The sequence below is a fragment of the Pseudonaja textilis genome, chromosome 1 (genome assembly GCF_049901715.1).
Source record: "Pseudonaja textilis isolate UNSWEBS1 chromosome 1, rPseTex1.2, whole genome shotgun sequence".
In the NCBI taxonomy this organism is placed as follows: domain Eukaryota; kingdom Metazoa; phylum Chordata; class Lepidosauria; order Squamata; family Elapidae; genus Pseudonaja; species Pseudonaja textilis.
In genome coordinates this window covers 139265176-139409354 of record NC_141990.1, presented here as the reverse complement: position 1 = coordinate 139409354, position 144179 = coordinate 139265176, and the positions used below count along the sequence as shown (strand labels likewise).

Below are 144179 nucleotides of genomic sequence, written 5' to 3'. Positions count from 1 at the left end.
CATGTATAAAATGAAACCATGGAGGGGTCCTTGTGTAAAAAAAAAAGAACACAGGCAAGAAGTGTTAGTCATTGACATGACCTCCTTAACATTACATGATAAAAATGATATATTTTTTTATGTTTGCGTATATTCAGTTCTTACTAATAGTTTTACCACCCATTTGCATTTTCTTCTTCAGCTAGAAATATTTTATTCTGTCCAAGACGGAGAGGGAGCTGGAGGGCTTCCCATTTTGCATGTTATAAAGAACCCTAGTAGGATTCTGGAGATGCTAATTCATAGCCCACTGAAGCTTAAATAAATATTAAAATGCTGCCCACATACTGATAGGAGGAAATCCGTGGTGTCCTCTTTTCCTTTAGTTATCCTGTTCCTTGATTTCATTTTAATGAATAACTAGTCTGGTTTTAAGCAAGACAATTCTCTGGAAAGAGGACAGAAACAACTGCCACAACAGGAATCTCTTTACAGAAGCTTGAAGTGGAAATCTAACAATAGAGCCGTGGTGACGCAGTGATGTTAGAATGCAGTGTTGCTGGCTAATTCTGCTGACTGCCAGCAGTTCAATTCTGACCGGCTCAAGGTTGACTCAGCCTTCCATCTTTCCAAGGCTGGTAAAATGAGGACTCGGATTATTGAGGGCAATATGTTAACTGCTTAGAGAAAGCTGTAAAACACTATAAAGTGGTATTTAAGTCTAAGTGCTATTACTAATGTGGAACATAGGCCGTTTGAAAGAATGGAGGCACACAGCTTGACTTAAATTGCCCGATACAGAAGCAATGGCTTCTAGATGGGTCTTATAATTAGACAAAATGTGGTGACATCAGCCCCACTAGGTAGACCAGATCAAGAAATGAACTCCACAGGAAGGCTAAAACTGTTGTTATTGAGACTTGCTATAGCAGAACCCTGCAAGTCTGATTGTGCTGTCCCTCCTTCCACTTTTATACTTAAGTAAATTAGGGAGGCATCTCTTTCAAATATTATCCCTATGTTGTGACCTTAAAGTATGTCTTACCCCTTGTCCTCCTGACAGTGGTGCTTGTACATCTTCATCAAGGACATTTTCCTTACTTTCTACAGGTAATCACGTCAAATGGTGGAAACTCCCCCACACATATCTAAGTTTAGTCTCTTCCCTTAGCGTACAGGTGATGTGGTGAGAGAGGCGATTCTTACACATTGGAAATGAGGCAGAACCTGGAGTCAGAAAGCCAGAATCTTATGAACCCACAGAGGTTACAGAGCTGACTTACCAAATATTGAATGGACATCATCTTAAGAAACGGTTTATTGAAGCACTGGCTCATTCTGACAGATGAGTGCTAGGATAGAAAAAAACATGTAAAAGGTTATCCACCTTTTCTTCACCACGGACCCCTTTTAAATACCTTTTGCGGCCATGGATCATGGCCACAGATTCCCAAGACTTAAAATTTAAATCATAACATTTCTTCAAGCCTTCGTGCCCCCGAGGGGCCGCAGACCACAGGTTAAGACCCACTGCCATAGTGGTGCAGGCAGAAAAAAGTCCCCCTCAGCTGCTCAATCCAGCATTTATCAAGTGTTGAAACTTCACTAACCTACCATGACTGCTGGTGCTGCTAACATTATATTGCTTACATTTAATACAGAAATAAGACTGAACAGTCAGTCCTGTTAAGCTTTAGTATCCAAAATGCAGAAGGGTGGGTGGAATGTATAAATTTCCTGACAACCACTGTACATCTATCTTTCCTGTATAACTGGCTAATTTGGAGGTTGAACTCCCGGCCTTTCAATTCTGAAAGAGTGAAACAAAATTATTTCATCTGGGTGACACTTTCCTTGTCTCTGTCCCTTCGATGCTAAGTGAGACTTAAAGCAGTATCCTAATGCACAGGGTCTGAGGGAGGATGACGATAAAGCACTTATGGTAAAAGCACTGAATAATTGGATTTTTCTTACAAAAACCCCAACTAACTGTAGAAATATCATTTCCAGTTAAAAATCCCAACTTGCAATACTAAAAGAAATATACAGAGAAGCAATTTATCAATAAAATATTTAATAAACTTATCTGTACAAAATATTTAAATGGTTAGTTAAGAGTATACATAATTGCTTATTTAACAAATATAAACCACTATATAATATATTCAAGAAAATATATATTGCTTGTTTACAACTGATTTACAATCCATTATGTACAATCTATTTAAATTTTAGAATACGTACAATGCATTTACACCCTTGCTTACAGAGTTATCTTCCATAAAACATTTCACATACAGATCCATATAACATTTTAATCCCTACCCCCAAAAATAGGTGTCTATTTTTATATACACTGATATATGGAACATCGTAAATAAAAATTCTACAAAGTAAAAAAATAAGAAAGAGCAAGAAAAAGAAAATGATCTGTGGTTTTTTTGACACAAGAGAACTAAATGTATAAATTAGGATGCAAAATTAGAAGCATGCTGCCTTGGTTTTGGGGTAAGACTACAAATATATATATATTTAGTATACACAGAAAACCATTGCACCTACTTAGCCAGAGAAATTAAGTGTGCTCCAGCAATCTTTTTCTCTGAATCATTCAAAATATGGAGTAACGAAAATGCAACTAGTTTCCTGGGGGAAAAGTTAAAAAAAACAAGGAATCCAGTTTCTTGTCAACGAAGAAAGGGATTACCTACAGAAACAGCTTAGGTGGATCCAGAGTTTTTTAGATCTGGATTGTAACATCTTGGGTCTCCCTAACACTGTATTTTAAAGACTCATTACCAGTAGCTTCATTTCTACATATATTTAGCTCTTTCTGTAGTTATTCAAAGAAAGTGAAGCTGCACAAATTGCAGAAAGGACTCATCAACTTTTAAGCTGATATGAGGGAAAATATTGATGAGAAAAGCAGGCGGAAGACCAAGAGCCGTGAACTGTGGGGGCATTCTTGAGGTCTGGCCAAAGTTAATTCAACTATTTGCAACCCAACAATGTAAAAAATGTCAAAATGTACAACACTATTTTTTTTTTAATCTAGACATTTTCACTCTCTTCCCTCTGGCCATTTTTTGAGATAAGTTACATTCATGGGACCTGAGTCCAAACCCACAGTAAATCAGGCGTATCTCCACCAAGGTCAATAAAATTATGATTCCAACCAATGTGGATGTTGGGAAAGAGGAGAGAAGGGGAAGGTAGAAATATCAGACTTTGTTCATCTATGAGTCTCTATTATAGATTTTTTTTTTAAATCTGCCCCTGAAATGGTTGCGTTTAACAAAACAGAGGCAGGATTATATCACAGGCATACTACAATCCCGTCACTTTTTGGGTTCTTGCAGATACTAAAGAGAGAATGTTCTCTGTTTACTTGTAATTTATGCCCTTCCGTTGATAATTGGACTAACCAACTATGGTTAACCATAGTTTATGGGATTAACCCAATGTTGGAGGTTCAGATTGCTATGCGGAATTATAAACTAACCGCAGGGCTGAGTCTGCACAAAAAAATGTGATAAAGTTAGTTTATGGTTCAGGGTGGCTAACCTGAATTGATTGGCTGGGGAATTCATCAGGCATTGTCACCCTGCAATCGGGCCACGGAATTCCTCGGCCAGACGATGTTATTGGCCTGTTGAGTTTATACTGCCTGATTAGTGGGTAATGCTTTGGAAGGGGAAGGGGAGTTGGAATAGAAAATTAGCTGAATAGACATCCTTCTGAACTGCATTTAAGAAGCCCAAAACACACACTCTTTCAGTCTGCTCTGTGTAACTTGTTGCAATTTGCAAAACTTAGCCATACTTGGGCTTGCTTTCAAACACAAACCACATAAAGACTAGCATAAAATTATATATCTTGCTTTCCATTAAGTGAAAGTAAATAATAAACATGCAAGTATATTATACATGCATGTATCAAGCAGCTTTGTGTAAACATTTTCTGGAGAGGCGGTCAAGTTTTGTGGATGAAATATACTTATAGAAATTCAACTTCTTCTTTTTGTTGTTTTTTTAGAGGTCACTGCAGATTCCACCACTCATCAAAAACATGCTGCAAAAAGTTTATTGTTTATGGCAAGACCAGAACTGTTGCTGTTCCACTGCGGTTCTCCAAAGCAGAAAATCATGCTAGAGGTTTTGTTTTTCTATTATGATTTTTTTTTAAATGCATCTCCTCCAATCTGATCTTGAAGAAACATTTTATCTCAGCTGGATATATCTTATTCCCCGCTGTACCAGCTCACTGATTAAATATTGATTCTCCTGCCATACTATATAAAGTATGTACACCACAGGTAGCTTTATATCTGAGAGAAGGAGGTTTGTTCCAGTGGGTATTCATTTGATAAGTGTGCCAATTAAGGGCTCCATTTTATAGTTAGAAAATAAAAAGTTTTAGGGGTGGGTATGGGGTACAATGCACCTTTTTTGTAAAAAGAACACACTACTCAATCGGACTGAATTATTTCAGACAAGTATATAATACACTTAACCACAAAGCCTGGTGAGATTAATTTTCAGATTAGTATCAGATCCCTTCCATATATTTCTAATGATTTTATAATTTTATATAATTTATAATATTGTGTTTTGCTACTATGGGAGCTTTCCATCTCACACAGAGATGGAAAGGTAATAATATACAGTGTCCAACCTCAAATTCCTAACATGTGCAAACTGGAAGTACGTTTATCAGTGAAATGTGTCCCAAATTATAGCTCAGTTAGAGGCTGAGGAAGATTAAACCAGAGCAAATATCCATGTAAAGGGTTTAACAAAAGTAAAAGGGAAGCATTCTGGATTTTGCTCTAAAATCTAATGAAAAAACTAACATAATGCTATCAAAAGGCCAAAGACTTACAATGCATTCCTAGCAATAATAGGAATTTAAAAGCCTTTAAAATGCAATGTATGAGCAACATTAAGCTTGGTGCAATGTGTTTAACATAATGTTTTTAGAGAGAACACCATCCTGATACACAGAGCTGGAATGAGACGGATATCTACATATCAGTTCAAATCCAACCTTACTTGGTTACAATTCAGGCAGAGCATCTCCCCAGCCACCTCCAAATGTTCACGCAGGCAGTTACAAGGACTGTGTATACTTGTATGTCTAACTGCAAGCGTTACTTGGACCTGCCAAGGTCTAGTTCAACACTTTCTCAGTCGAAGTTCCATTTAATTTGCATATCTGTTCAATTTTGACCAGGGAAGCTTGAAAGGTATTGTCAGTTGTCTCTAAAATGCATAGGATGAGCCATAAGGGGAATATTCCTTTCCTGATGAAAGAGAGATGCAAAGATGGAGAAAATACCATTTTAATGCCTCCATGTTGAAAGCCAACTTAACTCATGTTAAATTCTCCCCTGCTAGGAAGGAGTCCGCGAATGCATCTGTAGAGCAAACAGGACAAGCCACTTCGCTTTCTATTGAAAATACGAAGCAAAGAGGAGATCTAACTGTGGTTTCAAGCGATCTCTTTAAACTAAATAAAGAGGATGAGAATATTTCATGCAAATATAAAAGATGCATACGTTTCAAGTTCGCGCAGAATCTATGCAATGCTATGATCTTCAGATATAATTAGAACATGGGCATTCTGTATTTATTTTCCCCTTCTGCCTCACTCGGAAACCCCAAAGAAAGGAATAATCCCGCTGAAGGACTTGCAACACATTTGTCTCCTCTTGTAACCTTCCCTGGCAGTGTTATCAACAAGCCTTCAATCACCTAGACGGCCCCGAATTGGCAGGAAAAGATCATAATCGGAAGCAGAAGTTGAGCAAACAAGCAATCTGACCTCCCTCTGTGCTTCAGGAGACTCCTGCCAGTGGAAAGGGCCTCTTCAGCCTGAATGGATTTTTCCTGATAAAAGCCTGTGAATGCCCAGCACATAAGGGGATTCCAATCGGACAAGTTCAGTGTTTGTTTTCTGCCTCTTTAATAAATGGCAAATACTAATAACAGCTGCTTTACTTAAGATTGGCGGCTGAGCATACCAATCATGATGGAGAACAGAATGCCATGACTTTTTGTGCTATATAGATGCTCGTTAAGCACTAATGGCAATGGGAAAGTGCATGACAGCTATACAAATATGGCACATGACTTTCTAATTCAGTTTTACCTACATCAGCAATGGGGAACAGATGCTGGAGGAGATTTATAGCTCCCAGTAGCCTCCGGGCCAATGCTGAAACATGCTGGAAATAGTAATTCACAACAATCCAGGTAAAGCAAGTTCCAATCTCTCTCCTGTCCAACAAAAAAATCACATTTTCCCCTCTAATGTTTTAGATAGTATCTTAGACTACTGGAAATTCCAAGGATTGAATCAAGGATATTCTATATTTATTGCAGGTGTATTCTGTAAGCTATAGCATATTTTGATTTTTTTTAAAAAAAATTGCATCAGAATACTGAATTTTTAGAATCCTGAAATATCAACAGCCATTTCCTCAAGATATAACTTTTTAAAAATAATTAAACTAATCAATCAAGGAGTTGGAACATCTACTTTATGGGGGAAATCTACATTTAGAAATTCTTAAGTTTGACTAAAATCCAGTGAAGAGAATATCATAAAGATATCTACAATTATCTATGGTGTGGGGAAAGTAGATATTTCCATCTCTCAGAGTGTTATAACTGGTGGTTCTAACTAAACAATGAATGATTCAGGACTGTAATTACATACTTCCTCAGATCCAGCATTTTTAAACTGTAGAGTCTGTTGCTAGAACAACATTAATGATAGCCACTAATTTGGAAAGTGGTCAGGTTCATGGACAATTCAGCCAGCAGTAGCCATGGTAGCTATAAATCATTTCCAATATCAGAGGCAGCAAGATTCATCCATCAATAAAGCAAATGAGTAAGAGGAAGAGCTGGGAAAAACCTCAGGAGGGTCCTAGCAATTCATGAAAAATAGCTAAATCAATGTTTTTCAAACTTGGCAACTTTTAAGATGTAAATAGTATGCTGGCTGGGGAATTCTGGGAACTGAAGTCCACATATATTAAAGTTGCCAAGTTTGAAAACATTGAGCTAAATGAGGCAAAAGCCATAGCTCCGAGACAACTTTCTGTCTTGTATTCAAATTTCTATCAGCAAATAACTTTGTTTGTTTTGTTCCCATAAAATATTTAGGCAAGAGTTTTCCTATCGTTGTCTTTTTTAAAAAAAAAATTTTTTTAAGCATGTGTTCACTGATATAGCAATATTTCCCAATTTAAAACTCATTGAGTCAGCTCCCATGAACTACTGCCAATATAGCAAAAAGCAGACTGTGAAATCTATCTCAGTACGAGCACATACTCCCCAAAACAAGAAGTTCCATTTCAATGCCACCCCATAATTATACTTAGGCTATTCAAATGAGGTTTTTGCCATTAAAATAGAATATACATTTACTGTTGGGTGATTTGTAGTAGAGAGAGGATATTTTTTCCCCCTTCTAGTTTTTGGATTCAATTTAGGGCATTCTCCTATTCCTATTCTTCATATTTATATACTGAGCTGCTTTTTTGTACCTGGATATTCAGAGCTCTATATAGTATATATAGCTCTATATAAATAGTAACTCCTGCAAGCTTGTTTGCCACCTTGTTTACTTCAATCTGAAGCATTCCTTTATTTGTATTAACTGAGTTTTCCATTATGGCTAATAACACAAAGGAGCCCAAGTTAGGAATCAGGAAAGTTCTTATTGCAAGATGGGGACTGATTGATTTCATTTTGTTCATCTCCTTGGGCTTTCCGATCACATGGATGGATGATCCACGTGCACCACCCTAACACGAAGGTCATCTCCACTCAGCTCTTTGTACAGAACAGGTGTCTGACTCAGAAGCACCTACAATCAATAATGAGTGAGGTGTTATAGCGGTGCTACTTCGCTACCATCTCATGTTGCTTTTAGCCATTTTGGCACTTTAGATTTCTGAATAAAGTTCAAGGCCGTTGGCTAACACATTCCATTGCATCCTCCATAGCTAAGAAACAAGGCACTAAATTTAAGCTGGAGGCAAGCTTAAACTGAGGACAAGCTTGATATCAATACTTGAGATCTCTAGTAGACTTTGAGCATCAACGGGCTCTAGCACAATATTTCCCTGAGTGCATTCACCAACTTTCTCTGAAATGAATTCGTGGTGACTTATTTACTCCTTACCCCTGGAGACACTCTATGAAGATAAAAACAACGCTGAAAGGACGCTGTGGACAAAAAAAGAAAATGGCAGGCAGAACATTGGGACTACTTTAGACAATTTGATGTTCTCCATAAGTTTTGGATTTAAATTTTGACAAAACTTGTCATTGGACATTCTATCTAGAACCGATGGGAGTAAATATTCAATATATCTGAAGAACATCAGAGGCCTTCACTGTCCCTTAAATCCACACCTTACTAAGTTGTTCTAGCAACAAGGATTTTTTTTCTCCACTTCTGTATAATATTTTATCAATGACAACCTCATTTTGTCAACACAATTTTGCAGAAGTAGGAAAAATGTCTTTCAACCCTCAATCCACAGTGGTAATGATTAGTTCGTATTAAATTAGTTCATATCACTAAGTGTTGTATCTTATGATTCTTGGTGAATGTATTTTTTCCCATATGTACACTGAGAGCATATGCACCAAAGACAAATTCCTTATGTGTCCGATAACACCTGGCCAATAAAGAATTCTATTCTATTCTATTCTAAACACCTGGCTAATGTTTATTCATTATTCATCTTCAAGGGGAATGGGCATGTGTGCCAAGACTAAAAAGAGAAATGACAACTTGTGGACCCTTCACCATTTTTATCAAGATAATGGTATGCACGTGTGTGTGCTTGTATACAAACATAAACACACACCAACTAATCTGAACAGGAAAAATGATTTCCAATTTGAAATAATTACGCTCTGTGGAGCTTTAAACTTCAAATAAAACATTAATTCCAGGCACAGGGGAAAGTATTCACTGTTAATTAACACATTGTGGGTGTTTTCACAAAAACTTCCACTCCAACCTACTTCAGAGAATTATGAGAATAGGGCCAGTTTCTCTTACTTCGTAATAAAAAAAAAATGTTGAGGATTTGCTGTGGGGTAATTGAATTGTATCGTTTAACATGACACTAAAGCGTGGGTCTCCAAAGTTGGCTTGTGGACTTCAACTCCCAGAATTCCCCAGCCAGCTTATTTTTAAAAAATAAGCTGGCTGGGGAATTCTGGGGGTTGAAGTCCACAAAGTTGCCAAATTTGGAGAGCCACACACTAAAGGAAGACTTTGTGGTAACGTATAAGATTGTGAGCACTTCTGGTTCAGTTCCTAAAAGGTACTTTGCACCGGGAGACACCCCATTCCAGGAAACGACACAAAGGCTTTCAAGAGCAGCAGGGAGGCTCGCCTTTCATGCTTCTGGAGCACCTTCTTGGAAAGGAAATCACTGCACGATTCTAAAAAGCTATCTTCTGAAAGAAAGATATCAAGATTAATACAAGGTGGAACCAACCATCAAGAGGGAACAGTGGAAGTCTTTGGAAATAAAAGGGTCAGAAACTGGTTTGCAAAACTATTCCTGTGGGATCGTATCCCCTAAATTGTATTCCTGTGGGAACTTGGCTGATCCCGAATTCTCAGTCATTGACTCAAAAGGCAGCTGCTTATGAATTTTGGAGAGTGTCCCCAGTAGCTGACAATGTCTCCAGGGAACCTAAATCATCAGCCTGACCTCTGCAAATGGTGGGCTTTCAGAATATACTTCAGAGCCACAACAAAAGTATAGGATGCGTCTGTATGTATCTGTGTAGAAACTGTGTTTACGTGTGTGCATCAGACGAACACAGGTTGCAACTGCTTTGCCAAAGATCAGTGAACCTAAATCTCATCAGCCTGACCTCTGCGAATGGTGGGCTTTCGGAATATACTTCAGAACCACAAAGAAAGGGTGGGTGGGTGTAGATATTGTGTTTGTGTGTATGTGCATCACACAGACACCTATAGGTCGCCAAAGATCAGAAAAGTTGGAAAACTACTAAGAAAGGCACTTGCCAAAGTCAGCTGACCTCCAAGCAGGCGAAAAAAAAAAACAACCAAGCCTTCCTAGAGGCTTCTTGGAGAGGCGATTCCAAGAGGAGAACCTCTTCCCGTTTCTTCATAAAGTGCCGGTTCGGTGACCTTTTTATCCCAAATCTCGGAAGCCGTCGGGGTGCGAGAGGCACCATCACAGCTCAGTTCTGAGGGGGTCACGCCTCCGCCAGAACCGCTGAAGCCGCCCCCTCGCCTCTCCCTGCAAGGAAATCTGAGAAGAAGGTGCGTGTGGGCGCTTGCAGGCCCCAAACCCGAAGGCCGCTGGGTTTCCGAAGGCGGCGAGGACGTGGTGCGCCTGCTCGGTGCGGGGAAGCGCGCCCGCCAGGGGCGAGAGGCCGGAGCAGAGAAGGAGAAAGGGAGAGACCGGAGAGAGATAAGGCGAGGCCCCCACGTTGTTTGCCGCCGCCGCCGTTACCTGCAGCCGCAACTCTCCACCACCATGTCCTCGTACTGTTTGTAAACCACGTTGTTGCCGGAGTCGGTATAGAGGATGCTGATGGGGCTGAGTTTGGACGGCACGCAGCAGCTGGGCGGGGTGGACTCGGGCGCCATGGAGTTCATCAGCGTCTGGATGATGGCGTGGTTGGTCGGCTCCAAGTGGGAGCGCAGCGGGAAATCGCACACGCCGTCGCAGTGATACGCCTCGTAATCCAGGGGCGCGATTATCCAGTCGTCCCAGCCCAGCTCCTTGAAGTTGACGTGCAGCGCTTTGCGACTGCAGCGGCTCCTGGGTTTTTTGCTCTGGCTTCGCCCGCCGGCCACCCGGCCCGCCAGCGCCGTCCGCCGCCTCCGCCGCTTCTGTTTGGCCAGCGCGCCTTGGGAGCCCAGCGGGAGCTCGGAGAGGCCGCTCAGGGTCCGGATCTTCTGGCGGATCTCCTTGAAGAGGTTGTCTTTCCGCTTGGTGCGCGAAAACACCACCAGCAGGGCCCTCTCGTGGGGCTGCGACGGGTTCTCCCGGCCGAAGCCCAGCTGCCGTGGAGACAAGAGCTTCCCGGTCTGGGCCGAGGCGATCCTTAGCCAAAAGCAGAGCGCGGGCGGGCGCTGGGGACGGCCGCCCGGCTCGGCCCAGGGTCTCAAGGCCGCCCAGACGTCGAAGACTTCCCACTGGGGCGTCGTAGCGTCGCCGGAGCCCAGAAGATCTCCCGCTCTGGAGTCCAATAGGCCCGGCTCCCGGCCTCCTGTTTGATCGGGGCAAGTCGAGATCAGTAGGCGATGGAGCATCCCTTCCGGGGACGATGCCAAGCTCCTGTTTGCGGCGGCTTTCCGCAAGACCCTCAATTCGGCCCCTACGATTTCGTCCGCCTCCGCCAAGGTCGATATGTCGAAGAGGTATTGCTGCCCGGCCTCCCAAGAAGAGCCGTCTGAAAGAGAAGAGAAGCGGATGGGTGGAAGCTGCCCTTGTTGTGCCCGAAGAGCAGGGCGGCTCCGTTCCCCTGGCTCTGTACCAAAAGGGGATTCCTTCCCTGCCTGCCCGGTTTACCAATACTTTAGGTGCCAGCCGGGCAATCTATTTTTTCCCTACTTTGTTCCCACCAGTTTTTTTTCTGACCAGTTGGACACAGTTGTGGTTTGGACAAGCTTTTGGGGCCCCAAATTCTGTCGTCATTTCCCCTCCCCCCGCCCCCACTAAGTTCCTTCATCACCCCCAGAAGCTGGACTTGTTGCTTATCTACAAAGATACTCAGACCACACACTCAATGCCTGTTGTAAAATAAGTTGAATCCGCTCTTCTCCCATAAAGCCTCATGAAATTGCATTAAAATGGTGCTTTGCAGCATGTGCAGAATGTCTCAACGCAACATGGGGAAAGGAGTTCAAAAATGGCTTTGAAAAATATGTACAGGCCGGAGGAGAATTTGGGAGCTGAAATCTTATCTTAATTTTCAAAAGTTCAGTCGGAGAGGTTCTAACCATAAAAATGACCCACCCAAAACCTTCCACCCTTCCACAGGTCAAGAGACACTGAAGGAACTGTACAGCAAGCATCTACATTTACTTCCCAGCCCAAGCAGGGAATGGGGCTCTGGGGGAAGGGAGTGGGGGAGAGAAATGGGCCCATGTTTTCCTTCCCACACTACCCACCCTCTTCATTGCTATGAGCCAAGTTAAACATCTCCCTGGTCTGTCAAGGATCATTTTATTCCTTCACATGTGTGCCTACTTGCACATTTTCTTTATTTAAATGCTCCAGGAGAGAAGGTGGAGGAAGAGAATCGTGTTGAGTGAGTTAAATCCTTACGGGGGTGACCCATCTGAATCCCCTTTCCATCTCAGCTCTTTATGTTAGAAACCAGACATGAACTTTTCCTGGGATTAATTAAAGTAACCAGATGTGACAATAAATATACCCCCCCCCCCCCAACATTCATATAAATAAAGGGAAGGAAGAGGTGAAATAAATGAAAGAGTGAAAAAAAGATTCTCACGTGGGCTTTCTCAACAGGACTGTAGGATGTGGTTTCCTCAGCCACCTCTCCAAATGCTGGATAAAATGAATCACCCAGGGCCAAGTAAGGTGAGCAGTGAAGCAAAGAACTTTTGGCCTTCCCAGTGTTGCTGAGCTTTAGTTCTCAGTGGGCTCACTTGAAATATCCTAATTAAAGCTGCTGGGAATTGTAGTTCAGCGGTACCTGGAGGTATTACCTGACCTTAGTTTACTTCTGAAGCTAAGCAGGGTCAGATTTGGTTAGTGTTTGTGGGAGAGACCCTCAGGAAATTGGGAAAGGAGTGAGAGAGAGGGCGGATTCTGGGAGGAGATAATGGCAAATTCCTGCAACATAGCCATAGTTACATAGGCCCATGAAGCCGCTGGATTTCAAAGGGACTGGATCTTTTATAGCTGGAGAATGGGCCCCACAGCACTCATGAATTGTGGGGCTTGTTAATAGATTGATTAAAATATGACCATGCTGGTCAGTTGCAGTGGCCAACTGCGGGCGTCTGGGAAGCCTTTTCTTTTTTCTTTTTCTTCCCCACAAATGCAATCAAATCAGTTCTCTGCTACCGGGAACAGGGAGCCAGCATAGAAACTTCAGCAACAGAGTGGTCAATGCCTGGAACTCCCTACCTGACTCCGTTGTTACAGCCTCAACCCCTCACAGCTTCAACCTCAAACTGTCTACCGTGGACCTCACCCCATTCCTAAGAGGTCCTTAAAGGGGGCAGACATAAGCGCACCAGCGTGCCTACCGTCCCTGTCTCAATGTCCCCATTTATCTGTATTTACTCCCTTTGTTCTTGTTTATGTTCATACCTACATTTGTTATCTTGTACATGTTTGACAGACAAACAAACAAACAAATAAGAAAGCCTTGAACGTCTGAGTGCAGATCAGAATCAGTATCTTCCTTCCCCAATCTATGGGCCTCCCGGAGTATGGGGGATGGATGACTCGGGACTGTTGGCTGGGAATTCTGGCGACTCCCATACTTCACGGGGTCGGCAGCTTGGGACTTGTGTTTGGTCCTCGCATCCTCCATTGAACTCCATTGAGCTTTCCTTCTTGGCTTTTCGGAAGTCCTTCCTTGCAAACAGGCCATCCAGAGAGAAAAGGGGGAAGGCGGCGGCGGCGGAGACAAGAAAGAACGAACCAGAGCCCTTCGGAGCGTTACAAGACTATTATTCCGCTCGCCCAGCGCTCCCAGAGTAGCGTCTCCTGCCTTCTCTACGCCTGCGGCCGAACTCGGCGCGCACACCGGAAAAGCCGGCAGACGGCTATCTCCATCTCAGACCCGGATTTGCGATCTCCATAGTCGCTCTTGAGGCGGTATAAAGTCTCCCTCGTTCCTGTTCAAGCAGCATCAACGCGGCAGTTCAGGTGCTGAGTGTCTATGGAGATTCTCAGCCATTCAGGTTGTCCCAAAGGTGTTCCCCCCCCCCCAAGAGGCAACTGGACTTCCTTGAAAGTCCAGCTGAAAGTCCAGTTGCCTCTTAAAAAAGGACCTTTGATTCGGATGCTGAGCTATCCATAAGTAACCACGGCCTTATAAGGAGGCCTCAGCGGCATTTCAAAACCACCAGAACTCCCGAAACCTCGACTCCTACTTCTGCAGCATCGGGAACCCAAACCTCAAATCAAACCTGCCCTGGTATTCTTCCCCCGGCAGATCGACCCACTGAAGCTTTCTCTGCTGGTGCTTCTAAAACACCCGGACTTTCTTTCGCGGTTTGCTCACAGTTCATCCAAACTCACAGCCGTCTGCGGCCCTTTATGCTCGGAGAGCAGACAATAAATTGCCAATTGCTGACGAAGGTGAAAGGTTTAGCGTTCGGATCTGCCACGTGTGGCCAAGTATTGCAGGAGGACAAGTCTCACTGTCCATCCTGGTGGAGTTCAGTGGGAGTTGGAGTCCTCCAACAGCTCCCTAAATAATGTTTAAGCAGTTAACTAACAACAGCAACATGAGACCTTTATTTAGATTTGTGTGTGTGTGTGTGTATGCATATATTTCTATCCTCTATCCAGCCGACAATTTGTTCTCCATTTAAAGATCGGTAGGATTTTAATACAAGAGTTTTGGGATTTCTAAGTAGTTGCAGGTACTTCCTTAAAGGCACATTCTGATCTTTTAGAAAAAGTGCTGCTTTTTGCTTTTGGGTTTTTTTCTTCTTCAGAAGAGGTCTGCCAGAGTGTGCTAGCCTGCGAAATCTAAACACGACGTGATTCCCTCTCATTTCTATTGTTTTCTCCAAGCGAATGAAGGAGGAACGATGTAAGTCCGAAGTCACTGAATTAACCCGGACTTATTCCAAAATCAGCGAAAAGAAAACATCCACGTGGTTAGAAATAAAATTTAAAAAGGACAGACAAAACATAAATTAGCTAATACCCCTGGCACTGCCGCTTTTCTGTTAGAAAGATAGCGCAAATCGGTTTAATTTCCTTGATTTAGGGAGCCTCCTTTAATTGAATCAACGTTATAAAATTTGACTCTTTTTTTAAAAAAAAAATGTGAGCACTCAACTCCTTAATGATTCTGTGCAATTAACAAATAAAAAAGAAATCAGCAAAAGATCGTAGCAGGTCGAAAGAACAATTCAACCAGCTCAAATCCCACAACCTCCCCGTCATAGATTCTCTAGTCACACGTCCTCCTGAATCCGTTAATTTATCTTCGGCGGTTTCTGAGCCATAATCTAGCGTTCTTGCCTCGCCGACATATTGAAACGTGAACTTTTATCAGCAGACCCCTCTGGCCCTTAATGTGCAGATTCATGGGACCCGCGTTTGTGCATACAAATATAAACAGCTGAAAAATCTTTTGGCAGAGATTCCAATCCACGCGTACGCACGATATATTTCTCTGAGGATGATCAGTTACAATACACTTAATGCAGGTCCCCGATCTGCATCCTTCCAATCATGTGGAAGATGTAGATCGGGGACCTGCTCCAACTGCGGGGACCAAAGGTTGCAGGGCAGCCCCGCGTTCCAGTACGAAGGGGCCTCTTTGATCAGATCTCTCTCTCTCTCTCACACACACACACACACACTCGGTCTTTTTCCAATCCTATTCATTTAGGAAACAGCCTGTTTGATGTAGTAGTTAAGGCCCTGGGCTAGAACCGGAAGATTAGGAGTCCCAGTCCCATTTTAGGCACGAGTGACCTTGGGTTACCTCTCCTCCTCCGTCCTAGAAAGGGCGCAATGGCAAACCGCGTCTGAAAAAACCTTGCCAAGAAAACTGCAAGGACTTGTCCAGGGAGTTTTGGAGACTTGGACATGATTGAAGGGAAGGGGGGGAGGAGGAGGAGGAGGAGGAGGAGGAGGAGGAGGAGGAGGAGGAGGAGGAAGAAGAAGAAGAAGAAGAAGAAACAATATTAGGAAATTTGTGGGCGCAGATCCCGCGTGACTCAAGACGACATTGTGGAAAGCTGGCATTTCAAGCACGCACCGCCTCCCGCGTCCCCAAGGAGATCGGACAACTCCGCTTTCCTTACTTCAGGTCTTTCATTTCGTGCCTAATGGGGGAAAACCCTTGCCTCCCTTACACAAACCGAAAGAACCTAAGAGACAGTCACTATCTAAACCTTTCTTTGGACTCGCTTGCAGCTTTAAAAGTGCCTTTCATCCTGCCAGCGGTACCTCTTTACAAGGCAGTGTGCTCATCGGTAAGGTTGGTGGACTGTCTGCCCCTTCCCTTTCCCTTTCCCTTTCCCTTTCCCCTTCCCCTTCCCTTTCCCTTCCCTTCCCTTCCCCTTTTTCTATTGTTTTCACGTGGTGTTTCATCCAACACAAATCATTTAGAAGACATTCCTGCCAAACGCTGAAACTAGAAGAAATGTTTGTCAGAAAAGGGAAGATGGAGCGAAAAGTTGTTCGGGCGAGTGAAGCATTGTTACGGCCTGGGTGTTATTTTTCAGGCCGAAGAAAAGAAAGACAAAGTATTCAACCCAGTCTGAGAGTTCTGTCTACTCCTGCAGTTTTAACCTCTCGTTTCCTCAATCCCTTTCTCTTTTCATTTCCAACCCTCTTCTTCTCTGTCTTTGGATACGTAGTGATCTTCAATCACCCGCAGCGTCCAACCCTGGGGTGGGTGGTGGGGAACCTTCACCACGAAGTCATAGCAATAAATTATTCCAGTCCGCAAGAATTATTATTATTATTATTATTATTATTATTATTATTATTATTATTATTATCATTATCATTATCATTATCATCATATTATTATTATTATTATTATTATTATTATTATTATTATTATTATTATTATTATTATTATTATTATTATTGCCAGGATTAAAAGGTGCGTAGCCCTTTTAGGAGAAGAAAATTCAGAGCGGGCAACTTTTAACTTGTCCCCTCCCTGAGCTCCCTTCATTTGGGCTCTTCTCCGGTTGGAGTGCAGTTCCGGCTAATTATAGAGACCGGCCAATCGCGGGTCGGCGCTCCGAGACGCTCTTCCTATTGGCTCGCCGTTTCGAGTCAAGGTGACAAGCCCCTTCGCCTCCCGCCCCCCCCCCCCCCCCCGCCCGGTTGGCAACGGTGGCGGAGCAAGAGTCCCACCGCCACGGGCAGGGAGGCAGATCAAGCAGCGAGGTAGCCCCGCCACCCTTCCTTAACCCATCCCTTTGCCCGCCTCCCTCTTCCCACGAAGGGCTCCGACGGAGCTTAAGCGATCCAAAGGGGGCTCCGTTGCAAACCCCTCGCCCAAAGTCGCCCCCGCAAAAGCAAAGGCAGTCCCGGGAAGAAGGAAAAATCACGCAGAGGCTGGCTGTGGGGGGTTGACCCCGGGTGGGGAAAAGCGTACTGAACCTCAGGAGCGGGAGACGGAGGGCAGCAGCCTCGGAAACCTTGCCCGGAGCGGCGATCGAATAAGCCACAGGTGTGGCAGGTCGTGGGATTGGAAAGGAGCTTCCCCAAAGTGGCTTCCCTTGCTTCTTTCCACCTGCCGCGGCCTTCCACCTGCTAATACCCACTCCACCCCGAGCCCTCCATCGCTCCAGCCACTCAGCCTCTCACCACCAGGAATCAGGGGGCTTCACTGCAGCCACCTGCCTACCGGGCAGGAAGGGAAGGGAGGCTGCGAGTCGCCCTTTCCTCCCCTCCCCCCACTTTGAATCTGATCACAATACCCCCACCCCCACCCCCCCAAAAATGGGTACAGTGAAAACTCCATTTTCCCCTGAATCAATGAAATCCCAACGTCTTTTAAACCCCATTCAGTTTCATCTTCCTGACCTTCTCCGGGCAATATTCTTCCCTAAAGAGCAAACGATTTTCCAGTCGTGATACCCAGGAATTTGGTCCCCTGAGTCCACTTTTGCCTCTAAGGTGATGCTATTATCACATTCGGGCACCTCGCTGATCCCTAAACCCTCAGATTCTTCCAAAGGGATCTTGCAGGCTTGATTCGACTTTGGGCCGGACTGAAACTCCATGCAGGGAAACACTTTGAGTTACTTTGGCTATTAGAAGCTGAGAACAATATTAACGGCCGAGTCCTTCCTTCGCCCGGGAGCTTGCTTTTCTTGCAGACATTTCATTACCAAACTAGGTAACAACATCGGTGCTATTGGTTTATTTGTCCTCTGCGGCCCCAACCGCAATTCATACCCCCTTTCTTCGAATTACATCAAACGCAGCAGTTTGGGCGCAGGCCCGGTGTGTCTGCAGTAATTTTCTCCTTAGGTTATTAATGTATGAATGAACTTTGTTTCTAGATCATTTATGATAGGAAAACTGAAAAGCCGTGATATCCATTTTTGGTCGCAAAGTCTAGGTCTGCAAAATCATTAAACCTGAAGACTCTAAAGGGATGACACGGTTAGTTTTGGGTTAGATTAGGAAGGATCGTATCGATCTTCTGCGTTAGACCCGACTAATTGGGGAGTAATTTGAGGAATCCCTTTTCAGATAACTTCTGTCTGGGTTTAGCATCGGTGGGGTCGATTTCTTGCAGTTGGAGTCGTTGGGATAGTTCAGTCGTTATTAAAACATTCGTTTTATTTTTATTTTTATATATATATATATATTTTTAAAGGCAAAACCAAAGACTTCCATCGGTCGCAAGGAATTGGGAGAAAACACCGAAAGGGAACGGACAAGGCTAATTCTTTCCCAACAGGACGACGGGGGCTTTCCTTTAACTCCCCCTCACCCCCCACTCCCCAAATTCATCGCCCACATTTACAACAAAACCCCGAAGCAGAGCTCAACCCCCCCCCCCCAAAAAAAAATCGCCTTGCGAGCCTAGCGACACCCCTTCTTCACCTAACATCAAATCACCCAGTTTAGGCAGAAAGAGCACTTTTAAATTGGGCCGGGGGGATCTCTCTCTTCCCCATCAAGGTGCTCCGACCCAGCCAATCCAACTCGCCCTCCCAGAGCCTCTCGTGGAGGAGCAAAGGAGAAGAGGAAGGAGAGAGACTCGGGCGCAACGCCTCGGGATGCCGCGCATCCCCGAGGCAGCTCTGCGCGCAAAGTCGCCAAGAGCTCGGCCAAGCAGGGCGCCTTTTTCCTGGGACGGTGGAAGGCCGGGGAGGGACGGTGGGCTTTCCGGGCCGGTTGGTTCGCTCACCTGGCGGCTCTCCCCGGGCTTGGTCCGCGAAGCCCGTGACAGTGTTGGGGCGGCTGGCCGGGGCATCGTCAGTTTCTCCTCCCTCCGGCCGGGGTGGCTCCCGACCGCCGGCTAGACGGCGGTAAAGCGCGACCATGTAGTGGTGAGGCACCAGCGTGCCGTTCCCGAAAACGCCTCCATCCCCGTTGAGACGCTCGCCGGGCTGTGCCTTCCCGAGGCCCGGGGCGGCCTCCCCCTCAGCCTCAGCCTCAGCCTCAACCGCCGCCGCCGCCGCCGCCGCTGCGTCACTGGCCTCTGCCGGAGGCCGAACAACAGCGGCGTCCAGCTGCCCGTAGCGGAGGCGGCAGGCGCTCCAGAGGCAGCAGAGGCAAAGCGTGGCGGCCGCCCTCAGCTGCATGCTCTTCTCGCAGTCGCCCTCCGCTTCGGAGCAGGCCCGGGCTCGGCGGGCTCTGAGGCGGCTGGCGCAGGGGCTTTTGAGGGCTCCTCGGACTCCCCGGCCGCTTTTGAACATTGTGTTCAACTCGACGCCGAACCAACCAGGACAACTACAGCGGTGGCAGCGGCTTGGCTGGGACCCTCGCGGCGCCCCCTGCCGGCCAGTCGCCGCCGCCGCCGCCGCCGCCGCCTGGCAAAAACGGGCGCTAGCTTTTTGCAAAGGCGGGGAAAACGGGAGGCGGGCGAAGCGGAGTCAGGCAAGAATTTTTTTAGAAAGAAAAAGAAAGAAAGAAAGAAAGAAAGAAAGAAAGAAAGAAAGAAAGAAAGAAAGAAAAGGAGGAGGAGGAGGAGGAGGAGGAGGAGGGAGAAAAACAGCCCCCAATATATACAGCCTCGCTGAGTCACATATTTGTTTTTACAAACTCTTCTTCTTTCCTTCCTTCCCTCCCTCTCTTCTTCCCCTTTTCCTGTTTCTTTCCCCTCCCGGAGGGTTTTGTTTGTTTGTTTGTAGGTACGTTTTTAACCGAATCCGTCAGAAATAACACCAGCCGGAGAGAGCTTGGCCGGGACGCTTGGCCAAAGGGGACAGAGAGTTGGGATGCCAGCCTCCCCCCGTCGCCTTTTGGCTGGACGCTGCAGCAAAGCCGCCTGGGGAGTGCGGGGTGGGGTGGGGGTGGGGTGGGGTGGGGTGGGGGAGGGAGGAAGAGACGAGGCTGGCCGCGTGGATTTTCACCTCGAGCTACAAAGGAGAGCTGGGGAGGGGGCGGAGGGGGAGAAAGGAGCAATTGGATTCATCCGGCGGGAATTTTGCACTAGTTTGATCCTCGACCCCTCCGAAATACAGGACAGAAGTTGCGCTTTCTTCCGCTTTCTAATGTTCAACTTGGCTGCTCTTTGGGAAAAGTCAGTGGCTTATCGCTCCCTAGTTTAAGAAGCGAGGGGGAGAGAAACCAACAACATCTGGATAATTCAGTATACTACTACAGTAGTCCCAGCAACAGATGGAGCAGTAGTGGTGTTGGTGATCTGAAGCCCGAAGAGCGGACTGCGTTTTAAACTAGATTGACTCCGCTGTTTAGTCTAGCTCGGTGGGTCCGATTGTGCCATTTCAGTTTGAACGACCCAGACCCGAAACCCGGCTTTGCAAATGCCAAACCCGTGTTCAAAATGGCACCTGTGACTTCTACTGCTCGAAGGTAAATAGGGCCGGTCTGTCGTGTCACTGTCAAACTTTCCCTGCTTCGTGATCTGTTTTATCAGTGACCGCGGAGAATGAGAGAGTCATAAACGTTAGTAAGTACGTGTATAAGTCACGCGGCATAGATGGACTACACCTAATACTTGTATGCGAAGGTTTAGGCTTGGATATGGACTCCCAACAAATCGCAAAGCGGACAGGCTAGTCAGCTGGCTCGGTTAAGCGGTCGCCTCTAACGTCGAGACCGCACGATTCGTATTTTAAGGCGCTGTCAGGTGCTACGTAATTGGGAGTCCGACCCATCGTAGACTGGTAGTATCCAATCTTCGACGGCCTGGAGGTTAATTGGAGAACTGCGAAATACGTTCATTTTAATGGACTTTGCTGGGTAATGTCTTTGCTTTCGGCCTTTCCCAGGAAAGGACTAAGTCCCATTCGACGGAAGCGACTGGGAGGGCGTCTCCAGACCCCATGACCCCTGCCTCCCCCACCCCCCCAACCCCATTAGACTGGCTTTTCCCAGATTGTTCAGAAAAAAAGGGTCTTACTTTACATCCAGCTTCCCGTTTCCAATATGTTTTAGTCGAGTTTATTTGGAAATCAGCCTCGTTGGATTCATTGGTCCTTACTCCCAATGATAACCTCCGTCTGGATGCGTTCACTGGTCCTTACTTCGCGTATGATAACTGCAACTGGAGAAACCCTAGGGAATCTTTGTAAGAGAGGCGGCTTACTCTAGTCTAGGATAACCAAAACTTGGATATCTGCTAATTGTGTAAAAAAGTAGAAGCTTCGTGGCTCACTGTCACAAGATATATATTTTAACGAAGGAAATACATGGCGACTTTGACTTCAACAAGGACAATCGGTACGCAAATCGGTACGCAACTGGGTGCTCGGAAGCATTAATAGGAAACAAACCCAGTCTCTTTTCCGTCCCATACTTCCCTAGAGCTTCCTTCTAGTTAGCAGTACTTTTTATTAACCCTTTCCCTTTTCTTCCGTTTTGATTTTCTTGGTCAAAATTCAAGCGTTTCTCTAGATCCTCATTCATATCACGAGCCCACTTCAAGACTAGTTAATTCAGTTCTTGCAATACCGAATCTCAAGATTCTAGATTGGCAAAGATTTCTTGGCTGGTAGCTCGGACAAGCCTTTTAATGGGTTGTATTCCAGGCAGAGAAGTTATGGAAAGGATGGGTCGCTTGGGAGGTGATTCTGGTCTTTTACCATTTATTTTATGGTCAAAGTGGATTTTGTTTCTCTGGGGAGTAATGAATGTTCTGTGGTTGAAGGTCTGTGTTCACTTCCTGCGTGTGTTTTCTTATGCTCCTCTCAACTTTGGCAATTGCTCAGCTGAATTAAACATTTCAGTTTGATTCATTAAGAATTTCCACCTGTGCATTTCATTTTGCTTTTTTTCCTAAGACAAAACTTGGGAAATGCCCAAGGGAGGCATAGGGGATGGCTCAACAAAGCAGCTTTAAGGAAGCCATATTGTGAACCCCAAAATTACAGAAATGGGCTATAATAGCAGGCACACCTCATTCATGCTGAAGTGCCCTTGTGATTCCCATGTGGCTGTCTATATGCTGAGGGGCTGTCTATATGCTGCAAAGGAAAAGGAAAAAAGAAATCCCCTGCCATTCTGTATGTGGTGAACCTGTACAGTTATTGTAACTGAAGGGCACCATTCCCCTCAGGGGAATCCCATCAAATCCACTAATGGAGAACCAAGAGAGGAGCAAGAGATATGTCATTTTAGCCAAGGTTATGACGGGGTTGCTTTGGCAAGAAAAGGACAGGTGAATCGTGCTTTAAATCAGTAAAATTTAAATGGAGAAATGATCACAGAGACACCTGCCTGAGTTCATAGAACTTCCACATTCTTCATCCAAAGTCTTTTTGACAAGTGCAGGTCTGCTCCAAACTAGTGTGGGATTCTAATTAATTCAAAATTACGTTGACTTCCAAGCAAGGATACAACAAAAGCTTCGCAGTTCAGTTCTTTGTGGATCTACTCAGAAATAACTCCCACTGAGTTCAGATGGATTATTTCCCCATTCACCCCAAACAAGTGGCGCATTGCAGCATTAGACCTCAGCCGTACAAATGAACAGAAACCATAATTTATTATCTATAATACAAGTTATTAGATTAAAAAATACTCTCATTACAGATTACTGAGCTATGTGAGCTCACTGTCAGAGAGAGAGAAATTCAACCCTTGATATTTCAGAGTCCAAGATTCAATATCCAGTTTGGTGATTCTTCAAATTAAAGTCATTGAACTCAAACAGGTTATACCTTAAATGTATTGCATCAATCCATCCCTACCCCGCTGTGGATCATAAACCATGCTGAGTATGCTAGATGAATACATCGCATTGTGGTTTGGATCATAAATCCTGACGAAGCAACCGTGGTTTAGCGCGACATGCGGAACAGTCTCTTTCCTACAGTATAGAAGCGACTGCCAACCAAGAACCATTAAAAATCGCCTGTGCTGGAGAAGAGGCGTTCCTGGGACGAAGATTTGGCAGGGGGAGGCTTAAGATTGCTTGTCCATCAGTCAAATAATAACAGAATAACAAAGTTGGACTTGTAGGTCATCTAGTCTAACACACACACACACACCCTGCACCCAAGCAGCATTTCTGACAAAATGACCATCCAGTCTCTTCTAGAAAGCCTCCAGTGATGAAGCTCCCACAACTTCTGAAGGCAACTTCTGTTCCATAGGTTGATTGTACTCATTGTCAGAAAATTTCTCCTTATTTCCAGATTGAATCTCTCCTTGATCAATTTCTATACATTATTCCTTGTCTGTCCTTGGAAAATAGCCCCTCAAATATTGGAAGACTGATATCATGTCTCCCCTGGTCCTTCTCTTCACTAGACCAGCCAAGCCCAGTTCCTGTAATTGTTCTTCATATGTCTTAGCCTCCAGTCCCCTTAAGCATCTCTGCTGCTCTTCTCTGCACTTCCTTTGGGTCTGGACTAATTGACAGGGCTGAGCATCGGGGAGGTTATCAGCCCCTGGCTGTTTTGCATCCCAGAAGAGTCCCAGCCCCGAGGTTTTCTTCACAACCAGGTTCCAGCCAGTTTGGAAGCTGGCTGTAAAACCAATGGGAAGACCTGCCCGTCTCTGAATCCAGCAAAGCAGGCAAAGAACTCTGGGAGCATCAGGACCTTTCTTGCCTCTCCTCAGACTTCATTCATTCGGCCGCGAGGTTTTTCTTACTGGCCTGGAGCTGGCCTGGTCATCCGTCACCGGGAAGCTGCTAGGCTGCTCAACAGCGAGGAGAAACGAGGAAATTGCATGGGGTGGGGGCAGGTGAAAAGCCCGGTCTGCTCAAGCACGCCTGGCCGTGGGCATCCATTTTGTTTTTGGTCAGGCCTACTTCCGCTGATCTACAGAAGTGGCGAGGACTGAATGTTATATAGAATCTGGGCCGTGGGCGTCCCAGGAAAGCAGCGCCTTTGTTTTCGTCTCTAAAGTGTGGCTTCTCAGAAGTAATAAAATACCGTTCATCTGCCTGTTAAACCGCCCAGAGTCACCTTATAGGAGAGATGGGGAGGAGATAGGAGACATAGACATTTAAATAAATAAATAACTCCTCTTAACGAGGAAGGCCCTCTTAATTTATTAAGTGTTTCTGCTGCCAGTCTCCTCCTATAAGGTGATTCTGGGTGGTTTACAAAAAGCAGATTAACTATTCTGATAAGCGACACTTTAGAGAAGAAAACAAAAGGTCTACGACAACTCACCACGGCCAACTCGCTGCAGGATACCTTGCCACGGGCAATTCACCATGGGACAAGAGTTAGACTAATATCAAAGAAATAGTGAACTAGAATCATTAAAGAAAGGATGCCAAAAGGAGGGACAAAATGAAATGTAAATGGCAAAAATTAACATATTTTTAAAAAAGCATTATAAATAGTTAAATTGAATTGTTGAATTGCACCACAGTGAGTTGTCCCATGGCAAGTTGGCTGGGACCAGTTGTGCCATTCCGTTCTGGGAGATATGGCAGAGCAAATACCTTCTTGCACAAAATTGAGTACAAAATAGAGCTAAGGTGTGTCTGAAGTTGAAATGCTATTCCGCTTTCAAATAATTTATCTTTCCCGGGGTAAATACTCTTTGTTTCCCCATCCTGTGTTTTTACCATGGAATATCAGGGATGGCAAACCTTTCTAATGTAGCTGTATTGCAAGTGCTTGCATCCCTTCTTTTTGGTAATGCTGGCTTGGTTCAGTAATGTTTGAAAGGCTACCCAGTACTTTTCTGCATGACTCCACACCAAAATACACGCCAACTCTAGGAAACTTCACAAAGCAGTGTTTTAAAGGCAGGGCTCTGGCAGAGATAGTGTGAAGATCCTAAGGGACCTCAACTAGCAAGTCAGCACCAATGCCACTTGGATAACAAATGTTCCCATCTGAAGTTATGGTGAAGAAGGCTATATTAAACCTTAATTGACATTGGTTAAGATAAAAGGAAGTGGGTGTGTTTGTTCTCTTTTCTTTGGCCATTGTATTAGAACACATTTGTGTGGGTATAATATATGTTTAATCTTCAAAAACAAACAGAGTTGTCACAGGAAGAAAAACATGTTCTTCAACGGTGGGGTGGAACTAAATTTAAGGGTGTCAAATTACTGGGAGATAGATTTGAATTAAGAGTTTAACGGGGTCTGGAAGGAAACAGACCCAATCTTAGTAATCCTTCAAGAATGCTCTAACCTTAAATACCTTATCCTATTAGCCATTGTTTCATCGTAGTCTTATGATTCTGATATTTTTGAATGAATGAAGATACATGCTGGTCAGGAGCATCCCTGTCCATCAAACAGCCTGGATTTTATTTATATACTGCCCACTATATTGAAGTGATATCTCAAAGTGATTAATAAAAATATGACAGAAAAAATCCACATATAAAGTATTTATTAAAAAGCTGGGAATGATTTCCCTCCTCTAAAAAAGATTCATGTTGAGAAAGCTTGGGTGAAGAGATCAGTTTTCAACAGGCACTTGAAAGGTGTTATAGAAAAGACTTCCTCCCCACCCAAATTTCAGGAGAAAGAGTTAGTAGAAGAAAATCTACCACAGACAACCTTGGGAAAGCTTTCAGTGTTTCTTATTACATACAGTGGAATATTACCTGAAGATCTTTACCAACCAGGGCCATCATAGTGAAAGATGATGGGTATCTTCATTACATCTGCTAGTTGGTGAAGTCTCCTGTGATAACCAAAACCTTGAACTTTATTAAATAGATAATTGGCAGTGATGTAGTTATTTCTACAAATGTGTAATGTGCATGGCCACTATCCACTGCTGAGAAACCTGACTGATGAGTTCAGCATCAGCTGTACCTTTGAAATCAAGGCCAAAGAATGCGTTGTATTTGTGTTATATAACTCTATGAAATTATATTCCATGTTAGGTCATTGGTATGCTACTGCTAGGATTGCCTACACTCACCAGTAGCAGCAATCTGGCAGAAATTTTATTCAGTCCTATCTGAGCATCTTTTTCAGTGGAGAGGCTAAAGAATTGACTTTGGGTTTTTTGCATGGAAAGCATTGCTATCTAAGGTTTGAGCCATGAATATCTGCCTGCTAATTACTCTTCTGGGGAAGCATCATATCTCAAGACCATATATGACTTTAATTTTTTAAAAAAATTCTTCTTCCATGGGTTCCATTTGAATATTATTCTGACAGCCAGGTCCCTCAATCTTCAGCCTTTGGGTTCTAAGGGATGCACATTATAATTGAACTTTGGGTCGCCTTTGTCCCACAGTGTCTACCATGAAACCTCCAAATGCAGAGTTTCTCCCATCTGTTCTCCATTGCAGCTTTGTCAAATCCCTCTTCCATTTCCTTTGTCCATCCTGCCAGGTCTAGTCAACTGCAAGATCTTCCAGTGTTGCAGTGTCTTAAAAATTTCTCCAAGCATGTCTTCCTCTCCTAGCTCCTCTTACTTGGCGAGATTGTTGCTTTGTTTGTCTTGGGTAAAGTGCAAGCATTTTTTTGGGTGTGTGCACATACGGTCTTATTGGAATACCACTTCCTTGGATTTAGCCCTTTTCAAAGACCTAATTAGCAGACTGCCATAGCAGAAATTGGAGAGGGAAAGCTGCTGTTGTTTTTTTCTCAAAAAATCCCACATATATTAATTGGTTCATGTTAAAAAAAGGATACATGTTCGTTAAAAAAAGGATACATTTTGCCAAGCATGGTGCTTCTCCTTGACTCATCTGAACTTGCCAATAATTGCAGCTACATTGCAGCTAAGTACTATATTATTCTCTCTCTCTTTTCGCTCCACGGGATGTACCAATCATAGTCTCAATTCCCTATAAACCTCCTCTTTTCCTCTCCCAAAGCTGCAGCTTCTGTGCCCAGGTCCTTCTTTCCAAACTTATACATTCTCTGGAATACACTATAATAGAATGGGCAGTCACTTAGCTTTCTTGCTATTAGTCTTAAAATAGGATGGATTTGAACAGGAAGCTGTCAATCTCAATCTAGTATTATTACTCCTTGTCATTGCTTGTTATCAGTGTATCTTTGGATTACTTAAGTTCAACATGGCATCGTTTTCACATTCCCATTCCTACCCCCATTCTCATAGTAGAAACACCTAGTGTCCCTACAAAGATTTTAATTGCTGGCCCACACTGGCAGTCCAGACTAACAATCCAAGGAGACAGTGAATCCATGATCCTTCAAGTGCTCTCAACACTCTACAAGCAATAGTTTCTAAATCTGTTTTCTTATCGGATTGCCAAGCTGCATCAGACCATAAGATGAATGAATTGATTTCTATTGAGGTACAGTTGATCTTTACAAGTGTTAAAAGCTATACAGTCAGTCACTGTATAGCTTTATAATGTCTTGAGAAGGTCAAACTACTTTAGAAGGTCAAACTATTTTCCAAAGCACTAAAAGACAAGATGAGAAACTGGATGGAAACTAACTAAAGAGCGAAGCAATTTACAACTAAGGTGAGAGCAATCAACCAATGGAATAGCTTGCCTTTGGAAGTTGTGGGTGCTTTCCACAGTTGGAGGCTTTCAAAAAGAGACTGGACAGCCATTTATGTGAAATAAATGCTCAATTAGAGGATTGGGCTAGAAGACCTGCATGGACCGTTCCTTCTCTATTATTCTATGTTCTAGGCATTGGAAAGTTGTTCATCCTTCTGAATGAACATGATTCAGGGGAAACATAACCATGTTTCCTAGGTGATCTGAGTGGGTGGTGGGAGCAAGAGGAAAGAATATAGAAAAATGATTCTTAGAGACTTAAGAAAAATGAGAGTGGTGATAGGTGAGCATCTGCTTAGAAAAAGCATCTGTTTGTTTAGAATATGTGTTTTTTGCATACCCTTATTTATATATTCGCGTGGCAAAGGAAATGAATTTAAATCTATAAGCATGACTGATTTGAATACATTTGTGAACTACGTTTTTTGCTGGCACTCGGGATTCTTCCTTCTCTTGTTCACTTGTAGCCTCTGGAAAACTCAGCAAGCAGGCTAACATGCAAGAAAGAAGGGAAAGAGGAGACAGGCAAAACCAACCGTGCCTTACTTGCCCCTTAAGATCCTCCTGATTAACCTTTGGCTAGGCCATAACAGATTTGAAGCAGAGCACATTTGTCATTTGTATGGTTATCTGGAAAGGGAAAAGCAAGATCAATATTGATGAAGGGATGTAGAAATCCTGCTTTTTTTTAATCGTGATATTTCACTCGGTCCTAATAAATGTATTTCCATACTTGGGAATTTCTCTGAACGTTTCTCATAAATCATTCAGTGGTCATAAAAGTTATATGGAAACTGGAGTTTTACACTTTGAAGATAATTTCCTTCAGCCACTGAGTAACATGACTGTAGCATTTTCCCCCCTCAGCACACCTATCTCATATTAATTTTCCTCCCATTTCTCTCTCTTTTCTCATTCTCTCTCTTTTCTCATTCTCTCTCTTTTTGCTCTCTTCCTAGGAAGAAATCTCAGTATTTTTGCTTCAGTCAGCAGACAGGTCACAGTAACTGATGGCATCTGTACTTTCAAAAATAAAGAATCAACCCTTTCTCACATATCTTTATCTCAGCATCCTAGCTGTAGCTTCCATGGCAAATAGGAAAGTCTAATTCAACTAAATTCATACTTTTCCCTACCTTCTTGATCAAGCTCATGACCAAGGCAGACTTTATGGTTTTAGGACCAAGAAAACTTTTCTCTTTTTCTCTTCCCTTTAATATCGATCATGAATGAACGAATTATCCTTAGAAGTGATTTCTAGTGTTTTCTAGCATCGCGCATCCAATCTTTTGATAATATAAACGATCTTCATTGCAGTCGTGACTGAATGACACCATATTTAGTTATGAAATGGTAGTAAGGAAATGCTACCTTCATAAAGGATTCCTGTGAAAAGATGAACTATGTTTTATAAAGCCTGCAAAAAAAAAAAAGCGTGGCAGATATTAAACTAAAGCGAAAAGGGAGAGTAGCCAAAGACTAACATTAAATATGTAACCGAGGACTGAAGCCCAAAAGTGTAACACAAAGGGAAAAGCAGGAAGTCAGGTGGGGACTTGGAGATCAACAGGGGCTGATCAGCAACAGAGATGTCAGTAACTGGTTTTCTATAATGAAGCACAGAATGTAGGAAACACTCAGAAGTCAAAATCCTATCCCAGGAAGAGGGATAAAATGTGAATCCTTTGCAAACTTGGTGGGCTACTCACGATTGTCACAGAGTAAGAGAAAACTTATTCTACTCATTCAAAGGAATTGACCCAACAAAAAGAGTGAAGTGATTTATTTCATGTAGTTATTTTAAAGACTTATATAATCACCCATCTTAAGAAACGCAATTCTGGACAGCTCACAATTGCTCTGTATATAAAATAAGTAAATAAACCTTCAAAGAAATTCATGAACAGAAATTCTGTGTCGGTAAGATTAAAGTGGGAAAGGAATAATAGTGACACCATTTTTATGGTTATGTGGATTTCAATATGAATCTATCTGATTCAAATCCAGGCACATTTCTGAGCTTCCAAAAAAATCTTCAACATATTGTACTTGAAATAAAAGGGAAATATTGTACTGATGATAATGTTGCAGCCTTACCTATAATCAGTTTCAAGCATATAGGTTAGAGTTAAACACAGATATAATGCTAGATTGAATCATATTGTATCAAACACTATCTCAGGCTTTCTGGGAAGGAGAACAAGCAAATTATTACTGATCATATACTTTTGGAAATTAAAAGCCGTTCCTTTTAATGCAACATCATTGTGCTGTCCAGACAGTTTAGAGTTAATGGGATTTGGGATAGTTAGGAATTGTGAGCGGTCCCCTTAAGGGTATGGTAAATGTAGTTAAGGTATCCTGGGAAATGTAGTCCATGTCATGTGGTCACATCTGTAATCCAGATTGGTCACTAAATTGACCCCTGGTGGGTCGGAGGGGGTCTCCCTCACTCTTGCCTGAAGCCATTACCATGCGGCTGCTTCAATCATCATGGGGTTGAGACCTTATTATCTTCCTACACCACAATTCAGATATGCAAAGAATTGGACATTAAGAAGAACCTCATCATAAATGTGAGTTGGCAGGATGCCTGATGAACCAATAAAAGAGACTTTGTATGGATGCTTTGTGGAGTTTATCTATCTGTCTTTGTACAGTATTTGTACAGTATTTGTACAGGACAGGCAGAATAGTAGGAAGAAGAAGTAGGTCTCAACCCCGTGATGATAGGACAGGCAAAATAGTCATTGTGTTTAACCAATTTAGAATATTGTGATGGTCCATAATGTTCTTCCATCTTTTCCCAGAATTAATTGAGTAAATTGATTCAATAGAAAACTTACTATCCTGATGACTAGCAAGTTCTCCATCAATTCATTAAGAAGGAGAAGATTCAAAATCTTTTAACTGTCAGTGCTGTCCTTGGGGACGTTGATTTAGATAGATATTGGAGAAAAGATACTGCTCTGTTCAGCAAATCTTTGCATTGTGTGGTTTTTGAGCCTGGTTGTTTTCTTGCACTGATGATGGCTACTCAAGACGGCTAATAAAATGTCTGCAAGAAAGCAACCAAGCTCAGGGAGAGCTCCAAGAACCCCGTGGTTCAACTCTGAGCTACAAATATTGTCTTCTATTGGTAATCATTGTATTTTTAAAACATGTTTTGTTTTGAATTGAAGGGAGGCTCTGAATGAAAACACCGTGGGCTGAACGATGGGTGATAAATAATTATGGGTGGACTTTGTGAAAGGTAAAAAAAAATTCAATATGACCTACATGCTGTTAGAAAGCAACATCGCAGCCTGGAAGTTCAGCTGCAATGTAAGTTCACTATTCCACTCATTTGCACTAATTTGAAGAGGCAGGCAAGACTTTTCTTATAACGGAGAAGAAGTCCACAGAAAAGAATGACTTCCATTAAACTTTTTTACACAAATTAACCAGGAAATCTTGAGAATACAAATGGGTTTCTCTTGATTGGCAGAGTTGATGCAAAAGATCACAGACAGAAGTCAGGCTTTATTCATATCCTGTAAAACAGCATCATCTGGTGTCTCATACTATCTATTGCATCTTCCAGATCTGTTCCTTGTAAAGAATAAACAATTATTGTAAGAACAGACTGCACTAGTTTGGTTGATGTCAGTATACAATTTAAGCCATTTCTAGTTCATTATACTGCTCTGGACTGGGTTGGAGATCATCCATTATTAGAATTATAATTATTTTTGTAATCAAGGATATTATTCTGAACACTCAATTGATCATTCTTACTATATAAGATCATTCTTACTATATATTATACTAACATTGTTACTTCACAAGCACAATCCTAGTTTTCTAATGGTTAAAGATTGACAAAATGCGGTACATAAATGCTGTTCTGTAATTCCACATGTGCCTATCCACCATTTACCTGTAATGTAAATGAAGTATCATTTCTTTGAAAATATTTCAAATATTTGTGTAACCTCTGGAATCTTACAAGGTGAAAATCCAGAAATACATATTATGGAAGTCACTGGGCTACAATTTCTTAGATAGGACCGAATCCTTAAGAAAAACTAATTCTTTTCCTTCCTTCCTTCCTTCCTTCCTTCCTTCCTTCCTTCCTTCCTTCCTTCCTTCTCCCTCCCTCCTTTGCTTCCCTTCCCTTCCCTTCCCAATCATACCTTATGTGCACAAAGTTAAGTTTGAACTACCCATTAAAGTACTCTATACCTATAGATTCTCTTTAATTGTTCTGTAGGACCTAGCAATCTGGCAGAAAAGAAGAAATTTGTTGTGGTGAAGTGGGAGATATAACAACTAAGTATGATTTTGTTTTAAAACACCAAAAATCCAGGTGAATAATATGGGAAAAAATTCAAATTGTTAAAGAGTAGTTTACCTTGGTGCCAGTGGAAAAATAGAGGCCAATTATTAGTTTTTCAAGATTTCATTTCAGACAAAATTGGTGCAATTCAGAACAGGGAAAAGAGCTTTTGTTAATGCTTCATTTGTGCTTTTCACAGTTATATTTTGTTAGAGGGAATGAATGAGAACATCCAGGTAGACAGGTTAGTTCAGACCAGAGCAGAGTTAATATCAGATTGAACTAAGGATTCTTGCAAGGTATGCTGAGAAGCTTAAATACAGATATCTTGATTGGACCCTCACTTTATGACATATATAAGTAGGTGGTCGATCGAGTAACAACAGATCCCCCCTCCCCACCTGTAATTGGATTTTAATGAAACAAGAGTTTTGGGTTCATTGTAGATTAGGGACACCAGATCTCAGCTGCAAAAATCCAGATGCTCACTAAATAAATGAAGCGAATTAGACTTTTGTGTTACTTCTTATATGCATCAAAATGAAAAGTTATCCAGGCTGTGGATAAGGAAATTCATGTTAAAAAACAGATTTGAATACCTGTCATGCATAAGATCATTGTTTTTTTTTTTAAAAAAAGAATGTCTTCCTGCTGTTTCATAGCTATGCTCTCACAAAGTGGTGTACAAGCAAGGAGGCATAACAACCTCCATTTGACACACAAGCTAATTATAAAATCAACCAGGGCAGTTTTACAAAGAAAGCCCTTTATTAGTTGATTAAGGCATGCATAAAAGAGGCTTGGCACAATTTGCAGGACCCAGAAGGCGTTATGTTCTGTGCATACCAGTCAATCTTAGGAGTCCCCATGTAAGAAGGATTATGCTTAAGAGCAACAATAATGATTGTCTTCAAATAAGACACCTCACTCATATATCATGAAGGGGAAATCAGATATCAGAAAGATGACGCATTAGGGATTTTTTTTTTAAAGTGAGACCTAATCTCGCCTCTATTGAAGTTTAATAGTCAAGGTTTTAATTCAGTATATTTAACAGAAGATTTAAAGTCAAACTATTAATTTCATTATATCACTGATTATTACACAGTGTAAGAAAATGTCTTTCCTAAAGTGTTAAGTTTTTGCCAACAACCTTGATATGAATCTTCTCTTTTGAGAAAATAATTGTGCCCTTCCTTAAGAGGCTGTCCTTGGACCCATTACTTTCAGACAGTTATTTTCCTGTCCTTCCTTTTTCCTTTTTCAGGGAACGTTGTTGTAGAGGTGGTCGCTCTTGTACTTGACGGTCCTTCTTCACTTGTAGCTCCTGCTTGATATGCAGGTGGCCAGGAAATCCTTTGCCCAGGTTTGCCCTTTCCTATATTGGAAGACCCTTGAGATAATCACTCACATCCTGGGAATCTCATGGCTTGATTACTGTAATGCCCTCTACATGGGACTGCCCTTGAAGATAGCCTCTCCTGAAGGGTATCTGCTTGTCCCATTATGGTAGATAGGTGGGCATGCTCCAGGTCCCTTCCTAACATCTTGCCATCTAGTGCGATCTTGGAAACGTGCCTTTTCAGTGGCTCCCCTATCTTATGAAACATCCAGTAGGCACCCAATCTTCTAGCCTTCCCATAGCCCAGGCATTGGGATAGAGTGATGGGGCCCTGTTGCACAGCTGTTGGAGCATTCTGGGAGGACTGCTGAGGCACTGGATTTTTAATTTATGGTTCTCATAGTATTATTGCGATTGTGAGCTGCCCAGACTTGTGATCTAAGATGAACAGCTGTACAAATCTTATCAATACATAAATGTGGAAGTTTCAGCTGGTCCAGAATGCAGCAGCATGGGGCAGTGATGATCATGGCTGGGTTACACCTATGTCACCCGCCTGCTTTGAGAACTGCAATGGCAGTTTGTTTCTGGATGCTATTCAAGGTCCTGTTATGACTTCTAAAGCCCTACATGGTAGAGGACCTGGTTACTTGAGGGACTGCTTATTTCCCATGATAACAACCTGGCTGGTTCAATACGTCAGGGGCTGGCATGCTCCTGGTGCCTCCAATCAAGCACTTCCATGTATTGAATGGCTCCTGGAAATATGCTTTCTCTGTTGCAGGGCCTATCCTCTGGAATGAGGTAGTGCCTGAATTCTATGAAGACCTGGCTGTTCTCCCAGGTTTTGGCCTAGAATGGTTGGAAATCTCCTCTCCCCACTCCCCCGCCATGTATGTATGTAATCTGTGGTGGGATTCAACTTTTTTTACTACCGGTTCTGTGGGCATTGCTTGGTGGGCATGGCAGGGGAAGGATACTATAAAATCTCCAGTCAGAGGTGGTATTTAGAGGTGGTATTTGCCGGTTCTCTGAACTACTCAAAATTTCCACTACCGGTTCTCCAGAACTGGTCAGAACCTGCTGAATACCACATCTGGTGTGTGTGTGTGATGTGTTTGTTGGTTAACTGGTTCTGCCAACTGATTATTACTATAGTTACAGGCTTTTTACCTTTATGAGCTGCCAAGATTTGCTTGGAGTCAGGGATGTCCAAGCTGAAATATATTTGTCTGTCCATCCATCCATCCATCCATCCATCCATCATCTCTCTCTCTCTCTCTCCTTCCCTTCCCTCCATCATCTGTCTGTCTGTCTGTCTGTCTTTCTAACTGTCTATCTACCGTACCTACCTACTTGCCAAGGCAAGTTAATTTTCAAAGGAGGGGACTACCAGAAATCTGTGTCCCAAGTGAGTAAGCCCAATTTCCACTTGCCTGATTTCATTTACCTAGCCTAGAATGAAGAGAAAACTTGTCAAAGTGAGTGGAACTTGTCCAACGAAGTGGTCATATCAAGAGGAGGACAGGCTCAAGAAACTTTTCGGCTTGAGGCAAAGGAAGGCCAACTGCCCTGCTGACAGACTGTCCCTCAGAAATGGCAACTGAATACCTACAATGGTCATACAGCTTATAGGAAAAAAAGGTCCGATAGTATTTTTCAGTAAAGGGAAATAACACTAATTTTACAAGTCAGTTACTGGGCATTAGTGATTAAATATGTAATTTTTAGAAGGATGCATATATTTTCATATATTTTGAATCTTGTTATTCAAAGCAGTCCTCTACCTTTGCAAGTAACGCTCTGCAAAGCTCGGAAATGCCGAGTGAATTAAAGGTATGAGGCATAAAGTACAGCTAAACCTAGACGCCGACTACATTCGCTATACTTCTCCACAGCCTTCTGACGCGAAGGAGGAATTTAAAATTGTCGCCTTAGAACTCTTCCACCACTAGGAGTAGTCGTGGCCGAGTGGTTAAGGCGATGGACTAGAAATCCATTGGGGTCTCCCCGCGCAGGTTCGAATCCTGCCGACTACGGGCGTTCCCTTTTAAAAACCCAGCCCAACTTTTAAACTTGGTTGGCCGAAACTCAGCGGGCAGAAAGAAAGCAGGGCCGCGGAGTCAAACCCGGGGATTGTGCAAACCAATAAGTTCGGGGGAATAAAAAAGAAAAGACGGAAGGGATCGCGTGTCATTTCTTCCGGGATCTTGCAAGAGAAGCAAGCTGCGGAAGGCAGAGCCGGGAAAACCGTGCGCCTTTGCCTGGCACGCAAAACGCTACCGAGGGCTCGGGACACCATGCAACAGAGCCCCGGGCCTACCGTCTTCGTCACTACGAGGTAAAAATCGAAGGCAGAGAGCGGGGCGTCGTCCTTAACGCAGCGCACCCGGCTATAGTATCGCCTTCCCCGCTCCCGACGCCTTTCTGCAGGGTTTCTCCGGGGCGGGGAAGGCAGAGGGGGAGACAAGCAACTTGGGAATCCCTCCTCGACCAACTCGGGACCTCCTTTCGCCTGTCAGATGCGGCCTGGTTTTCTGCCCCCGGGAACAGCTGACTGAAGCCAAGAGAGGCAGGCTCGGCGGAGTTGAGAAGGACCAACCCGCCCTTCCCTTCACCGGCCCTACTTTTCTGACCCAAGGCAGGAAACCTCTCCTTGCCCGCCCCTCATTGCGCTCCTTTTCTCCCGCGGCGGGCTTGCCTCCCTTTGCTTTGGGTTTTAAAGTTACTTTTCCGCCGCTAGGAAGAGCTGTTGCCGCGTCTTTTTCTCTCTCTCTTTCTCTCCTCCTCCCCTCAAAAGTTTCCCTTCCCACCCCGCCATCCCAAATTTACATTTACATTTGCCTCTTTCTTTTGGAAGGAAAAGAAAAAAAAAAGAAAAAAGCAAGGAAGACAAATTTTTGCTGCAGTACAGGTAGTCCTCAACTTATGACAGTTCATTTACTGACGGAAGTGACAAGGGCGCTGGAAAAAGTGACTCAGGACCGTTTTTTTTTTTACACTTAACGACCGTTTTGCGGTCTCCCCATGGTCACATGATTAAAAATTCAGACGCTTGGCAACTGGTTCATTTTTATGACCGTCGGTGGCAGGGGTCGTGCAGTCAGCTTTTGCGACCGCCTGACAAGCCAATGGGGAAGCTGGGTTCACTCCACCACCGTGGGACTCACTTAACAATTGCAAGGATTCACTTAACAGCCGTGGCAAGAAAAGTCATCAAATGGGGAGGGGGAGGGGCAGGACTCACTTAGCACATGTTTCACTTAGCAACATACATTTGGGGCCCAATTGCGGTCGTAAGTCGAGGACTCCCTGGGTTTTCTTTCTTTCTGAAAAGTCTGAAACTTAAAATTCACATGGATGCTCCTAAACATATCGCCGGGCTCCGAAGGGGTTGGCTCACTCGCTTTTGGTCCTCCCAGGTGACTGTTTAAAAAGCGCAAGGCCAGAAAAAGAAATAAGTAAGCAGCTTTAGGTTTTGACGTTTTTATGCTGCCTGCCTTTGCCTCTCAACTTAAAAGGCTTGTTTGTATGAAGTCCAAAGCAGTGTTGTAAAGGTGTTGCTAAAATTCAACTCATTACTCTTTTTTTTTTTTTGACATCTTTCTAGCTGTTTCTTTATTGTGCTTCCCATCCACTCCACCCCCCAAAAAAACCTGCCCTGAAAGTGCCTGTTGAGGTCCTAGCAAGATCAAAAAACCATTTCTTTTAAGGAAACACTCTGGTTGCTGAACTACAGTTCCCAGCATCCCTCACCATTGCACTGGATGATGGGGATTCGGGCTCTGCAGTGTCATGATTTCTCCCCTTTGCAGCTGTGAGTTACTTCATTCCTTCAGTCCAACGACTTCCTTTATATTATTGCAAACTTATACATCCTATATGGAAGCCAACTTGGTCTGGTAAAGCCAGGGTAGCCAAGCACCAGGCTACAGAAAGCAGGGGACTGTGAATTTTAGTCCTGCTTTAGGCATGAATGCCAGCTGGATGACCTTGGGCCAGTCATGCACACTCAGTCCAAATCACCTCACAAGGTTGTTGTAGGGAAAATAGGTGGAAGGAGTATATTAGGTATTTTTGCAACCTTGAGTTATTTATAAAAATAGGATATAAATAAACCTGTTTACCTAATGCTGATATTTATGTATACCATATCTGCATTGCTTATTGGCAAAAATGAATAGGAAATTTGGATTAAGCTTGGGTTAATTCACAAGGATCCCTTCCTCGTAGCTATTTAAACTGTACTGCCCTCAATATTTGCTAGAGAGAACTTCTGTTTGAAGTCTCCCATGGGGAGAAAGAAAGAAAAAAGGGAATGGAAAATACAGACAACTTGTTTACATGTATGGTTAGGCTTAAGGTGAAGACGCCCTCAGGTCAAACTTTAAGGTGACGTAAACAGACTAATTAACATTGCCAGTTTTCTTGGCAACAGCATGGACAAAAATTAGCCACTGCATTTTCTGGGATGTTTTTCTACTTCCATCCTAGTACTAACCAGGTTGGTACGAAAGGGGCTTAGTTGTGAAATAACGTACTGGTGTACTAAAACATGCAGGTGTTGTGAAAAACAGAATTTCACAGTCCAAATGACAACACATCATGCAGGAGCTGTTCTGCATCACAAGATAGGTGTATGTGGAGGGATGAAAGTTCTTGGAGGCAAGCACATAGTTTGTGCTTGAGAAGTGATTTAAGAAAGTAACATTAGTTACTGATTCCCAGTTCCTTATTTAATGAATGTTTAGAAGGGAGTCAGTTTATGTAGCTCTTCAGCCCAAAAGTAAGCCTTGGCCTGTCTTGCATAATACAGATTTATGGTTGTTGGGTTATCCTTTATAAGTTCTAAGATAATTATTTCTATTAAAAAAAACTAAATCATACAATATATTATTTCAACGATCATAATAAATTCATACATTTGGATGAAATAGTTCTAAATCATTTCTGTCTTAACAACCTTATATTAATAACAAATATTAAGAAACCTGGGGATTGGGCTATGCACTCAAAACAGCCACTGAAGTCTACATCCTCATACCACACTTGCATAAAATTGACCAAATATATCTCAATTTTGACTCCTCAGTTGGGAGGGCCATAGGATCCATCCATCCTTCCTTCCTTCCTTCCTTCCTTCCTTCCTTCCTTCCTTCCTTCCTTCCTTCCTTCCTTCCTTCCTTCCTTCCTTCCTTCCTCCCTCCCTCCTCCCTCCCTCCTTCCTTCCTTCCTTCCTTCCTTCCTTCCTTCCTTCCTTCCACTTATATGGCTACCTCTCTTACATAATGATTCTAGGCAGCTCAGAACAATCCATAAAACATAGCTGAAAATATAACCATTCCCCCATCCAGGCACCAGACCAAACATCCTTAGAGTTCAACCATCCATTCTAGCTCAGTGCTTGGGGGGAAAAGCCATGTCTTCACAGTCTTCTAGAAGGCTAAAAGGATAGGGATGATGTCTGATTTCCAGTGGGACACTGTCCCAAATGTCTGGGGAAGCCACTGAGAAGGAACACCTCCTAAGTCCCAATAGATGGCAACATTTAAGGGACGGGACTAACTTCACTGGATAGACAGATATCCTCAGAGAGAAGTGGTCCCACAAGTAACCAGGGCCTTCAGCATGTAGGAATTTAAAGTGATAATCATGAGCTGGAAAGGAAATGGAAGCCAGGGCAGCTAATGTAGCGTTACAGTTGCCATTACAGTTGTGAACTGGTGCAAAGGTATTTCTGGAAAGTTTCGGTTACTTAATTTATATTGAATGCTTCCTCATGCAACTATGATCATACATACTGATTCTGCAGAAAGGAAGAATAATGACAAATGCATCAGTATCCTTTAGTATCATCTTGCCCGGTGGCTATGAAACTAAAGCTATTTAGAGACTTATCATATATTTATTTTTTTTAAAAATAGATCAAATGCTTTGTATTGGCAGAAAGTATTATTTCTGTATCAAAGAGACAAACTTGTCCTAAGTAAAATAGCTTCACATTTTCTCTTTTTTTCCTCTCTTAAAAACTTCAAATTAGGCATTTTCATAAGGGAACTGGACTTTGTTTTTCCAGTTGCCTCTTGAAAAAGCACCTTTGGGACAACCATGACCTGAATGACTGAGAATCTCCATAAGCAAGTGAGACAACTATCCCAGCTTATTGCATAATTTTTACTTCCAAATAATAATATCTCTTTTTCCCCCAGATCTGAAAAGAGTAAAAAACCAGTGTCAGAATTAAGAAAACATATTGTCAGCGTTCCAAGCAAACCTCCAATCCAATCAATAACTCTGAGACAGACATATCTTAAAGATACCTTTATTTGGATAGAAACTGGCACATCTGTGGAATCCCGAATCTGAAAGTTTTCGGGCTTCCTTGCAGTATTCAAAACTACAAATCCATCCCCCCTTGGCTGTCATCACATCACATGGCCCAGTCAGGATTTGTCCTAAAGTAAGATTCTTATTTCATTCTGCGCCATGCTAAATGACCATGAACTAACAAAAGAATTTTGTCTACTTGGAGATACTCAATTGAATTCCCTCCCGCCCTCCCGTTTTCTCAGGCTTGAGGCAGTGTGAGAGCATTGAATCTCAATATGGCTTCCAAAGCTGACACATATCTTTGAAATTCATGTTTTTATCTCTACAGACCTCTCCAGAATGGCCATACAGGAATAGATCTGTCAGTCCCAGAGTATCAAGAAATACGAGGAAAGATGATGTCTGGGCATGTGGAATATAATATTTTAGTAGTTACTCAACTGGCTGTGTTCAAATCTGCCAAGCACAAATCCGAAGACAACGTTCAGTTTATGGTAATGAAATCATTTGTAAATGTATTTTGTACGTAATTCTATTAAGAGTCCACATCATAACAATGAGAAACCAAACTTATTAATTTCATTCCAGGCAGCATACATTAAAATATATATTACGAATTATATTATGAAAATAGACCAAGTATGAAGGAACACAAATAAAATTAAAAGGGGAAAAAGAAACAAAATCCCAAACCCAAACATAGTAAAATGATTTACTGATTTGTGTGTGGAATAGAATATGAATAAAGCTATGCATGATTTTTGAAGCTTCATAGCTAATGGCAGTGTCGCCAAAGTCCTTCCTCATGAAGAATTAGGCGCATGCCTGGTCTTAGCAAAAGGGTAACATTGGATCTGGGCTGTACAGATAGTCCTCGACTTAAGACCACAGTTGAGCCCAAAATTTCTGTTCCTAAGTGAGACTTGGTTTAACCGACTTTTGCCCTGTTTTATGACCTTTCTTGCCACAGTTGTTAAGGGAATCACTGCAGTTGATATTTTAGTAGTTCGGTTGTTAAGTGAACCTGGTTTCCCCATTGTCTTTGCTTGTCAGAAGGTCACAGAAGGGGATCACATGACCCCTTGGGCACTGCAACGGTCATAAATATGAGTCAGTTGCCAAGTCTCTGAATTTTGATCATATGACCATGGTGACACTGCAATGGTCATAAGGGTGAAAAACAGACATGAGTCACTTTTTTCAGTGCTGTTGCAACTTTAAATGGTCACTAAATGTTGTAAGTCAAGGACGACCTGTACCAGGCAGCATATTATGACTGGATGCTTTATTACCTTGAATATTGGATTATTGGGGGAAATTTTCTCTGATATTCTTACATTCTACATGGAAGGGTTTTGCTTGTTTTAGTGGAGAAATACTCAGTCCTGTAAGATTAAATGTGAAATTTTACATCCCAATGTAAGAGTTAAAGCTGACTTGGTGTTACTCTTTTACGCAGCAGATGCTGTAACAAGGCCAACTAAAAGCCCAAAGTTAATTTTTCCTAACTTGGGAGTCCTCCACTGTTTGGACTTCAGTTCCTAGAATTTCCCAGGCAGCATGGCCATTACTAAGAATTCACAGAGCTCAGTGAGTCAGAGTGTAGAAAGCCATCTGAAGTACTTTGTATTCTGTATTTGTTGGTAATTTTCCAGTAGTTGCTATAGGTTCTCAGCTCCTGTTCTCAAAAGCACTTATGAATTCCTCCGAAAGTATTCTTTTCTTTGTGTTAAGCTGTCAAGGTTGGGAAATCTGGCTCATCATAATCTTTTGAAAAGCCAGCCCTGGAAATAAGTCAGTTTCTCTAAAGTTAAATCTCATTGCGGTCTGCACTCAATCCCACTGTATCTGGTAAACTGCTGGTCAGATTAATAATTTAAATGTGTAAGATTGCCCAATGGAGCTGTTTGATAAATTTAATCTATAAATCTGTACATATTAAAACAAAACCCAAATAGATGACGTTAACAAAGAAAATAAGGAAATAAATGAGGGCCATAATTGTGGGAAACAATCACACTACAACTTTATTACACACCTCCTATTCAGATGGATATACATCCCTACTTAAGTCACAGCCTGGGGGAAAAAAACAAGGTTTTCAAAGTTCTCTGAAGGAGTAACATTGTTGGATCTTTGATGTTGGAGCCTATGGGGTTGTGTTTGGTGTTGTAGATGTTTTTATTGTATGTTGCTGTTGTATGCATTTTGTTGTAAGCCAATTAATCAGCAGTGTGAGTTTAGGTTTACTTTAATTGGAGAAATGTTGGTTCTAGATAACCAGAACTGAGGAAGGAACTTTCAAGTGCTGCTTCAGTAGTAGTGCAAGGTCCCAAAATGCAAAGTTCAGTGCAACACTACAGAGTAGTGTAGCGGCTTCCAGATTTACACAACTTGAGAAACATCACTCAGACCATAAACACCTTCTGCACACTTATTCAGTTCAGTTGCTTTGATATTAATTTGACAGACATGGATTTTCTGTAGCAAAACGAAGAAAATCAGATTTCCATTCCTTGGATTGGGATAACATGTTCCAGTAGAGGGCACTCAAGCACTGTTGAAACTGTAGTCATGTTGGTAGGATGTCAGTCTGAAATCTGAAATCATGATTTCATGCTGGACGGAACCGTTGATGCTTCTCTGACAGTTGTGTAATATTTTGCTCTGATTTGAAATGAAAGGGTTTTGTTACATTTGTATGTAACTTAAGTTTATTCTATAACAGAAGGTAAAGTTTTTTTTTATAAAGTTATAGAATAAGTTTTAATTTGGTAAACAAGCTACAGGTTAATGTTTGAACAAAGATTGAATATTTTTTCTGTTACTCTGATGAGATGGATGCTGGTTTGAGCTATAGGATACAACATTGCTCAATACAATGTTTAAAATACTGCTTTATCTTTTAGTCTCGATTAGTTGCTTTTTAGCCACAAAATGGCTTTTCTTCTTCAGTTAGCTTGTAAATTATCAGTGGACAATGGAGCCTTATAAAAAGTGTATGCGTCTTTATTCAGAGCATTCTTGGTGAACATTGCTGGAGTTAATAGTTGTAACAGATCACAACTCCAGAAAGAGGCAGTAGAATTAAATGTCTTACCAGCCTCTCTCAACGGGGTTCTGCAGAACCCTAGGATTTCACTAGAGATCGTGATTTTTTTTAAAAAGCATTCGTTCTTTTACCTTCCTGTGTCACAGAGAGCTAAAGTTTGCAGTGGTGGGGACTTTTACTCACTGTGACTCTGCTAACTTATCCTGCAAATGTTCTGTGATCTGTAGATATAGTAATTCTTATGTAGGGGTTTCCTGGGACTTGAAAATTATTTCAGGAGTTCCTCCAGGAGGAAAAAAAAAAGGTTGAGGAAGGCTGGTTTAGGGCCTCTGGTCCAATTCCTTGTTCAGTGTAGGCATCCACAAAACCACCTCAAGCAAATGCCATCCAGCCCCTGACTGAAATCTCCCAGGGCTCACCACTGATAGGCAGCTCTCCTGCTTAATATTTCTTCCTATCAGGAAATTCCTCAGTATTCCTCCTGATTCTCACTGCTTTCAAGAGTGGACTCCTTTAGGCATGTGATGTTTTTTTTAGATATTTGTAGACTGCTGTCATATCTTTGAAGCTTCCCTTTTGCTTTCTAAATGTGCCTCATAATTGCTCCTTTATAGCATAGGTGTCAAACGTGCACCGTCATGTTGCCGTCACATGATGTATAAGTGATTTCCCCCCCCCTCGGGGAGCTGGGGTAGGTGTGGCCTGTGTGTGATGCATCTGCCCTTTGGGCTGCCGGTTTAACATCCCTGCTTGTGGCTTCCAGAATGCTTGTCCTAGTTGTTCTTCTCCGAACCCACTCCATTTCTCTTTGAAAGTGCAGTGCCCCACACTAAGTCCACAACTCCCAAGACATGCCTTTCCAACACAGAGTACACAATAAAACTACTACTTCCACAATACCACAATGGATGCAGTATGCCCATGTTTCTATGGGCCAACTTTGCCCCGGCCTTTTCATCTTCTGTATTATATGCTTAGTCATGTTCACCTGGTGATATTTCTTACATACGCTACGGCCAAACCATACCTTTCCAGTTCTGTACCTAGGCATTTGATTTATCCTACCCAAATGCTGGACTTTATATTTATCATGCTTGAACATAATCCTGATGGAACAGACTCAGAGCTTAATCTGTCAAAATAACTTCGTAATGCAATCTTGTCCTCCAAGGCAAAACTTCTGGGGCTTGCTGTAGTCAGCAAAAGTGATAAATAATCCCTTCCATTCCATCCTGTAAATTATTTATAAAGCCACGCTTTAGTCATGGAGGCAAAAATGGCCTTTTGAGCCATTTTTGGCCACCCTTAATCTGCAACACACACTAGTATGTACCACCCTATCCTTTCCTCCATTTCATTCAGCTTCTCCCTTGTCAAGGCAACTGAGGAATGGAGGAAATTTTCTTAGCTTCAGTGAATTCTGAAAACCTGACTGACCACTCACTTTCAGAAGCAAAATGTTTATTTATGAAGATAGTCTTTTGTATTATTCACTTTTTGTTCCATTTACTCTGGCCCTTAGTATGGCCATACACGATGGAATTCATGTGGTCTTCCAAAACTCTTTGCTGAGCATGTTCCCTACCTAAGATCTAAACAGAGGCTATAACCAGAAGTATTTTACTCTCCTTCCTGGGCCCAAGAGATACTTAATGGAGACCACTCACCTTTTTGTTGCAAAACATAATCACCTAACCGGTAATAATGCCGGTTGAATCCAACCCCTGTAGCAGTCAAATAAGATTTGTTGTGCCCTTGATATCTTTTCTTTTGAAAAAAAAAAGAAGCAAATGCTCCAATTTAAAAAAAAGGTGGGAGACTGAAAATTACCTGACAATACCAGATTAATTGTATCACATCTGCCATAGGTCTTAGTATTTGAAAAAAAGGTGTTTTGTTTTGCTATTTCAGGCAGTTTAGTGACATATTATTCCTCCTTCGTATTAAGAAAAATCTAGACATTTAGAGCTCATTTTAGCTAACCTGCTTGTTTTTATACTTGCTTTTAAATCTGTTAGCTCAAGCTAATAATAAAGTGTCAAAACCCCTTTATTCAGTAGTGTTCTTTGTCTCTGGATCCAAAAGAACCAATCGCCTGGGCCCCTGATTTCTGCCCTGATTCTCACAGGGGCATAAATATGATTGTTTTTTTCAGAGTATCATCTTACTGTAATTTGCAAGTGGACTTTCCTTATAGTGATGTCCACTCTTTGGAATAATTCTATCCCACCAATATTTAGAATAATTTCTCCACCTCATCACCAATATTTGGAAGCATCTCTGGATAGATCTTTTAGACACTTACTAAAGACCCATTTCTCCCAAGCCTTTCCTCTAGGTGATACCAATCATTTCAAGAATATTAATAGTCCAGTATGCCGAAATCACCAAGTTCACATACTGCAAGAATGGAAATCTACAGATCTATTTTTGTCATCCACAGCACCACTCACAATAAATTGGCACCTTTAGTTGCATGTATACTTTAAGATATAAACTTTAAAAGAGATCTGTTAAACTTCTGAAAGTCATAATGCATGTATATAGTTTACTGAAGGTCATTAAAAAACTTGCTGAAAAATACTAAGCAGAATCAGAATAGAAACTATGTATTATTTTAAGTGTTAAATTTGGGGGGAAAATAGAAAGGTGTCATACTTCAACCAGTCACTACAGGAAAAAGTTTGTGATAAAGAGAAAGATAAATGGATAATTGAAAAAGAATGGACAAAAGATACAAGTATAATGATTTAAATTGAGATTAAATAAATAAAATAGAATTAAGAGAGTGAAAAGAGGGGAGAAGATATATGGAAAATATAGAATTTTAAATAAGATATGAAATAGTATATAAGGTGAGCATGAATTTGATTTATGTCTGTACAAAAAGTTATAACCCGGGGTTAAGCCGCTTTCTAAAAAGAAGTTTTATGTTTTTATGTTATGTGTTTTGTTAGTTTATGTTTGTTTATTGAGGAGTAATGATGTTGGATAAGAGCATATGAAATAGTAATAATATGAAATATAGTAATATGAAATACATGAAAGTACAAGTTTAATGAATAAAATTGAACAGAAATAAAGGAAGAAACAGTGAGAAGTTGGAAAACAGTAATAAGATATGAAGTTGAATATATAAGATGCATATTAAATTGTGTGTGGAAACGTGATAATTTAGAACTATGTTGTACTTAAATGAGATGTCTTATTTGTTTTGTTAAGCAGTTTTTAGAAAAGATGTTCTATGTTCTTCTGTCTTATGTTTTGTTTGTCTGTGTACTCTCTTTGAAAATTAATAAAATTTGTTAAAAAAAAAAAAAGTTCTCCCCCCCCTAAAAAAACCTGCTGAAAATATTGACCCTACTTATTCCTGGCCTAGATTGGTTGTCTATATATGATATGCGGGAAATCTTGGACTGAATTTTCTTTCAGAAAAATGGTTAGTCTGATCTATTACATGTTTATGCCTGTCATTTAAAGAATGGATATTTTTCTCCCTATGTTACAGGTTTCTAAGAAGTACAGTGATATTGATGAGTTTTATCAAAAACTTGTCACACGTTACCCACAAACCTCTCTACCACCTTTGCCAAGAAAAGTGCTTTTTGTTGGAGAATCGGATATTCGAGAACGAAGAGCTGCCTTCAATGAGATTATGGGGTTGATTTCTAAAGATGTGGCTCTCGCATCAAGCCCCGAGTTACTGGAATTTCTGGGTAAATTAAAAACCCGTTCTTCACACTGAGTGGAATTTTAATAAATAGGCCATGGATCAGGTCTTGGAACTCTGCAAAAACAGCCAAATGTTTCCACTTAAAATCTAGGTTAAGTTCTCATTGTCACAAATATCTAATGCAGGATACGTTTGGTTTGCTTCCTTACAAATATAATACTACAAATGCACAGGAACATGTTATCTAGATGTGAGAATGTTAGTTTCAGATTGTTTTCTGGGAGATTTGGAAATAGAAAACTATGATTCAAAAGTGCCCTAAGTAAAATATATTTATTGCCACAAATGCTTTACTTGGTGTGGAAATGTACTGTTTTTTCCACATACAAAAGGCATATTTTCTTCCAGTATAAGAGTACTGGGTAGCTGTTGGTGATACTCATGTAGAAGAATAATAGCTGTGTCTGTTGTGTGCTGCTGCATTATTTTTTCTCTGCCTCTTTTTACAGGAACCAGATCCACTAGTGTCATTGATGTCAAGAGTAAAAACCTTCCCAAGAAGGAAGAAGAGGATGATGAAACCGAAGACTTTGATTTTTTCAAAGAGGAAAAAATACCTGATGTCATTTCTCAGTTCAGTTCATTTAAAAGCCAGGAGGCCGAAAAGGAAACAGAAGAGGAAGAGAGTGATGTGGATCCACTTGGTGTCCTCAAGTATGCCTTTTCAATGTTTGTTTTTTCCTATCCTAGAGCTATCTTATTTGTGGTTGTGTAAAACTCCAGATAACCACCAGGCAGTGCCAAAGTGTTAGGGTTTTTCCCCCCTGCTCTTTGCTGTCATCGAAATTCTGATTTTTTTTGCAGCCAAGGTGAATTCAGAATTAATTTCTTCAAAAGCATTTTAGACCTCTCAATAGTTGTTCTGAGGGTTACTAAAAGAAATGCAAAACAGCTGAAATAAAGGGAGGGGGAAGCTCGCAGTTTGCATATTGACTGGTGAAAGTTTAAACAATCTTGGATCATTCATCAACCTTGTGCTCATAGTTAAGAGATGACCAGTAAAAGAGTTGGAGAAAATGTGATTATTTCACCTTTTTTTTTTTTTTTTGGTAAACTAACACAATGAAGGTTGTGGACAAACAGAATAAACATGCAGAATAAAAGAAAGACATACAAGTAATAGAAATCCTCTAATGGCCATCAGAAACCTTTGATCTTTTGCAAAAGCATGACGGAATAGTATTGTTTTAACAGCTGTACAAATTATCAAGGGGAAAGGGAATCCTTGAAATCCCAGGGACAAGAAGTCAGAATGTTGGACGTATGAAACAAGATAGTCTTCCATATTTTATGACAGTATCACTGCCAGTCAAATATTTATGTATTTATGTACACCCACAAGCGCCCTTCCAGTCTCATGACAGTGTACAATAAATAAAAGTAATAGTAATACAGAAATACAAGAACAGTTATTTTTTTAAACTGTCAAACTCATACCACCTATTTCGATATTGATGACCAGTGTTAAATAAATGTCCTTCTGAACCATTCAGTGTTTAAGGCTTGTTAAAAAGCTCAGTGGTAATAAAACTAGGCGGAAGGTGGTTCATTGATTAAAAACAACAAACATATCTCCTGGATGTCACACCTCATACAGGGGAGGAATCTTAAGCATCCATATGTTATTGGATCAGTAGGAACCACTTGAAGTCAATGGCAGGTGAAACTCAAAAAATTAGAATATCGTGCAAAAGTTCATTTATTTCAGTAATGCAACTTAAAAGGTGAAACCAATATATGAGATAGACTCATTACATGCAAAGCAAGATAGTTCAAGCCGTGATTTGTCATAATTGAGATGATTATGGCTTACAGGTCATGAAAACCCCAAATCCACAATCTCAGAAAATTCGAATATTGAGAAAAGGTTCAATATTCTAGGCTCAAAGTATCCCACTCTAATCAGCTAATTAAGCCATAACACCTGCAAGGCGTTCCTGAGCCTTTAAATGGTCTCTCACTCTGGTTCAGTAGGAATCACAATCATGGGAGAGACTGCTGACCTGACAGTTGTGTAGAAAACCATCATTGACACCCTCCATAAGGAGGGAAAGCCTCAAAAGGTAATTGCAAAAGAAGTTGGATGTTCCCAAAGTGCTGTATCAAAGCACAGTAATAGAAAGTTATGTGGAAGGGAAAAGTGTGGAAGAAAAAGGTGCACAAGCAGCAGGGATGACCGCAGCCTGCAGAGGATTGTCAGGAAAAGGCCATTCAAAAGTGTTGGAGACTTTCACAAGGAGTGGACTGAGGCTGGAATCAAGAGCCACCACACACAGAGGGATCCTGGACATGGGCTTCAAATGTTGTATTCCTCTTGTCAAGCTGCTCCTGAACAACAAACAACATCAGAAGTGTCTTACCTGGGCTAAAGAAAAACAAAACTGGTCTGTTGCTCAGTGGTCCAAAGTCCTCTTTTCTGATGAGAGCAACTTTTGCATCTCATTTGGAAACCAAGGACCCAGAGTCTGGAGGAAGAATGGAGAGGCACACACTGCAAGATGCTTGAAGTCCAGTGTGAAGTTTCCACGGTCTGTGTTGATTTGGGGAGCCATGTCATCTGCTGGTGTTGGTCCACTGTGCTTCATTAAGTCCAGGGTCAAGGCAGCTGTCTACCAGGATATTTTGGAGCACTTCATGCTTCCTTCCGCAGACGAGCTTTATGGGGATGCTGACTTCATTTTCCAGCAGGCCTTGGCACCTCCCCACACTGCCAAAAGCACCAAATCCAGATTCAATGACCATGGGAATACTGTGCTTGATTGGCCAGCAAACTTGCCTGACCTGAATCCCATAGAGAATCTATGGGGCATTGCCAAGAGAAAGATGAGAGACATGAGACCGAACAATGCAGAAGAGCTGAAGGCCGCTATTGAAGCATCCTGGTCTTCCATAACACTTCAGCAGTGCCACAGGCTGATAGCTTCCATGCCATGCCGCATTGAGGCAGTAATTGCTGCAAAAGGGGCCCAAACCAAGTACTGAGTACATATGCCTGCTTATACTTTTCAGAGGTCCGATATTGTTCTATGTACAATGCTTTTTTATTGATTGCATGTAATATTCTAATTTTCTGAGATTGTGGATTTGGGGTTTTCATGAGCTGTAAGCCTTAATCATCTCAATTATGACAAATCATGGCTTGAACTATCTTGCTTTGCATGTAATGAGTCTATCTCATATATTGGTTTCACCTTTTAAGTTGCATTACCGAAATAAATGAACTTTTGCATGATATTCTAATTTTTCAAGTTTCACCTGTAGGTACCTAAAGGCCAAGCCATTCTGGGTTTTAAAGATTAAATAGCAATAACACTTAGACTTATACTGTATAATGCTTCATAGTGCTTTATAGCCCTCTTTAGGCAGTTTAAAGAGTTATTCTTTCGGGTTTTTTAAAAATCATTCTTACACTGGCACTTTAAATTGTACCTGGAAGCATTCTGGTGAAGTATTGGCATTAATATGTGAACAGTAGATCTCATCCACCAGTGAGCAAGCTGATACACTTTGGATCAGGTGCAGTTTTCAAAGGACTTTTCAAACGAAGCCCCATGTGAGAATGCATTGCAGTATTCCAACTGGGGGAGGACAAGATGTGAGTTGCTCTTGACTAGAGATATATAGCCAGAATTGAATTTGCTTAAGTTCCGTGATTAGGCAAACATGAAAGCTGATACCTCTCCTATTTTTATTTTTATTTTTGGCATTATAATTCAGAATCACTTGCACTGGCCGTGTTGGTTGAATCTAGCTTGAATCAAAATCTAAAACTTTTGGAAGGGAACCAATTTACCCATCACTGGATTTGATTTTGCATTTACCTTCTCCTCCCTTCCTCCCTGTGCATACTCTAGATGCACAATACAGAATAACAGAGTTGGAAGGGACTTGGGAGGTCTTCTAGTCTGACCCCCTGTCCAAGGAGAAGACCCTGTACCATTCCAAACAAATTTGCTGTCCAACCTCTTCTTCAAAACCTCCAATGGTGGAGCACGCACAACCTCTGGAAGAAGAACTCTTCCAGAGCCCAGCATTAGAATTTAAGCAATTCATCCAAATAAACTTTCTGATCTAAAAGGTATAGAAAAAAATATTACTCTGGGATCATCTGCAGCAAAGAAGTAGCAGTCTTTTTGCAGAATTTAATTTTACAGTTCATATTTTTAGAGAGACATGGGACTCTCCCTTGGTTGTGGGGGGTCATATTATCTTGTATTTTCAACATACCTCAGCCAGAAGTCCTCAGTAGTAATAGTTTCTAGCCCCTCCCATTTTTTGCTTTCTATTTTTCTTTTAAAGTGTCTTATTTCTTTGTTGATTTTTTTTATTTCTTACTTTTCAACTTCTTTGGTTTTGAAAGTGTGTCTCAGTTAAATGAAAATTCTTTTTTTTAATTATTCAAATATTGGGTTGTTAATATGCAATTTTTGTATTTGTGTCATCTTTAGTGATTTTGTAGAATGCAAAAGGCCTCAGATATCCTTCTAAGCAGACATGGATGCTTACTAAAATAGGCAATTTAAAAATTAATGTTAATTTGTTTTATTAGGAGTTTTATCTTTTGTGCTTGACAAAGATCTTCACACTAAATCAGAAGAACAAGTATATATCAAGTATATATTAATGGAAATACAAATATGTATGAGATAGAATAACTTAGATTAGGAGTCTCCAAAACTTCTGGCAGAATAAGAACTGAGCCAGAAGGAAATTTGTAATACTTGTGATTAAATATTTTATTAACTAGATAGGATTTATTACTATGGCTCTGCTAAACATTCCCTGATGTTCTCCATAAGTGTATTAAATATGTTTTTAATTTATCTGTGGATTAGATAACTATGCCTAGAAAGTTTAATCAAGCTTAGATCCTTTTTTACATTGACGCTACACCAACTAAATTTAATTCCCATACATGGAAAGTGTTAATAAGCTGATATTCTGAAGTTTAGTTTGATGGCCTACACCATTTAATCCTTCACACCATGGTGTGTATGTGTGTATTCAACTTCACATCAGACTTGTTTCCTATTTGATTATTTTTTTTAGTATTTCACTCCTAAGTGATTTGTTATCTGTTAGTTGAGATTTGAGTCTTGCAGGAGAAACATTAAATGGACTGCAGTGGGAATTGGGTACTTAAGTGTATATGATAAAACAAGGAGAGATAGAGTCAAGAATGAAGGGGGTGATGAATGAATGTTGAACTAGTACAAAATGTAGTAAATACCTTGAGATAGTTTGGCCATAAAAGGAAAAGGAATGACGAGTGAAGCACAAAGCAATCACGTGCGAGGGAAAGAGAAATCTAAGGAGGCTGTGGCTAGAGAAGTTGATGAAATCTGAAAGAGAGAGGTGAAAAAGTCAAAGAACAAAAATCAATTATAAAATAGTGCATGGATGGGATGGAAGCAAGATGGATTGCAAGAACTGAAAGATATGAATAGATATATTGAATGGTGTGGCTGCAGACTAGATTCAGTTGGCTGTTATGTCCTTTCCTTGGTTTTTTATTTCTTTGGCTGCTGCTGATTATTCTGTTTATGTAATTTGTATGATTTCACTTACCCTGAAAGGAAGTATGCACATCTAAACATTTTAAATTTATCACCGAATGAAGAAACAATGCATTTTCTGAGATGGGCTGTGTTTAAAAAAAGGTACACTTTTATGCTGAAAAGACAGTTCCATCCTGAATTTAATGTCTTGGATGGATGGATGGATGGATGGATTTCATGGCTCACAATCAATGTAATGGGAAGACTAATAATAATATTTCATATGGTCAGGGTTTAATGTTTAAAAAAACGAAGTTCTTCTCATAACAATTTTTTTTCTTCCTTTTTTCCCTTTTGTATTTTTTCCACAATTTCTATATATATTATAAAGTAACAAAAGAAAAATAGCCTGTCATATTTGGGCTGTAAAACTTTTAGATGTTTACAAGGTAGCAACAAAATGATACAGAATATTCTCTGGGGGTCCTTGGTATTCTATGAATTCAGCTGTTTGCTTGCAGATATTTCATTGCACCACTGAGATGATAGAGAACATGCACCCATGATCTTCTCTGTTGATGTAGGGAGCAACAAGGGAAGCCTTCAAAAACTGCCCTTTGAGAGTAAGTCAGGTGCCTCGAAGCAGATATTCCCAATGGAGACACTATCTTCCATTTTTTTTCCATCTTTGGCCTGTGACATTTGAAGGCATGAGGCAAGGGTGTGGGCCAAACTGATAAAAGCATCATTGTGGCATTGCCCTGCAGGATCCATCCTTTTCTACATCTGGCACACCCTCACAGATATGCATGAAAGGGCTGAAGCTTTCAGCAAATGCTGTGGTGCTGCTTTCATGATTCTGTTGGAAATCCCATGGCTGCTGATGGGCAGGCTTGAGTGAGGCTTTGGTGGAGGGGTTTGGAAAGCCCTATTTGGAGGGCCACTTTGCAGTTTGAAAGTCACAATTCATTTTAAGGTAAGCAATCGCATTAATATCGATCAATGTTGTTTTGAACAAGTTCCTTGCTTTGGGCATTTGTCATCACACTGTCCTAAGCAATTTTGGCTTTTGAAGTAGATTTGAAGTTATTTTCAATGGTAGAAGGAAATGGGAGGACTGTGGTTTTTTTTCTGTAATAAATTCATCCAGTAACTAATTGCCTGGATGATACCCTAAATAACAAAAATAAAAGACTGTCTTGATGTACAGGTAGTCCTCAACTTATGTCCACAATTGAGCCCAGAATTTATGTTGCTAAGTGAGAAATTTGTTAAGTGAGTTTTGCCCCATTTTGCAACTGTCCTTGCCACATTTGTTAAGTGAATCACTGCAGTTGTCAATTTAATAACACTGTTGTTATGTGAATCTGGCTTCCCCATTGACTTTGCTTGTCAGATGGTTGCAAAAGGTGATCACATGACCCCAGGACACTGCAATGGTCATAAAGATGAACCAGTTGTCAAGCATCCAAATGTAAATCATATGACCATGGGGATGCTGCAACGGTCATAATTGTGAAAAATTGTCATCAGTCATTTTTTCAGTGCCATAGTAACTTTGAATGGTCACTAAACGAACTGTTGTAAGTCGAGGACTAGCTGTATAAATTGAAGCCTGTATCTCCTTTGGCCAACAGCTCAAAGGTGCTTGGGTTGTTCAGGTAGGTTGCTGCACAGTTTTTGTGATTTTATTTTTGAAGTCCAAGTTACAAACCAAGTCCTGAAAGGATGAAGGCCATTAACTGGGACCAAATGACGTCAGCCCTGGTCGTATGCCCAATTCCATCCATTTGTCAAAATCACCACTGTTGGTTGGTAGCTTTTGTCAATTCAGTAGTATGATTTTCACTTGACCTTGGCTTTTCTTTTTCCTTCTCAGCATGTGTTTTTATCTGGCACTTATACAGTACAAATCCTAATAGAAATTATAATGAAACACTTTGTTTGATCAGAATGCACAAAGTAAGGTTATAGACAGTTTCTCTACACAGTATTCTATCTCCACAATAAGATATTATAGAAACTGCCTATAAACAGATATCTCTAAAAATAGGAGATATTAGGATTGATAAAGTTTTCCTGAAAGGATACATATGCCTTTTATGCAGGGATGGGCTGCTACCAGTTCGCCCCGGTTCAGGTGAACCTGTAGCTAATTTTATGGCCAGTTTGGCAAACCAGTAAATCCCACCCTTGGCTGGCCCCACCTACCCCACCCCTCCCAGGTGTCCCCAGGTGGTCCATTTTAGTTCCCAGGTAAGTACAGGACCCGTATGGAGGCTCAGGGAGGACGAAAAACAGACCCTGTTTACAGGCCTCCCTGAGGCTCCGGAACAACCCTCTGGGAGAGGCTCAAGGAAAGCCTCCAGAGCCTGGGGAAGGTGAAAAGCGTGCCTCCTGGAAGTTCAGGAAGGTGGGAAACGGGCCTATTTCTAGCCTCCGGAGAGCCTCTGGAGCCCGGGGAGGACGAAAATGCCCCCCTCGCCATGGTACAGGAGGCCGACTAGGCCATGTCCACCACGGCCATAGCCATGCCCACCTAGCAACTGGGCAGAGAACCGGTTGCTAAAATTTTTGAAGTAACAAAAATAAAGAATAAATGATACCAAAAATGATAAAAACTGGACTGGAAGGAGGGAGGGGAGGGAAAGAGAAGAAAAGGGAAAGAAAAGAAACAAGCAAAACAAATGCAAGGGGGTTTCATTCGACTCTCCCTAAAGACCTGGGAGAGGAGCCAAGCCTTCAAGTCATTTTCAAACACCAGTAGGCTGTCAGCCATCTGGATGTCAGTGGGAACCTCATTCCAGAGGGCAGGCACTTCTGCTGAGAAGGCACATTTCCCTGATTTTGGAAGGAAATGTGTCAGCCCTCACAGATCGAATTGGCTGGACAAATACTATGGGCTGTAATTTCTCTATATTCCCTGGTTGGACATAAAGGTGTTATCAGGTAAATGCAAGTTTGTGTCATACTCAACTCTTGTTGAGTATATGGGCTGAGTCACACTGATTCTTTGGACAGTAGAAAAGTGTCTGGCTAGCAGGGGTGAAATTCAACCACCTTGGCCTGGTTGGGGGAGAGGTTGAAACGGTAAAAAAATCGCTCCTGGTTGCTATTGCTGTTACCAAGCCACGCCCACAGCCACGCCCACAAAGCCGGTAGGGAAAAATTTTGAATTTCACCCCTGCTAGCTAGTATTGGGTTTTTGGGGAGGGGAGAGGAGATTTTGCTATTTTCCAATCTAGTCCACAGCCCTGAGATTTTAGCACAGTTTCCCATCCAAGAATCACTTAGCTTTGCTTAGATTTTCAAGATAATGTGAATGTTGAAAGATATAGGTGTTTAAATCTACCTGAGTGCTGATGAGCTCTTGGTCTAATTTACACAACCCAGCAAGAGCCCAGCAAACACAGAAATACCTCTTCAAGCTCTTTTTCCTCCTTTCAGTGCATTTTGCCATTTACTATAAATGACAGTTTCTGTAAGCTGATAGGCAGAATGTATCTTGATAATGGATCAGCAAAAAACATCTACATGCAAATTCACAATAAACCAATAATTTTTCCCTCTGCGTTGGAAAAAAAAACACTACAGGTACCAGGTACAAGCAATTAGAGTTTTGGTAATTTTACAAGTTCCCTTGAGTATAGATGGTAGTTCTGATTAAAAATATATATATTAGAGTGCTCTTGAAGGAAGTTTATTCCTGCAGTGCCAAATAATACTTTAGCCCCAATTAACTCTCATTATTTCTTGATTTGGTCTCAAAGGAAGACTGTTCCTACAGTGGCAAAACACTCTTTCAAGAGCAGTTAATAATATGTTATATTGCTGGATTTACTCAATGGTAGGATTCAAATAATTTAACAACTGGTTCCCTGCCCTCATGATTTCTTCCAACAACCAGTTCACCAAACTGCTCAGAAAGTTAACATCCGGTTCTCCCGAAGTGTTGCGAACTGGCTGAATCCCACCACTGGATTTACCCCTATAGAGTTTAAGAGCAGAATGTATGCCGGATGGGGAAATACGAGGAAAAATACATGAATAAAACCAAGTTTGTAAGCCTAGGTATGTATATTTATTTATCAAATGTATATACCTGGTAACTTGCCCATCTCTTCAAAAGTGACTCTGGGCAGCACACAACAATCCACATTAAGAAATAAATAGTAGAAAAAAACAAATATACAAAACCCTTAGCTGAAGTGACAAGTTGTGCAAGGCTCCTCCTAACCATGATTACCACCAAAGTTGGCCTAGTCCTGAAACCATAAAGCCCCCATATCCAGAGGCACTTAGTCTTGCCAGAGTTCAGCTGAAGCCTCTTGTTTCCCATCCAGAATTTCACAGAATCCAGACAACGGGACTTATGTTCATGGCATCATTTAATTTACCAGGGGTGGAAATATGTAATTAGGTAGCAGCTGCAAACTGATGATACCTCACTCCAGGGGAATGGATGAGTGCATCCATAGCCTCATGTAGGTGCTAAAAAAAGAGAGGAGAGAGCACTGGATCCTGCGGCAACCCACATAGTATGGATAAGGGCTGGATCCCCCTCTCTAATTTAGCATATTTAATAAACCATGTCGTTTTCTGAGAGAATTGTTGGGAGAATTAATCATATTTGCTTTGCCTGAGTCTGGTGCAAAAATGCTCTAAGATTTTCTTTTCCTGCTATGTCTTCATGATGTTGCTTTCATCTGATCCACCACACATACTTGAAGTAGCTTTAAGTCATCCGTAACTGTACTGAGGTTTTCTTTTCTTATCCAGGTGTATTTGTTGTGCTTCTCGGCTACTCCATCATGAATGGGACCCGTTCAGTTCTTATTGGTCACTTTAGGCTGATTCAGGCCTAGCCATTCTGCCATAACCTTTAAGTGCTATTCTCCGTAGCTGTTCTGGTGTGCGCAGCAGAAGAGCCTGCGCCTTGCCCTTGTATCTGCAGGAGACGTTCAAAAGTGGTATTCAGCAGGCTCTGACCAGTTCTGGAGAACCAGTAGCAGAAATTTTGAGTAGTTCGGAGAACTGGCAAATACCATCTCTGACTGGCCCCTCCCCCATCTATTCTCTGCCTCCCGAGTCTCAGCTGATCGTCTGGGTCTTCTTTGGTTGCCCTGCACAGGAGAACAGAGCTGGAAAGCAGGTTAGTGGGGTGGGGAGGGAATGGGGATTTTGCAGTATCCTTCCCCTGCCATGCCCACCCAGCCACAACACGCTCACCAAGCCATGCCCACAGAACCGGTAGTAAAAAAATTTTGAATCCCACCACTGGAGACATTGCTTTGAAAGAGGAATCACTTATTTAACAACTGTCTGGAAATGAATGATCATCTATCAGGCAGAGTATTTTTAATTACAATAAAGGAGGATGAGGATTTTTGAAGGAGCAGTAAATCCATATTGACAAATGACCTAGCAAGCATTGCTGGGTGGAGGAAAGGAATTTCCTTCCCACAATCACACATGTTCCAGAAATAAGGGATTAAAACTAAAGTCTCTAGGTCAGTCCAGGAAAGGTGGCAACCCTACCTTTGGGCCTGTGAATATCTTTTTTAAGTGTTCAGAAAAGAAAAAGGACATGTATGGCTTTGCTTTGTTTGAACTTTTAACCTAAATCAGCAGGAAAGCATATTTTTATAGCTGCTATAGCTAGTATATCTGGACATAATTATACAGTGAGCTAAATGTCCATCAGTTGTAGCATTATGTTTCCCCCCCCAAATATTTCAGCCTCAAAAATAAATCTCATTTCCAAGGCCTATCAAAACTCCCAGCAAGCATTTTAGGGCAATAATTTTAAATGTCTAGTGGGAGAAAATATTTCTCAATGTCACAGATACTTTAAAAAAACACCCACAAAAACAAAACAAAAAAAATCCATCCTTGCAAAATGCTTTAATGTCCCACATTTACTTTTGGTTTTTTACTGTTTCTTTTGTGTTTGTCCTTCCATGAATTGTGTTGCAAGCTTGCTACTTCAATTGTACAAACTAGGAAAAAGTGAAATTGAGAGGTATCAGTTATTTGTTCAAAGCTATAAAGTCTGCTTAGGTCAGGGACTTTGCCTGTCAAAATAATTATGTTATGGTCTACAAAAAGAACAACTGAGTTTACAAAAACATTTATCTGCTGCAGGATATCAAACTTCCAGTGGTGGATCTCTCTATATATCTTTCTCTCCCACCCTTCCTCTCCCTTTCTCTTTCTCACACGCAAACATAGAGAAAGGAGGGAGAGATTCTTCCCTGCACTAAAAATAGGTCTAGACATTCACAGTAAGGGCAAGTGTGTTTGGGAGAAAGGCAAGTCAATTGCATAAGGACTCCTGTTCCGCTTAGAAGACCTTATGACTCTTATCAGAAACCTTGTTCATGACATCTTTTTTCTACCTGGAGAAATTCCTCTCTCAGGTACCTGAGGAGGTGGCTATTTTGCTTAGCCACAACCATTGTCAGCCCATTTGCGGCGTGGGGGTGGGGGTGCAGGATTGGCTGGACCCCCAGAAACCCACATTTGTAGCTGAAATTCTACAGCTACTTTTGTAGACATTCCACCCATCTTCTTTTTTCTGTAGTGTATTTAGCAACCATCCGCCAGTCTTTTGCAGTTTCATTTCAATCAATCAATCAAGCCAGAATAGAGCTGGAAGGGACCCTGAAGGTCTTCTAGTCGAACCCCCTGTCAAGCAGGAGACCTTATACCATTTCATATAATCACACTGTCCCATTTCATATATACATGGTGTGATACCATGAAGGTTCAGTGACGCCTGAGCAAACGGCCTTGGGAAAATGTTTCTTTGAGTGGATTGGTGAGACAATGGAAGTGGCTAATGTTTTGTTTTGTTTTAAAAAAAAACCCAATGCAGCAGCTCTTTTGAAGTCCTCATTCTTAGACCTAGAAAAACTGAGTATGTTGGGAAAGGCTGATCTTCGGTGAGGTAAGTTCTTCATCGAAAGGACCAAAGGCTTGGAGATTTGGGAAAAGAAAAAAAAATGTTTTGAATGTTAAGAGGTTATTGTGCTCTGAAGCAGGTCAAGCTAGGGATAGTGTTAGCAGCTCCTTTGCAGCTTGGGACCAATAAGCGGGTAACTTTCAAAGTACATGTACCACTGAATATTTGCTCGACCTGTGCCTTCTTTCTTCTCCAGCTGGGAGGGGGGCGGGGGGGCGGGGGGAGAGAGACCCTGAAGCCTCTTTTGTCAGAGGGGATTCATAATAATAGCATGACTCAGCTCTTCCACCAGCTCTTCCATTCCAAGTGTGCATTACCTCATCAGATGCTCCCAGGCTTCTAAGCCTGTGAGGAACCGGAAATGTTGAATCATTTGATTCACACAGCTCTTTTGTTGACAGTAGAAAGTGTTAATGGGGGTGGATTTTAGTTGCCTTTTGTTCACCCCTCCTCTTTCCTTTTCTAATAAGCTTCAATTGGGTTGGGCCTTTAAAAGCCTTTTTTCCCCCATGGTAGTTAGATGATTGTGAATGTACGCTCTCCTTCTTACAAATAAAGTCATTCAAACAAATTGGCATTGACGCGGCCAGTACTTTCCTGGTATATCTAAGTAGCCTTTGCTGGTTGTCACTGGCTACTACAGCAAGGAGTTATTGGAATGCCTGCTTTAGCTCTTTGTTTCAGCTGGTTTTTCCTTGCTTTTGCTGCCAGGCCAAAAATATCCATCATGTAACAGCAGCAACCAATTAGCCGTAATACGGTGCAAATAAATGCTTAAATGGACAAATTGTTGGGTGGTTAAATTTATTGCGGACAAAGCTGGCATTCAAGAACATGAGCTTGAACCCAATTTAGCCGGTGATTTGGATATCTGGCTGGTGAGTTGAAATTGGGGCCCTGAAGCAGAAATTTGCTCTTTCCTTGGAACAGTTCGTGCCCCATCTCCCAGCATATTAACTTCTGCCTGTCATTGCTGTTACCCTTTGGCCAACCTCCAATCTTCTCAGCGACCCCATGTCAGATAATAACAACCAACCAAAAGTCAACTCTGAATGTGATACAAACCTAACCAAACCCACATTGTTTCCCTACCATTCTCACAACCGAACAACAATTTTAGCATAGGTTGTTTTCTTAGTTTTTCAGCTGTTGTTTCCTGGAAAGGGGATTGCACCGAATATGCTATGATTTCCCTTTCAGTGAATATCTTCTTTTGGCTTGTCAATTCAAGCTTTGGGTTGCCCATTTTCCTTTGTTTTGTTTCAAAAAAAGGCATTGTGTAGAATTGCAGACTTAAGTCCAATGTAGTTCCCATGGTTTCGATGTGTCAACTCAGGCTTAATTTACATTGTAAAATCTTAAAATAAGTAAGGTCTGGTTCCTTGACAGAGTTATGTTTATCTGCATTTTAATAGGATATTGTTTTCCATCCTTACTTTTTTTGACTGCCTGGCCAAAATAGTAACAAACAGTAGAGTACAGATAAGTATAGAAGCACAGAAAAGACTGAAGAGCAACATCTATGCTTGTCCTGTCCTTTTCAGATCTGCAGACATTACACAGACCCTGGCCAGATTTCAAAGGACAGTGCAACTACCTCTGAAAGTCCACAGACAGAGCCAAGTTAGTTCTCTTTACTTGGAGCAGTTGCTTTGTCCCGTTTCTGCTAGATGTGGTAAGTCCCCAAAGTGCTTCTTCAAGAGGCAGTTCTTCAAGAAACTTCTTCAGCTCTGAAACTTCTTGGATGAGAAGTGAACATCTTCAAAGAAAAACCAGAAAGCCCCATTGCCTCTTGAAGAAGCACCTTTGGGACAACCATGGCCTGGATGACTGAGAATCTTCATAGACATTTACTCATGGTAAGCCTCATATGGAATGAGGAGAGCCTAAAAAGCATGTGGCTGATATTTGCCCCGTGAATCTATGCTTTGAGGGAGGGGGGGAAGGGGGGAGGGCCCAACTTCCACCAGGTCATAGCATCTTCAATCAGGCCAGCCCCTTGTCCTCAGTTTGATAGCCCTTTGAATCCCAGATATCATTTCTTAACAGGTCTGTCATTCAGCTTATTAAATGTGAGTTGTGTGAATTTTATTTGTTGGATCTTATCAGCTGAATATTCATAAGGCACCAAGTTTTGTTCAAGTTATGTATAAAAACATAATCCAGATAGAAACCGACCTTGTATATGTATTATGAATTGCTGCATAATGAAATTTTCCAAATAGGTTTCTTGGAACAATATAAATATTTCCCATTTCAAGGATTTGGGACTGTCTCCCAATGTGCTGGACTTCCTTTACTGTGAATTCAGGATTAGCAAGGTTATCCTCATATTACAGGTGGGGCAGTGGTGGTATTCAAATATTGTTGCCACTGGTTCGGTGGATGTGGCTTGGTGGGCGCGCTTTGCACGCGTGCACACACTGTGCGTGTATGCGCATGCCAAACGTGCGCTTTGCGCAGGCACAGAGGCGTTCTAACTCGCCTTCTGCAAGCCTGCATGATCCTGGTCGTTTCAGCAGCTGCCGTGCGGCACTATTCTATGCCGCGCAAAGCAGCTGCACTTCAAATTCAGCGGATAAAGGTAAGTATGGGAGCCCGGGCACGCGGGTGAGCTCAACAGCAGAGCCATTACAGCAGTGGGGAGAACCGGTTCGGTCTTCGCTGCTCATCGGTCCTACTGGCTCTTCAGAACCTGGCAGAACCAGTCAAATATCGCCACTGAGATGGGGACCATCCTTTTTCTTGAATGGTACTGCAGCTTTTTTATTCCAAACTACAGGTAGTCCTCGACATATGACCACAATTGAGTCCCAAATTTCTGTTGCTAAATGAAGCAGTTGTTAAGTGAGCTTTGCCCCATTTAATGAGCTTTCTTGCCACAGTTGTTAAGTGGATCACAGCAGTTGCTAAGTTAGTAACACATTTGTTAAGTGAATCTGGCTTCTCCGTTGACTTTGTCAGAAGGTTACAGAAGGGGATCACGGGACACCAGGACACTGCAACCGTCATAAAGATGAATCAGTAGCCAAGTGTCTGAATTTTGGTCGCATGACCATGGGGATGCAACAATGGTCATAAATCACTTTTTTTCAGAGCCGTTGTAACTTTGAACGGTCACTAAATGAACTGTTGTAAGTCGAGAACCACCTGTACTTGAAAACGATGAACAAGGAAGCAAGTGGCTTTGTGTTTCATCCTCATTTGTTCCTACTATGAGGTTCTATATAACATTGCTGAACGGGGCATTTACAAGCTGCCCTATGGTAGCATCTTCTTCCCCTATTATTTCCCTACCAATTTTAAGTAATGCTTGAAAAGAACTGGTTCAAATAAACATATCACAAAAAGTTGCAATAATTAGTCCTCTCTTTATTTTGTGTAGACTTCATGGAGCTCAATAGGACCTCCGACCTCTGTGTAAATACAACAGTTGGCACTGAAAATTCTAATGTTATTTTTCCATTACCTCTAGCTGTGCATAGCTTCCTACTTCTTTTATGTCTTCTTGAATCACAACCTACTGTTCCATTGTTGAAGGACACCGTTGAAGACTCAGGCAATTTTCTGTTTTCTAGTGAAAAAGATGAATCATGAGACAGTCTGCAAGGGAAATGTGAAAAAAATAAAATCCTGCTTTTCTTCAGGACCCCCTTAGATGACAAAGGACTTCCAAGCTAGCTTGATTTACTTTACACAACAAAATATAGCAACATTCAGAGGAGATAAGTGAAAAGAGAACTGAGGTGCAATCCCTGCTTAGGGCAGGACTTTACCTTACACTGAGTTTTAGGAGCTTGATTAACACTGAAACTTTCATTTCTAATCATTGTAAGTAAGCAAATTGTATTTCCTATCAACCTTAAAACAAATTCACGGTATAATGGTAGTTTAGGAAATAGGTTTTATCTGTGCCTTTTTCTTCTGCTAGAAAGTTATAACCCAACAGAGATGACCTTAGCAAAAGACATTGCTTATGCATTGTACTGTGAACCAGATTCTAACCTATATTGGCTTTATGTACTGTATATAGAGCAACTGAATAAAATTAATAGGGAAATACCTTGGAAAACTACTGTTCATTCTTCTGATAAGAACACATATGCTGTATAAAGGGACACAAATTAAAGAAATATGTATTAAAAACAATATTTTTAATATCTCCAAAGCAATTAACGTTATTCAGCAAATGGAAATAATTGTGTCTATATATAGAAATAGCACTTAGACTTATATACCACTTCACAGTGCTTTTACAGCTCTCTCTAAGCGGTTTACAGCGTCGACATACTGCCCCCAACCATCTGGGTCCTTATTTTTCCCACCTCGGAAGGATGGAAGACTGAGTCAACCTTGAGCCTGGTGAGATTCGAACTGCCAAATTGCAGGCAGTCAGCAGAAGTAGCCTGCAGTACTGCATTCTAACCACTGTGCCACCGGGCTCATAGAACAAATATATAGAGAGAGCAAATATATATTTGTTCTAAACTTTCTTTAGTACTAAAAGTATCATTTTCCTGCAGAATTTGAACAGCTTCTGGGAACATTGCAGTTTTATTTACCCAGAGTACTAGCAATGAATCAGCAATGACTGGAATGACAGTGATAATTGGAAGCTCATGACTTGTTTTAGTCCAGCAGCAACGAACCCTTAGAAATAGCCTTCCATATTTCAACTTTAAAAAAAGAAAAAGAGGCACTTGGAGAAGTTACAAACTGTGCTATGTAAGAACCCTGACAGCTGGGTAGGCATCTGTCTCTTCCCACGGAACATGTTATGCTTTCTGGGCTCCTTTTATCGATGTCATGCTGGATATATGGACATTTCTGATCAATCCTCTTGTTCTGTGTTCTCTCCCTTAATCCCCATTACTGGAACTTGGCAGCATAACCAGCCTTATTTGGAAGAAGGCAGTCTTTCAACCGCTGTTGTCTTTGGGGTTGGATGTATTCTTAAAATATTCTGCTCTTGAGTTTGTACATCTTACGCGACTGAGGGATACTCTCATCAGAATGGCTTGTGACTGCAGGAACTTGCTACAGACTGATTTCAGAAGCCCAGAGCCTCCTTGTTTTGAAGTAACCTTAGGAAATGTACCTTGCTAGTTATTGTCAGTCACCAACTTGTTCATCGCTGATGCCTATAGAAAAGAAAGTTGTAAGATATCTGGCAACAACACTCTCCCTAAGTATCAGTAATGATTAAAATTAGTTCATAGCCAAGTTTAGTTTAGTAGTGGTACTCTTCATAAATTTCCAGGTTTAATATTCTTTCATTCTTAAGTCGATGCAGGGCTGGGATTCTACTGGGTCAGACCCATTCAGGCGAACCCCTTGCTGGCAGCCAACCAGTTCGCTGCAATGAGCATGTGGGCCCGCCCCCTTCCCCTGCTCTTTCCTGTGTTTTATTTCCTTTTTTTAAAAGCACAACTGATTCATGTGGCAGAAGGGTTTGCTATGCCTCAGCTGGCTTATTCACAGGGACTGCAGTAGAAGGTAAGTATGAAGAGCTTTTTTAAATGCGGAGTGTGCATTTGGCACATATGCGTGCGCAATCACTGAACCAGTTGTTATACCAGTGGAATCCCACCCCTGAGTCAATGTCTCTATAGTTAAATTCAGTTAGGTTCAGTTATTTATTGATTTATTTTATATGCCACCCATCTTGCAATACGGTATTGACATGTATACGTGGTATAATGTTTCACTATACCTTGTGGTCCTGGGAAAAAAAGAAAATAGGCCTCACAAGGTCTGGCCCCAGCTTTTCCATCTACAATATTCAATTTTAATGGTTGCTTTGTTGATTTCATTTGAGCTATGCCTTCCCTTTGTTCTGCAACTGTGTGCTACCATTACTTCCAGATGGCATGGAAATATATTTCTTGGAATTATCTTCCATTCTTTACGAATTGCTGGGAGGCACATGTCAACATATTTTTAGGATCTGTATTGTTTCCTTTTTCTTCCAAGTAGAATAAAATTTGCTGGTTTTGTTTTTAAAAAGACTTGACAAGTTTGGCTGTTACTACTGTGTTTATTTTTTTTCACAGTATTTCATGATCAACTATAAATATTCTTTCCATTAATATCTTTCATATGTCATATTTAAAGCAGATGGCGTAGAAACAACAGCTCCATGGTTATAGGGTAGACCATTCAGTGTGTATATGTGTATGTATGCCTTTGAGTTAATGTTGACACCTGGCAACTGCCTGAACAAGTCTCTGCAGCAAGCTTTCAAAAGTGGTTTGTCATTGCCTGCTTTCCAGGACCGAAAGAGTGTGACTGGCCCAAGGTTAGCCAGCTGGTTTTGTGTTAAAATAAGACTAAAACTTATACTTCTAGCATGTGCCCTTTATTTACAGGGGTCGCCAACCTTTTGGACCTCAGGGACCACCAAACTCATAATTTTAAATCCCAGGGACCACTAACTGTTTCTGTGGGCATGGCCTAATTTGTGGGTGTGGCTTGATGGTCATGTGACTGGCTGGGCATGGCTTATATGTAAATATTATAAATATATAAATATTGAATTTTTTACAAAAAAGCAACTTTTACCCAAAATTAGGCAAAATAGACAGGCAGATTGAGTTGCTCACAGAATCACAGATTCATTCAGAGATCTATCTATCCGTCATCAGCTAGCTCAGTCTGTCACATAAAATTTGCTTGCAAGCGAACTCATGAAATTTGCTAGCAAGCAAACACAAAATTAACTCACACCATGTATGTAAATATTGAATTTTTTATTTTAAAAAAGAGCAATTTTAGGATCTGTACCCAAAATCAGGCAAAGCAGGCAGGCAGATTGAGTTGCTCACAGAATCACAAATTCATTCAGAGATCTATCTATCTGCCATCGGCTAACTTAGTCTGTCACATAAAATTTGCTTGTAAGCAAACTCACAAAATTAACTCACACCATGTATGTAAATATTGAACTTTTTATTTAAAAAAGAGCAACTTTTACCCAAAATCAGGCAAAGCAGGCAGGCAGATCGAGTTACTCACAGAATCATTCAGTGATCTATCTATCTGCCATCACAAAATTTGCTTGCCTGAGTCTGCACTGAATAATAGAACCTTCAGTCCTAAGGGAGGTTCGGCTGTGCTTGAAAAAAAAAAAAAAAAGGAAAAATAGCAACTTAGCAGGCAAGTTTGCCGGGTAAGGAGTGAGTGGGTGGGGAGGATTCCCACAGGCCATGTTGTGGGCACAGCCTTGTGTTTCTGCGCAGCCTGGATTAATTGCTTTGGGGGGTGCTCTGGGGGTGACATTTCTCTGTGGCCCACCAAAAATTTCTCGCAGCCCACCAGTGAGCCACAGTCCACCAGTTAGTGACCGCTGCCCTGTAACCACTACACCAAATTGTCTCTAGGCCATGCAGATCAAGGACCCAATTAACATTGGGTCAGAATGGCAGAGTGAGGACTCTTTATTTTTCATTATTTTTCAATAAACTTTCAGAACCATGGAGCAGTTCAACCAGGGAGCAATGGCAGCATGTTTCTTCTTTCATGGCTCATAAAATCAAAGTAACGACATAGTTGAAAAGGATTTAATACCAACATCCCAAATTGAAACCTTTCCTTCCAGAAGGTTCTTAGTAATTTCTGGTTTATTATTTAATATTTTAGATCTAAAAAACTCAAGAAGCCTACATTCTCTCCTGCTCAAGAAGATAAAACCAAGTTAACAAGTTTTCATGGAGAAGTGGATCCAAGAGAAGAACTATTTGGCACGTCTGAAGATTTTTCATCCCCTAGCAACAGGAAGATATTGGCAGTCAAAGAAGGTATTAATGAATAATCAAGTTTCTTGTTATATACTCTATAGGATTTTTAAAAAGTGTCACAAAACATGGAATCTTTGGTTGTAAAACTCTGTCTTAGATTATGGATATACTGTAGTTACTTATTTCACAGTGGCAATTCCTTACCTAGTTTATTTAGCTAGGTTTATTTATTTATTGCATTTTTACCATGCATTTTCTCTGACAGATCAAATCAATCAACCAACCCCACCCCACCCCTTACATCAATAACCAACAATCTCATAGTGAATCTCCATGGCCAAGGGAAAGTTTGAACTTAGTCCTTTTCAACATGTTAACTATTACTATTACATAAATCCTTCATGCAAAATGTTTAAAAAGACTGAGATAATTTAAAGAAAGAAAACAATACTTGCATCCTGTCTGTAGGATATATAGTATCCACTTAACTTTTCTGCTTACTATGTAAAACTGGAATGGGCCATTGGTTATTCTTGGTTAACCATAATCAATTATCTTGGTTAGAGAATTGTAGTGCAACAATATTTCAAAGCTTCCTCCAAGCCTAGTATAAACTACGCTTCATTTAGTATACCTAATGAATGAAATAACTCTGTGTTTAAAAAGGAATAAGGGTCATTTTTTTCCTGTTTTCTATGCAGAAGCGAATTGGTATCATAAAATCTTATTCTCTTGGGGTTGATTTCCTCTCAAAATAGTTTGGCAGTGGAAGCTGGTGATACAACTTAGCATAATTCAGGATTCATGGCAATGTGACATAGATCAATTGAATCTGATAGTCCCCACTTTGCAGGCCTCTTTATTCTTCTATGTGGATGGGGCCTACATGAAACTGGATCATATGAAACTAGTTCTATGTTAATTCTTCTTGCACCTATGCAACTCCAATAGGTTCTTTGCCTACCCAACTCATTTAGAGCCATGGTGGCACAGTGGTTAGAATGCAGTATTGCCAGCTAATTCTGTTGACTGCCAGCAGTTCAGTTCTCACCAGCTCAAGAATGACTCAGCCTTCCATTCTTCTGAAGTCAATTAAATGAGAACCCAGATTGTTGGGGGCAATATATTGACTCTGTAAACTGCTTAGAGAGGGCTGTAAAACCCCATGAAGTGGTATGTAAGTCTAAATGCTATTGCTATTTAGGCTATAATTGCTGCTTATCACTGTATTTTGACCTGATTCTGCCTGTCTTTTGTTTAAATGATAGACGTGAAATTATTTGAAGGACCAGATCTTGGTGGAGTGGTAACTCTCGGAGATCCACTGTTGTTGATGACAGCCAGTGAAGACAAAGAACCTCTGTTAAATGTTAGTCCTGCTGAGGACGTGGAGGAACTATTGAGGTATTTGTTTGAATTGCATGATAAATTTAGTGTTGTGTGCGTATGACGTCTCTTTTCAAGCCTGTCTGTCTCAAGCAGCCCAAGATTGGAAGACAACTTCTAGGTTTAGCCTGCTAAAGCCACACTCTTTTCAAAACTGGGATTGTATAAATAAATGTGAGTAGGTATGGATTTTAGCTATAGTTGTTTCCTCCATTCTTGTAGTTCTTCAGTTATTCTTTATCATGTTTTTCTCTTCAGAACTTCTGTCCATCCTTCTCCAAGGCAGTTCCTCAGAGCTAAAAGGAATTGTGTACAATAGTCAAGAGTTAATAAATTCTGTCCAGCTGTAGGAAACACAGTAACAGAAAAGGCCATAAGGACATTGAGCCCAGCTCTGTACTAAGGGAAGGAATCAGTGCTAAAGTTTTTTGATAGATACCTGTCCTCCCACTTCTTGAATACATCTACTAAAGGGAGATCATTGCCTCCCTCAGTAATTGGTTATATTGCTGAACTTTTCAAGTTTTTCAAGCAGAATCTGTCTTATTGTGACTTAAGTTCACTATTTTCTATCCTGCATAAGTTTGTTATTCAGCTCAGGTATAAATGCATCTGAATCAATTCACCTCATAGGGTTGTTGTTGTTGTGGGGAAAATAAGAGAAAGGATTATTAGGTATGTTTGTCGCCATGAGCTATTTATAAAAATAGCAAAGGTGGGAGATAGACAGACAGACAGGCAGTCTGACTGGTTGACAGACAGACATACTATTACCTGGGTACAAATCTCATAATAATGCTTGTAGGCAGATTTTCATAATCTCTGAATTAAACCATGTACAGTATGAAAAATACAATGGTTGCACATAGGAATATACTAGATGCAACAAATATATAGTGATTCTCTCTACTAAGTTCAAAAACTCCACATTTCCATTTGTGCATTATTATTATTGTTGTTGTTGGCATATGGTCTCCATTTGTGCATTATTATTATTGTTGTTGGAATATGGCATTACATTAACCAGGAGACCACAATGCTATTGCAGACTAATAGTTTGGCTGCCAATTACCAGCTTTGTTGTGGGACATACTCTCTTCCCAAGAAAGACAAATGGCTTTTCCTGCAGCTTTTCCTACACTTCCCTAGAGCTGCATCATAAATGGGTGCTGCAACCTAGGAAGGTTTAGAGCTGGCAGGAATCTGACTGCCTGAACAGAGTACCAACTCATCTCCTCACCGAAATGGTACCTGTTTATCTACTTGCATAGAACATGCTTTTGAACTGCTAGGTGGACAGAAGCTGAGGCAAGTGATGGGAGCTCACCTGACATAAAATGCTAAGACTTGAATCGCTAGAGCAATCTGCAGTTTCATTAATTTACTGAGCCGCCGCACCTCTACACTGGTATCTGAAGTATATAGAGACTGAAGAGTAATTGGGGACTCTAGATATTTATGAAGTCATCTAAATTCTTGCATTTTGATAGAGAAAATATTTCTTACAGGTATAAATCAAACACTTTTAAGCAATTCCTCTTCTAGCAGTTCTTTGCTTTCTAAAAAAAATCATTGGATTGTTTACAGACTGAATTATTCCTATAACAGATCCATTTTGGATAAATTAATCACAGTTAATTTATATTTTACCGATTTCAATGAATCTGCTGATAATTTGACTTAAGACTGGATCTTACCAATAGTATAATTCTATATTACAGTTTCAATTTACTGAGCTATGCTTCACATTTTAACTAGAGTTCTTTGAAATTCTGTAGAATCACCTATCACCAACGCTAGGGAGGTACTTGCATTTAAATTTGGGGTGGGAGGAGAGAATGGAAGCTAGGCTGTTAGGAACATTTTAGAGTTTTAATAACCTGTTCATAATGGAAAGAAGAAGAAAAACACTATTGCATAAGGTCTCTTGGAAACATGATTCTTCTTCATTATGTATAATGGAACATTTTGTAATAACATGTCATATCAGGGACACCTCGTTCAGAGGAAAATTTCAGTGTTTTTTATGTTTAAGAGCACATCTGATCTTTTAAGATATAATGTCTCCAAGGTATAACTCTATTTTATTTGAATTATATATCTGGGAAATATATATACTCATGTGTGATGCCCCCCCCCTTTTATATTTTATTTTTATAATCAGAGATAAATATTTTGTTCATGTAAGAAAATCCTACTTTTGAGGCCTGTGAATTAAACAAGAATCTTTGGGAACCAAATCATTCACCAAGCATATGTAAATTATCATCATTTCTGAATAAGTCAAGCAAAATATCTGAAAGTTTGCAATCTATCTTTTTATGTAGCTCGGAATGGGAGAAACAATCACTTGCTAACCTGGTAATGAAACTTGACAACCTATCCTGGATGTCACTGACACAGATAAAGAAGGACAAATGTTCTACTCCTTCATATTCTCTTGTTGTTTACAGAACATTTGTAATCATTTCTACAAAAAATGAGATATTAGCGGAGCAAAATAATGGATGAGCAAGCATATGCTGCAATATATATTTCCATTGTGATTAAGAAAGAAGCTAACTCAAAGAAAGGGAGTAGCTGAAATTGGTATTTCAGCAAATTGGGGGGGAAAGAAACTTCCATTTAGGAAGTTTATATCGTTTGGCCACATACAGTATAATCATGGGACTCTGTTATACACAAACCCAAACCCAAATGTATAATGTCTGTGTTGCCTGTGTGGGATTCATCAGATATACATAGCCACAAATCTTTCTAGGAAACTCAAAATTCTATTGAGAATTGAACTCATGATTATATATAGTGCATTAGTTTTTATGAGCCCTCAAGGCACTGGTATTTAGCAGCGTTACAGGAAGGGATATATGGAGACTCTCTTTAGAATTGAATATAAAATCTACTTCTTCCTTTTCTTAAAGAAAGATGATCTGTGTATAAAGGGACGTAGATAATAAACATTCTAAAATATATACCAGTCTAAAAGAACTACATCAGCTCAAATATTTATATATTTTTTAAAATATGGCAATGACAGAAAATTTATATCCTCTTCAAATGCAGCATTCTTATTCTTAACACAGCATTACACTGCCCATCTTCTAATCCAAACCGAGATCTTGTTGCTTTTCTGACTTAAGATGAATGAGATGCACAAAGTAGATTCCATGAATATTGTACCAAACCTAGATATTATAGGTAAATTAAAAGTAGAACAAGTGCATCAAAAACATTTTAGGAGATTCCAGTTCTACCAGATTAAGAAATCAGGAATAATATTCTGCTAACAAAAAAGGCTGGAAAATGAAGACATCCTAAATTAATTCTAGGTATTGCTTTATACTATCCTCTATATAATATAATTTCCTCTTTTTTCCCCCTGGAATCTGAAACAATCCTCCCAAGGTAAAAAGTTACTGTGCAGTTTTTTTTTGTTTAGGAAAACAAATGTGAGGGCTTGATAGAAATGTATAAAATTACACATGGATGGAGAAAAAGAATAGGAACTTGTGCCCTTTTCTCATGACAGAAATTGCAGTCGTTTAATGAAACTGGATAATGGTAAATTCGGGACAGAACAAGGAAACCCTTCTTCATATAGTGGATAATGACATTAGATATAGAAGTTTGTTCCCTAAATATAATGATAGTCATCTATTGTATTATTTTACGTGTTCATGTCGGTCTTGACTTCTGGTGACCACCTGGACATATCCCTGCAGTTCTCTTGATAAGATTTCAAAAGTGGTTTGCCATTGTTGCTTCCTTCCTAGGGTTGATAGAAAGTGACTGGCAGAAAGTTGGTCGCCCTGTTGGCTTTGTGCCTAAGAAACGACTAGAACTCACCATCTCCCAGTTTTAGCCTGGTGCCTTAACCACTATGCCACCTGGCTTTCATTCATCAATTTAGATATATTTTTAAAAGACAGTGCTATCAGCGGTTACTAGTTAAAATAGCTTACAAGATATTTCCAGAAGTGCAAGCAGAAGCATATCTCTGAACATCAGTTGTTCAAATTCCACAACTATGGAGGGTCATGTTCTTTTGTTCAGTTGTAGATTTCCTGTATGTCTCTAGTTTGATCCTTACAGGAAATTGGATAATGGACCTTCTTGTTTGTAATCCTGGGTCTAGTTCTAGCATGGTATCCACAGATATTTTGATGCCCATTATGCTTCCTGACTCTGCAGATTACAGGTTGAGCTCAAACATGAAAAGCCATGGCCTCTGGAGAAGTAAAATGGCTGGATGAAGGTTTTGATAATCCAGTGCATTTAGAGGGCACCTGTTGGAGAACTGGGAATTCACTCTAACTAGCCTACCTCAGAAAATTACTTCTACACAGGAGACCATTAACTGATTAAAGATAAAGCCAACAGACCTTCTTGTTCAGGCATTGCTTGGCACTAGAAGACAGTAATCCTAAAGCATATCAACTTCATTTTAAACCTTTCCTTGTATCCTTTATCCAAGTTCCTGTTTCTACCTCAGTCCTACTTAAGAAATGCTGCCTTGTGTGATAGAGATCATGGATTTAAAGTAGGGATTAATTTAATTTTCAGTTGACTATTTTAGCAGGAAATCATACTTTATCTGAATCTGGCTTTTTTTTTCTCCTAGCTGATGTTTGCTTGACAACTGCAATTATCATAATCACTAGGTTTGTAATTTCAAACATTTTTTGCAGGATTAATGTTCAAGCCAGGGACTTGACTAGAGCCTTCACCCCCAATCTGGCTTCTGTAATGATATTTATATTAAATATTTGCCTTGCCTGTTATTATATGATGTTTAGCAATTACAAAGTAAGCATAGCGGGGATTCAGAAAAAGTGCTAGTTTGAACATAATCTTCCAGAGGCACAACAAACCTCAGATAACAGATAACAGAGTTGGAAGGGACCTTATAGGTCATCCAGTCCAACTCACTGCCCAAGCGGGAGACCCTACACCATTTCTGATAAGTGGCAGTCCAATCTCTTCTTGAAGGTCTCAATCTCCCCTCAAAGTACAGCCAACAATTTTTCAGGAATCAGAGCTACAAACATCAATTGAGTTGATAGGTCAACTTGATCACTGTTGTTATAGAAACCTTTTATTGATCTCACCATTCTGAACAAGTTCCTCAGTACTATTTAATTTTCTCTGCCTTCTCTCTCATCAGAGAAACACAGGTGGATGCTGGGAAATGTAGTAGCTTTGAAAGGTTGATGAAATAAATGAATAAATACCATAGCTCTTAAATTACAAATAGATGCCTGCTTTAGAAAGAATTTCAGTAGAGAAGATTATAAAGTCAAGTTGTTATAGCGGTAAGGAGAGAATTCTACTTGCTGAAATCACTCTTACTGTGGGGCTAGCTAAGGCCTACTTACACTATGTTATTTATCTTTTCTGGGAACAGGGGACTTTGGAGAAAGGGCTTATACTTTAACTACCGAGAAATATCAGATCTTTGATATAAAAGACATCAAAGCCAGATAAATTTTCAGAGAATGAGAGAACTATAGCAACTCAGAATGAAGATAATATTGCAGGCTTGATCAAAATCTTCACTCACGGAGAAGCTTGTAAAATCCTCACTTGTGGAGAGGCCGACAAGCTTGCTTTTCATGAGTGAGGATTTTGATCAATTCTGCAATTTTATCTTCATTCTGAATTGCTACAAGACAGGACCTGCTAAAAAAGTGAGCCCAATCTTACAGGTCAGAAGGATATTCTCTTTTTGTTGAAAAACACTTTCTCCTTAAAGTGGAAAGAGTGATGAGGATAGAATGGATGTTTGCAAAATATTGCAAAACCAGAACAGCTGTTGATTCCTTCCTCTTTATCAGGCAAATAAGTAATAACATCTTGCTTCTGTCAAGAGGCAGTTGGAATACGATAAATTAAGGCACCACTTTAAAAGTACTTGTTAATACAGGAAATGGGGGCTGAGCTCCACCTTCCAGGACACTGTTAATGTCATTCTTGTGCAAATCTGGTGAGATTGAATGATAAACTATCTTTTTTAGTTATGAGTACCCTTTGAGAGCTCAACATTAATATTTTTACATATAGATGTTTCTGTGTTTACACTGTAAGTTTTGAGCCATTTTTCATGATTGCTGAGATAATCTCTTGTAACTTTCATATAGAAATGCAATTATTTACCAAATGTGTTCTTGTCCCTAAAACATACTTTAGATACAGTGGCTTTGTACAGATGAATACTTTTTTGTTGTTGTATGAATTAGATGCAGTTCCCCAATGTAGGATCTCTTTTGGCTGAATAATACTACATCTGTGGTGCATTATAGTCTTTGGACATTACATAGCAATTATCTTGTGTTTTCATTTGGGGGGTGGTATTTAGAATAGATATTTTTCCATTAAAAGTAGGCCAAAGTTAAATCAAGATAGTATTACGATAAGATATTCAAACAATGTGTTTCCTTTTTTAAAGTGGACTTAATGTGTTTAGATTTAAAAATAGAACGTAGATTTCTTTGTTTAGAAACCTTTAAATAAAAATAGTCCATAGATGTCTGAGCTGCCTATAAATTTCTTTTAAATTACAGCTACACATTTTTTGCCATCGGATGACATTGCTTAATATTTTCAGACAGTTGCTATGCTTCGTTTGTTTTTCTGACTCCATAAAATATAATGACTTTAATACCTTCCAAAGTTGCATTCTCCTGCCAAAAGCTAAAGTCCCCACTTCCATATTGGGCCTGGATTTTTAAAGATCTCATTCTTTTATAAGATCAACCATTCATCAGGATTTCTGTAGCTAATCCACGCAGAGTTTTCTAAATTCCAGCAGTCAGTAATACAATGTCCACATTCGTTATGCTTTTTTTTTTGACATAATTTAATGATTGTGAATAGGTGATGCTTTTTCTTGTCTTAACACAATCACATGTCTGAGCATAAGACAGTGTTACCAAAAATATCCTGGTCAACTGTAATGGTGCAATATTTTCACATGGCTGCACAAATTAAAAATAGTAAAGCGCCTGGATATGGTCATGAAAATATTCTGCTTGGCTGCTGCCCTATCCTTCAGGATGGGAAAAATCAGCCTCATTTTAGGATGAAAAAAAGAAACATTTTCCTCTGTTTAGAACAGGATGGTCAGTCTGATAGCCAGGGTCACATTCAGCCTCAGGACTCCCTTTTTTATGCCCCCTAAAAAAGCCATCAGCATGGTTTTCTGCCACTTGGAGATGGAATATACTGAAAAGCCTCTGATGCAGGGGTCTCCAGCCTCGGCCATTTTAAGACTTGTGGACTTCAACTCCCAGAATTCCTCAGCCAGCCATGCTTGGAGATTGAAGCCCACAAGCCTTAAAGCAGTTGAGGTTGGAGACCTGTGCTTCAATGTACAGTAAGTTTTGAAATAAGCTGAATATCATTTTTTTTTAAAAAAAAGATGGTGGGTAATAAAACAATTTTGGGGGGAAAGACTCATTTAGGGGCAACTGAGATATGTTTTCACTTTGCAGCACAGCTGCTCTGAGTGCAGGTCTCTCCCTTTCAAAAGATAGATGGCTCACGGCTACCAAAATTTTGCCCAGCCCTGAGTTAGACAGTTGTCGGGATTCAGATGCCCAGGAAATTGCCTGATATTAAGCTCATCTGGTCGCATGAAAGGTACAGGGATTCTTGGGCTTGTGAGGTAGGTGTGACTGGGAGATGGCTATTGAATATCCTTCCCATGATGTTTGGGCTGGTCTTGGAAAAGTAACCCAACCTTTATGCTCCCTTTATTAAAATGGTTCCTGGCAGCTCTAATCAGGAATATTGGAGAAACTCTTTTTCCACTTTACTGGTATCCTAAGAGCATACAGGTAATCCTTGACTTACGACCACAGTTAGCCCCAAATGTCTGTTGCTAAGTGAGACTTGGTTTAAGCGGCTTTTGCCCTGTTTTATGACCTTCCTTGCCACAGTTGTTCAGTGAATCACTGCAGTTGATATTTTAGTAGTTTGGTTGTTAAGCGAATCTGGCTTCCCCATTGACTTTGCTTGTCAGAAGGTTGCAAAAGGGGATCACATGACCCCCAGGACACTGCAGTGGTCATAAATATGAGTCAGTTGCAAGTGTCTGCATTTGGATCATGTCAGCATGGGGAAGCTGCAATGGTCGTAAGTGTGAAACCACAGTAATAAATCACTTTTTCCAGTACCGTGGTAACTTCAAACGGTCACTAAATGAACTGTTGCGTTTTGGTTTTTTTAAACAAATTTTATCAATTTTCAAAGACAATACACAAACAAAACAAAAAACGTAAGAACCTAAAACATCTTTTCTAAGAACTGCTTAACAAAACAAATAAAACATCTTATTTAAGTACAACATAATTCTAAATTATCACATTTCCATACGAACACAATTTAATATGCATCTTATGCATTCAACTTCATATCTTATTACTCTTTTTCCAACTTCTCACTGTTTCTTCCTTTACTTCTGTTCAATTTTATTCATTAAACTTATACTTTCATCTATTTCATATTACTATATTTCATATTATTACTGTTTCATATGTTCTTATCCAACATCATTAATTCTCAATAAACAAACATAAACAAACAAAATACATAACATAAAGACATAAAACTTCTTTCTAGAAAGCGGCTTAACCCTGGGTTACAACTTTTTGTACAGACATAAATCAAATTAATGCTCACTTTATATACTATTTCATATAGTATATATGAAATATATACTGTTGCATTTTAAGTCGAGGATGACCTGTGCTGGATTACCACCTGAAGATTTAAGTGGCCAGTTTGCATTTGAAACTCCCACGTACAGACCGAATGTGGCCCTTTACCATGCTTGTAATGGGAAGAGAAAAACAGGCATATACTAACAAGTAGTCCTCAGTTTATGACCACAATGGAGCCCAACATTTTTGTTGTTAAGGGAGAAATTGGTTAAGTGCCCCATTTTACAACTTCATTTGTCACAATTGTTAAGGGAATCACTGCAGTTGTTACCGTGTTTCTCACAAAATAAGGCCAGGTCTTATTTTTTTTTGACCCCTGAAAAAACGGCTAGGCCGTCTTTTGGGGGGTGACTTAATTCCCCCCCCTTGCATCCTCGGGTGGGCGGGCGGCGATGGCTTGGATGTTGACCTCGGCGTTGGTGGGGCACTTCGTATCGGGAGACCTTCCGCCACCATTGCTTTTCTTTCTCCTGAACCTGAAGGGGCTACCTGGGAGAGGCCGCCTGAGGCAGTGATAGCACCCACCCATCCGTGGACAGGGAGGCGAGGCTACGGCAGCGCTGTTTCCCTGGCCGGCGGGTCCGGCGGAGAGAGCCCGAAGCCGACCGTCCTTTCCACCCCTCGCCCAGCCTGTCCCCATCCCCACGCATCTCCAAATGCGCCGGCAGCTCCAAACGCTGCAGTGGCATGTGCATCGGGCAGAGGCTCTGACTTGGTGGGGCTCAGCTTGGGGGAGGACGCGGCGCAGGCCATCGCCTTCCCTTCCTGTCCATGGATGGGTGGGCGCGATCACTACCTCGTGCGGCCTCTCCCAGGTAGCCCCTTCAGGTTCGGGCTGGAGGGACTTGGGAAGGAAGCCAAGCTTGGGTTGGCTCAGCTCTTTCACTTGGCAGGTGGGCGCGCACCCGCGGCTCACTTTCCCGGCTCTGCCCAGTGCTCTGGCGTGGCCCTGGCGGGATGAGTGGAGGGCCTGGCGGGGAGGGTCTCGCTGCCTTGGTGAGAGCTCCGCCACCGGGCAGGAGGGCCCGCCTGTCAGCTGCGCTGGGCACTGCAGGCAAAGCTCTTCGCGCTCTGCCCGGAGCCAGGCAGGGATGGATGCTGGGCACTTCTCCCGGGGTGGGCCGATCCTGCGCTGTGGCCCCGGGAGATTCCCCTCCCCACGTGGGGTTGGGCTGCCCTCTCGGGCAGGGGAGGCTTTGTCTTACCGGTAGTAGGGCGTCGTTTTTAACAGAATTGGCTTTGCCTTCGAAGGCGAAGGGAAGGCGGCAACAGGAGCGCCTGAAGCCGAGTGTCTCCGCCGGGCTCCGGTTGCAGGGAGGAGCCCTGGCTGGCCAAACATCGTGGCGTTGCTCTAAATGCTGTGGCAGCATGGGGAGAAGGGAAAGCAACGATGGCGGAAGGTCTCCTGGTAAGAAGTGCCCCACCAATGCCGAAGTCAACGCAGGCAGCACCATATCTGGCTATGCAACAAAAGTACTTCCTAACGGCAACCCCCCCCTCCATTTCCCCCCCATTTTGCATGTTTAATATAGGCCTTAATTTGTGGGGAGGGGCTTAATTTGATTTTATGCCGATAAAACATTCCTATTGGGGGAGGCCATATTGTTGGAGAAACACGGTAAGCTAGTAACCTGGTTGTTAAGTGAATTCAGCTTCCACATTGACTCTGCTTGTGAGAAGGTCGCCAAAGGGAATCACTACAATGGTTGTAAATGCGAATCAGAGGTCAAGCAACTGAATGTAAATCACATGACCCTGGGGATGCTACAACAGTCAAGTGTGAAAAATGCTCATAAGTCCTTTTGTTCCATGCCTTTGTAACTTTGAATGGCTGCTAAATGAACTGTTGGACCACCTGTATCATGTTGGATGTGCTCAAATAAAATTAAAAAAGGCATTTTCTTTGTTTTTTTCCTTTCAGAGTTGAAGATGATTTTGAAAAAATGTTGCAGGTGAGCTCTAAGCCCAAGCTTAAACCCAAACCCAACGTGGCCTCTAAGCCAGCAATACCTAGGAAGCCGGTGATACCTGAGAAAAAATTCTCATCTTTTCCAACCCGAACGGGACAGCCAGCGGAAGAGAAGATCCAAAGAATGGATGAGATGGACATTCTCAAATACATTCAGGAAAACGAATCCATCAGCGGTGCAGAGCCGAGTCTTTTCTGAAGCATTTTCTGCGCGTGGACTTTCCAACAAGAAGGATTTCCACCTGCCACTTGGGTCCTGGATGTCTAGCATACCTTGGACCCGTGTCCTTGGTTGCCCTTTTGATTGGTCCTTTAGTTCCATTGTTTTTTTAAACAATGGAACTTGATATTGGGGTTAGAATTCTGCAAAAAGTTAATGAAGTTTTTGACACAGAGCCATGATGTTTTAATTAACAATGCCTTGTTTTTAAAAATGTTAAAAGAACTGCGCCGATAAAAAGAATGTTGGTAACCTTTGAGCCAAATGGATTATTTGGCTTGAAAAGTATCGGAGGTCAAAATTAATAAAAGGGACTAACATGGTTGGATTAAATATTGACACTAGGTTGACATTGTTGTTGCTGAATAGAAGTTGTTTATTTCCAAATGGTTTTCAAAACTTCTTGGAAAAATATCACTGAAGTGCAAGAAACATGCATAAAAGCATTTTTCAGAGTCATATTTCTCCTTTAAGGGTTATAATGCATTGAGTCTAGATCCTTGGGAGACTGCCTAAGTGCTTTCTGAACAAATAGCCTTATTTGTCTCTCAATTTTCTGATCAGATGGTAGGTTTTTGTGGTACGCTGGAGTCAGCCTGAAATGTCTACAGAACATGGCAGGGAAAGCGTCTGAAAAAGATTCCAGAATAATGATGTGAATGATGGCTATTTTTAATATCTTTGTAATTTGGGGATAGTCTCATCATCAGCATTAAGAAGGGTGCTTCTTTTTGATGCTAAAGACTCGCATCTTGCAAGTCTTCAGTGGGAAGAAAAATATAGTTTGTTAGGTGCCAAGCGCCCTGATGCTTCTGGCAGGATTAGGAAAATGAACAGCAACACCTCAGTTTTGATAGTTGAATTATATATGACAGTTGAATTAGATAAGAGCTAATTAATTATTTGACAGCATACTCTTGTTATATGAACATCCTGTGTTTTTCACTCAGGTGACCCAGTCCCGACAAAGTGAATTGAGCCATAATACCAAATATTTGATGACTCGTTAAACTGTCTGGCTTGCTTTCTGAATCTAGAACTGAGTGAATGCAAAAAAGCAATTAAAGCACTTTAAAATATGTACATGTTTAATGCATAGTTTTCCATTTATAATTACATAATGCTTTATTTTAAATAAAATATGATTAAGCACTACTAATACAGTATTAAATGTTTCCCTTGAGGAGTAAATAACAAATATGGCTGGAACAAATTATAAGGTGGTGCAATAAAATAACAGAGAAGTTAGTTGTACAGGATGGGTACCATTTGTTATCAGAATGGACAATTCTCTCCTGCTGAAAATCCTTGTTGTAAGGGGCAATGAATCGAAGAGGAGAGAAATGCACAGTAAAAGTGTGGCCCCAACCCATTTGCCTTCTCTTCGTCATTCCTTTTTCTATTTTAAACATCCCTTTCTTCCATGCCAACTGTAACCAACTCTTCTCAAAGGTCTACATTCATCATTTTTCAAGTATTTTTGACATTGATTCTAAGAGGGCTGTATAACATCAAACCTATTCTAAACAGAATGGTATCCTTAAAACAATTCCTAATTTAGAAATGTTATATTACATGCAGTACAGTACTAGACAAGGGGTACCATGAATATGTTGATGTAGTTTTTTCTGAATATAACTGGTTAATGCTGAGAAACATCTTGACTGCAGCTGAGTTATGGTCAGTTGGGGAAACAACCTGCATGATAAAGAAGATGATAAAGAAGACAAGTGGCTATAGATAAGAGAGAGAGAGCTGGGAGAGGTCTGGTGGGTTTGGCTGTGCCAAAAATGAGGCTCACCTGTTTCTCTGGCCCTATACTATTGCCTGTTCTCCTGTCAGATGGGAAGAGTCAAAATCAGACCAAATCACAGATAAATGATCCAATAAAAATACACAATCAAAACTAGAAATGGTTGGTTGCACAAGCATTGTAGAATGTGACAGTATAGTTGGATTTGATCTGCCTGTGATAATCTTGCAAAACACTTGATATCCTGGAGAATCTTCAAAATTCTGTTTTTCAACAGGATATCTGATTGATATGTTTTATGTCATTATATCAAAATGCCAAATAGAATTCCACAGATTTGTCTCTAGTTTACTTTGGTGACTTGACGATCACCATACAATTGTTTTTAAGTTTTTCTATATTTCCTTGTAGTTTCTACCGAAGGCTTTTAATTTTAAAATAATTATTTACTTTCGGGATACAACGTATGGTATTTTGCCCTAAATATTACATTGGAGATGTATTTTACATAATAAAGTATATTTCTGTGCTATATTGTACCTTTGAGAGATGAGATGGAATAAATGCACAATAAAAGTTACTGAACTAAACTGGAAGAAAGAATTCTTTTATTTTAAAAAAAGAGCTGTGTAAGGTTTTGCATTGTGTGCAGGTGGGCCTTGACTTACAACCATTTGTTTAATGACTGTTCCAAATTACAGTGAAAAAAGTGACTCCTGACCAGTTTCCACACTGACATGAATTTTTGATCATATGACTATGGGAATGCTCTATTGTAGCAGCCCCAGAGTCACCTGATCAAAATTCAGGCACTTGACAAGTGGCACGTATTTAGGATGGTTGTAGTATCCCAGGATCAAGTGATCACCCTCTATAACCTTTCCAGCCGGCTTCTGACAGGCAATGGGGGAAGCCAGATTCACTTATCAACTGAACAGTATGAGATTAAACTTTTTTTTACTACCGGTTCTGTGGGCGTGGCTTGGTGGGCGTGGCAGGGGAAGGATACTGTAAACTCTCCAGTCAGAGGTGATGTTTGCCGGTTCTCCAGAACTGGTCAGAACCTGCTGAATACCCACCTCTGCAACTGAAGTGATTCACTTCACTTCAGCAATTTGCTTAATAACTGTGGCCAAAAGGTTGCACAACTCAACTTAACTGTCTTGCTTAGCAAGGAGAATCTGGGATTTAATTGTGGCCATACGTCAAGGACTACCTGTAGCATTGATTGCTGGTTGTCCCCTTTTCCCCATAAAGACAAAAAAGGACTTTGTTGTAAGACTTACAAAGCAAGAGGCGTTTAACTCCATAAAACACAACATGCCCACATCAACCTGTGCTTTCCTGATTTAAGACCTTAATTCATACAAGGTTAAAAAAAAAAAACTAACTTCATTCATGACATTCAGTTAACTATGCCTAAAAATCAGGTGGCTATTAAATAGCGCTCTTGTTTATTTGGGCAGTCAACTAAAATAAAATGGGAGGAACAATTCTGGAAACAGCTAGTTGTTACAGCAATTTTAAACTTCAAAGGAAGTGAAATGCAGAAAAGTAGTTGGGGAGAAGATGATAGTAGGCATTGTGGTTTGTTACTCTATATATCACAAAGTTCGTTACTCTATATATCACCACAGTGGTGAAGCAACTAGAACTGAGACTATTAGAACTAGAAAATGAGGACCTTTGAATTCAGCAGGACTTGCTTGAGCAAATGAATGTTCACTAAGAGCAGTTTTCCTACAAGGAATTTTAATCACACTGAATAAGGGAAAACACCTTTTAAGATCAAACGCTGCTTAGTTTTTCATGCCTGAATTCTCTATTTTAGGTCCTTTGGCTAACAGGATTATAAAATAAATCTTTAATATTGCAGCTAGGGGATTAAGGCCAGCAAACTATTTCCCAAGACAACCACTGCTGAGCTGAGAGTAGAATACAGCTTCCTAAAGTTATATCTATTGGCATCCAAAAGAGCCCCAATGGCTCACTGACACTAATGATTTACGATTTAAGCAGCTGTGGAATTAAGCCATAAATGGTACTCAGAAATAAATCAAAATTAGTGGCAACCCTTCTTGGTTTGCTCAGCTATATCATTCTGGACAGCAAATAATAGCTTAAGTCTGCTGTCCAAGCCAGCATGAATAACAGTGATAGAGTATTGTGCCCCACAATATCTGGATGGTCATGGCTTGCCCATTCCTGTCCAAGCAAAAAGCATAAATGTTTAGGACCTTGAATTTGTTCCTGCTGGAAAAGTATCGAGTGGGTTTCCATTCATGAGATGCTTCCAAATCCCTCCCCCCACACCCCTTCTTGATTATTACTACTGCAAAGTTGCTTTCTAATAATTTACTTTTGAATATACAGGCTCGTTTTCTGGGCCATCAGAAATTATGTTCTATTGATACTGTAAAAACTGTAAGAGAAATAAGAAAATGATTATTATTCCATGTGAAAACTGCAAACTTAAAAACTAAAAGAGTGGGGAATAACAATGACTTACAGCTCTTGAAAAATATAGGAAGAACAAAGAAGCATTATAAAATCTAATCATACTGTTTATTGTCATAACTCTTTTACCTGCATGGAAAACCGCATCGCCTATGCTTAATAGTGAGCATATTTGCCCAGAAATAAACCCTGATGTGTTCAATGGGCACTTAAGAATGCAATTATAAAGTTCTTGTCTCTGGTTTTGATGATCCCAGCAGATGTGCTGTTTATTCCTTTGTTAGTCATAATTTTATGGAACTATAATATGGGGGGTGGGGGGGTGTAGGGTAGGCAGAGGCATTACTCATTTTTCTCTGCGATTTATGCCTACACAGAAAGAAAACGTTCAAATAACCTGCAAGAGCTAAGCTTTTATTTGATCACCTTTGCTGAGGGTCTCATTTTATATGCTCAAAAGTTTAGCACATGCCATTTTAAAAAATGACTATGGGACTATAGCAAATCCCATTTCTGAAGTCAGCAGATATGTCAAAACACTCCAGAAGGATGATTCCTAACAATAATAACTTCTTGGCTGTACTTAGAAGAATGAACATTCTGATGTCCTCTAGACATTTTGAACCACAAGTCTCCAGAGCCCTGGACACAGGCCATGGCAACTGGAGATCATGAAAGTTGAATTAAAAAACAAAAACATCTGGAGGATACTTTTGAGGCCCTCTTGTGCTGGTTTCAAACATTCACTCTGACAACTTTGAATGATAAAATTCAGGATAAATTGCTGTCTGGTCTGGAAACTGCAGAGGAGGAGTTCAATCAGCTTATATCTGACCCGAAGGAGACAAAAAAAAGTTGGATGCCCCAAAGTCCAACGTAAGAACAAAGATGTGGATAAAGATAGAAAGCCAAAGATGGAAAGTTTTCAGTCAAGTAAATCAGCCAAGTGAAAAGAGTTAATTCAAATCAGAACAAGCTGGAACCAGAGTAGGTGTAGCTGCAGGAGATGTCTTAACTCTCTGCATGTCTTGTAAAAAATCAAGTGCCAAGAATTAACAAGTTAAACTCAGTCTCCATTACTTCAGCTTCTTATAGTTGATTTTTGAGCTATGGATTCCTGGATGGTGACCTTGCTTTGCTTCCCTGATTTGTGTCTGAATCTCCTGATTTCACCTGCTTTGTATATGCTAACACCTGACATTCATTCCTGATAATAGATTCTTATGTGCTGATTTTGCCTCCCGCTTGCAACTTCCATCAGAGACACCGGCCTTGTGCAGAATAGTTTGAAGAAATTGATTTAGAACCCAGGCATTGTTTTCTTTTTTTATTGTGGATAAATTTTAAACTGATGGGATGGCTGTATGGGCCAAATTAGACAAGGTAGGATTGTACCAATGCGTTTAGTATGGAGTTCTGTTATTTGGAGGGGAAAAACAGAGCTTAAAATTGTGAGAAACCAGGTGAAAATCTTTTTCCTTTGTTGTTTTTGATGAAAACTATTCTTTTTCAATAGAAGGGAAGCCTCCACTCTCATTAGCAGAGACTTTTCTGCTAATCTAAGGGGGGATATATGCCCAAATGTCTTCTGATAGGTTCTAGAACAGAGCAATGATGTTATTAATGCATTCTGGTTGTAATTTGTTCTTTAAAAGTTATCAGTTTATCAAATATCCAGGGTGTTCTTCATTTCATGAGTTGAAATAAACTTTTTTGATGATCCTAATTGTTGGATAGAAGACTCAGTACCCCATGCAGATATTAGGTGGTATTATGGAGTTGTGCTAGAGCAAGGGTCTCCAACCTTGGCAACTTTAAGTCTTGTGGACTTCAACTCCCAGAGTTCCTCAGCCAGCAAAGCTACAGCAAAGCTGGCTAAGGAACTCTGGGAGTTGAAGTCCACAAGACTTAAAGTTGCCAAGGTTGGAGACCCCTGTGCTAGAGGATGGCACTATTAAACAAATACTTAGAAGAGACAGAGAAGGGGCATCACTGCTTGCCCATGTGAGAAAAGTCACATTGGCGAATTTTTCAGTGCAATTTTTTTCCACAGCACATATGTTTTCTTGGTGTCTCATCTTGGGTTACTCATTCCGAAACCTTACTGTAAGTAAATGTTTGAGAAAATGCAAAAATAAACATGGCATCCAAAATTGTATCTGTTCCCTTACAAAGTAAACAGGAGATTAACATGAGGCTACAGAACCATTCCAGTAATTGAATCCCTGAGGTTGAGACCTGTCAGGGTTTTCTGGAGCAGTTAAAGGCATGATTTGTTTCCTGGGGTTTTTTTGTCACGTGCATTTCATAATACTTGACTTTAGCACTGTTTCTGAACCTCATGGACATCTTAAAGCAGGGTTGTCAAACTCAATGTCATTGTTTTAAAATATCCATGTGGAGTAATGTAGGGTATTTTTCATAGTTCCACATCACCTGAAGGCTATTAAAGGGCATGCCTATGTCATATCTGGAGGCTATTAAAGGGCATGTCACCGCTGACATGTGTAGTATCTATTTCATCAATCTAACTTAAGCATGATGTCAACATTAATTACTTTATGCATTTTCATGGAGATATGGCGGTACAAGCAATTTTTTGCAACCTATATCAACCTATATTTCAGTTCAGGAGGCCACGTGAACAAATTAAGATGGTGAGGGATTCTTATGTGCAGATATGCACATATTCTTATGTGCAGATATGCACACTTTCACATCCACTTCCACACATTAACACAAGCTGTAATCACACATGTTGAGGCATGATTTCTGCATTGACTTGTTGAATAAACAATAATTTGCTTTGTTCACTTTTATCCATTACAATATTTGGATAAGTTCATATTCTAACTCTTACTCCATTCATACTCTATATGTTCCATTCTAACTCTTATTTTATCTTACTCCACCTGGGATAACAACAAAGAGAAAAAAAAATCCCATTGGAACCAACTATCAAGCTGAGAATGAGGAGACTGATATTATAAGAAGAATCATTAAATTTTCCTGAAATTGCCAGATGTAAGATTTTGACCATCTCACCCTCTTCCCCCAAATATCCACAGATTTGTGCTAAACTACTGAAGACTTGTGAGACATCAGAAATAAAATCCTGAAAGGTCTGGCAGTCTTGTGAGATGCTGACCACTTATTTTAGAATTATCATTCTTTAGATACTATCAAGAGATGTTGGAGTGCCTTGGCATCCACAGTGTGTGGATAAAACCTGTCTTAGTCATTCATTTGCCCATCATCTTTCACTACGATGAAAAATGATAGCATTGAATGACCTATAACTGGGATGGGCAACTACAGCCCCTTTAGAACCTTGGACTTCAGCTCTCTAGCTGGCTCAGGAATTCTGGGAATTGAAGTCCATAAATTGTGAAGGGGCCATAGTTGCCCACCCCAACCTACAGAATGAAGAAACTATCTCCCTCCCACGGATGCATCTGTTCTAATCCCTGACGCAATACATTGAAATGAATTGTGGCCTGGTGTGCCAAAACTTTTAAAAAGTGTGGAAGTTACATGTTTCCTTCCTGTTACTAAACAAATATACATCACAGTTAAGACTAAAGGCAAAAATCTTAAGAATATGAAGACTTAAAGTCCATTGCACGGAATACAAAGAATTCTGAATGCAGTGCCCCTACAAATAAAGTTCATTGGATATTATAGTCTGCAACACAAATTCATAACGATGAAACATTTTCTCCACAAGCTATCAGTTATTAGCAGTGATAAGAATGGGGGTATAGATGCTTCTTGGTCACAGTGGCAAAGGAAATTATCATCCTCTGAACAATTTTGGTTTTAAAAATCCCCATCTTCCCAAACGCTTGCCAACAGGTTTCCAACACACTTTGCAGTCTTAGCTTCTTCGGTTCGCTTATTTATGAACATGGATCTCATACAATGAATATATTGTTTCAGGTGAGCGGGATGCGGCAGCGGCTTAAACCAAAATTGCTTTTCCCAGAGCTTTTCTATATAAAAGCTTTACTGATGTGCCCAGAGGAAAAGCTTGGATTTGTGGGTTCACAATCAAGCATTAAGTTTGCATTAGGGCAAGTTCCTTCTACCATCTTCAGGCGTGGGTGGTGGTTGTTATTTGCAGGTCTTTGTTTAAGGCACAGATGAACAATATTTTGTTTTTATTTTAAGGATCACATTTTAACTTGATGCCTGTCCATAATGGGTCAGAATTTTTTTAAAAAGCGTAATCCACTATTGTCATTTCTGGCACCTTCTTTTCTCATATGCATTTTCCACTCTGATTTTCTTCAAAGGCTACTGGAAGAAGAAGAGAGCTTTCTTGGAAGGATTCTGATTTCATTATTTGCAAAGGACTTATAAAATTAGGCTAAAAAAGAATAGAGCTACAGCCTACCTGTGATTTTTACTATTTGTTCAATTGACTTAATTTATTTGAATTCTGCTATCTACTTTGGGAATAAAGTCGATGCTATGGTTACCGGAGCGAGACTGCAAAAATCCAGAGCGTAACTCTATAGAGTTTTCTCTGTCTCTTTTGAGGCCACCCAGCAGTCGCCCAGTCTTCTGCAACTCAACTACACCAGTCTGAATGAAAGTTTATATACACAGCTCCTATTGATCAGGACTTACACATCCCTGCATAGTGCTCTGATGTGCATTGATACAACTGTGTTTGTGTCAGTGCCTTTAGTGATCCTCTGTTACATTTATGATTTCATTGGCTGGGAATTACAGGAATTGATATTCGACACATCTGGGCCGCACCAGATTAAGGAGGCTGAGTTAAGGAAACAGTATGTCCATTATTGAGAATAACAATTCTGCATGGTATTCTCCCCATCCAAATACATACAGAGCAGCTACAGATCAGCTGGCATGGGGAACAAGATGCTGGCAGAAGATCTTAAAGGACTTCTGCCAATAGTACTAGGTTTACATTCCAAGAGAACGTCTGGAAAACTTTCAATGATTTTAATTGTGTTCTTCATTCTGTCATTCTGCAAGTGATTTAGCTGAGGTAGAGGATCTTTTGTTTGCTGGGGGCGACATTTAACGTCTTGGAGAAAGTCAAGATGTGCAATGAATAGAAGAATGATACAAAATACACAAAAGCACAACATATGCATGACCAGGAATAAGATCTTCATTTCCCCCCCCCCCCATTCCTGGTCATTCATATGATATAGGTCTACCTACTTTTTATGGTTTTGAGGAAGGCTTTGGAAGTTTCTTTGGGCCTGGGGACAGAAGTATGATATGTATTTATTATTTGTTCAAATAACTTTGCAGTAACCTTCCCCCAGGAGTGAATATTAATTTATAGGGAGTACTCAAAAACTAATAGTATAAAAGCTAAAGACTACAAAATAAATTATTACTAAAATTAATCAGCAATTCAAACTTTGACCAAAAAAGGACCTGTCTTCACCATTTTTCTGAATGCTTAGAGCAGAGGTCTCCAAACTTGGCAACTTTAAGACTTGTGGACTTCAACTCCCAGAATTCTCCAGCCAGCTATGCTGGAATTCTGGGAGTTGAAGTCCACAAGTCTTAAAGTTGCCAAGTTTGGGGACCTCTGGCCTAGAGAGTAGGAACCAAATGTTGATTTGAGGAGGGAAATAGTTCCACACATAAGGCCTTCTCCCACAAGATTGGAAAGACGTGTTTTTGTCTCCCTCCCTTTTCAGAACTAGATTAAGACTATTTACAGATGTTCAGGCATTCCATGTCTATCCTGTATTTGAAATAATTCTCCTCAGAAGGAGTTCCAAGTGGGGCCTGGGAGCCACATGCAGACTGCCCCCTTTTTTAAAGGGCAACACGAATATTCAGGAAAGAAACACATTACTCTTTTTCTCTTTTCTGGCCTCTTAAGTAAAAAAACAATGTCTACCAAAACAAGATAAGGGATGGAAAGATGGAATGTAGGCTTGAGAGTCTGGAACTACATTTGGTGCCAGACAGCAGTGTCTGCAGAAGTGGGTCAAAGCCAGCAAGCGGGTATATAGAGCATCACGGGGCAAGACCTACCCTTATACATCTGTCAATGTTGCATGTATGTTCAAGGGCATCACTATGTGCTGTCCACCATCTTGCTAATTTTGACCCACCCTCTATGTATGGGATTAGACCAGTGGTGGGATTCAATTTTTTTACTACCAGTTCTGTCGGCGTGGCTTGGTGGGCGTGGCAGGGGAAGGATACTGTAAAATCTCCATTCCCTCCCCACTCCTGGGGGAAATTTACTGCAAAATCCCATTCCCTCCCTACCCCACTAACCTGCTTTCCAGCTCCGTTCTCCTGTGCAGGGCAACAAAAGAAGACCCAGCCGATCAGCTGGGACTTAGGAGGCAGAGAATAGATGGGGGCGGGGCCAGTCAGACATAGTGTTTGCTGGTTCTCTGAACTATTCAAAATTTCTGTTCCAGTTCTCCAGAACTGGTCAGAACCTGCTGAATACCACCTCTGGGTTGGAGTCAGATACCAGAAAGAAAACTAGACAGAACAGTGGTCATGATGATGAACTAGGATATCCAAATCCCTATTCACCTTTGAGGTTCTCTGGGTGACTTTGAGGTAACTCTCTGATAAGATTAGGTAAGACCCTATCTTACCTAAGATCATAGACCTACCTTGTACATCTGTCAATGTACAAGGTACAAAAAGGAAGGGCACAAATCCAATAGAAAAATGAATGCAATACAAAAATAAAACGGTGGAGGGAGAAGATCATCCCCTCCCCGCATGATGGGAAAGCCATTTCTGGTCCCTTTTGACACTTTAACATAAGGCTTACTGGTGTGAATCAGCAAAAACAATAATCCTCCCCGCTCTCAATCTCTTTCCAAAAATGGCCAACAGCAGAAGCTTTGGATAAATGTTTTCCGAGAAAAATAGGAGTATATTTCTGACAACCTTGGATGATCTATGGGCTGAGACTTCAGAAACTGTTTTAATTCCCCTACTCTTCTAAGTGCTGATCTATCACCCTGACTTTTGTTTTGGTTTTTTTTACTAGTTGTAGGATTTATAAATATGTCTTTTTGTATAAATCATGCTGCTTAAGACCCTCAGATCAGTCATGAAGTGATGGAAAAAGAGGAGTGAAGAAAGTGTGTGTGTTTTTTTTTTATTATGGGCCAAAAGCAAAGAATTGAAAAATCACATGAAACAGAAGCTACGTATTTCATGAAATATGTTGTTTTCTTTCAGATAACCCTGCAGATCAGAGTGGGTGCATTTTGAGGGGGGGGGGTACTTACCTGATACAACCCTCTCCCCTTTTGTTTCAATGGGATATTTGGAAGATGTCTTTTCTTTTAAGTGCTAGGTGAATATTAATGTGTTAAAAAACCAGGGTTGGCCTACTGTAGCGAATAGGGTTCAGACATCGCAAGAGTTGAAGGGGGAAAAGCCTGTCTTGTCAATCAAACCTGATTAACCAATAAATGGACAAGGATATCTAAACCCCATCAATATCAAGATCTGAGGAACCAATCAGGAACAGAAGATTCCCCTCTCAGGTGACTTTTTAAAAAGAAACCTGGAGTAGAATTATTCAACAATATTGAGACAAGGAAGTCTAGATGTGGATTAGAATTTGAGCTAAGTGTTGGGTCTTTTGCTGGGTGTGATATGTTCTGGAAAGGCTGACTCAATTTAGGTTTTTTTTAGAACTAATTGTTCTGTTCTTTCCTTTTCCTTTCCCCTTTGTTTTTCTAACTCCCTTTTTTAGTGCTCTGACCTTGCTATATACAGTAAAGACTTGAATTCTTAATAATAGTGATGTTCACTAAGAACAAAAGGCAGGCAGCCTTAGGACACATTCTACTAGCCAGTTAGCTCTTGAAAAAAAGGCCATGAGGATTGTTACTTGTCTCCTTTGAATCGGCTGGAGTTTAGAGAAGGATGTACTTGGACTAAAATGACAGTAACTACACAATCAAATAGGTTCTTCCCAGAAGTTGTGAGAAGACACAGTAGAGTTATGAGAAGAAAGTTTAGAGAAGGAAGAGGGTCCAAATCACTATACTCTTTGCAATATGCCCATTATGACTACTATTAACTATAACAGAATAAGAGTTGGAAGGGACCTTGGTGATCTTCTAGTCCAGAGGACTCCAAACTTGGCCACTTTAAGACTTGTGGACTTCAACTCCCAGAATTCTCCAGCCAGCATAACTGGCTGGAGAATTCTGGGAGTTGAAGTCCACAAGTCTTAAAGTGGCCAAGTTTGGGGATCCCTGTTATGAGCCAACGCTCTGCTCTACCAGGAAACCCTATACCAAGGGTCTTCAAGCTTGGCCACTTTAAGACTTGTGACTTCAGTTCCCAGAATTCCTGAGCTAATGTGACTGGAGGACGAATTCTGGGAGTTGAAGTCCACAAGTCTTAAAGCTATCAAGTTTGAAGACCCCTGCCCTATACCATTTCAGACAAATGTTTGTCCATGGTGAATTGGCATCTTTGGTGGCAAAGGACAGTGATGGTGGGGACAGAAGCAAGGTGCAAGGGAGATAGAACAGGGCATGTCACACAATTGGCCACAGCTCTCTTAATCTAGTCCGTTCTGCCTTGATATTTAGGCAATAAAACAATATCATACAAAACTGAATTAAGATTCAACCAAGTGTCCAATCCAGTCACCTACAAACCATGAGAGACAGGTGTTGTTTTGTTATTGCCTCAGGCAGCAAAATAACCTGAGTTTGTCCTGCACTAGAAAAGAATAGATTTTCTTCCCTGCCTCTTCTAAAAAAATATCAGTTGTGATATTAAGCATCTGATTTTTAAAAGCAACAACCCAATTGGGTTAATTCCAACTCTTTTAGAAAGAGGCTCATAACCTGCAGGACTGAAGTCTAAATAAGTCACTCTGCATGGCAAACAAAACAACCAGCTTGGATAGCAGTAAGACACCAAACTAGAAAACGGCAGTCCATGTGTTCTAGTGCTGCCTTAGGCAGAAGGTCAGCTGGTGACCTTGGGCCAGTCCCTCAATCTCAGCCCTGACAAGCAGGCAACGGTGAACCACTTCTGAAATCTTGCCAAGAAAACTGTGGGGACTTATAGAGCCAGGAGTCAATATTGACTGGAAGACACCCTCCAAAAAGATAAACAAAGCACATCCTTCAAAAGGAATGAGACAAGAGAAGACAGGATCCCTGCAACATAATGTGATTATAAGCCTGCTCATGTTTCCATTAGCAACGGCAAATTGTTGCTTCTCTTAAAGGAAGAACAGTCCTCCAACATTCTAATCTTCTGATTCTTCCTTGAATTTCATTAACTGTTATGACTGACATTTTTCCAAATGGGCAAACAGTTTTTATTTTTTTTACAGGACCACTCTCTTAGAACAGAGATTGTTCCAAAGAAAGACAAGATTTCTGAAAGATTTCACTTAGATTTAAAACCGCAAGGAGTAAACAGTTGGAAAGCAAACAGGTGCATAAAAGCCAGTGCTGATTTTAGGCCAGTTCCTCACTTACAGGCACTTACAATATCTTTACAGCTTTACTCAGCCATCATTGAAAGAACATAAAGTCTGTCCTCATTGCAGCATGACAATGATTGGATAATATTAGCATTATAAATCACCAATGAGTGCAAAAATGATCTCAAAGAGGCTCCAGTCTTCTTAAGGCAAATAACAGAACATCCAATACGTTCCAGTGTGTTTCAATTGCTTCTTTCCCAGTAATCTTGCACAGCTCCAGAGCCTCTGGCTTCTAAACATTTCCCAAGGTATCTTCAAGATACCTAGACAATGACTTATTGTGCAGCATGATCAAAGGTCCCTCACACAGCAGTCCTAATTTACCACAAACCTGAAGATAAAGCCCCCCATCTGAATCCAGTGAAGGCTGGTTTCCACTCAAACAATTAAGAGCTTAGAAGAAGTCTCAGCATCATGAAGAAGTTCTGTTCAAAACAAGTGTGACATTAGACTTCTGGTACTCCAAAGAAATAGGAAGGCAAACAACTAGTGGTCATGGCTAGGGTAAAATCTAAATTTGATGACAACTTAGTCGGAATTAAATTAAAGCTATTTAAATATTAAAGCTTTCGCCTTAAAAGTTACAATTAGATAGTAACTTATAAAGGAATTTTCAAGGCTTGTAAATGCCACATAAGGCCTTGGAGTCTCAAGCTGTCTTTATGATAGTCTACAGCAGGGGTGTCAAACTCAAGGCCCATGGGTCAGATATGCCTTGTGGGGTGCTTAGATCTGGCAGTTTAGTCTGGCAAGATTCTGTCTGTTATGCTTAAGGAAATAAAGAACTGAATTCTGGCTTGATAGTTCTGTGTTGCTCTTGGGCTGGGCCTGACAGTCTTCCTGTCTCTCCTAAGAAAAGTAAACTTGAAATTGTGTGTGGGTTAGTGTTTGATCCAAGCTTTACAAAATGCAGGCTAAGGGGTTATAGGAAAACATGTTGCTTTGTTGTAGAAGCAAAGTATATCAGAACGATAACTAAACTGTGAGTAATTCCCCAGCAAGCTGACCAATTTATCTAACAACACGGTTGTTCTACTAATGGAACAGGGGAAAGGATGAATTGCAGTGGGCGTGCCTATTGTTACTTTCAAAGTGTCATTGTTTTTCAATAACACCTGCTGAAATGGCCTATCTCTATGGCAACTCAGTAAAGTTTTTAATTCTTTCCATTGTACTGTAGTCTATAGAAGTCAAGGAGGAAAAGGGCTCCCTAACAGAAGAGTAGGGCAGTAAGAATGGGGAAGGTTCTTTTAGCAACCCTTCCCCTCTCAGTGCTAGAAGTGGGTTAAAAGAATAATTTTGACTGGCATTTATTTCAAAGTATTGCAGTAAATAAGTGATAAACTGCAATCCCCAGGAATTGTGGGGATGGATCGATAAAGGATCCAAATATTTTCTTATCTATTTTGCTTACCTGCAGCTATTACAGCTTTGGAGCCCTGAGCTTCCAAATTCACTGCACCGATCGAATAAAGTGACTCTATCACTGAGATCTTCCTGCATATGAGTAGACATTTTTAGTAAAAGGATGGATCCACCCTAGAATTTCTATTTTTTTCTCTCTCTATCAAATATCAAGACTGACATCTGATACCTTGTTTGTAAAGACTTGGATTGTTTGGAAGTTTTAAACAATTAAACAAAGGCCAGACCTTAAGTGCAGAGGGATGTTGGTTAAAACAATTCGAAGTATGCACAACCCAAATTGGATACATGATTGGATACATCAGCCAGTTATTTTATTTTTTTAAGAGGATTTTGTGGTAATGCTCCCCAAAAAACAAGTTAGGATTTGGCCATTTAAAATTACAATGTTCTCTAGTAAACATGCAAGCTTCTGATTTGTCTAGACTTCTAAAGCACTATTTTGTCAGTCTGGAATAGAAGCAACCTAAGCAATCATTCCCATTTTATCTTGTCAACCGAGAGAGAAGTCTGTTCGCATAAGACCAGTTGAGTTTGACAGAGTTTGTGGGTGGTTTTCTTTTTATTCACTTGCACTTTCACTTTAATTTTTTTTAAAAAAACCTTTTTTTTCCATTAGAGAGAATCAGCTGCTTTTGATTTTCTGCCAATTTCTGTTTTAGGTACATGTTTAAGGAATGGTTTAGAACTGTGGTTGCCAATCTGGTGCCCTCCAGTGATTTTGAAGCTGAACTTTAGTAACCCCAGATGTTTGGCTGATGGATTATGCAAAATCCAAATCATCAGAAGGGTAGATTAGGATGGTTTATAAAAATGAATATTTTTTAATGGAAAATACAGAGTTACCAACCCTCAAATATTTTTTTTTATTCTCCCCTCCAATTTAATGATATCCCACACTTATAAATAAGGATTTCACATTGCTTAAAATTCTTCCAATGGTTCTGTGTTGTATGCTTAGCTATTCTGCTGATCATTATCTGAAATTCAGAAATTTCAATTTAATTGTGATTCCAAACTTTTCTGTGGTAAATTGGATTCAGATATCATATTCTGATTAACAATGGGACCATTTTTTTTTAGTTTCTAGTAAAAAAAAACCCTCTAACATTGAACTTATTAGGAGTCCTGCAGTTTCCAATGGTTTTGTAAACAAACCTAAATGTGTACATTAGTGGACTGATTAAAAATATATGGAGAGAATGTTTATTTTTGTTATTATTCTGCCTAATATTAAGAGAAAAGAATAATAATGAGGCAGGGGGTAGGAAATAACATCACATTCCTCAATAGAACTAAAGGTCATAAAAAGATTCATGAAATGGCCAGTTAATTGGTGGTGTAACATAAACAGATAGGTGTAGATTTAGATCATAACTGTTATATCTAATACAGAGATCTATTTTATCTGCTGGTTAGCAAGCAAAAAAGGATGGGGAATTTTCCTGGCATTCCCATGTTTCAAATGTGAACACAAAGGATGGATGTAGACACCCGTGATAGTGAACCTATGGCACACGTGCCACAAATGGCAGGCAGAGCCATTTGTGCTGGCACGCGAGCCACAGGCAAACTTACCTCACTGCGCATGTGCATGCCTCACAGCTGATTTTCGGCTGGTTTGAGGCCTTTTTTGGCCTCCCAGAGGTTTGAAAAAAATCACTGCAGCCCGAATAGCCCTGTTTCATCACTTCCCTGCAGAGGCTTTTTTCAAGCCTCTCGGAGATCGAAAAAGGCCTCAAACCAGCCGAAAATCAGCTGTGAGGCACAGTGCAGGCAAGGGGGCGGCGGGTGGTGGGCGGTAGTGTTGGTGGGGATTGCATGCACATGGGCAGGGGGTGTGGGGGGCCACGCATTGTCTTCTGGGTGCTGGCATGTGAGCGCACATGCGCCAGAGCGCACACAATTTTTGGCAGAGGAGCCCAAAAAGTTAGCCACCACTGTCCTACAGCATAATAACTATTTGTTTATTATTGACTTAGGCAAACCCATTAACCATTAAATTCAATCTGTATTAAGAAAACTTGGCACAGTGTTAGGTGTCAATACAGGCAATTAGTTTTGGAATTTAAATTGGTCTTGTCACTGCAATGAGGAAACTGATTCTGAGATGCAATGGCTCTCAGTGTTGACTCTAGCCAATATAAGTGTTCCAGAAGCCATGGTGTAAGTTCATCCTTTATCCAGAGTCTCTGTGAGTTAGATGAGCACTCTCCAAATTTGATCTATAACATAAATAAATGAAATATCCTGACTATCCAGCTACTAGCATCAGTCTCAGAATCTGATGCTCCCAGAAAGAACATAAGAGTTACAATTGCCCTTCTCCGCAGTCCTGACATAGTCAACAGAACCTAAACTGAGCAAGACTTATAACAGCAAGCAACTATTGCAGTGAAGGCTGAGCTAGTAATTTAAAATGAGTTACAATACATCCCAGTCCATAGCTCCTAATCATGATTTCAGTCTGTGTAGCCAATGGTGGAAATCAATACCACTGCTGCTGCTGGGACTTCCTTTTACTATTTCCTGAGGTGTCTAGTTATCCTTAACATCAAGCCCAGGTGGAGCTCTTCTAACATCAATAAGTGCTAAAACTATACATGAAAAAAAGGATGAGAGTGTTTGTTCTAAATAAGAAACTAGAACAGAACCTGCTTTGAGCAGTTGAAAAGGCACACCCAGGTAGCTGGATCTGATTTCTTGTTTTATAATCATTGTTAATCATCTGATAATTACTGAGATTTGTCAATGGATGTCTTTATGTTAATATCTGGTCCCTGGATAGAAATAGGACTTGATTGCAGTAACACACACACACACACACTAACAAATGAGAGAGAGAGAGAGAGAGAGAGAGAGAGAGAGAGAGAGAGAGAGAGAGAGAACTATTTAGAATTACGCCACCACCACACACAAATGAATCTAATCTGTATTATTTAATATAATACTGTATATCCGAGAGTGATAATTCACGTAAGGTCTAGAATGGCAGGGGAAGGGGAGAACAAGTGAGGTAAGATAAGTGACGGAAACATTTGGATCTGGTTGCCATGATGACCAGTCATGACATATTCATCATATTCATATTTCAGAAAGCATGTATGCCAACTTTCCTAACTATTAGTATTCTCATTTTAGATCTTCCCTTCCTTATCTTTATCTTTGATTAAATTCCTAACAAAGCGGAATCTTGAGCCAGAGCCACCCACCCTTATTATTTTGGGGCAATGCCTTTGGCATCCAAAGGAATTCTGCTTTGTAGCATGTCTGGATTTCTGCATGTCGTTAAAAGGTTTACTCACTTTAGAACTGCCTCGCTTAGCAACAGAAATTTGGGCTCAGCTGTGATGGTAACTCAAGGTCTACCTGTAGCCTGTTTTCTCCTAACTCAGGGTGGGAGGAAAGCACATTGCCGGCTCCCAATTCCTTTCATGGTTGACAGTTAATGAGATAATTTCTCTTACTTAAAAAAAGAAGAAGTCAAAAATCCAATTCAAATATTTTTTTCTGTCACAACCCAAAACCCGGAGGTGATATTCAGTAGGTTCTGACCAGTGCTGGAGAACCGGTAGTGGAAATTTTGAGTAGTCCTGAGAACCAGCAAATACGATCTCTGATTGGCCGTGCCCCCATCTATTCTCTGCCTCCAGAGTCCCAGCTGATTGGCTGGGTCTTCTTTGGTTGCCCTGCACAGGAGAATGGAGCTGGAAAGCAGGTTAGTGGGGTTGTGAGGGAATGGGGATTTTACAGTAACCTTTCTACCAAGCCACAACCATAGAACCAGTAGTAAATGTTTTTGAATTCCACCACTGCCAAAATCCCAATGCTAAAGAAAATCTATAAGGCAGGCTTTCTTCTCTCTGTAAGGTAAAATATCTTGAATTTAGTTAAAAAGAAAAAAAGCTCATCCTATTTCACCTCCCTTGCCTAGACTGTTGGAAAAACAAAAACCAGGCTTCCTCAGAACCACATGGCATACATTCCTTCAGTCCTTGGATCCGGAAAAAAAATGCATGCCTAGATATGCTGCCTCAGACAAGTCTTTTTTTTTTTTTTTGCTTCAGAAAAACTCAATAGGGTAGCGGTTGATGGACCCACCTTCGAACTGGTGGTTTAGAAACTGGTGGTATTTTCTGAGAGTGCACACCTTTTGTCATGCTAGAGGAAGGGTGTCAAACTCACGTCATTACGGTGGTATCATGTGATGTATTGGGAACTTTCCCCCACTTTGCAAAACCAAGCATGGGTGTGGCCAGTGCGTGACGCATCCAGCCTGAGGGCCAGGAATTTGACAGCCCTATACTAGAGCATGAGTGTCAAACTCGATTGTGTCACGTGATGTCACGTGACATATTGTGACATATTTTTTTTGCCTTTGCGGAGCTAGGGTAGGCGTGGCCTGCCCATGATGCATCTGGCCCACAGGCCAGCAGTTTGACACCCTTGTGCTAGAGGGTTTTTTTCTTCTTTTGTTAGAAGGGTTGAGTGGGGGAGGAACCACTATTAAGTAACCATCTAAAAAAATTACAGCATATCTCTTCACAAACTGCAGTTGAATTTAGCATCTGTAAATGCTGTTGAATTCCAGGGATGCCTTACTCTGTGGCAAGACTGATCTTAATCTACATGTAGTCTTGTCTGAGCTCACAATCAATACAAATGCAAGAAAGTGATGCCAATGATTTCAAGCTGTATCTTGTTAGCTTAAACAGGCTTTGAATACAATCTCTGCTGAGTTATGGCATCACCTCTCCATGGCTTTTGTTTCTCCAATTTTCAGATAATGAGGGTGCTCGCAACTTATATAGGCTTGCCCTTAAAATCTGGATTTAATTACCTCTATTATTAGCCAGCAGCAATTTAATTCTATCATGCTTTCCCAATTCTCATCAATTGGAAAATGCAAGCAGCTATAAAATGAATGAAGCGAAATGAGATGCTTTATTTATTGCTGTATTAATGGAGTGCCATATTGCTAGTGCATGCAATTATACTATAAAGTTCATCCCATACCTTTGGATGGTATTTATTTGGCTTCCCATTTGATTTGCAGAAAATGTACGTAAAATTCACCCTGGATAATCAACACTGCATCATTCTTGGCACCTGAGAAATGAAAGAATAGGTAATGTGCCCGCTGCTGTCCATCTAGTGAGATGATACATTTGCTGATCAACATTGTTAATATGATTTTTAACTGGTCAGCTACTTACTGACAATATCTGCACTTAGGAAAATGAAGAATAATTAGGCTATTTTCACATAGTTCTAGGGATATACAGGCATCTAGAACCAAAACAAGTTGACTAACTTCCATACCACTGTATCAGATTTGATATCTTCCTTTTTTCAGAGAATTATATCAATATTCTTGCTTTTAGCTCATCTTACAAGCAGGACTTTTTGTTTTGCTTTATTTTGTTCTGAACTGTACTCTACTCATAAAGCATACTAGTCATCCTGCTAATGACTAATAACAAAAGCACTGAGAAGCCGTAAATAAAACACAAATAAAATCATTATTGGTCAGATCAAGCATAATGCAAGAAAGCGAAGGCTTGAAAGCAGCAATCTATTGACATAAGCAGAAACTAAACAACAGATTTTACAGCAAGAAATTCCAAAGGTATCTTGATGATAAAAATAAATCACATTGGAAGAATACTTATATAAAGAGACGTCAAAAGTCAAAAGGAAGTTTAAAAAGACTTTAGGTTTTTTTCTCGACCACATTGCCAATGAACAACACCAGTTCAATTGGGAAGGAACAAAAATCACTGGTCATCCCAACACCTGCCATACATGTAAACTGATGGAAGCCAGGTATTCTTCCAAAGAGCAATTAACAAGCATATTGATGTAGATCCAACATATGAATACATACAAAACTAAGGAAATTTCTTCTTAATTCTGGGTTGCTTTTCTCCTTGATTAGTTTCCACCCATTGCTTCTTGTCCTGCCCTCAGGTGCTTCAGAGAATAGTTTGATTTCCTCTTCTTTGTGGCAGCCTCTGAGATATCAGAACACTGCTTTCGTGTCACCCCAGTCCTTCTTTTCATTAAACTAGACATACCCAATGATGATGCAGGCAGATCAGTACATTGTCACAATCCCTTTGAGGAAAAGATGGGGTAGAAAGATAACCAACAAGAACCTTTCAACCTAAGAATGAAATATTTTATCCTAGAGAATGCCTTAAGAAAACCCAGGGTCTAAAATTTTTGAGCTACACCACTGACTTGGAGAGAGTTAATTCCACTTAAAATCATCCTATTTATGAGTAGGTAGTATATGAGTAGCACAGGCTGCCAGGTGGGGCATCTGCATCTGAGTAGCTTGCTATGCAGAGGGGAATCAAACAAGCAGCCATGTTAAAATGTGGAAGGAAAATCCATCTAGTTCAGTTCCAATCTGGGAGAAAGGCAATAATGGAAATAAAATGGAGGCTGGAGGCTGATTGGAAAGAAAAGTTCCCTTTATTGTTGAAGCAGAACCACCAATCACATGTGATTCTGGGACAGCTGACAAAATGGAGTTTAGAATGAGTGGGTTTTATAACTTCTGGATTCCTATGGGGTCATGTAGGAGTTATGGCTGGCTCTATAGGCAAAAGGGAAAAAGCAAATCCTAGGTGTTTGTCTGAGCTAATTTGTCAACTTTTAGCTTGTTGCTTATCTGAGTTTCTGCTTGACCCAGTCTTTCTGAATGGATTACCAAATCTGCATTTCTAAAAGCTGGCCTCCTCAGTTTCTGCTTGGGGCAGGGAAACTGGTGCTGGTTTCTTAAGTTTTTTTCCCCATTTCTCCTTTAGAGGAAATATTCTATTCTGCCTTTTTAATATCCCCCCCAAATATTTCATTCTTATGTGGGGGGGTGGAGGCTTTCCACAAAAGCATTGTCATGTGTAATATTACAGCTTCTGACTTTACTTTTAAAGAGGATAAATGGGGGGGGGGGGAGGAAACACAGTGTTGTTGATACAGCCACACATTTTAATGCTTCTGATATATACTGATTTATAGTTATGTTTTCAACTGGAACCTGGCCTTTCCACTACAAATAATACTCCAGATGACCGTAAACTTTCTATTATTGCATCAGAGAGGAATTAGAAAGTTGAACTAAGACCGGGGAGAGCCAGGTTCTACATTTCACATGACCCTTCAGGGTACCCCTTGGGGTTTATTTTGAGGGTAAATGCATCTCTGCCACAAATAACCAATCTGTGCCTTTTCCCATGGATCCACGGTTTTCCTTCTTCAGTGAAGCGAACAACATCATTGCTAGCTATGCTGGCCTTGAAATGTAGGAAAATGCTAAGTTCACCTCCAGACTATCCATGCTCTTTCCTGCTACCTACCAAGGAAGAAAACAAAGGAAAGAATTCCATGTTTTCTGTGTCTTGAACTGAACTTGCCGAGAAGCGACATAGAGAGAAGGCAAAGAAAAGAAATAAATGGTTGCTGTCCTCGCCATCCTGCAATGTTATGTTGGGGAAATATGCAGGTGATAGAGGCTTGTGTTTTGTTTTCTTAAAAAAGGAACTACCTTAGCTATCTCATTGCATTGCAAATAAAGGTTGTATATGAGCATATCAGTAGGGTTGCAACCAGGAGCTAATGGGCTATTAGTATCTGCTGCTATAGAAGCTGCTGTTGGGATAGGAGGATAGGAAGAGAGATAAGTCCTAAATATTGCAGACAAGCTTCAGAAACTCCTTTTCCAAATACAGCTAGGGTGGATTTGTTTCCATCAGCATTCTAGCAAGGAAGAATGCAGAGGACTGGGTTGTTTGACCATTATTATTTTTTTGCAACCTCCTTGAAATGGCATAGATGCCCTGAGTCCAAAAGGCAGGAAAAGAGTCAAGAGTTCCCAGCATTGTGAGAATGGTCTGGAGGAGGCTGGCTTTACTCTACAAATGAGCCAAAATCATCTGGTTAGCTGAGAATGGAGCCACATTTTTAGTGGCACATAACTCCTATGTACATTACAAAGCTCTCCCGCCAATGAAGCAGAATTCATAACAATTCATTGCCTATATACAATGCCACAGCCCTACACTCCCAACTTTCCGATGTGGCTTCCCCCTGTGGGATTTAATTTCTATATTCACGCATTTATGGAGCAGTAGGGAGCTTCTCAGTGGCTGGTTTGCATTTTACCAATGAAAATGAAATAGTGCTGTTATTTTTCTTTCCTTGGTGCCTTGTTTTTCCTTCCTTCCTAGGGAAAAAAAGTTTGAGAATGTGAGAAGAATAGACAGAGAAGGCTACAAATAAAAGACAGCTTCCTCTTCCACCCACTTTCAACAATTTGTTTTCTTAAAAAGGCAGCAAATCTCATTCCCCAATGGTTGCTGTCTAGGGAAAAGTAGAGACAGCATACAGTATCTCACAGAAGTGAGTGCACCCCCTCACATTCTGTAAGTAATTAAGTATATCTTTTCATGTGACAACACTGAAGAAATGACAGTTGTCTACAATGTAAAGTAGTGAGTATACAGCTTGTATAACAGTGTAAATGTGCTGTCCCCTCAAAATAACACAACACACAACAACAAAAGTGAATACACCCCTAAGTGATAATGTCCAAATGGGGCACAAGTAGCCGTTTTCCCTCCTTGGTGTCATGTGACTGGTTAGTGTTATAAGATCTCAGGTGTGAAGGGAGAGCGGGTGTGTTAAATTTGATGTTATTGCTCTCTCTCTCTCATACTGGTCACTAGAAGTTCAACATGGCACCTCATGGCAATAAACTCTCTGAGGATCTGGAAAAAATGAATTGTTGCTCTACATAAAGATGGCCTAGGGCTATAAGAAGATTGCCAGTACCTTGAAACTGAGCTGCAGCATGGTGGCCAAGACCATACAGCGGTTTAAGAGGACAGGTTCCACTCAGAAGTGTAACCCTTAGTCCTATATCTGCAATCAATTTGTATTTTTTTGTGTTGTACAGGTAACTTTCAAGAAGTGAGGGGAGCCGAATGTCAACTCATCAAATATTTCTATGGTCTTTTCAGAGTTGCCAAAAGAAAGGGAGAGGGAGCAGTGCAGCAACTTGAAAACCGAAAGTGCGTTCTGTAAATAGTTTTCAAATATAGTAACTAGGTGACTGAAGTTTCTGCCGCGCAAAATGTAACTGGAGAACATGACTGATGACTCTTGGTTATGGATGTGTCCCATTGGAGAATATGAATTATACACCCAGGGGGTGGGGGAAAATCAGGGTCAAGGGTGACAATGAATTATGTGTCTCAGAGTCGGCTACACCCAAGCAGAGCCAGACATTTTAGCATCTAATAAATCCTTTTGAAGTTTTGGAAGTTTGGCTCGAGACTCATGATTTAATTAGGGTAACTGCCAGAATCCTGACAACAGGCCTCACCATGGTCAAACAAAGAAGTTGAGTACAGTGTGTCTTGTCTACAGTCAAGCATGGTGGTGGGAATGTCGTGGTCTGGGGCTACATAAGTGCTGCTGGCACTGGGAAGCTACAGTTCATTGAGGGAATCATGAGTGCTAACATATATTATGACATACTGAAGCAAAACATGATCTTCTCCAATCCCTTCAGAGACTGAGCTGCAGGGCAATATTCCAACATGGTAACTACCCCAAACACACCTGCAAAACGACCACTGCCTTGCTAAAGAAGCTGAGGGTAAAGGTGATGAAATGGCCAACCACTATTGACCCAAACACTATTGAGCATCTGTGGGGCATCCTAAAACAGAAGGTGGAGGTGCGCAAGGTCTCTAACATCCATGATGTCATCATGGAGGAGTGGAAGATGACTCCGGTGGCAACCTATGAAGCTCTAGTGAACTCTATGCCCAAGAGAGTTAAGGCAGTGCTGGAAAATATTGGTGGCCAAACAAAATATTGACACTTTGGGCTCTATTTGGACATTATCACTTAGGGGCATATTCACTTTTGTTGCCAGCAGTTTAGACGTTAATGGCTGAGTGTTGCGTTATTTTGAGGGGACAGCACATTTACACTCTTATACAAGCTGTACACTTGCTTATTACATGGTAGCCAAGTGTCATCTCTTTTGTGTTGTCACGTGAAAAGATATACTTAAATATTTACAAAACGTGAGGGGGTGTACTCGCTTCTGTGAGATACTGCATATTTTTTAATGTTTCTTGAAGAGATTGGTACACAGCTATGTTTTGTGCATGTTGTTGTGTTGAGCCAGAATGTTTTCATCCTTACTGGGCAATAAATTGGCAATACTTATGGGGAAGGGAACTGGGGAAAAAAAGGAAATTGGCTTTGGGATTGATCACACCTTGCATTCCAAAAATTCCACATTCCTTGACATACCCATTCTGGGTCTTGGAAAACTGCTGGCAAGTGCAGCAAACAAGACTGGTTTAGACTAGCTTCCTCTAGTTGTTCTGGATGGACAGGATAAAGATGATAATCCAGCACATCTGGAAGGTACCAGTTTGGCAAGGATTGCTTTAGGTACACTAATCCTTCAAACTAACCAAAAGAGATAGAAACGAGGGAAAACGGGTCCTAGAACATCAGCCTCTCACTCGTCCTGTTCCCAGCAGGCCTCAAAGGAAGACAGGAACTGCAAGTTAAAAAAAAAAACATTATACGGCGTGAAGAGTTATTAGATTTATTTATACTTGTGATGAAGGCTGGAAATCACTTTGGATTTGAATTACTTCCATGTGGCTGGAAATGTCTTTTTAAAATTATTTTCTCTTTCTCTTCTTTCTTTTTTTCTTTTCTTATACTTTTTCTTTCTGTTCTCTACTTTTTCTCTAAGTTTATCTGGTATTCATTTTTACGGTTGTAATTTAAGTTCTTTAAAAAAAAATGTTTGAGGAAGCGCAGGTAGAAAACGTTGCCAACCTTTTGCCAAATTAAGTGTAAATCTGATCTACATACATCAAACACATGCATTAGAATTGGCTGTTTCTAAATACCTGCATATCTTAATTTTGCCCTTCATTGCTCCCGACATTCCCGAGTTTTCTTTAAAAGAAGCCAACATTCTTTAAATAGCATTTTTTAGTGTATCCACAAAGAGACAGGCACGATGCCTGTCATTCTCCTATTAGTAGTAGCTGTTCTTGCGGGGTCCAATAGCTGATTTTTGAGCTAGGTGCAGAACTGGTTTGATTTTCACTAGTCACCTAGGAAAGTCATTGTTGGGACTTCACTCAGTTCTGTGAACTGCAATGGCCTTTCAGCTCTCAAGGGCTCACCGTCCTCACTTTCCCCTCTAACCAGTTTGGTCACCAGGAAAATGCCACCAATGAAGAGATCCTAAATTCCCTGAAATATATCCGTCCTCCAGGCAATGGATATGAGCCAAACTTCCCTGTTTTTGAGAAGTATGTAGGAGAGATGAAGATCTTTAGCATCGACCTGCAAATTGGCAGGCGGTGGGAAGAGGAGATCAATTTAGAGAGAGGATTGATTTGGGGGTGGAGGGCGGGTTGGAGTGGTTATTCATTCATGCGTGAGGAAATGGATGAAAAATACTCTTTAATAAATCTATAGTATGCTGACACTTAGAAGAGTTTCCCTTTCTCAAAAGCATAGAGAACGGGAGTTTTCATGTCCTGATCTGCAGGATAGGCAAGACATGAGGTTGCAAGGTAATAGTAAGAGAGTTAGAAGGGACCTTGGAGATCATCTAGTCCAATCCCCTGCTCAAGCAGGAGACCTATACTATTTCTGGCAAATGGCTGTCCAGTCTCTTCTTAAAAGCCTCTAGTAATGGAGCACCCACAACTTTCTAAGGCAATTTATTCCACTGGTTGATTGTTCTGTTACGAATTTTCTCCTTAGTTCTAGGCTGCTTATCTCCTCGATTATCTTCCATCCATTGTTTCTTGTCTTGCCTTCTGGTGCCTTGGTAAATCAGTAGGCCTGCTTTTTGTTGTGGCAGCTCTTCAAGTATCATGTCACCCCTGCTGCTTCTTTTTACTAGATTAGGTATATCCAGTTCCTGCAGTCATTCTTTTTATGTTATAGCTTCTAGGCCCCTAATGTTGCTCTTCTCTCAATTCGGCAAAATCTCAACATCTTTTTTTGTATTGGGGTGACCAAAACTGGGTGCAGTATTCTTACTAGGGCTTTATAAAGTGGTACTATTACTTCACATGATTCTGATTTTATCTCTTTATTAATGCAACCTGGCACAGGTAATCCCAAGGGTGGGATTCAAATTTTTTAACATCTGGTTCTGTGGGCATAGCTAGGTGGGTGTGGCCATGTGACTGGGTGGGTGTGGCTTTTTTACAGCAACTCCACACACACACTTTTGGGGCCTTCTGAGCCTCAGGGAAGCCTCCTGGGGGGCATTTTTGTTTGCCCAGGAGGCTTCCCTGGGGCCCAGAAAGGAAAAAAAACAGAGCCGGGGGGGACCTGCAGCACCCCCAGACTCCATTTTGGGGCCTTCTGGCCCTCAGGGAAGCCTCCTAGGTGAAACACTAAGACAGCGAGGGGAATCTGGGCACAGCTGATTGTAGGAACAGCTGATCGTTGGGAGGAGAAAAAAAAGAAATACCTTAAGGAGAGACTGGGCAGGGAACAACGCAGTCAGCGACTTTGGGCATGCACGCAATGTTGCACATGTGTGAAAAGGGCTGACTGGGCGAGGAGGGGAGGGGTGGGGCGGGCAAAGAAGGATGGGGCAGGCAAGAGCATGATTTGCCAGTTCTCTGAACTGCGTGGAATCATAACAACCGATTCTATAGAACCGGTCCAAACCAGTAGAAACCCACCCCTGGGTAATCCTCAATGTATGACCACAATGGAGTCCAAAATGTATGTTGATAAGGGAGAAATTTGTGGTGAGTTTTGCCCCATTTTATGATTTTTCTTGCCACCATTGTTAAGTGAATCACCGCGGCTGTTAAAGTAGTAACGTGGTTATTAAGCAAATTTGGCTTCCCCCATTGACTTTGCTTGTCAGAAAGTCACAAAAGGTGATCGCATGACCCTGGGAGGCTGCAAATATCCTAAACATAAACTGTCATAAATGTGAGTCGTTTGTCAAGCATCCAAATGTAAATCATGTGACCTAGGCTGCAGTGGTTGTAAGTGTGACAAATGGCCATAAGTAACATTTTTCAGGGATGTAACTTCGAATGGTCACTAAATGAACTCTTGTATTAGTTTTTTTGGCTGCTGCCGCACACACTATCAGCTCATGTTCAGATTGTTGTCTACTAGGACTCCAAGATCCTTTTAAGATCCTCACAGATCATAAGACCCTCACAGATGTGTGAGAAGAGGTTTACTCCTTCTCACACATCTGTGCCCTGACCACGGAATCAGTGCCTCAACTCGTCCTTTAACCACCTGGCCAGCCAGTTGTCCTGGAGTGATGCGTCGTGAGATGAAACTCCAAAGATTCTCTCAAATAATGTTTGGAGACTCTGTGCCAGACACATAAAGCTGCTCTGAAGACCTTTGCTTGGAAGTGTGATGCCGTAGCTGCTTTTTGGAAGATCAGGGATCCAGTGGATAGAATTCTGGTTCCCAATAATAGGACTGGTCCTATTTTACAGGTATAGTCCTGTATACATTCTGTGACTAAGCTACATCCCCTTTCTCCTTTCTGAGGGAAAGCAGGAGAATATTAAGGGGAAAAAAACCACAGGTTATTTATTAACATCTAGCAGGGTTGTTTGTTTTGGTTGCAGATGGAGCTCATTCCTGTCCTCTTTCAAATACTGAATTTTCATTGTTTTATGTTCCGAAACCAATACTGGGCATACACTTCTCAAGATTGCTCCCGATTACTTTCAGTTAATGTTTAAAGTGAGTTTTAAAAGCTTGTAACCTGGTTTCTTATATCAAAACAGTTGCCAATTCTGCATGCAGTGAAAATGTTGGAACATCAGCTAAAAACATAAAAAACACACACATAAACACACACAGACACATACACACACCGCTCTGCTGCTCTGGTCTACTTTGTTGTGCCTTGTTTTGTCTTCGGAAGGAAAACATGGTTATCGCATTGTTAGCCTTTGCTACCCCAGGTAGTGGTTTTCAGTTCCTGGACTTTATTTTTGACTTCTGGCCCACCTTGTTTTTCCAAACATTTCCTATTCTTAATGCTGCAGAAATTACCACCTTGTACACTTTTGCTGTGGTGTGCTAAACTCTGTGTTTACTCATATTTAGTTTGCCAAGGCAGCTTGGAAAAAACATATGATGTGATTAAGAAGCCACTATATCATTTTTGTTTTTTAGTTCAGTAAAGTCAAATTGCTTTGATACGTAGCAGGGAAAGAACAGCTCAGAAAACAAAGCCTCAGTCTTCAATATTTTGGTATTTTTCTCCTCTTCTTACATCTTTTTGACACAAGAGTTTTGGGTGGCAAGATTGATCAAAACTGGTTCTTTGGACTAAATGGATCTCCTGCAGATCCGCTTGGCCAGCCAGTGGTCGGATTTGCTGGTTCACCGAACTGCGCAGAATCATAACAACCAGTTTGCCCGAATCAGTCTGAACTGGCATCAGCCCACCTCTGACGTAGATAACAGATAAACAGAGTTGGAAGGGACTTTGTAGGTCATCTAGTCCAAATCCCTGCCCAAGCAGGAGACCCTACATCATTTCTAACAAATGGGAGTCCAATCTCTTCTTGAAAGTCTCAAGTGACGGCACTCCCACAACTTCCAAGGGCAAACTGTTCCATTGGTTGATTGTTGTCAAAACGTTTCTCCTTATTTCTAGGTTAAATCTCTCCTTGTTCAGTTTCCATCCATTATTCCTTGTCTGTCCTTGGAAAATAGATTGACCCCCTCCTCTCTGTGGCAACTCCTCACATATTGGAAGACTGCTATCATGTCTCCCCTGGTCCTTCTCTTGACTAGACTAGCCAAGACCAGTTCCTGTAACCGTTCTTCATATGTTTTAGTCTCCAGTCCCCTAATCATCTTGGTTGCTCTTCTCTATACTTTTTCTAGAGTCTCAACATCTTTTTTTATAGTGTGGTGACCAAAACTGGATGCAGTATTCTTCCTCTGCCTTCTCGACCACATCTCCAAAAGATGGTCAAAGTCCATGCAAACATGGATGGAGCATCATGATGCAATGTGTGTGCAGCGTTAATGCAGATAAAAACAGGTGGGACGTGACATTTCATCTGCCAACTTGGTAGTGATAATGGCTCTTGATCTTAAACTAAAGAACCATTTCTGAACAATCCTTATTATATTTAAATATTTAAGAATCTATCTTCCAAATTAAATAGATTTGTGTTCCAAAGAACTACTTCTGTCATTACTTGCTCATCTCTAATGAGCACCAGCTTACCTAACTGGTTCCAGTAGAAATATTGTAATATTACAATTTTATGTAAATTACTTGATTTTAAATTGGATGCCAACTTTTTGCAGTAGTAATAATAATTATGCCCATAGCCTGGGTATTACTTTTCCTTCCTCACAAAAAGTAAGGGGAAACGTCTGGGTTAGGCTCCAATTTTACATCTGCTCAAATCTTCTATTTGAATGCATAGAACTAGCTATGATTGCTATACTGCTCCAGCAAATTGCGAAGGGGAAAAAAAAAGAAAGAATCTTCAGGCAATTAGACTGACCCCTTGATTAATGTAACAGATGGTTTCCACCAAGTGACATAATGAAAATGAAGATTGGAACAAATAAAAAGCAACTACCTGTGTCCAATGAGAGATTTCAAATGGCTTAAGTCCTTCATGCCAAGAACCAGATTTTTGAGTGTTAGGTTCTGAAGCCTTTTTAAGAATCTAAAAGGCTCTTGGCTGTTTGAGCTTCCCCCCTCCCTCCCTCTCCCCACCACGCCTCCTTCGTCAATGTCATTTTTTTTCTGATGTCAATGGAATTCATTACCCAGGACACCAAGCATGATGGGGAAGCTCCTATGTTGATATAATTCTTGAGATTTCTATTTTACTGCCTAGAATATAATGTAACAATTTTTTCAATGTGTACGTCATAGTTTAGATAGGATAGGATAGGATGAGGTAGGGTAGGATTGGATAGGACAGGACAGGACAAGACCAGACAATACACCTTTATTGCCATTTTTCTTTTACTGGCACACATTAAAAATGAAATTCTGTTGCCCACTCTCAAAAAGAAAGTATATACCGGTATCTACCCACACCATGTTTCCCCTAAAATAAGACCCTGTCTTATATTTTTTGCCATCAAAAAAGGCATCAGGTCTTATTTTAGGGAGATATCATCCACTGACTAACCTCACTGTCCAAAGATAAGTAGCAGGGCAGCTCCACTCCTCCATCCCCACCCTAGTTTAATTTTTACCCGTGCACTCTGGAGTGGGTGGGATCTTAATTAGGGCTTATTTTGGGGGGGGGGGGGTAGGACTTATATTGGGCACGCATGTAAAAATCAAGCTAGGACTTACTTTCAGAGTAGGATGTATTTTGGGGGAAACAGGGTACTTATACATTACATCACTGTTCATTTTGAATACATAGTCAAAAGAGGAAACTTGAGAGTTCCCTAGGTTGATGCTATAGGGAATAAAGCTGTGGTTAAACCTAGAATCGATGTTCTGCTTCCGCTATCATGAAGTCTCCTCCCATATGTTACTTCTGGTACTCTCATAGGAATGTTTTAATTGTGTTTGCCATCTAGGTTGTTTCTGCAAGATGGGCAGCCATTTGCACTAAATAAACAACAAAGGAAAAAACAAAAACCACCAATAAAGCAAAAAACAAACGTTTTTGAGTTGGTAAAACAATGATTTCAGATGGGCTATAACAGTGGCCCCCAACCTTTTTTGTCCCACGGCTCGGTACCGACATCACAAAATGATCCACAGACTGGTACTGGCATCAGCGCACACGACCGGCCAGCCAGCCATCCCCCGCTTCTCCCCGCCACCTTCAACTCCTCCTTTGTACCTTTGTCGATGAGCTTTTCGGGCTCTTTCTTAATCTCTTTCTAACACGAGACTCCACCGCCATCGGGACGGCTCTTCGTTCGAAGCTGCCTCCCCCCTTGACGAAACTAAGGCGTGAGGATTCTTCCAGCACCTAAATGCTGCTTTCCAACCGACGACCGACAAGCTCACCCAGAAGCACTTTCTCAAGTGCCGTCAAAGCAAGATGGCGGTGCCCACTTCTTTGCGACCCAGTAAAAAATGATCCACGGACCAGTACAGGGACCAGTGGTTGGGGACCACTGGGCTATAACACAGAGGCTGAGCACATGCTAGGCCTGCAGAAGATGCAAATGTCAAGAAAGGGAGCAAAAGGTACTATTTAGAAACTCAACAGGCCACTGACAAATTCAGTTGGCTGGATTAAAAGTCGGGTCCTGTGTGAAACAGCCCCCTATATTCTCTGCTGACAAGAGTGGCTCGCTTTGTAACATCATATGCATGTAAAAAAGGAATGGGGCTTTGATTGAATGATCACGCGCACCATTTGACTTTTTAATCCTTCCACCAGAGGTACCTGTTTGCATCTTTAAACTTCCCTTGTGATTAGAAAGCTAGTATAAGATTTCATATGCTCTTGGTGTTTCCTTTCCAAACTGCATGATGAGCATCTAAGACTTACGGAATATATCCAGAATATCCCCCTCCGATTGTAATGTACTGCACACGTTTCATTATTCATCACTAGTTCAGGATTTCAATTGCCAAATTTGTGAGGTGGGATTCAGGACCAATCCATCTTGAACACGCATCCAATCCTTTTCTCCATTTCTTATCAGTTGCCTCAGGCACCGCTATCTTTTAAGATAAATTATTAGTTGCAAGAAATCTAGGCAAAATCTATCTCTGATATAATGGCAAAAGAATATAAGGAGTTGAGTAAGGTGTTGCATTTAAGACAGGCTATTATTAATGTGGAAGCAGAATAAATATCAGTAATTAGCATTAGGTACCTGTATTAAAAGGGTTAATATTAATACTTAATATTACATATTGTTATTAAAATAAATAACCTAGAATTATTAATACTAAAACATTTCTCCTTTCCCTTTTACATTTGACTTCTTAAATTTCACTTTAATCGTTGATCCATTGAAGTTAAATTAGCTTTATTTAAATCTCATTAACTTCAACATTACCTGGTTCTGGCATATTAATTATCCATCTAGCCTCTAAATCAATTTCTTCTTTCCCAGAACTATTTCCAATCCCTCCGCTTCATTTAGGAAAAAATGTTGTCTTCTTTGGATGTTACCTTTGGATCGCTCTGCATTTCCCCCACAGAATTATGTTTGAGTGGCATCTTTGGCAAGAAGCAAGGGAGGAAAAGAAAGAAGAGAAAGGAGTTGGAAACAGGTTAGAAAAGTACAAGCAATCCTTCTATCAAACAATGTTTAAAAAGGAAGTACTTCTTTTTCTGTAGTCTTTCATTTTCTTCAGGATTAGACAATGATAATTACTTTGAATGGAAGCCCTAAATTAAAAAAGCTCCAGATGTCATTAATTTCCATTAGTAACTCTTAAGTCTTCTTCCCCCTCACCTCTTTGTCTATCCTTTTGTTTGTTTGTTTAATTACAGAACATTGGCTGAGAAGGGAGAGAATGAAAAGTCATGCAGTCTATTTGATTAGTAACCCCGGGAGGCTTCTGCCTAAATAAATCTTATTTCGCTGTCCCAAATAATATATTATGACATGGATTGATCTGTTCTGTTTAGAGTTAGATTTATAAACCAGTAGTGGGATCCCACCTTAGTTGCTACCTGTTTGGTGGGCTGATTGACCTGTTAGGGCGCACACCTAACAGGCCAATCAGCTGAGAGGATGAAGAAATGAAAAGCTAGGAGTGACCCTCCCATGTGTTTTTCGGTCTTTTATCCTCTCAGCTGATTGGAGGTTTTTTCCCCCTCCTCTCAGCTGATTGGAGGCTTTTTAACCAGTTCGGCCAAAGCAGGCCGAACCAGTAGCATACCACCACTGTTAAAAAAAACATTTTACCGGCCTCTCTAAGTGGTTTACAGAGTCCGTCTATTGCCCCCAACAATCCAGGTCCTCATTTTACCGACCTCGGAAGGATGGAAGGCTGAGTCAACCTTGAGCCTGCTGGGATTCAATCTGCCAAATTGCAGGCCACCGGCAGTCAGCAGAAGTAGCCTGCAGTACTGCATTCTAACCACTGTGCCACCGTGGCTCACTGTTTAACTCATCTTTTTAACCATTCAGCTCAGTTGAGAGCTTTTAGCCTAGAAAACTCCATGTTTATTTCTCCTGGCATGGGGGCAGCACGTCTCCCAAATTCTAATAGAAGTGGTCTTAACCATCTCCCGCTTGAGACCACCCTAGAGGTGTGTAGTTGGACAGTGTGAGAAGCAAAATGCTGAGCAAAGGTGGACCTTGGTCTGTTGCAGAAGGGATATTCTTATGTCCTTAGAGAAATGGGAGTGATAGCAAAATATTTTCCTCTTCTCCATCGTCACTATTCTTCATCAAAAGAAATTCTACAAAAACGTATAAAAATATTTACCATAAAAGCAGAGAGTGGGAACACGAAATACTTATACTAATACTATTACTAATACTATTGTGCCCCTTTTAAATGCAATATATTAATGAAATTTGCCATCCTGATTTTTGTTATGAGCAATTCCTATGATGTAACAGGTGAGGTTCTAACACCTTTTCTCATTTTCCCTTATCCACTGATAATTTTAGGCATCACAAATGTTCCATACTAGCAGGCTCTTGGGCCTGCATTCCTATTGGTCCGGAAAAGCCAGGCCGTGATTGGACAAAACTAAGTGTTCTGATTGGTTCTTATTCGGCTGCTGCGATTGGGTAAAACCAAGCGCGGCAAGCTCAAATGCATGTCATAGGCTGCCTAGCTGCAGCCGGCTCTATAAAAGGAGCTGCCTCGGCTGGGAGTCTTGTCTCGGTATCTGGTTTCCTAATAAAGAGCTGTTGTCACTACTTCGAGTCTCGTCTCTCCTTGGGACCCACCGCCCAGACATAACAACAAACAATCATTGTGGCATATGCTGATATTTTGTGTGATCGCCTTCCTTTCTCCTTCACCCTTTCTGTCACGATCCCCGTTCTTTTTATGGCTTTCTGGAATTGTACAAAACCATTTTTTCCAAATCAGAATTAAACCTTTTAAGGGTCCTGAATTACAACTTCCATTACTTTTATAAACAACTTACCAAATCTGTTATTAGATGTTCCAGGGTATTTTTTTTTTTTAAAAAAGCTTCTTTTGAATCTGTTAAAATATGTGCTCTAATTTACTTGCTATGATGCTGAAATATTTAAGTTATTTGTGAATATTGAAACAAAGGAGCTGTTTGATACATATGGGGACAGAAACGGATAAATAGTCAACCTGTTAACATTTTCAAAATATGTGTCTGATTTATTTTTTGCTAATGAAACTTGAACTGTTGAATTCCAAACAACACCTCCCCGTTCTGGTACTTCTGTTACTAATAATCTTAACATCATAGAACGGTTTGTTCAGAATCATTCCTTGTTTTGTTTTACGGGTTAGAAAGTGTTGCTTTGCAGGGGGTGGATGATTAATGAAATAGATAGGGTGGGAAATGAGAAAACACATATGCTAGAAAGAAGCAAGACAATACTAAAAAAAGAAAGAAATTTTGGAAATTATCATATATGTACATTCTCATTGAATGTACGATATGTAATTGGTTTCTTATCAGACATTAATGGCACTATACCACATAATCAATAAAACGAGTTTTGGGCAAGAGCTGATCAGGTCACAGAACTTGAAAGTTGAATATTTTTGCCTAAACTGATGAACAGCTACAAATGATTAACGGCTCCAGAGCTTCTCTTAAAATAAACTCTACAAAGATTATCATGTCTCACTCTGTCAAAAAGACATGGGTTTACATGGGAAGGAATCGACTAAAGGAAGTTGGGGTCGCAACAAGAGATCTTTTGAGGAGACATATTTTTATGAAGATCATCAAAGAGTCTCTGGAATGGACTGGAAAGAAATGGTCATATTCTAAGAAGAAACAAGACCCATTCTGGAGTCTATTGCTTCTTGGCATATCAAAGTCAAGTTTAAGGAAACCTAGACATTTATTTACTTTCCAAAGAGCTCCCTGCCTAAATTAAATTAAAATTAACAACAATTTTAAAACAATGAGGAGGTGATTGAAATCTCAGGAAGGCACCCTATCTCATGGAATCTTACCTGAGATTTTGTTGATTTTTCCATGAAATTTCAGGATATTATTGAAATCTCCACCAATTTCACTGATTTCCCAAGGTTTCAGATGAATACATGGTTCCTTCTCTTCCATTTGTATAAATGTACCACACACACACACACACAAAATCCCCTAAAAAGATTTCCAGTCTGCCTAAGCAAGTAATAGCATCTTCTACAAAGGACACATCCATATAACTGCTTTGCTGTACTTTCCCCCTAGCCAAAGCCAGAAAGTACATTAAAAATAATTTTCATTAGTGCAATGGCTGCTATGTTATTCATTCATTTTAAACAACTTTAGAATGATTAGTGCCAGAATCTATGCTCATATAGATTGTGGTTGGCAGGTGTGATGGGCCTTGGTACTTTGCCAAAACACAATAAATCCTGAAAAGTCAACGTACTTTTCTTGAGGCCAAACTTACTTTTGTCTTTTTTTGGTCTTGTTCTAATGCTGGGGGCAGGCCCTCTGTTGCTTTCTCCTCATACTTCCCCTGGCTGTCTTGGTGAGGATTAAACAGCATTGGCAGCTAAAACCTGCTAGAGAGATGTTTCTCCTTTCCCTGGAATATGCTTTTTGGACCTGATTCAGGCTAGTCTATTGAGGAACAGGAGTAACTCTTTGGGGGCCCTGCTCCAGTTCACTGCCCTACCCTGCACTCAACATTCCGGCTGCACGTGTCTTTCATGCTGCCCAAAGAACCACCAGTATAGCATTCTGCCTCACAATTACTCTGGGCTCTTGGAGCTGATGTGGATTGAGACGAGGGGATACTATAGGCATGAAAGGAGTAACTGGCAGTGGGCCTGAAATAGAAGGCACAAGAGCAGCTGGGGAGCATCAAGTAGAGGGCATGTGATCCAGGAGAAAATACTGAGCCACAGCAATCAAGTGTAATATAAGAGCACGAGTCCTCAGGTGCAATGGATCACAAAAGGCTAATCTGTGTGGATAGTAGTTTGCTGCAGAGGAAAATAAATCACTTGATACTTGAAGGACATCTCAGCTGCTTTTATGTGTGTTCCACTGATCATCCAGGAAGAAGCAAAGAGGCCTTTTTTTTTAACCACACCGCCATCACATGCATTACCACAGCTCTCTAATTAGTGAAGCAGAGGTATTAGAGAGAAAATATGAAAGATGGAAAAAAGCAATGTGGAAAAAAACCAACAAAATGAATGGAACAATGAAGTAATGTATTGGAGTAGAAGAGCACTTCCACAGCATACTTTATTTTCTTATTTTTGTGTGTGTGTGTGTGCGCGTGCACGTGCTTTAGAAAACAACAGCTAATATACAATCGTGATAAAAGCATTCTGATTCCATTGTTATTGATGAGCGGAGAAGGATGGTTTAAAGAGAAACATGCCTGGAAATCCATGTCATGAATAAAACTCCAGAAAACCTAAAACATAAGAATAGCTCTTCTGGATCAGACTATGGTTGAGTTTAACCTGGCATATATTTTCTTAGAATGATCAATCAAAACCTCTCCCACCGCTATTCCTCTGAAACTAGCATTTGGAGAGATTCTGTCCAAACCCTGGATAATATTCATTTAATAACCGAGGCCTGTCTTTCATGAATTTATTCAGTCCCTTTTTACTCTTTTGATTGCATTTTGTTGTTATTTTATTTTTATGATGAGGCTGCCCAGAGTCAATTTCAGTCAGGTTGCATCTAAGCCAAGCAAATAAATAATTAAAGGAACTCGAAAGAGAGGAAAATGGAAGACAAATCAGAAGAAAAGAAAGAAAAGGAGTGCCTGAGAGAGAATAATGGATACATATCTTTGACTCTGGTATATATTGCAGCCCTTAAGGCAGGAGTGTCAAACTGGTGGCCTGTGGGCCGGATATGTCATGCACAGGCCACACCCACCCCAGCTCTGTGAAGGGACAAAACATTGCGATATCATGTGACAGCAATGTGACGTCATGGGTTTGACACCCGTGCCTTAAGGGGAAAAAGCTCTGCTTCAAAACTAGGTTTCTGTTTTCTAAACCACACACAAAAGAGAAAGAAAATAAAGTATGCCATGAAAGTGCTTGTCTACCCCAATACACTTTTTTCATTGCTCCATTCAATTTTTTTTACATTGCTTTTTCCCATCCAGCTTATAAACTAGTATTAAAGAGGTGGAGTTGGTGGAATCTCAGAAACTGGGGTCAGAAAAGTGCAAACTGATGCACTCCAGATTCCAGAGTTTAACCACCCCCCCACATGGAATTCATAATTTGCCTGTCACTTTATGCAAAACATTACTTGTCTTCAAATTAGAGTGAGAAACAGCAAGCGTATAATGAACAAGCCATGATTTGTCAGGACTCATAGCAAATTATAATTTGCTGGAAAAGGTTAAGGTATCAGACTAGAAACTGGAAGACTAAATTCCTTTGACATTTTGGGCATAAAGCTAACTGGGTGACCTTGAACCAGTCACTTTCTCTCAAACTTAGAAAGGAAGCAATGGCAAACCACTTCTAAAAAAGCCTTGCCAAGAAAACTGCAGAGCTGAGTCCAGGCAGTGAGAATCAGACATGATTGAACATAAGGAAAACAAGTCCAATTGAATATGAATAGATAGACTTTTTAGCCTTAGGCTTACATATGCATGCATATATTCCCTCACGTTTGCTGCGCTGTTACTTCTCAATGCCAAGTGAAATATTTGCTTTCGCTGTTCATGCCAAAGGGGATCTCCCATGGGGAGGTTAGTATGACTGGCATTGCCAGGGACAGAATGGCTGTGCACAATAATAACTAAGACAGGAATTGGAAAAGCGAAACCATCTTGCTGTCAGTATTTACCAGACTAGAAATAGGTGGGGCTAGGCATAGATCCTCTGTAGACAATTGCAGATGAGAACATTTTTCTCTTCAGTTGAATCTCTTTTTTTTTAATAATAATTTTGTAATAATATTATTTAATTTATTATTTATTATTAATTAATATTATTTAATTTAATTATTATTTTGTAATAATAATGAATAATTTTAATTAAAGTTCGCACATACAGCTAATTCTCAACTTACAAATTTGTTTAGCAACTGTTTGAAGTTAGACTAGACTAGACTAGACTAGATTAGACTAGAAGAGTTCTTTATTGGCCAAGTGTGATTGGACACTCAAGGAATTTGTCTTGGTGCAAATGTTCTCAGTATACATAAAAGAAAAGATACATTCATTTAGAGTCAAGAATCATAAGGCACAACAATTAATAATAGTCATAGGGTACAATAAACAATCAAATCATACTAGGAAACAGTCAATATAAATCGTAAGGATACAAGCAACAAAGTTACAGTCATACAGTCACAAGTGGGAGGGGATGGGTGATAAGGAGTGATGAGAAGATTATTAGTAATAGTAGTGCAGAGTTTGTAAATAGTTGGACAATGTTGAGGGAATTATTTGTTTAGCAGAGTGATGGCGTTTGGGAAAAAAACTATTCTTGTGTCTAGTTCTGGTGTGCAATGGTAGTGAAAAAAGTGACTTATGACTGTTTTTCACACTAACGACTGTTGCAGTATCTCCATGGTCACATGATCAAAATTTAGACACTTGGCAACTGACTCATATTTTTGATGGTTGCAAGGTTCCGAAGTCACATGATGATATTTTGCAGCCTTATGATAAGCAAAGTCAATGGAGAAGCTAGATTCACTTAACAACTGTATAATTGAATTTTATTAATTAATTAAAATGATCAACAACAGTGATTCACCTTTCCAGTATTGTGCAAATATAATCCTCACTGCTGTTGAGATATGTAGTTAGCTTAAACTCTACATGTATCAGTCTGGTTGCTTGTGCCTGATCGTTAAATGTTAAATCACAACTTTTCATTAATTCTACTTGACTGAACAACTTCCTCTTAAAATTTGGCCATTATTGTAGAAGCAAATCTATGCAAACGCTTGCAAATCAATGGCTGAGATAATGGGAACTCTTGCTATGGCCCAGAAGTTCCGTGCTAAACATTTTTTAATGTTCATTTTGCTTAAATTCTTCTACAACATATACACAAAGGAGAGAAAAAGCATGCTTAAGTTTTATGAAGTGTGCCTTTATAAATAAATATCTTACATGAGGATACTTTTGGCTAGTCTTCAGCTTTCTGTGGATTCTTTTTTTTCATCTTTGGATATAGCCAGATGTGTCTCTGAAATGTGTGCAATGGCTGGTGAGCACAATTTGTTTTTGAAGCGATCCATTTCTACCTTTAGTGGCATTTTGGTTTAGATGGCTGAAAAAGGTAAACATGTGCAAGCCATCCTATCCTTCGATCTCATGTGCACTTTCTTCTCTGAAGTGGAGCTAAACTGGCACAATTCTTCATATTGCTGTGCCCAAAGCAAGGCTCCCATGTCTGAACAGTTTGCTTTAAATTGTGGGTTTTTACCATTTGCCTTCAGCCTAGCTAGAACATTCTCTTCTGCTGCCTTTATACTGTGCTATTCCATCCTGGGTACGCCATCCATCTGGGCTATCAGAAAAGAGGTTCTGCACCAGTGCGCTTAGTATAAATAACAGCAGGCCATAAATCTAAAATACAAACTACAAAATGGCTCTGGAAGAGAACTTCCCTCTCTCTGCTAAGCTGTAATTGCCAAACCCTCTTGAAAAAGAAGTCGGTGGAGGTGGAATATTGTGAGGCATGAGCTTCTTGTTCTGCAGAAATAGTTGGAACCCCTGGATTGCCAAATCTTTTCTTTTTAACGTAAAGCCTGTGAAGACCATTCTCACACTTAGAAAATTGCCTTTCTAGCCACGAATTCAGAAAAAATAGATCAGATGAAATTAGAACCTATTGTTAAGATCCACGTGTTTCATGGCTCATCTGCAGCACAGAATGACACTACAAGTAGAAATAGGTCCAGCACCCACATCATTGGTTAAATGTGGCAACTGTGGGGAAAATCAATCATTTTACATAATAATAATAATAATAATAATAATAATAATAATAATAATAATAATAATAATAATAAACAACTCTAATAGGCCATGATCTTGACTTACTGAACCAAGAGAATTTAGTTCTGAGCAGAATTTGTGTCAGGTCGTGCTAGAGTTCTTCTCCCCCCAATATATTTTATTTTATTTGTCAAACAAAAATCACAAATTTGAACAAACAAAATAGGAAAATCAATGCTATTCCTAGCATTCATCCCAGTGAATTAAATCTTCAGCTCACGTAAACTTTCTTCTCATGGACTGCTATTTATTTTGCATCCCAATTTGAATCCAACACCAAGGAGATACTCTTCTTCTGCATTGCTCCCAGGCATGGACATCCAAGGGTGAGGAACAAAGGATTAATTATGCTAATATGCTTGCACCAGACCTCTTGAAACAAATATCCTTTGGCCGTATTTGTATAATTGTGTCATCACATGGGTATCGGCATTCTGGTGTCATGCAGTTTGCTGCAGCTGCCACTGTTGCCCCAGGTCTGGTTTGCAATCTTCAGCAGATACATGGATCTTTCCTTCCATTTGGAAAAATGCATGTCCTTTCCCAGGCTTTTAACAAGCTAGTAGGTTTAATACCGCAGTATATTCCCTCTCTGGCAATTATCTACTATATCTCTCATCGGTCTTGCACTACTGTCATCTGGTATCCTCCATGTGTCTGTGCTGACTGGCAAAAATGAGAGTTACTCATCTCAAGGAAAGCTGACATATGACATCAATATGTATTAGATACAGGTTGTCCTCAACTTATGACCACGATTGGAATCAGAATTTCCATTCCTAATCAAGGTGGTTTTTAAGTGAGTCACACCTGAATCTGCAACCTTTCTTTGTGAAGGTTGTTAAGCAAATCATTGTAAATTGTTAAGCAAATCTGGCTTCTTCTTGTTGGAAGCTGGTTGGGAAGGTCCCAAATGGTGATCCCATCACCCTGGGATGCTGTAACCATCATAAAAACATGCTGGTTGCCAAGTGCCTAAATTTTGATCAAGTAATTGTGAGGATGCCATGACATTCACAAGTGTGAAGATCAGCCATGTCACTTTTTCAGGGGAATGGGACATTTTCAGGGGAATGGGCTGCCATAGCTAACTTCCTCAGCCCTCACTGGAGGACAACTCGCCATGGCCATCTTGTCACCTGCCAACTCATTGAGGGAAAATTTAATAACTCTATTTAATTATTGAAAATAAATTTTAAAATATTTTAATTTTTGCCATTCACATTTCATTCTGACCCTTCCTTTCTTTAATGATTCTATTCCACAATTTCTTTGATATTAGTGTAACTCTTGTCCCGCAGCAAGTTGTCCTATGGTGAGTTGTCCTGTGGTGAATTGGCTACAACAAATCATTATAGATCCCCCTTTTCAGTGCTATTGTAACTTCAAATAAACAAATAGTTGTAAATCGAGGATTACCTGTATTTCCCGTTGTATACTTAATTGTCATCCAATGGATCAACACTTATAAAGCCTTGCAGGTGAAAAAAATAAACATTGTTTGGTTAGGGTTCTTTTTTTTTAATGTTTTCACTGTGTTTCATCAGAAGGTCAGGAAGTCCAGCATCCAACATTATCAGCTATTTGGAGAAAAATGAGCAGTCTCATCTCAAAGCAAGATAAAGAAAAATGGATTTAAAGAGAACAGGGCTATGGTTACTGCCTTACACATGTTGTTTCTGTATGAATGAGGGCACCGAAGGCCAATGACTTCCAACTTTGCACACCTCACAGACACAGCTTCTGTTAACGAGGCCAGTACTATTGAGCATTCAGTGGCTACTTATGCATTGACAGAATATATTAATGCTTTAATATCTTTGGGAAATAATCTCCTAAATTTGAACAGGCCAAACAGCAATATGACAAGCTAATTTTTTAAAAAAGAAAGGGATGGGGCTGAATACTGAACTAGATTTTGAGACAAAAGTGTAAAATATTAAGTGCTCTACATCGTCTTAAGAACAGCCAATAATCCATGCCAAAAGGTGTGTGAAGCCAAATTTGCCATATGATTGGGGAGGGATAAATGTTGACAAAAGTGGAAAGGGCAAGTGGCTTTAGTAAGTGGCTCAAGGATTGTTCATCAAATGTACATTAAGTAATTCTCCAAGAAATGAGATGACAAAACCCTTTGTCTTGTGTCTAGTGGAAAAAGGATGTATTAGAAGACTAATACTTACTGTATTTAGCCTGTATTGCACATGGATAAATTAGCTTTTTCTATCTTGATGTCTTCCAGAGATATAGCTACAGCTCCTACCATGACAGACACTATTGTGGTGAGATTTGTAGCCCAGCACATCTGAGAGCATCATTTAGAGAAGGCTAAGCTAATTGGTTTAAAGAAGAGTCCAGATGCCTCCCCCATACCAGGTTCACAAGATATTCCTGGGGTTTCAAACTCATGTCATCATGGCGGCGTCACATAACATATTGGGATTCCCCCCCCCCTTGGCAAACCAGGTGTGGGCTTGGCCACCATGTGACATATCCAGCCCTTGGGCCAGGTGTTTGACAGCCCTGAGATAGCCTTGTTTCAGTCACTCTCTTCAAAGGATCAATCATGAGTATATTTACTTCAGGGTAAGAACCTTTGTATTCAATAGGTTGAGCTATGATATTCAATAGGGTTTACTTCAGGGTAAGTATGCACAGAATTATAGCCTCAAACCACCTCCAAGGGTATAGTTAAATATTGATTAGTTGAGCTCCTTAGGGAAATGTAAATTGATGAGAATGAACACATTCAATCTAGATAAAATGATCACAGGTAAGCAATCCAGGTAATGGGCTTAAATTGGTTTTGGATGGGGTTGTAGCCCTACTGAAATATTGCATATTCAGTTTGGGGATCCTGAATTTTGTACTGTGAGAATTGAGATGGCTACAGTGACCGGAAATAGTTTTCACTAGTTTAGATTGATAGAGGAGCTGAATCTTGCCTCATTAGCTTTGCACTAGTAATTGTCTACGTTGGATTACTGCAATACATTCAGCATAAGGCTGCCTTTGAAAGCTGTTGGGAATCTCTAATAAATAAAGCTCACAACATTTAGAATCTGACTAACAACAGGTACACCATTTTGTGATTTACAGAAAACGAACTGGTGAAAGGGGAAAAAGGACATGGATTGAAACGCACAATACTGTAGATGAATCTGAATAGTTCTAGTTTTTAACAAGGTGTTGCTAATTTAATCAACACAAAAATAACTTATCTGTTAATCTATCAATAGAATAGAATAGAATAGAATAGAATAGAATAGAATAGAATAGAATAGAATAGAATAGAATAGAATAGAATACTTTATTGGCCAAGTGTGATTGGACACACGAGGAATTTGTCTTGGTGTAAATACTCTATACATAAAGAAAAGGTACATTCGTTAAGAATCAAGAATCATAATGATAGTCATAGGGTACAATCAACAATCAAAGCATACTAGGAAACAGTCGATATAAATCGTAAGGATAGAAGCAACAAAATTACAGCCCTACAATCACAAGTGGGAGAGGATGGGTGATAAGGAGTGATGAGAAGATTAAAGGTAACAGAAGTGTACATTTTGTAAATAGTTGAACAATGTTGAGGGAATTATTTGTTTAGCAGAGTGATGGCTTTTGGGAAAAAACTGTTCTTGTGTCTAGTTGTTCTGGTGTGCAGTGCTCTATAGTGTCATCTTGAGGGAAGGAGTTGAAACAGTTTATGTCTGGGATGTGAGGGGTCTGTAAATATTTTCATAGCCCTCTTTATGATTCGTGCAGTATACAGGTCCTCAACTGAAGGCAGGTGGGTAGCAATTATTTTTTCTGCAGTCCTAACTATCCTCTGAAGTCTGTGTCTGTTCTGTTGGGTTGCAGAACCAAACCAGACAGTTATAGAGGTGCAGATGACAGACTCAATAATTCCTCTGTAGAACTGTATCAGCAGCTCCTTGGGCAATTTGAGCTTTCTGAGATGGCGCAGAAAGAACATTCTTTGTTGTGCTTTTTTGATGATGTTTTTGATGTTAGGTGTCCATTTTAGGTCATGTGATATAGTAGAACCTAGAAATTTGAAGGTCTCTACTGTTGATACTGTGTTATCTAGTATTGTAAGAGGTGGTAGTATGGGAGGGTTTCTTCTAAAGTCTACCACCATTTCTACGGTTTTGAGTGTGTTCAGTTCCAGATTGTTCTGGTTACACCATGAGGCAAATTGTATAACCTTCTGTCTGTATGCAGATTCATCATTGTCTCGAATGAGACCAGTCACTGTTGTGTCATCAGCAAACTTCAGTATTTTAACAGATGGATCGTTTGAGATGCAGTCATTGGTATATAGGGAGAAGAGAAGTGGAGATAGCACACAGCCTTGTGGGGGGGGGGCTGTGCTGATTGTAGAGGTATCAGTTGTGATTCTGCCTAGCTTCACCTGTTGCTTCCTGTCTGTTAAGAAGCTTGATCCACTTACAAGTGTGTTCAGATACCGCTAGTTGGCTTAATTTACTTAGAAGAGTGTCTGGAATGATGGTATTGAATGCTGAACTGAAGTCTACAAAGAGGACCCTTGCGTAGGTATTTGGAGATTCAAGGTGTTGTAGGATGTAATGCAGAGCCATGTTAACAGCATCATCTGTCGATCTATTTGCTCAGTATGCAAACTGCATGGGATCTAACAGCGGATCCGTGATGGTTTTCAGGTGGGACAGCACAAGCCTTTCAAAGATTTTCATAACTACAGATGTTAGAGCAACTGGTCTGTAGTCATTCAGTTCCTTGATGGAGGGCTTCTTTGGCACTGGAATGATGGTAGAACATTTGAAGCAGGAAGGAACATAGCACATCTCTAGTGATCTATTGAAGATTCGGGTGAAGATGGGGGCTAATTGGTCAGCACAGACTTTTAAGCAAGAAGGAGTTATCTTGTCTGGCCCTGGTGATTTTCCTGGCTTCTGTCTGTGTAATAGATCTTGCACTTCTTTTTTTGTGATCACCAGAGGTTGTGAGCCCAATGGATTGGAGCCAGTTGTAGGAGGCTTGGCTGTTGTTGGTGTGTTTGAGATGTGGGTTGTGGAGATAGGTGGCTGTAGTTTCTTTTTAAACCTGCAGTAAAACACATTCAGGTCATCTGCTAGTTGTTGATTTCCTTCTGCCTGGGAAGGAGGTTTGCTGAAGCCAGTGATGTTTTTAAGAGTTTTCCACATGTTTGCTGGTTCATTTGTTGAGAATTGATTCTTTAACTTTTCAGAGTAGCTTCTTTTTGCTGCTCTGATCTCTCTTGTTAATATGTTTCTGGCCTGGTTGTATAGCATTCTGTCTCCTTTTCTGTAGGCTTCCTCTTTGGAATGATGTAGCTGCTTAAGTTTAGCTGTGAACCAAGGTTTATTGTTACTATATATTTGCAGGTTCCTTGTTGGTACACATAAGTCTTCACAGAAGCTAACATATGATGTTACAGTATCTGTGAGCTTATCTAGGTCTGCAGAGGCATCTTCAAAAACATTCCAATCAGTGCAATCAAGGCAGGCCTGGAGTTTCAGCTTTGCCTCATCCGACCAAGTCTTCACTGATTTAATTGTTGGTTTAATGATTTTAAGTCTTTGTCTGTAGGCAGGTACAAGATGAATCATGAAATGGTCAGAGTGTCCCACAGCTGCTCGTGGTAAAGACCTATAAGCATCTTTTACTGTTGTGGAGCAGTGGTCTAAAGTATTTTTGCCTCTGGTGGGACAATTTACATGCTGGAAATATTTTGGGAGCTCTTTCCTTAAATTTGCTTGATTGAAATCTCCTAAAATGATGGGAAGGGAACCTGGGTGTTTGGCTTCAGCCTCCATAATTTGATCAGTAAGAGTTCATAATGCCTTGTTTACACAGGCTTGTAGAGGAACATACACAGCTATTAGGAGAAATGAGGAGAATTCATGTGGAGAGTAAAATGGCTTGCAGTTGATGTGTAAAGACTCTAGGTTTTCATCACAAAACTTATATATTATAGTTATATCCTGAGACCAGCTGCTGTTGATATATAAACATAATCCTCCACCCTTTGTTTTACCTGATGTCTCTTCAATTCTGTCTGATCTAAATGTCTGAAATCCTGGGATGTATATGGTGTTGACCCCATGAATTTGTGGATTAAGCCAGGTTTCAGTAAAACAAAAAACAGCTGAATTATGAAAATCAGAATTCCATCTATTTAAGAGATGAATTTCATCCATTTTGTTAGCCAGGGAGCGTAAATTAGACAGAAAGATTGAAGGGAGGGGAGTTTTTTTTTTCCCTGTTCCTTAGTCTGTTTAAAGTTCTGGCTCATTTACCTCATCTCCTCTTCCGGCGTGGTCACTTCTTTGCTTTCTTTGTTGTAATCCATAGCACCGGGGAATTGGTTAGAATCTCCTCCTCATTTGCAAAGACAGGTGGGGGTGGGGAATCAGAAAGCTGCTCCTTAAGGGAACATTGCCTATTTCTTAGCAGATGGTCTGGTGAGTATGAAATCAGTAGTGAATTGTAGATAATAATAAGGAATAAAAAAACCATTAGAGAGCATTTCATCAAGGCGGCCATCATCAACGCCATCTTGAGGCGAACTTAATTACACCTTTATTTTTTATTAATTTTATTAATTTATTAATTACTCAGTCAGAATTACACCTGACTGAGGAACTCAAACAAAATTTATTTTGATAGCATGGGTCTTTCAATTTTTTTCAAGATCCTAAAGAGCAAAAGACCAATTTTGTGAATTGTGTTTTGACAACTGGACAATTTGACTTAAATTGTAGGTTATATCTTTTCTTGCTTTTGTACGTTTCACCCACTTTAAAAAAAAATGATTGTATTATTTGATATGGCTGGTAACTGATTTTTGAAATGATAAAATATGAGTAAGAATGAAGAAATCTGTCTAGCATATAACTTTTGGAAACTTTCTAAAACTGGTGTCAATGAAATTGAAATACTGAACCCCGATGTACTAAAACCAGTATCGGTCAGAAGATCAGAGATAAACATCTGCATAGGCTTGTGTACAAATGCTTATACAACTATAAGAATTCAATATGGCTTAAAATTATATGTCACACAACACACAAATGTAAAAAGAAGGGAAAGTTGGGACTTAAAACTAGAAAGAACAAAAGGCTGGAAAGTTTGTACAAATGCAATGATAATTCTGTGAAGGCTTTTTGTTATGTTCCTATCTTGTGAGTTTCTAAAGTCTTCTAAATCCATGCAATAGATATACAATTAAAGCCATGACAACTGATCAATAGTAAACCAGATCAAGTAAGATAGAATGCCAAAACCGCTATAGAAAACCAGCCAAAGCAGACAGGTTTCATTTACTTTTTCAGCGGGTTGTTATTATTTCCTCAGGCTAAAATAACAGCATAGACAATACATTCCTGACGATGCAATTGTTGTTAGGGGATCCTTAGGCAAAAACAGACCATGCACCAGCCAACTCTGAAGGCTGTGAGATAGAGTTTTAGATTATAACATGATTATTATAAGAAGGCAGAACCGAGATGCAGTACTGAAACTACTTTCATTAGCTACACTAGGTGAAGATTGTGAGAGTTTTTAATGTTTCTGGAGAATAACAAGTCAGGAAAAGCTTCCACAAGGGGAGGTGTGGGGAAAATATTATTTAATAGCTGTTTTCAGCAGTGTTAATTATTCTTTCTTTTAAACTGTTTTATATATATATATTTGCTGGCCAGTTCCTTGCATGTTTATCTGTGAAGTTTAGATTCAGAAAAGTTAAATGTAAACTTGGATTGAAAACTATTCAATTTGTCTGAACAAGCACTCTTTAAAATAATATTTAAGCCTTACTATTATCATGAATGAAAAAAAAGTCAGATCTGGCCTGTGGCAGATTGCATTTGGGATCAGCATAAAATAAACTCTTTACATATCAGCCCGATTTCATTCTTATTTAATGTTTTGTTTGAAAGATTAATTATCACATTTGTCTCTTGCATCCACTACCAAGTGGGTTTTGCTCTATGGACTGATAAATATTTGTTTTGTGGCCTCCTTTTTAACAAAGATATTCAAGATGAACTAACAATGTATTTCAAGAATCACAAAAGAAAAATATAACAATCTACAATTTCTGTTCCACAATAATTGATATTAACAATCCATGTAATAATGGAGTGTGTGTGTATTCCTAACACACATGCTGCTGTTTAGGTCCCTGGTTTTGGTTTTTTTCCCTTTAAAGGTGCCTCGATACAATATCACTTATTAAAATTCTTCTTTTAGTATCTATGGGTCTTTTTTGTTGTTTGTTTGTTAAATCCATTTATACTGCTCTGAACCGCTGCTAACATTTTTTGTATTGGAAGTAACTACATGTATTATGGGAATGGGAAATGTAACCTGAACAAGGATCAGTGAAACAACTCTTTGTAACTTTATCGAGGAAAATAAAAGATTGCTTATAGGAAGTCCTAGGATAGGGAAGGGGAGACAGGAAAGGAAAATTTAGTTCTTATATCCTATTAGCCCAAGAGTTAGAGAGTAAGCAAGCTGAGAAGATAAAAGTGGACCTGCTTTTAGATTCACCATCTCACAAACAGGGGCAGTGTGTGTTAAAGATCTTAATTTTCTATCCCAATTATTGCCTGTGATATACTCAGTAGGATTTGAAATACTAAAGCTTTGCCCTTAATGCATATCTTCAATACTTCATATTTAATGGCTTCTGAATCAAATCACACTGTCATTTTAATGAACATAGAACATCATCAGAATTGGAAGGAACTTTGAAGGTCTTTTAGTCCAACCCTCCTTGCTCAAGCAGGATAACCTATACCATTTCAGATAAATGACTATCCATCTCTTCTTAAAAAGCCTCCAGGGATGGAATACCTACAACCTTTGAAGGCAAGGCATCCCACTGGTGGATTGTTCTCACTGTCAGGAAGTTTCTTCTTAATTCTGGGTTGCTTCTCTTCTTGATTAGTTTCCATCCATGGCTTCTTGTCCTGCCCTTCTGCTGCTTTGGAAAATCAGTTGACCTCTTCTTCTTTGTGGCAGCCCCTCAAATATTGGAACACTGCTATCATGTGTGTCATCTTGATTGATGCCATTTGCCCCATCTTATAGACACCCATGTTCAGACCATACAAAACTGGATAAAATAGTAGAAAGTGTATGACTGAATCCTCCACGTTTCCATTTGCTTCTTAGAGGTGAATTTAAGAACAACCAACCTTCATCAGATGAGGCCTGGAGCTAAATGGAAACAGCATCCATTTTGCTCCACCTCATTTCTATTTTGTTTATACAGAGTTAAACATTACACTGAAATTCATTTATTTTGATTTGTAAAATTGGAACATTGCTTTGAATTTCCTTTCCACATTGTTCATTTTGATGAGCAAAGTCTATTCTTCTTTGCCAAACAATGTCTCTTTAGTTTTCCAGTCCATAAATAAAACACTTCATATGTTCTTTATATGATTACTCACAAATAAACTTAGGAGAATCACTGGGGGCTTTTTCCATTAGCAACTCTTATGAGGAATTTTTTTTTTTTAATGAATCAGATTTAATGAGGCTAAATGCAAAGAGGTTAACAAACATTCTACAAAGACCATTCCAGGGTGGTTTCCAGAAAATATATGTGGTGAATTCGGGATAATGTTTTGGGTCTTTGTGGGACACCACAAAGAAACATCAAAACTCAAGACTCTGTTCAGAGGTAAGGAACCCACAGGCCGCATGGTGCTCTTTCAGCAAGCCTCAAAACTTCCCAAATGCAGAAATTCAGCAAGAAAAGGCAATTTAGGGCTAAGGATCATTTTTACTTTTCCCCTCCCACAAAAAGCTCTAAAATACACCCTGGTAAGCGCACCATACCTATTTGAAGACAGTTTCCCAGCTGGCCCTACAGAAGACCCCAAATGATTAAAAGATTTCAGCTCCACATTTTTGTGCCACCTCCTTCTATTACTGTCTTGCCATGACCCCTATGAACTCTGGGGGCTCGTGTGGAAAGATTGCCCGCTCATCCTGTAAACTAGCAGTGGCATCTCATTTTCTCTTAACCAGAAACAAACTCTCTGAATGAGACACATTTCTCGGTTATCAATGCAGTCTGTATTATTTTTTTCTACCTCTCCAAGCACTGCGATGGTGAAATTTCTCCCCCCTCCCCATAGTACATTCTAATGCATTTATTAAGCCATGACAGAGCTAATGGTGTTAAAAACAGAGGCTCCACACTGTCTGGCAGCACTGTAATTGCTGTTTCATGCTGCTGGCCAAGACAGGCAGCTGCTGGACTTTCTTTTTCCAGAATCCTCCTTTTTGCCCTCCCCTCCCCAATGCTCATTTAGGCAACCGAGCAGATTTTGGGTTCAGGTAGAAGCAAATTCTCTTACCGAGTGATAATTGCTAACTTTTTACACAGCGGGCAATGAGCATTCTCGTTGAACTGTTTTTACTTTCTTTTAGGAGCTGCATAATCCACTTGGTGAAGCTGAAGTTGCGGAGTGGATTAAGAACGTCAAAATAAAATAAGACAAAGGAATGGGGTTTTCAGGTTTCCTGGGGTGGGCCTAAATCTCTGGTGCCTGGAAAGAGGATTGAGTGATCAAGCTCTACAGTGACAGACAAGCATCATGGCACGCAAGAGAAGGAAGTGCTCCGGAGAAATCTAGAATTACATCCCCAACAGGTGGCTATGCAGGCGTCATTTTAAGCCACCCCAAGTTCCTCCCGGGTCGTCCACTCCCTCGGTTGCTTGTTTTGATCATCAAGAAGCAGGTCTTAGTTTGCAAACAGGTCATTTCTTCATAAGGCTTTTATTACTGCATAGTTTTGTTCTTTTCTTTTTTGTGTGTTAAAGTCACTTTTTCCGCATAAAAGTTTTTCCTCACAATTTCATCTGATGATTTTTATTTATTGATTTAATTTCAATAGCCTTCCATCTCGACAAGTGATTCTGGACAGGCATACACCATAAAACATAAAAATAAATTTAAAACAATTCAAAATAAATGTGCACTGTTACTAAGTAGAACTAAGGACATCAGTATTAATACAGGGCCAAGAAATGGGGCCCTTATCACATTCAGGGACCCAGGTCCAGTCACACAACCAAATGTTTTTGCTCCCAAGTCTGTGTGTACAGTTTAACAATTATTTTCAAGCTTTTCAATGATTGATAAAATGATTGTTATCACATTTGTACATGTTTCGTTTATCCATCTGATTATTTTTAAGATAAGGTAAGATAACCTTGTCCCTTTTTCCTGTGAACATACTGGTGCACATTAAAAAATGAAATTCTGATGTCTGTTTTCTCTCTCTCTCTCTCTCTGTATGTATGTATATATATATATGTATGTATGTATGCATGCATGTGTATATGCATATGCATATGCATATATACATATATACATATACATATATATGTTTTCTTAAGTTTTCACAGGTACTTACATGTATGGAATTCGGCTTTGCTCGGGTATTTTCCCACGTCATAGTAGTTGTGCTTTTAAAGTTGTAGCGACGTTTCAGCAGAATCTCATCTGCCATCGATGGCAGATGAGATTCTGCTGAAACATCGCTACAACTTTAAAAGCACAACTACTATGACGGGGAAAATACCCGAGCAAAGCCGAATTCCACATACATACATACATACATACATACATACATACATAGTATTCAGCTTTGTTCGGGTATTTTCCCAAGTCATTATAGTTGTGCTTTTAAAGTTGTAGCAACATTTCAGCAGACAAACACAATACAGAAGCCTGATAATGGCAGATGAGATTCTACCAAAACATTGCTACAACTTTAAAAGCACAACTACAATGACGTGGGAAAATACCCGAACAAAGCTGAATACCATACATGTAAGTACCCCATTCATATGTGTCTACATACACATAGATGCATTACATATACATATGAAATATATAAACACATACACACATATATTTATACATATGTGTGTGTCGTGTGTGCGTATGTATTAATCACAGACCAGTTTCAATATACAGCAGGAAAAAAGAGTCTTGAGAGTTAACAAGATTGATACTATGTGCTGTAAAGCTATCACAGAATCTAGTTGTTCTGCTTTGGATGCTTCGAAGCCTCCTCCCAGAAGATAACAAAGAAAACCAGTCATGGAGAGGATTTGAATTTTCTTTCTCCCCCCCCCCCACATCTATCTACCTTATTAAAAGAAGCATAAGTGTATATATTTCTTTATTTCTTTATTCATTTATTCTTAATCCTCTGTTTGCCAGCTGTAACATAAGTCAGTGTATTAGAATACTAAATCCTATGAGACACCAGGGTTAGCGGATCCATGCTATAAACATTCAGACAGTGATTGGTTGACAGCAAAAAGATGCAGAAATAAAATTCCATCTCCTACAACAACAACATCCCACCCACCCCCAATTCTAATTTGGACTATCCTGGTTTCCCAACAGCATTCCCTTACTTCTGCTTAATCTTCTAATTCTAATCAAGTCTCTCAGCCTTTCTTCACTGGATTTTCCATGCCATTCATCTCCTTTGAAACTATTGTTATTTTCATCACATCCTTCTTAAAGTTGTGATCATTGAAACCGGGTACAAAGTTGCAGACCAGGTCTTACTCATCTTAGGCAGATTTTATTTGGGCTGCAGAATCTCAGTGGGGCTGAGTTCTCCACCTCTCTGCTGCTTTCTCCACGGGTTTGCAGCCCAGATACTATGTGCCCTCTGAATGGGGAAGACAATGAAAGTATATTTTCTTGGGATTGGGAAACAGGGAAAGCTACTTGGTTGAGATCGTTCATATTTGAAAGTTAGCATAAACAGAACAGAGTGGTTCTGGCCAAAGCCACAGGATGCTGTACTCTTTAAATTAGTATTTGAATATATATCTAGTTGAAAATATTTTTAACTAGTTTCAATTTAGGACAACCCTATTTGGAATTACATTTAGATTGGCAGGATGCCAACTGTATTCTTATAGCCATGGTCACGATACTATTTTTAGTACTTGTTGTGGAGCGAAGGGACAAACGAGGCCAAGACCAGAGCGTCCAAGTAAAGGCTTTATTCTGGTGAATAAAGGGTTGTTGAGCCTGCCCGCTAACTAGGCAGGCTGCTGGATAACAACAACGGCTGGCTCCGTCCGGCAGCCGGCTTTTATAGCCGATTGCCAAACGGAGCCAACCAATGGGAGCTGCTGATGCTCCCGCTTAAAGTGCGGACCTGGTCGGGAACTCCAACCAGTTCCAAGGACATAACAGTACTGAAAGAATATGGTCTGCAAATCTATGTGCCTATTGATAAATTTGAATTAAAACCTACAGCTGGCATCTTACAAAATTCTCAGACTTTGGAATTGTAGCCTGAATTGAATTACAGTGATAGCTTGCATTGATCCAAACCTCCATTTTTCAAATAAATGTACCTGTTATTTACTTATTAATTAAAATATTTTAAGTATTCTCACAAGGCAATGTACAGAAGGTTCTAAAACAGGTAAAAATAAAAGCTGTTACAATATAGCAGCTGTTTTTCAAAATATTAGCTGAAGCTTATAGAATTAAAGTCAAAAGCAGCGTAATGATTAATCATGTGTAAATGGGAATACAAGCACGATCAGAATATTACCTGAGCTGTTTATTAAGAAGACATTTCTTAACTTACAATTTCATGCAAATATTACATTCCAATTCCTAAAGTCAATAGATGTTCAGGTTTTTTTAATAGAATGTAGAAAAAAGAGGCCTTTTGCACCAAGATTGTTTTCATTCCTTCTGATAATTAGCTAAATTTATTTTTATATCCTCAACTCTGGGCTAATTTTATTACATTTCCATTTCATTAGCTTAGTTGTTTTATTTCTCTTTTCCTAATCAGGTGCCTTCTATATGTATTGTTCTACAATTGCCATCATCTCAAACAGATTGAGATTGTTGGTTTGTTGTTAATTGTGGACCATGTTGGTAGACGGTGAAGGAATATGTAATTCCACCCTGCTGAAGCCACTAAGGGAGGAACAAAATCAGGTTACCGTTCTAAATTTACCCAGTGAAATACATCAGTCTTTTAGATCACATAATAATAACAACACTAATAAAGCAGAGTTTTGGACCACAACTACACAAGAATATCATATATACTCTTAATCAGGGAAGGTATATATTTGATATCAGAGAAGTGATTGAAACTTGGCAACCAGGCCCTTTGTCAGTCAAACCAGCTAATCAAGTAATCAACCAATCAATTCAATCCAATCAATCAGAAAAGAGCTGAAAGGGACCTTGGAGGTCTTCTAGTCCAGCCCCCTGCTCAAGCAGGAGACACTATACCATTTCAGACAAGTGACTGTCCAGTCTCTTCTTAAAAATCTTATTTATTTTGGAAGCATGTTCTTGGCAGCACAAAGAAACAACAGTCAGCTACTTAATAGCTGGTCATCAACACCCCAATCAACAACTAAAAACCCCCACACAACCAGGCACTATATAAATACCACACACAGAATAGCCCAAAGTAAACACACTACTAGAGAGAAGTTCCCTACAGATGGGCTCCAGAAAAAATCTGAAAGTTCGGAAGACTAAACCTCTAGTCCAGGGGTTCCCAACTTGGGAGTGCGAGACGATATTCCAGGGGGTGCGAGAAAAGTCCAGGTAAATAATAGGATATTGGCTATATGTTGGCATTTTTATTAACTTTGTTTGGATTAACTTTGTTTTCATTTTAGAGTTAAGTATCGTTATTTAGTGGCCGTCACATACATAATCCTACCATATATTTAACCCGTTCAGTAGTTCCTAAAGTCTAAATTTCAGGGGGTGCGAGGTTCGAGTGAAATTTCTTCAGGGGTGCGAGGCGAAAAAAAGGTTGGGAACCACTGCTCTAGTCCCAGTGACTGATCTAGATGGGATCCTGCATACACCTTATCAATTTTAAATGTAATGCAGAATGGTTAATCTTTATGAAATTCACAGATATACTCTTTCATAGCCGTGGTGATACAGTGGTTAAAATGTAGTATTGCAGGCTAATTAAGCTCACTGCCAGCAGTTCGATTCTCAGCAGCTCAAGATTGACTTAGCCTCCCATTCTTCTGAGGTCAGTAAAATGAGGACCCAGATTGTTGGGGGCAATAGGCTGACTCTGTAAGCTGCTTAGAGAGGGCTGTAAAGCACTATAAAGCGGTATATAAGTGCTCTTGCAGGTGCGATTAATGTAGAATCATTGAATCATAAGATTAGAGGTGACCTTGTAAGTACTGGAAGGTTAGAAGTGATCTTGGAAGTCCAACCCTCTGCTCGGTGCAGGAATCCACAGATCATCCTAGACAAATGACAGTGGGAGATTCATGGAAATATCTTGTTTGCTGAATCATATTGCAATATAGCCTTTGTGGAATCATCTCCCAACCTGTATGCACACACACACACACACACACACACTCACACACTCATATGCACGCAAGCACGCCCACCATCAAATTTACAAACATAGTGTCTGGGCACTTAATAAATAGGTTTCAAGTGTAATCACAGAGCTGGAAGGCCCCCTCAGGTCATCAGAGTTAATCTTCCCTCTCAATGGTTCTAAATTAAAGCATCCACAACAGATAATTTTCCAATTTCAGCTTGGGTATATCCAGCAAAGGGAAGCCCGCTTCTCTTTAAAGAATCATAAAGGAAATCATAAAGGTAAATATGATTTGGGTTATTGAAATTTTTGCACTGTAGCTTTCCAATGGAATCTGCCTTCTTCAAAGTTGACTGTTCTTTTGCATTCTGAGGTTAGTTTGAATCTTCCTTCAGTGTGGTACTTCTTTAATATAATAACTCTTTCAGTCCATATCATTAAATAATTTAGGACTCTGACAATTCCTAGAGCTGTGAGGCTAGAATACTGAATTTGAAGGAATTCAAGGCCTGGCCATTTTCTGTTCTTCCCACCACTCATTTGTTGGTTACTTTCTGAATAATACAATAATGAGAATGGTTGAAAGAGAGGAAAGGCTTCACATCAGACTTAGATCCTCTGATAAGTAAAGCTTTCTTGCTCCACACCTCATTTTATATTGTTCAGAAAAACCCCATGTTTCTCTACAGACTTTTTTTTTTCTTTCATGAAGGGATTTAGGCAGCCTCAGGGACAGACAACTATTTTAGGATATTCCTGAAAATAACTTTATTCAGGCTTCCAGCTCTCATTCTGAATCAATCAACAGAGTGGAAATTAAATAATGGAAAAGGAAAGTATGATTTGGATTACTGGCAATTTGCATCTGCAACTGGAAATGTCACATTTGAGTTTTTCACTATGGGAGTGAAACTGAGTAGGTACTATACATTGAGCAAAAAATTTCCAAACTGTTCTTTTAATTTAAGCAAGACAAATGATAGCAGCAGATGTACTGTTTCATAAGTAAGGGGTGACTTGGTTATTCTTTCCATTTTGGAATTCCTTTAACATACAATATTCACTGAGTTTGATCGTTGTCAGTCTTTGGTAACCAGACTTGTTAACATCTTTAGTGCTAGAAGGGTGTGGGGTTTGTAACTTGGCTTGTCATTGTTGGTGCGGTTTGGTTGTTTTTTTTTTTTCTTAGTAGTTCCTTGATTAGGATTGTGTTTATTGATTGTTTTCATGGTGTTAATCCTGATGTTGGTTTTAATCCCTGCTTATCTAGGGATTGATTGCTGCTTACCCTAATCAAGGTACTACCAACTCAGACAAACAATCAGGCAATAAACAATAGCCTAATCAAGGATCTTCCAAGAAGAAAACTTATAGAAAACCTCATAGGGCAAGCTACTGTATATAAATAGAGGAAAAACCCTATTCCCTTCTAGTCCTGAAGGTATTACCTAATCTGGTAACAAACTGTCTTCAAACAAATAACCAAACCTAGAGAGCACTAAGGATTCCATGGTTCAACCCTGAGCTAAATATATTGTCTTCTATAGACCAAGTACTCATTTGTTTATTGGATTCTTATTTTCCAGGAGCTCCAAATGGCTTACAGGAGTAACTCCATTTTATCCTCATAAACTAGGTTAAACTGAGCAAGAGCCAATGGCCCAAAGACACCCCCCCAATCCACATCTTACTGTGGAGCCAAACCATCAGGAACTATAAATGTGCAGAAATTCATGTAGTGGTTCAGATACAGTATGAGGAAGAGAGAGGCATTGTTCTTTGTGTATTAGCAATGCTATAGGGGATAAAACATTCCATTTTATATTGGCCATAGCAGGCTATATACAATTTGGAAGTTTCCCAAGGACAGAGAAAAAGTAATTTGAATAGCCAAGGGGTGAAACAACCCATTCAAGAACCAGAGGCTTGAAAGAGCTAATATCAAGCTTGTCTGGACAGCTATAAACAAATTAGAGTTGAGTTGTGCCATGAAAGCAAATGACTCCTGATTAGCTTCCTGTTCTTTTCTTTTCCAAAGACATGATCAGTATTGGGGAAGGGGGCGGGGGGCTTCCAAACATTGCATCTCATCTATGTATTTACTAAAACTTTTGTGTCTGTAACTTTTAACTGGGTGAAATGGTGCATCACAGTACATGATTTTTTTTGAACCCAGTTACCTCAAATGGCCTAATTTATAGAGTGCATCCAAAATCCAGGAGCCTTGACTCCTATGGAATTGAAATTTGGCAATTTTAATGAAATATTTAATGACATAAAATTATCATAAAATGTTTTATGACATAATACAAAATATCACAGAATAATTTCCTGATGTTCGACTGCTGCGAAATTCAACCTGGGATTATTTTCAAGGCATATCGCCCTGATTTTTAAGCAATGTTCAGGTAAATTAGAAGCTCTGCCATTGTTGCATGCATTGAGGAATCTGGTAAGGAAATATCTCTGAAATGAAGATTTGAATGGTCATGGGTTGTCTAGTATTATTTAGACTCGAAAAACCAACAATGTCTAGCCTTTGGCAAAATCTCTTTGGCACCTGCTTGGCTGTTGTTTCTGCACCAATAGCAGGATTTCAGAATGGGCCTTCAGTCAAGCAGCGAAGACATTTCAGTCATGTTGCTGAGGTAAATTAGATGTAACTGAAGTAACCTCCTGTCCTGCCAACCCGGACTCATCAAACACCCATTCCCCGAGACCATGCTGTCTCAGGTAATTGCAGTTGACATCAAATCTATCTGAAGGGTGACAGGTTGGAGAAAGCAGGTTAGAAGCTTTAAATTAAGGTTAAAAGGTTTGAATCTCATCACAGGGCTCTTCCGCTTTTATTGATACTCTTGGCATATTTGTACTGCTGGAAGTTTTCATTAACAGCTAGGCATCTTTGCAATTCTCACTAACTCTGCATGCCACTGCTGCATTCCCTTAATCTTTTGCCATCGACTTGGAGAGGTTTTCAAATACAAAGAAATATCTCCAGTAATGGAAATATTTATTGGTGATGTGGAGACACCGCTACTGCATCTTATTGTAAGATCCTATTGCAGTAAGATAAATGCTAGTGAAAAGGCTTTTGAAATTATATCCATCTTGTTATATACTGTACTATATCATGTGAAGTAAAAGAGAAACATTATCAGTCAACCTGTTTGGAGAGATAATTGCTTCCTAAATGTTTCCACCCACCTTTTCCATGTGCAGACACACATATGCAGAAGACTAACATGACTATTTTTTTTAAATAATCCCCCCCACTCCTTCCTTTCTTCCTCCCTCCCTCCCTCCTTTTTTTATTGCTAATACAGTTCCAAAACAGAAATTTTTAACTATGATGCAGTAGATGTGAAGCAATCCCTCCCCACAAAAAATGAAAGAAAAAATTGAAACAGATTTGTCAGTCAACCTAATCTGATATGGAAAGAGACTATCAAATCCAGGTCTCGGCTGTCCCAAAAGTGCTTTTTTTCAAAAGGCAACTGGACTTTCTTGGATTTTTTTTTCCTTGAAGATGTTTCATATCTCATCCAAGAAGCTTCCCCAGAGCCATACTTTTGGTTATATATGTAGGAGTGCTATAATTTCTAGATGCTGTATTGTGGTCTTTGCTATGAGTCATGAGAATGATGGGACAGGTTTTCCTCTAATTTGTTGATATACTTGTCCCTCAACTGAAAGTAGGTAGTGAGACAGAGATTGAGGAGATCCCTATGTCCCTGTGTGGCACTGCTTTGGAGAAAGAGGTATGTCAGGCTTGTGTATTTTGGGATATCCACAGAAGTGTGACCCAGAAGGGCCCATTGTTTTTCATCTGCCACTGTTCTTTTGAGATTCTTTCCTAGTTGGGTTGTTGATCAATCTCTTGCTCAAGTTATCCAGTTTCTGCACTGGGTTAGTGTTTATTGAAATGTAGGTTGTGTTTTTTTTTTTTGTATTCCACCAATTCTTCACCTTTTTGAATGTATTATGATTTATTCATGATAACCATGGTTTGCCCTTTGTCTGCTGGGAGGATGGTAATGGCTTGGTCCTTCTTCAGGTTTTGAGCACTGCTTTGTGTTGGTTCTGCTTCGGTGTACTTCTGATCTGAAGTGTGATTTCTGGATATTTGTGGTTTCTAAATGATGCTTGCAAGGCTGCAAAGAACTCTTAACTAATCAACATTGTGTGTGTTAAAGTTGAGACTTTTCTGGACATTATGGTATTCTGCGAAGAGTAGTGGGTGGCTAGATATATATTGATTATCCATTCAAGTTCAAATACCTTTTTGCTTCTGGGCTTTAGCTTGAGCAGTTTGGTTTCGGACTTTTGTTTTCCTTTTTTCAGCTTGTCTTTGAGGTATAACCTTGATGGTGGTTGTAGCATTTTTGTGTTGTTCTGGGGTTTGTTCTAGTTGTCCCTTGAGGTGTTTGTATTTATTTAAACTGAGGTGAGCATCCATGATCATTAACTGTATCATTTTCCAGCCACTTTGTTGAGCTGAAAATATTTTGCTGGTCATTTTGACCTATTTAAGATCAACTTTGAAGCAAGATTGCAAGTAAGGTCATCTACAGTCAGGGAATGTGTTACTTGGATTACTGCCAGGCAATATACATGGACTATATTAGATGACAGAAGCTTAAGATAATACCAAGAATGGTAGCTAGAATTTGGATTAAGGTGGACCACTTTATGTCTAGTATGGCAATTAAAAAAATTATTGCCTGTTTAATTACTTCCAGTTCCATGCAAGATGAGACTTAGTTCTTTTAAAGTCCTAAGTAACTCACGACCAAAATCTCAGAAACTTTGTGGATTTTCAGCTTCTTCCAAATCATTCAATATTTCAAATGCTGACAAGGAATGCATGGATATTTTACTATGGTCACCTGAACCAATATTATCCTCAACAATCGACCATAAAGCTGAAATAATTTGTATGAATGATTTGCATGTATGATTCAGGCAAATTTCCATGATTTTTTTTGTTGTTGTTGTTGCTACTGCCTAGTTCTTCAAAGTTCTACTCTAAGATACATTTAACAGAAGTCATTGTGATTTTTATACTGATCCCCAAATATTTAATTATGTTTCACACAACATTCGTCCACATGTTGATGACCTGATGGAGGAAACCATTTTAAAGTAACGGTTCATTTTGGCGCAGTACTTGTTTCAGTAATTGTGGCACCAGATAGGGGTGATGTTATGAATAACTGCGTTTGATCTGAAATGCAAAGAGGGATGCTGGTGCCCAACCATCCAAAGAATAGTGTTCCAGAATAATATAAAAGAAGAGTTCTTTTGTTCATCTTGCAAGAGGTGTCCTTGAACAACAGCCAGATCTCAATAGACCACTAGTTCCATTGACCTCAGACCAAGTTCAAAGAGATTTGGAAAAAACATTGCTAGATATTTTAATTTCTTGCCTCTTACAAGCCTTGTGTATTGCTGAGAGCTCAAGGTAGCAATCTAGGGGTCTGTTTGTATGCTAAACTGCTCAGCAGCTGGGTGTGACTTTCTACTCAGTTGTCTCTCTCTTTCTCTCAAGAAGTATAATGCTTTTCAAAATTACCTCATTGTCCTCTTTTTTTTTTGTTTTGTCCCTCTCTCTGTGTTCCAGGCTGGCTAGATCAGAGATGACTTGCCAAGTTTCCTTTCCAGAACAGAGGAAGGAACACTCCACACTCTGCATCTATCAATGACTCATGCAAGATAAATAGATCATTTAATGTGTGCTTTATTCTTTGTAACTGCAGCCGGAGAAATTGAGGTGGGGTGGGGAGGGATATTTAACTAAGTAGATGATCTCACTAGAGAAGCCCCTCATCAGCAAAATCCCCAAGGAGTGTTTACTTTACACAGGACCGAGGCCAGGCCTTTAGCCTTCACCTCTGTATTCTGCCAGCCATGACAGAACTGGAAGTCAGGTTGGCTGTCCTGATTTGGCAGTCAGAAAAAGAACCGTAGACACTTTATGCAAGGAGTGGAAATAAATGACAAAACCTTTCTATGTGTTGTTTATTGCTGTGTGTGTTTTTTCCTTAATAACAGGAAGCACATGTACTCCCCTGCCAATCAGGCAGAGTCAAATTCTCCAGGTGGAGAAGCTGGGTTGAGCCCACTTACTTTTAAACCAGCTACGCCATAATGAAGTGGTACAGTTTTTTTTTAGAGAGGAAGGGGGTGTTGGGATTACCCATAGTTAAACTAACTTTGTGGGATTCAGCAGTTTCAATTTGATGATCAAGTTAAGACAGAAAATTCTTTCCGCCCCTCAGCAGAGTTTCTTAGTGAACTGATACAAACAGCCTAAGAAGTGTTTCTTAAACTTGAACTCTTGAAGGTGTGTGTACTTCAACTCCCAGAATTCATGGCTGGCTGGGGAATTCTGGGAATTGAAGTCTACTCCCCCTCATGAGTGGAATTGAAGTCCACTCATCCTTCAGCCATTTCTAGTGCTAGAGAACCAAAAGGCCTTTATGTTTGAGGGAGTTCAGAATTCATGCTGTGGATGATTTAACAGGCATGGCTCAGAAGTTCATGGCCTCCAAGGTTCCCATAGATTTCACAAAAATTGTTTCAGGATCTGAGGCATGTCATAGTCTTTATCCGTTTTTTTTTCCTCCCACCACTTAAGATCAGAAGTAATACTCATGTCATTTATGAATCACTACCTGGTAAGGTTGCAGCCTAGTCTTTTCTCAAGGAGGCGGGGAGATCAAATTAGGCTAGGTCATTTGTCGAGAATGAAGAAACCTAAGGAATCCAGGTAGCTGTGATGTCCCGTAGTCTCTCAAAATAACCCAAAACCCAAAACATATATTAAAGTCCGATAAAGCCTTCTACTTAACTTCACTGTTTTATTAGGCACAGTTTAAAGTCACAAAAGTAAATAACGAGGCAAACAGAAAACCAAAACAAACCGCATTGATGAGAGTTCTGAAGCAAGCCAAGATAACTAATCATAGACTCCAGAAAAATAACCGAGAAAAGTCCATGGGAAGAACGCCAGCAAAGATAAACTTCTTTCAAGGTGAACACTAATTGACTCCAGCAATTCTAACTAAGTAGTTGAAAACTTATATACATAGCTCCTACCTGCAAGCCACGAGGAGGATCATGGTAATCTCCTCTTGAGTAGACCTCACTTTTCCCTGATCCTCTCCTCCCTGTGTGACCTAGAATGGAGAGGGGATGGGCCTGGGTCCTCCTCAGACTGCTCAGCCGGCCACTGCCCTTCCCCAGCCTCCTCCACCATCTCTGGAGCCACACTCCCACTTCCTGTTGGCTGTTTCTCCTCTTCCTCAGAGTCAGTCTCCACCAGGGGCATGACAGTAACTCTGGAGAGTGTTTTCTTAAATATAGCTGGCCATTAAATCTGTCTTGCTGGGAAGTAGAATACTGAAGTCACTAAGTGCTTCATATGGTGGCTCTTGTGTGTTTTCTACTCCATGCTGGAGCCCAACATGCACTATTATTTACCGAACACTTGCAAGCAATGAGGCATGTAGGCACTATGGCACAAGTCCAACAGCTGCTTTCATTCACTGCATAAAGGTGAATTATTCTGTAGCTTAAGTAAGAGCAGAATTCTACAGGAGGAAGATGATGTGTTCTGAGTTCTGGAAGAAATGGAGCAGGATCATTATTAGCCATTTATTTGCAAATTTCAAACTGTGAATAAACACCTTAATTTCTCCCATACCATGAAGGAAAGTTTCAGACAGTATGGAAAAAAAGGTTGAGGGATTTATTTAGTGGTTTATAAAGGCTTGTTTTGGTCACCTATTTCAAAGTCCTCTTTTCCCCCAAACTTATTTTCTTATAAGATATCATCTTAAAAAAGAGCTACTGAGAAAACGATCCATTCTGTAGCTCAAAGTACTCATGGAAAAATACTTCATTCCTGTGTGAATTTCATACTGAAATACAGAAAAAAAACCCTACTACCTGACTCTGTGGTTTCTTCCCCCAAACCCAAAAACTTTAACCCTAGACTGTCTACTGTTGACCTCACCCCATTCCTAAGAGGTCTGTAAGGGGCGTGCATAAGTGCACCAATGTGCCTACCATCCCTGTCCTAATGTCCCCTTTTATTTGTACCCATTTTATGTAATCATAATCATGTTCTAATTACATCTGTTATCTAATACATGCTTGACAAACAAATAAATAAAAAATAAATGTCATTGAGGATTCCACATTTTTCTAATCTCCTTGGTTCACCAGTTTATCAATTTAATCACCTGTATAATTTGATCGATCCAAACTTGTCCCAATTTGGTCATTTGATCGATCTAGATTTGTCCCAATTACATTGTGTAGAACTTACTTATCTTCTAGAAAACATAATCAAGTTTGGGGCAGCCCTTTCTAGTCC

General features: G+C 40.3%; 2 protein-coding genes and 1 non-coding gene across 6 annotated transcripts; 2 read left to right on the top strand and 1 right to left on the bottom strand.

The window, feature by feature from the left end:
- Window positions 1-10377: 10377 nt before the first annotated feature.
- On the bottom strand, window positions 10378-19525 carry GDF7 (growth differentiation factor 7). Its single transcript, XM_087921593.1, is given in 4 exon segments — window positions 10378-11552; window positions 19113-19223; window positions 19372-19416; window positions 19419-19525. Coding segments are annotated over 4 exon segments (1299 nt in total). The 5' UTR covers window positions 19510-19525; the 3' UTR covers window positions 10378-10500.
- Window positions 19526-35428: 15903 nt separating this feature from the next.
- TRNAS-AGA (transfer RNA serine (anticodon AGA)) lies at window positions 35429-35510 on the top strand. The gene has a single exon. It is a non-coding gene; the product is annotated as a tRNA-Ser (tRNA).
- HS1BP3 (HCLS1 binding protein 3) lies at window positions 35438-131677 on the top strand. 4 transcript variants are annotated; one of them, XM_087917870.1, is made up of 7 exons: window positions 35438-35812; window positions 40130-40295; window positions 46362-46569; window positions 47036-47240; window positions 66687-66844; window positions 68053-68188; window positions 130844-131677. In XM_087917870.1, the coding sequence occupies exons 1-7, from the start codon at window positions 35772-35774 to the stop codon at window positions 130902-130904; spliced, it is 975 nt and encodes a 324-aa protein (XP_087773996.1). In that variant the 5' UTR covers window positions 35438-35771; the 3' UTR covers window positions 130905-131677. The 4 variants fall into 4 exon arrangements, with proteins under 4 accessions (XP_087773996.1, XP_026551133.1, XP_087773998.1 ...); XM_026695348.2 differs by lacking the exon at window positions 130844-131677 and adding an exon at window positions 78812-81422; XM_087917872.1 differs by lacking the exon at window positions 35438-35812 and adding an exon at window positions 39681-39931.
- The last annotated feature ends 12502 nt before the right edge of the window (window positions 131678-144179 follow it).

Coding starts and splice junctions, on each gene's coding strand:
- HS1BP3 (XM_026695348.2), top strand. CDS start 35,772: ATGCAACAGAGCCCCGGGCCTACCGTCTTCGTCACTACGAG. Junction 40,296..46,361: donor AAGACAACGTTCAGTTTATG/GTAATGAAATCA, acceptor CCTATGTTACAG/GTTTCTAAGAAGTACAGTGA. Junction 68,189..78,811: donor GACGTGGAGGAACTATTGAG/GTATTTGTTTGA, acceptor TTTTCCTTTCAG/AGTTGAAGATGATTTTGAAA.